Consider the following 121,896-nt stretch of genomic DNA (forward strand, 5'->3'; position numbering starts at 1 on the left):
CTCGTGCTTAACAATATTAGTCAAACATTTGTGGCGAGAAAACTTAACAATCAAATTCAAATTAAAACTAAATCTAATAGTTCGAAAACTACACTGTTCATTCAACGCGAAGTTAGCTCAAACTTCTCACCGACGTAACAATTTAAATATCAGAAATCGCAAAGCCAAGCCGAAGACTGCAGTCTTATCTGAGCGAGTGAAACCTAGTAACGTGGCCTCAAGAGGTAGAAACATGCTCTGATTTACATTCCGAAAACCTCACTTAAATACTATTAACCTGATTTGCATTCTATTAGTGTTTAGTTGGATTTACTTAATTATGGTAAAGCACTCAAGAGATATCTACGTAAGGAGAGGAATTTCGAAGGAAAACTGGCTCCTATACACGTTCAACTTGGGGGAAACCATGAAAACGGCCATGCAGTCATCTCTAATATTATGAAACACAAAATTATTGGTCTGACAAAAATTATTGGAATTTGGATGAAAGGTTTTGCCACACGTAGCTTACTCGTCTGGTCTTGTGCTCTCAGATTTTCACTTGGTTTGCTCTCTTGAAAAATTCTTTCATGGTATAACATTCAATTCCGATGAAGCCTTAAATCAGCACCATTTTCAGCTTTTCGTTGATAAACCTAGGTTCTTTTGTCAATGAGAAATTATGAAAATCATTAAAAAAGTAAAAAATTCATCAAATAAATTGGACAGTATACTATTGACTGATCATTTCTCTTTATATAAACAAAAGTCTTTTGAATAATACAGAAGAAATGCGTCATTAATTTTCAGACAACCAGATATGTTTTCATATTTAATGGATGCAAATAATATAACGATTTGGCTGCGTGCTAGTGCTGAAGAATGCCAGTAATTTCTAGAGGATGAATTTTATAAGGTTCTGTGAATAAGATCTCCATTCTGGAAAATATGTATTGATCAATATTTGTCACTATCATGTCATTCTGGGAAAATTTACAATGATTAGCATTTCTCACAATAATCTGAATAGAAATCATCATCACTTAATCTCTTTAAACTTCATAAACGTTTTTCTAAATTGTCATTTTATTTTTATTTACGTACAAATGCAAACACTTTGCTCTTCAATTTGTGCACAGCCTTGAATCCGACTTATGATTTTCATATCAAATATCGGGAACAAATTTTGTCGTGCAGGAGTCGAACTGTTTGTATTTTAGTTTTCACAAGACGTCTGGAATTTTCTTGAATCTTTATGTAATTGAAAATACTTTTTTTTCTGGTAATTGAAAGTGTACGTGTATGGTCTACGGTTGTGAAAATAAAAGCCAGGTAAGGGCTTTTACAGACATAGAATATATTCTCTTGCATTCCAGCATAAGGATGAAACAGAAAACACAATAAAATGTTTTTCATACTCATCTTTAGCAAATCTGCAGCAGTTACACTAAACGACGAATTTTAGCTTCTTTAGCCCGAAATTTTTCGCACTTACTGAACAGGAATAGTATTTTTTTTACTTCATACAAGGAATACTATTCCTGTTCAGCTCTCACAGTCGCTCAGAAACAGTATACATAACCTAACCGTAAATTCAATACGGTTTTGATTAACTAATTACTATTCATTCTTCATCATACCAACGGATTCGGCACTGTCCCACCCATTGAGGTAGGAAGTAAGATGGAGTAGCCCTAAACAAGTTTGTCCCGTACCCTGCTCTGAAGCACCGGCGATCCCTAAGTGGTGACCAAAACATTGGGTCATTTACCATTGAGGTCAATGGAATTTGAGACGTTCGGATGTAAATATTTTGTAATTACGTCGTAAATATACATATAAATGTATATATTTTCTTTTTCTGCAACACTTCAGAGTCCTAAGTATGTGAAAACAACATATTTTTAAACAACATTTCTTTCTGAACGGAATTAAATGCTATACTTTTCACAGGACAGTTTTCTCAGAATGGTTTAATTTGAATGAAATATTTTCACAAGTTTTCGTTAATTACATTAGGAAAAAAATTAAGGTAATTCGATTTTATTCGGTTAAGGTACAAAAATTAAGATCAAAGTTTATTGTATTATTAATATTAAAATTATGCATTATTTCTTTTCTATTTATAGAGCTTCTTTCTAAAATACTTTCTTAAATATGACATGATTTTTTGGCTTCTGAGGCATCTTTTAAATCGAAAAATGTAAGTCAATTTATAATTAATGCTCTATTCGGTTCATTTTAAATTGGAGAATTATTAGGAATTATCGAAATACTTTAAATATACTTGACTTTCTCTGAACATTTCTGAAAGGGAATAAAATAAGTTTTTTTTTTTTAAAGTATTATTTAAAACTTGTAACTGTGTTATTCTAAAATGTAAGGGGAATAATTTTTTTAATTATACTTATCAGATTTGTTTTTACTCTTCATTTCAACAGTACATATTCCAAAACTCTTTATTACGTTCTTAAGTGCGCATCTCATAGCATTTGCTTTACAATACCTTTTAACAGATTGCTTTCCAATACGAACAATTCTTGCTTAAATAGTTTTATAACGTATTTGTCAACAGGATTTCAGTTTATGTTTACAATTCAATATTAAGGTTATTATATATTTAGATAACATTTATAATCATTATAAATTAGATACATTTAATAATTAGATTTCTTCACAGTACTTTCACAGTTGTTTATAAGTTAATAAATTCTTCATTTCAAATACATTTATAAATAATTTAATGACCTGCGTACGTTAAGAAGCCACCATAAAACTCGAATTTCCAAGAAAAAAAAACACTTGCGTGGGAAACATTTAACAATCTGGTATCAATAAGAGGACCATTCATGATGGACCTCCTTTGGCAGGATATACAAATGTTTTCACCTCCGTCGATTACCCTATTTTCAAATTCTTAATATTATTTTAAATTATTGATGATGTAGCACGTTCACATGGTCACATCTTCTTAACCAGACATGGTACTTCCGCCAAATTCGCAAATGTATCCCACTTCTGTTCCACACATTTGTGTAAAACTGTACATAATTTTACACAAATGTGTGGTTCCAAATCAAGGGAAAGCTAACTTATTGGCATATCTGTGTGTATATTTATTAATTTTGACGAGGATTGCTTGCAGCATTTGATGGTAATTTTATTTTTAATTAACCCAAATAAGTAAAACGTGTAAGCCCAAAGTGATTATTTTTCAGATATATAAAGTTAAATTGATGAGTTCAAAATGAGCAGCAGTAAAGCCTCTCCTCTAAAAAGTTTTAAAAGGTACATGTTAAATAATATATGGATGTGAAAAAAATTTGTTTTATTTAAAACATTTTGGCGTTTGGAAAATAAAATAAAAGTAGCGAATACTCTATCAAGGGTATCGAAAGACGTATACAATTTTAAATGTACCGTAAGGTATTTTTCATTCTTTAAGCATAACATTTTTCTTAAAAATCTATATTTTTGTAGTTCAACAGCTTAGAATTTTATAAAACAAATTCATAATCAAAATCGCTGTTGTTAGTTATCGAAAAATAACCAAGATGTGATTTTTGCGTAAATGTCACTAAACTATACAAATTGCTAATCAAAATCGTAAAAACAACCTTGTATTTAGCGTAGGTATAATGATTGTATTTAGCCTTGTATTTAGGTAAACGCTAAATACAAGGTTTGTTTTTACGATTTTGATTGTCACATTAGCGTGTTTCTCTTCTAGTCTATACAAATTGCTATTATCCATCACACTATGAATGTTTCTTTCATGCGAAAGTGTCCCTTTTTCGATTTGTATGGAACTGTCGTGTGTCGAAATACTATCAGAACCCTGTCAAGCGAGCTTCTGAATGTAAACAAAGAACACCCCATCTGGTGACCCAAGCTTCAAAGCAGTGCTTCACTTCTAGTGCCGGTTGGCCCCTCCTTCCTTTCCTACCTCCATGGTCCCACTAGCTTACCTTGACCTGGCACTTGCCGTTTCACTCTTACATAACTTTTCATTATCTCTACATCATCTACCGATTTGAATAGCTTACCATCCTGAGTGTGAAGCAATCAAGACAAAAAATCTAAAAAATTATGATGCATTTTATTGCGTATGACATAATAGAAATATGCCAAAACTAATAAAATGAAATATTTATGCACGCATCCAATAGGATCCTCTATGACAACGAATAAAAATGTATCTATAAGCAACGAAATATAATTAGATACCAAGACATTATCAAAATAGCAATTGATATTTCAAAATAAAATATTAGAATTGAATATAAAGAAACGCAGAATCCATGATGGAAACCGGTGACATAGAGGAGCCGCCTTGTGGGAGAAAGTGGAGAAGGCTGCACAGGTGGTGTAGTGGATTCGCCACCTAAAGTGGTTCCAAAGGAGCAGCCCAGTATACCCCGCGATGGATAATGTGCTAAAACTGTAGTGTGAGGAAGTAAAACTTGTAAATTTACAGGCGAGGTTTCTTGTACCCTGTCTACTTTTCTTATCGCTTCGAGGCACTTTCTCACCAGCTCACACAGCAGTCCTTGATTTGCAACTCTTTGCACTCGACTGACGAATTGAAAACATAAACATTCTACATCATACGGAGAAGCCTGGCAATTGAAACTTAGGATTCCAGAAATACGATAAAAAAAAACTTAGGATTCCAGAAATACGATAAAAAAAAACTTAGGATTCCAGAAATACGATATGCGGGCGACACTTTGCAGTATCTAAAACTTATCAGTGATGCTCCTCATATGTCAGAAAGAGCTTCTTTTATCCTTCATTGATCCTTCTTTTATCCTTATTCATTTCAAACAAGAATTGAAGGTAGAACATCTTCAAGGCAGCAGAGCAGCTTTTTTCACACTCATTGTTGAATTCTCAACAGTGTTCATTTGATCGGTTTCTAACTTAATCAGCGTAGTTCCTAATGCAGTTTTATTTTCGCATTCGTTGTGGTAGACATTTTTCTCCCTGGTTTTTAAATATGTAAGTATATAATGTTTAAGATGCGTATGAAATCTTTGTGTACAGTGTAGATATTGCAGTATGCTATTTACGAAGCTGTCAGCTTATCATTTCAATGCGTGAATTCTGTTTAATTTTGAGAAAATATTGTAAAATGAGTAATCCAAAAGTTTTTGTTCGAAGGCTGTACAATCCAGATTTGGTATTCCAGACATGCAAAATCGCCATGAGCATTTATGCAATCATCTCACCTCTTCACGAGGTTGAATATACCCATTAAGTAAAACTCGTTTTTCTGCTATGCTCGAAGAAAGTCCGAAACTGCCTGCTGCACTGTTTCGTCCGACCGGAATCGTCGACTTTTTTGAGGGACCGAAGACGTAAAATTCCCATGGGGAGAGATCAAGACTGTTAGGCGAGTACTTGAATGTCTCCCTCTTTAGTGTGTGTAATTTAAAAGTTACGACATTTGGTTATGGGGACGTGCGCTATCATGAAGCAGAATCACCCCATTCCGCATATAGTGAAGCTTTTCCGGGGGCCAGTATTTCTGGGAACACAAACAAATATTGGTATTGAACATCACCGCTCTAAACAGTCTCAAAATCATCAGAAGACCAAAATTACCTGAAACCACGGATATGTCCATTAACAATTTCAGTGCTAAAGATTCAACTTTTGAGCCAAACGTCGAACTTTAATTTTTGATATATCGAAATAAGAAACAGACCGATTTTAGTTATGGAGATTTAATTTTTGCCGTCATTTAAGTGGGTTCTCGCAGAAGGCTGTTAAATGGATTCAGCAACTGCATCCATCTCTAATTTACATTCCAATATTCTGCAAGAACTGTTTCTAATAAAATTAAACAGTAAATAAGAATTTATAAAAATATGACCTATATTTTAAATTATTTACGAGCCAAACTGATATAAAAATAAAATTTTTATTAAGGGAAACAATAACCTTTCACATTCTGTGATCACAACTTCAGTCTCTGAAGATCACATAAAAAATTTAGCTAATAAGCAGTTATAATTTTCATGCTTGTATTCTAACTATCAAAATTAGCAATTATTGGCTGTTTCCATTTCTGATATTATTTAAATCTTGTTTTGTTAATAATAAACAGTTTAAACTATCATATGCAGGTTCAAGGTAAAAAAAATTGCTTATTTCTATTTTAGACTTGTATTATTTTATGGCAAAGTTCATAGTTTTTCCAAGAATTTTATTAAATTTATGAAGTACATGAAGGCAGTAAGAAACGTCTATGGGTTTTATACCAAAATATGGATGCTGATTTTATGATTGATTCTTCTCCGTTCTTCCCGGGTTCCACCAGTGGCCGAGGGGTTAATGACTGCTAAATAATGGTAGTTCGAAACAGGTTCGAAACCAAGCGAACGGACTGGCTACATGGTTGGTTTTTGTAACGTTTCCCATGTGTAACGTGACCACGATTTGGGTTAAATGGAATACTCGTTTAAATGTCCTCCACGGTAACATTCCTCCTCTTAGGCAGATAACCCTTGTGGACTTTATCGTATTCAAATAACTTAATCTAACCTTCCTTCAAAGAGGGAAAAAAGTTTCAGAAACCTCTTTTGTAATTTTATTATTCCTTTTTTATAAATTTAATGCAATTATATGAGTTGCGTTGAAGAACAAATTCTGAAATTTTAATGCATTTTAAATGAAAATTACATTTAAGTTCTAGCTTTCATAAATGGAAAACAGATCGAAATTAATTTTTGTTTGTGTAATTGCATGTTTGAATTTACTCGTGTTTCTTAAATTCAGGCCAAGGAAAATATCAGAAAGAGTGAAGTACGCAGGTTTGTCAAGGTAGTGTAAAGGACTTGAAAAGTTGCGTTGTACTTAAAATGAAGGTGATTGTTATTTCTGATATTTCGCTTGCTAAAGCGAAAGAGAGGAAAACAAAATTGCGAAATTCGAGTGAGTTTTAAAACGAGAGATTCAGTTCTAAAACTCATGCGTAAGTTCTTTGAATTTATACGTCTGTGAGGAACTAAATAAAAAAAAATGTGCAATCCTTAAAAAGTGTGAAACATCGTGTTTATATTGGTACATTTCATGTATTTCCCTGTAATACAAATGCATACAATGAAAATGTAAGAACATGGCATTTAAAAAAAAAAGGCGACAGTAAATTCTTCTGTTTGTAAAGAAGCTGACAACTGTAAATTAATAAGTAAAAAATGAAAAAAATAACCATTATTATTATTCTCCCATTTTTTTCTATAACGACAGAATATATAGGAAAAAGAATGGCACATGTATCCGAATCATCTATTTCCAATTATGGCCCATCAGTGGCCAAGTCGTTGAGCACAGTTTATAAGGTATTTCTTCCGCCTTCTTAGAATGCCTTCGTGTGTAACGGTAGCACTTTCAGCTCATATTCGAGAGGTCCAGGTTCAAGTCCCGCCGAAGGCATTGCTCATTTTTCATCTTTCCTGCTTCGATATAACCTCATGTCTTTACAAGTTCTAGTCCCGGAGAAAGGCTGCCTGCATGGACGTTGTTTTCCCCACGTGTAATATGGATGAGAACCAAATTCCTTTATAAAATCCTCCACAAAGGCATGCTTTCTCTTAAGCAGATAGACCTTGTATGCTTTTCCATAATCAAGTAAACCAAACTAAACTTTTCCAGCTATGTAAAACCAGCAATGCAATAAAAAAACATTGATATCGAATTTGTGCGTTATTCTTTTTTTTTTTTTTTTTTCATCATTTCTTTTCTGGACACCCTATGTATACTTAAAATACGGATTTTAGTATCCTTTTCTCTTTTTCTGTAGCCATGATATGCTTCAAATTTTTGGTTGCAATTTATAGTTAACCTGTTCTGTTGATTACTTCCACACTCCAGTATTAATTTCCTTTTTTCCTGTAGGAATTTTTTATGAGTTAGTGAGGTTTTTAAGCTCTTTTTTTATATTCCATTACACATTCTATTCAAAGTCTCATTCTTTACCACTGTACTTTCAGGGTTTTATTCGTAAGTTTGTTATTCGTTTGATAAATTCAAAGCAATTATACGAGTTCTGCTGAAGCAAAAAGTTCTGAAATTTTAATGTATTTTACAGGAATACTAGTTTATTAAATTTACAATTTTCATAAATAGAAAATAGATGTAAATAAATTATAATTTCTCTAAATGTTTAAATTTAATTGTTGTTAAACTGAGGCCAAGGAAAATGTTAAAAAGATTGACGTATACAGGTACGTTTAGGTTTTGGAAAGACGGATGAAGATGATATTTATTATCGATATTTCGCTTTCTAAAGTGCCAGAAAAAATATTGGGCAATCATATGGTTTTGAAATACTGTACTTAACGTTTATGTAAGATTTCTATCTCGTACATATTTACCCTAAGAAACAGAACTGGAAGAAAAGCACATTAATGTAAAATTTAAAATTAAGCAAAATAGCAACCTTAATTTATCATAAATCTTGAATAAAACTTTGTAACTCTCGAAGGCGATTCCGTGCAAGACTTGAAATTTTTCTGCAAAAATGGGAAAGAGCGACAACTATTTTATATCGAAAGCAATAGGCAGAGCAAAGGGCAGTTAGTTGAATGTAGCCCCACCGGTCGAGGAAAATAATGATGAAATGGGAAAAATTCAAATATTAGAACTCAAATAATAAATTCAAAAACTGAAGATAAAATAAGCGTTGGAATAAATAAGCGTGTTAACCAAATTAATAAAAAGGATTAGAAAACTACTGCAAATTGAAACTAGTATTTTATTGTATCTAGGTTTCCTCTTACATATACAGTAGAACTCCAGTTATCCAAATCAACTGGGACCGGACCCCATTTGGATAATCAAAGATTCGTATAATTGGATTTTTTCCGAAGAAAGGATTTACGTACACTTTAATTAATTGCTATATGTACTGGTTGTTGAAAATGGGAGTTAAAAAAAACTACTTTTAAAGGAAAAAAGGTTTTAATTAATTAAAATGAAAAGCCAACACTTTTTACGTACGTGATATATAGCGTACTGTACAGTACTTTCAACACTTGTAAGTACTGTACAGTACGCTATTGTTCTTAGTTTTGTTTCTTGTAAAAATTACTATTATAGTTATAGAATGGTTATACAATGTTATGTTTTAAAAACGCAATAGTGTTCATTATAAAAGTGATGCTGCAAATAAAATTGTCAGGAAGTTAATTGCTAATTAGCTAGAAGATGTGATGATTAGAATTGCGATAATTTTTTAACATTTTAACTTAATTATGAATTAATAAAAGACTAGCATAGCAACGTATAACTTTAAAACCTTATACTATACTTAAGGAAGTAACTGTTTTATGTAACTTGCTTTGTACTAAGTATTTCGATTCTGAAAGAGAAGGTAAAATTTTCTTAATTCAATCCTAAAAACAAGCAAAGTATAAATGTATATTTTTCTCTCAGCTTATAAACTTTCTTTGAGCACCCATGGTTCTAAACTAATTAGAAATTAATAATCTGCTATGTATTTCTCCTGTTAGCAATCATCTTCATATTTGAACCATGACCTCTAAGTTCGTGACCTCTTATTTCTAAATACCACTTTTCGATTAAATTTCATAGGTACTGCTGTCGACTACGTAATCTGACATCCGATAGCTCCTGACCTGGCCCCTTCGCTGGCGAATACAATAACGTCATAAAAAGATGGGCAAAGTCCTTTATCTACAATAGCTTTACGCCATCCCGATGGTCTGAATCAACTGAACGGTGATAAATGCAGCTGACGGAAAAGTGTTTACGCATCCACGTGCATTTGTACCCTGATAAATGCAATCACTATCACGTGATGGTCGCGCGATGCGATCACGTTCTGAAAGTGTGGACGAAAGGTGACCTTAATTCTTCTATCTTCGGCATGCAAACAAGTATTTCGTAATCTCGTCCTTGGAGGAATATGAATGAAGGGTTTAGAACTCAGAAAATGACAGATTTCGCGATAAATGAGCCAGAAGGTACCCTTGGAAAGCTACCGCCTCCTCCATCCTCGCAAAAATAGCCCTTATAATTTTTAGGTTTGCGCAAGGCAGGTAAATTAACCGCTGCTAAGAATGTTTATTTACACTCACTGTTCATAATTAGCTTAGTTAAAGCCTATATCTTATCTCTCGAACATCCTCCGAAAAATTAAAAATTATTCCACTTTTCCTTTTAAAAAATATTTACGAAATTTTTAAAACCGTAAAGAATGTGTAAGAAAAATAAGATTTGCTGAAAGTAGTTTGTTGGCAGTCTTTCGCACCGCAGAAAATAACACTAAACCAAAATCATCTGGATCTGTGGGCAGTGGTTTTAGATTTAAAAAAAAAAAAAAAGGCCAAGAAAAAGAAAAATTCTGTCTTTAACTCAGTTTCATGTAATAAATCAACATGACTGAACTGTCAATTCGTCTCAATTTTCAATGAAAAATGATTCTAAAACTTTTAAGATCGAGTCACTGCAAGTAGCACACTAGTGCCTAATTTTCTTCCTCACCATTTAAGTGTTTTGCAACGCGTAGTATTTTAAAGGTCGCACCTCCAGCACTCATTTGCATTTTCCAATACAATTGCAGTCCACTGAGTTTCTACTTCACAATTTGACCAGTGACCAAAAATAAAACATTGATAAACAAGTTAGGTTAGAGTAATTGATTAGGCAAAGCAACTCGAGGGCTACCTGTCTACCGGGAGAAATGCCCTCGTGGAGGAATTTTTAAGGAAAACTGGCTCGTATCCACGTTACACAGGACAAATCTACGAAAACCAACATGCAGCGAGACCGTTCACCGGGATTCGATCCCAGGTCGAATTACCGGTGTTCAGCGACTTTACTGTTGGTCGCTGGTGAGCACATCGATAAACAGTAATAGATTCCAGTAATATATGATTGACATCGACAGAAGCTAGATGTACCCGCCAAACTTAGCGACTGAAAGTACATTCAACAAACTTTGCTTTTCCATAAATTTCCTAGATATCTCTCTAACTCACGCAGTGTTAACCAATTATTTTAATAGCATTTTCATTTATTTTTTTCTCTATATGCTTAAGCATTAACTCCATCTTTCAGCGGTTTTTCCAAAATCGTAGCAGAAATATTCCCCTTGCTATTGTTTCTTTGATTCCGCATCCTTCCATCGATTTCAACGTACTCTAAGATTTGGTTCGTTTGATCCTTATGGAGAAAATAGGTCTTGGTTTTGTTTATTTTATTATGACAAAGCACTCGAGAGCTATTTGCTTAGGGGAGGGATGCCTTCGTGGAGGACTTTCTAAGGGAAACTGGCTCCTATACACTTCACACATGGGGAAATCCGCGAAAATGCCCATGCAGCCAGCCCATTCAATTGGATTCGAACCCCGGACCGAACTACCAGGGTTCAGCGAATTTACCCCTCGGACGCTGATGGGTGGGAAAATAATGGTGCTCTGTCAAATATCATAAAGAATTATTCTGTTTATTTTAGCTATTTACTAACTTCTTGCTCATTTGTTCTCTCAAAATTTATATAAATTCAGTCTGAACTGAGTAAACAAAAAATTATCTATCGTAAAAGCGATACGGAAACCCCCTCTTTTTAAGATTACAAAAAAGGGGGGAATAATTTTTAAAATGTTAAAATTTCAAGTAAGTTTTGAGTAATTTTTCCTTTTTATGAATTCAGCAATTTAAAAATTAAATTAAAATTCTCTTCTGTTTTAGCAACTGCATTTCAAGATTCACAGTGTTATACAACACGGTTCTCAGCTAAACATTTACCGATTCATCGAAAAAGAATGCCGAAATTTCGGAACTTTGTAACATCAGGAAATCTTAAAATTAGCGAAATTATTATTGTATTAAAACTGATTTAAGAAATGCAAGTTTTATCTCTGCTCATTTGATGTACTTGCAGCTTTAAATGAGAAATTTCTCAACACGTGGATTGAGCAAGGTGGCCCAATTCCGCGGCCACCAAGAAGCCCAGATCTTACACCCGTGGACTTCATATTCTGGAGAAGCATTAAGAATATTATTTAAAGCAAAATCATTAGTGATGTCAGCCACCTACGCGTCGAATGATAGCTGCATCCAGTAACGTAGTGTCCCTACGGCAGATCGGTCCCGGGTGCTTCCCATCGTCCCCTTCAGAAGTACATTACTTAAAATCCCTAAGTTTTTAAGTATATATGTCTAATATAGGAATATAACAAAACGGACTTTTTATTCGGAGAGGATGATTCCACGTGAATGTGCAGTGTTTATGGTAGAAGCGCTGATGCTATAATTTTAAAAGATATCAGCAGTTTGCCACTCCTCTAGCCATGCTTTAGCTCTCATGCGGCTAACCTGATAGTAGATATTGTTACGTTATTTTTTTCTGACAGCAGTTGTTACGTTATTTTCTTCCTTCACGTTCGTACGGGGTTCGTAGGTTTGGAATGAATAACGACGACACTTGATGAACGACGACACGTCCTTTGATGACATCTCTCCAAGTTGTCGCTGTACAAGTAAATTTTCATATTGTAGTTTCAGTCGTTTCTCTTTATTTGTCTCCTAATGAGCACATGGATCAGCAAGATTTAAATGGTCTTATAGAGCAGCTGCCTGCGCCTTTCATCATAATTGGAGATTTTAACGGCCATAGTCCGCTCTGGGGTAGTAAAGATACAAATTGCCGAGGAAGACAAATTGAGCGAATGATCAAAGATCATAGCCTTTGTCTCCTGAATAATAGGCAGGATACTTACTTCCATGAGCCTTCAAGGACATTTCACGCTCTCGACCTTGCCATCTGTTCACCATCTCTGTTGCCATTTTGCGCTTTTAGTGTCGAAAGTGATCTTTACAACAGCGATCATTATCCCATTTTTGTGTCTCTTGCACGAAGAGGAGCAAACCCCATGTCTAGACTCCCTCGATTTATACTGGATAGTGCAGACTAGGAACTCTTCTCTTCCGCTGCAGAGCTCACACAGAAAATGGTAGAAGATGTGCTTATCGATGATGCAGTGGAAGCAGTTACACTGCATCATCGATTACTCAGGCAGCTATGCTCTCCATTCCTAGAACATCAAGAAAAAATAATAAAATATTCGAAACCATGGTGGAATTGCGACTGTCATGAAGCACTGAAAAACAGAAAAAAGCATGGGGAATTCTTCGTAGATATATATCCTACTCTGCGAAACCTCATAGCATTTAAAAGAGCCAAAGCAAATGCACGAAAAGTAAGAAGGCAGAGCCAAAGGAAGGCAGAGCCAAAGTTCTTGGATTTCATATGTGTCGTCAATAACATCCTCTACGCCTAGTAAGCGGGTTTGGGAAAGAGTTCAAAAAGCATGCGGAATATATAAAGACCACTCACTTTCCTTTTTGGAAAAAGATGGCCGAGTGATTAGCTCCATAGAAGAAATTGCAAATACTTGGTGAGACATTTGCTACCGTTTCTTCTAGCATAAACTATTCACCTGCATTTCTCTCTATCAAGCAGCACTCTGAAATAAATCCCATCGCATTTAACTCTTCCAAATCTGAGCCTTACAATAGAGCATTTATTATGCTGGAATTAAAGAGAGCTTTGTTGCAGACACATAGGTCTTCTCCGGGTTTTGATGGCATAAATTATGAAATGCTAAAGCATCTGTCCTATAAGTCACTGAATGCCCTTCTCACTCTTTACAATAGAGTGTGGAAGGAGCATACTTTTCCCAGTGCATGGAGGAGAGCTGTTGTAATTCCTATTGCTAAGCCAGGGAAAGATCCAAGGAATTCTTCCAACTATCGGCCAATTGCCCTTACGAGTTGCGTATGCAAGCTGTTTGAAAAAATGGTAAACAGCCGCCTAGTCTACTTCTTGGAAAAGAATTATATTATATCGCCTTATCAAAGCGGTTTTCGAAAGGGGAGAACAACTGTAGATAACATGCTCCTCTTAGAGACATCCATTCAAAAAGCATTTGTAAGAAGAAGCCACCTTGTCTCGGTATTTTAGGCAGTTTTTGATAAGGCATGGAGATACGGTATACTTCGCGATCTTCATGAGAGTGGCTTGCGCGGCAACCTACCAATTTTCATTCGGAATTTCTTGAACACTAGAACTTTTCAAGTAAGAATTGGCTCTGTTTTGTCAGATGTTTTTGAACAGAAAGAGGCCTCAAGGCTCTCTTAGAGACTGTGTGCTTAGTGTAACCCTGATTAGTTTAAAAATAAACTCTGTATTAAGAGAACTTCCTCCCACCATCTTGGGATCTCCATATGTTGATGATTTACATATTAGCTTTCGAGGGGTAGACATGAGCTACGTAGATAGGCAATTGCAGATGGCTCTGAATAAGATCCAAGAATGGTCAAACAAACACGGATTTGCATTTTCGAAACAGAAACATTGTGCGTGCACTTTTGTAGGAAGCGAGGTCTCCATCCTGAACCTGAGTTATACCGGAATAGTACAATTATTCCAGTTGTACCGAAATAAAATTTTTAGGAGTGACGTTCGACCGAAAATTAACTTCCCTTTCTCATGTTTTAAGCCTGAGAAAGAAGTGTTTAAAAACACTAAAATATTTTAAAAGTGTTGGCGAACACCTCCTGGGGTGCAGAGCGTTGCTCTATGCTTCGCATTTACAGAGCGCTTGTCCGTTCTAAACTGGACAATTGCTCAGTTGTTTATGGATCCGCTCGATCATCAGTATTGTTAAAACTGGATCCTGTTCACCATCAAGCTCTGCGGATTTGTTCAGGAGCTTTCAGGACCTCTCCCGTCCAGAGCCTGTATGTTGACTGTAACGAACCATTACTTTATCTGAGGCGTGAGCAATTGTCCCTTTTGCAATATTTTAATATTCTATCCCAACCTGAACATCTCAATAAGCTGTGCTTACTCGATAATGTGTGTAACACTTTATTTGAAACACGCCCATCCTGCATTCCTACCTTTCCTTTAAGAGTTCACCCTGTCATTGAGGAACATTCCCTCTCTGATATGTGCCCCCAAGCAGTACAGAATTTTGAAATTCCACCTTGGGAAAATTCACGGATTCAGCTTCTTAATGTTTTCAAACATCACGTGAAGGCATGCACTAACGAGATCGTTTACAGAAAGCTCTTCGCTGTACACAGGCACAAATATAGCAGTTATTATCCGATATATACAGATGGATCAAAGTCAAAAGATCATGTCGGGATGGCATTTGTATTTGAGATTACACAGAGGGCAGATGCCTGCACCATGCTTTCTCAGTCCTAACATCTGAACTAACTGCAACATATTATGGTCTTTTGTACATCTCGAAGCTCTGCCACAAAAAGTTCATAGTTTATACAGACTCGTATAGTGCTCTTAAATCTTTGGAAGCTTTTTCCAACACTCAGAATCCTGTGGTAGTGGATGTTCTCAAAATTCATATAAACTTAACGATTCGAGGATATGAAGTCCTGTACTGCTGGGTTCCTGGACATGCTGGAATAAAGGGAAATGAGCTTGCAGATATCGCAGCAAAATCTGCTGTTGAACTGTCCAGTCGCCTTATACTTTTCAGAGATATCTGCTGTGTCATCAAGGGAAAGGTTCGAAAAACATGGCAGAAAATTTGGGACGTTCAGCATCACAAGTTGAGAAATGTCAAGTCTAGAATTGAGCATTGGGATTTTGCTGGAAATCGTAAGGAGGAATTTCTTTTGACTCGCCTCAGAATTGGTCATACTAGAGTGACACATAACTGTCTTCTCAAAACTGAAAATGAGGCTGTTTGTTTTAATTGTAATGTTTGTTAATCTGTTCGTCATATTTTAATTGAGTGTCCATGTTTTAATAGGCTTCGCCAGAAATATTTTAATAGCTGTGACTTGCCTCTCGACCGTTTAATCGGAAGAGAGGTCAATTTTATTTTATTTTATTATTTAAAAGAGACTGGCTTTTATTACCTAATGTACTTTGTTTTGAAGACTGTGTCTTGAATTTTAATGTGTGCTTTTAATTTGTTTTTATATAACTTCATCCTCTGGATTTGGTACATTTTTCTACTTGTTTATTTATTGAATTTTAATGTCATCAATTGTAATCATCCCATCTCGTGTTTGGCGCGCTATAATCATCTTTGGTTTTTGCGCCATAATCTCTCACTCACTCTATTAACTGCTGTACGTGGGATTAAATTTCTACATATTTTCAGTTTTTGAATGCTTAAGTTTCCTTCTCGCCTTTTTAGTAAAAAATTATTAATTAATCCAAAAATATGAAATACAAAGGTAAAAGAGCTCACAAATCTTTATGTGAATATACATTTAGAACTTTCAAATCCTGAAAAGCATATGTTTGAGATGGTTTGTAGGTCTTTTATTTTTTACCAAGATATTTTTCACGACAATGTTTTAAAATTGCTTTATTTTCGACCACGATGTTTCATGCCACGATGTTTTAGAGCCGCGATGTTTTCTCCTTGCTTTCTCTTCGCCCACGATGTTTGTTTGTTGTTTTCTCCGAGATATTTTCACCTGTATCCAGAAATACAATGCATGCTTTTTAAACACCGAACTGGTTTTAATATCATTCGTTCCATATACACAGATTTTTGTTCGAATAATTTGGTAAGTTCAGCTCTAAAAGCATAGCTATACTTTTCAGGTATCTTAGAATAGATAAAAATTCAACGCGATTTTATAAAACATTTAATGACCCTCAATCTGAATAGATGAATTTTCTTTAACTAAAAGTTGGTATGCTATTTTAATATTAAATACACTGATTTAATGCTATATGGAATATTTTCAATGAAAAAAAAAAAAAAAGAAAAGAAAAAAAAAAAGAAAAAGAAAAAAAAAAAAAAGAAAAACTAGCCATATAATAAAACATACTGAGTTGTGTTATGCTTTTAAGAACAATTAGTTGAGTGTGCACTTTGCATTAAAAAAAAAAAGGACAGTTCTATATCTCCTTCTATATCTACCTGGTTAATTGATGAAATACTTTTTCATAATTCTAAAGCGCCATTTAAGATATATATTAGAATTATATATAGCATTGCTCAAGCATAGGTATTTTCAGGGCCCATCCTAGTGGGATGTGCAAGATGGTGCACAGCACATGGGCGGCCAATTTAAGGTTCAAGAAATAATTATCAAACATATTATATTTTTTGTAAAAAGAGGGCAGCTTGTTTTAATTTGCATGTGGACGACCGATGGTCTAGTATCAGAACTGGATATTTTGATCCCAAATCGGACATTTTCTTAAATGACATATTCATTTTGTTTCCATATTTCGATTTTACAACTCAAATTATGACAAAGTGGCAAGTTTTATAAAAATCGCACATGTAGTTTTTAAAAAATTAGCTCTGAAACTTTTAGCTCCTCGTTGTTAATTGAATTTGGTTGTATATTTATTAATATCTTATTTTATTAAACTTACTTGATGCCTTCTTTAGAAATTCAAAATTTATGTTTAATCCAAATAACATTCGCTGTTATTTTCTCATTTATTTTTTAAATTTGTATTTTTTAGTAATTTTATAAATTTTTTATAACATTTTTTGAATTATAAAGTTTTTACCATCATCTTAAAGTAGATGTACATCTAGGCATATATGCAAACAATTAGAAATTTTTATTCAAAATTTCCCAAACTGAATGATCTTATGTGAAACTGAATATATACAGGTTGTTTATAATAAAATAGCTCTCTTTCAAAGCTGCGTATATACGGAATCAGTGTTCAGAAAATTCTGAAATTTTGTGGCGGTCTTAAGAAGAGATGAGAATTTCTTTCAGTAATAATAATAATAATAATAAATCTGAAAGTTTTCAGATTTTAATTTACGTCCAAAGGGACTTTTTTTAACATTTTGTGTGTTACCTTTATTTACTAAATATCATGTTCTATACGTTCTCAAACCATAATATTTAGTTTAACAGCAGTATCACAAAATAATTTTCAAATGAGCATATCCTTTAGAATTTCGCGCGCTGGAGATAAAAATATTTATTTTTCCATACAGTGCTGACATAGCTCGCTTTGAAGTCGTGTAGTTTGTTAATCAAAAATTCGTTGAAGTGTTAAAAAATTGAAATGGATAATAACACAAATTTCAAATTCAAATTAGGGCTTCCACATGCCCATATTCTATGGAAGATTACGTTATTCAAATTTTGATAGCTCTAGGTTTCGTTGTTTTATCGCAGTGCGAGAAACGTACATACATTCATGCAGATTCTTCATTATTTAATTTCTTTAAATATAATAAAGGGCGATAATATTTGGTGGCAAGAATTTGAAAAGGGAAACAACGCTTATCGTGAATCCACGAAAATGCCAAAAAAATTAATAGTCCTTCTGGGCAAATTGAAATTGCCTCTTTGGACTAATAATAACTATAAATAACGTCACCAGAGGGCATTATATCAATAAATTACACATTTAGCCACACCTTTAACACAGTTATATAATTTTACAAGTTTGGCTACAGAAAAACATGTTTCGCATGATTTCAGCTACCATCTGAAATCGTAATATGGCATGTTCCAGAATTGACCGAAGTGTGTGCTGGGAAATGTTCAGCATATGGCGTGAAAATGCTGGCTTTAAGCTACAGTTCTTGAATTGTCACTACTTACCAGATGTTTCAAATGTCCTCAAAGCAAAAAATAGCATGGATTGAGGTCTGGAAATCGGAGAGACCACACATTACGAAAGTGCTGGCTAATAATACGTTGTTATATAAAATAGCTTTATAGAACATTCGTAACACCCCGTGCAATGTGTGGAGGAACTCAATGTTGCATAAAGATTATGTGTGCAAGGCACTGGCATGCTTGCGGAGGCGAGACACTTTCGTTCTCTCACAGCGACGCATTTCGCTACCCGGTTACTGAGCATGTCACTGGACCTGTGGAACTTAACTTTTCAAAGAAGTACGGGCCGAGAATAAATGATGTAAAAAATCCTCACCATAACCGTCAGTTTGGAATGGAACCTCTAAGACAGATCGCGGATTTCCTAATTCCCAAATTCGGCAAGTATTCACTGCACCCAAATTGTAAGTATTCACTGCACCGTCCAAATGAAAATGCGCTACGTCTGTCCAGAGAATATTCCAAGGCCATTCTGAATCGACCTATACGCGAGCAAGAAACTGAAGTGATAACCGGAGTCGAACGTCAAAATCATGTGGAAGCAAACGCTGTATCAGTGAAAGTTCATAAGGATAATATCGGAGGATATAACAATATATCTTCCGGATATAATCTAATCTATCCAACGCCTCTGGTATATGGCGGATACTGGTGCTAGCTTGAAAGTTTGCAGATGTGTCCTCTACGACCTAAAGTACAAACTCTTGTAGTTGCTTGTGCAGAAGCAGGTTTTCTTTCTCTTCTAGGCTGAATAGAAAACGATGCTGTTTCTTCAAATTTCGTTATCTTTTTCCAAAGGTTTTTAACATTCATTGGACCTCTTAGAATTCTTTTCAAGGTCCGAAATTTCCGTAGAGTAGCTGCTGCGGAATTATTGTTTTGGTAAAACAATTTTACTAACAAAGCGCGATCTAGTAAACTTTTTGACATTGTTAGCAACAAGCACATTGAAAACATAGTCTCCGCGAATATTTCAAGGTTTTATAACAGCTGAAGCATGACGTCTACAATGATTTATATTTTTACTTCAGGTTTTCAAAGTAAAACGCCCTCTGGTGACGCTACTTCCAAATAATTTTTTTTTACGCAGGAAGAAATTCTCATCACTTCATTAAGTCCGGCACAAAATTTCACAATTCTTTATCACTGGTTTAGCTTGTAAGCAGCTTTGAAATAGGGTTCTTTAATTATAGACATCCTGCATATTAAACTGAATGAATTTCATGAATTTATATGTTGGCGCATTTTGAAATTTAGCATATTTGTTATAAGCGATAACAACGCCAAATGTGTTTTACACACTTTGTTATAATTGTTTGAAAGAATGAACGAAGGAACTTTTTTTCCGCTCGTTCATAGCGAAAGAGAAAGGAAAATAGGTTACCATTCAAAATTTCGATAAGTGAATTATTCTTGGCGCGAACTGAAGAAAGGGTGCCAAGATAATTTTTTTAATTTCTTGGGTATCAGAAAATTTTACAAAATTTAATATTTAGGTGATAAAAAATGTGAAAAAAAAAGTATTTCATTTCAGAAAAAGTCCGATGTTTTGTCAAACCTACGTTAGTACAATGTTACATATAAATCTAATATATATACCCCAAATCGTGGATTCGAGACATGAAAAATGGAAATTAAATTTCGTCAGTCGTTCCACTAGAATGGAAGATATAGACTTTTTTGGTACAATGTGTACATTGTTATTGCGAAAATGTTTATGAAAAATTGTTGCTGTAGCACAAGAATATCAAACTCGCGGCCCGCGGCCCGCATGCGGCCCACAACAAATATTTTTGCCGTCCGGCCAATATATCGGCAAATAATAATATATAATAATAAAATAACATATCGACGAAGAAAAAAATTAAATGTTTACTGCTAAGTAATTAACGATAATTTATTCAGTGTTGTTAAATTACTCACAGCGAGCTGACACACACACTACTTAAATTACAAATGCGTGTGAGTAGCTTGCGTTCAGCTACCTTCGGCTTTTGGGGGACACGTTCACTCAGAACTTGTACGCATCTCCCGATAGCTGAATGGTCTCAGTTTTCCAATCATAGTTTTGTACGATATATTGGTGCATGCATGTGCATGCACTTTGCTTTATTATTAATTATTACTTAATTCATATTGTTACGGATTTCATGGTTATTTATTTAGTTAGTTTTTTTTATTTAGAATTGTAATTAGATTTGCTTCATGTTGCCTTAGCAACGCAGACGATTTTTGAAAAGACAGCTGCCTTGGAAGGTTAAAAATAGAACAGCGAGTGCATTTAATACCTAATAAATAAATATCTCGTAATTGCTGTTGCCATCCACAAAATTCCAGATATTTATAGATGTTTCCAGTATATTCGAGAAATTAATTATAAAGCTTATAAAAGCCGAGAACAAACAACTCATCTGAGTAGTAGCTGTAGCTCTAGCGAACTGTTTCTTTACTTAATGCTGTGATTGATTTGTGGCGATTTCACTGTGAGATAGAATTAGTTTCTCTGTTTTGAATTGATTTTTGCTAAACGTTTGACATTTTGTGATATTTTTAGAATATTTTTGAAGAAATATTTCAGCATTTTGATTTATCTCTTGTGGCAAGAATAAATTTTTGTTTAACTTTTTAACGTTTACCGTGTTTATTCCAGCCCTTCGTATTCAGTATGTCTATATCAAGACCAAGTGGTAGTAAAATTAAACGAAAAATCGCTGACGAACATAGAATATTCCAAGTAAAATGGGAATTAGAATATTTTTCCTGTGAAATAAAAGATAAAACAATCTGCTTGATATGTAATAATACTATTAATGTACCAAAGTTATATAATATTAAACGTCATTACGAACAACACAAATCGAAATATAACAATTACGAAGGATTAATGAGAGAAGAAAAGTTGAAAGAGCTCAAGTTAGGAGTGAAAAAGCAACAGTCCATGTTTAGTAAAGTATTGCTAGAAAGTGAAGCGGCGGTACATGCAAGCTACGTCTTGTCCGAGTTGATAGCTAAACATTCGAAGCCTTTTACTGACGGTGATTTCATCAAGGAATGCCTAATGAAAGCTGGAGAAATTGTTTGTCCTGGAAATGTGAAGGCTTTTCAATCAATTTCATTGTCTCGAAATACAGTTGCGGAAAGAGTTATTGATTTAGCCGCGAATTTAAGTGATCAGATCAAAGCAAAATCATCAAGTTTCGAAAGTTTCTCCATTGCCTGTGACGAGAGCACGGACATTAGTGGCAAAGCTCAATTAGCAGTGTTTCTTCGTTCTTGTGACAAGAATTTTAACATTTTTGAGGAATTACTGGGACTAATACCGATGCCTGGTACTACCACAGGTGACAGGTGACTGCAAGCCCTGGACACCCGCACGACTTTGCAAAAGACTACTCGGGTGTAGTCCAGGACCCGCAACTATCTAGAGAAACACCCCATAGGGCCACTCGAGCCTCCCGCGCCCGACACCGAAACCAAACGCCTAATTCACTGCACTTGCAGTTGTGCCGACCAATGTGGGAAGAGGGCATCCCTCTTGGTGCACAGACATCTAGCCGCCCAGGCCCCAGTATTTATTTAGATTTAATATCAAATAAATACATGGCCATACAAGGGCTTTAGGCTCGTTGGAGGCCTTCTTACAATTTGTTGTTTACTACACGGCCATACAAGGGCTTCGTTACTTCTTCATAATACATATACTACCACAGGTATATGGTATACCTCGAGATCTTATACAGGTATATTTCTCCTGTGGTACTACCACAGGAGAAGATACTATATTTACTTGTGTTTTTGGACTTCTGCAGAAATACAATCTACCTTTGTCAAAATTAAATTCTGTAGCTACAGATGGCGTTCCATCAATGACCGGGAAAAACAAGGGCTTCGTAGCATTACTAAGAAAAAAAACTTAGTGAAATTCACGGTTCAAACATTCATCATATGCATTGTATTATACATCAAGAACTTCTATGCACGAAAGTAATAAATATGGAGAATGTTTTGTCATATATAAAAAAAGTTATATATTTTATAAGATCTCGAGGTTTAAATCAGAGTCAATTCATTGCTTTCCTAAGTGAGTTAGACAGTGAATATTCGGGTTTGTCCTACTATACCGAGGTTTTTTGGTTATCTTGCTCCAAGATTCTCAAACAATTCTGGGATTTGAAAGAAGAAATATGTCAGTTTTTAAAAACGAAAAATCAAGACGCAAGTTTGTTTTACGATCCAATATGGATACAAGATTTATCTTTCTTGGTTGATATAACCAAACACTTAACCGATTTAAATTTATCGTTACAAGGAAAGATCATATCATTACGAACATGTTTGACATAATTAAAGTATTCAAATGTCAACTAGTTCTTTGGGGAAAAACAACTTAAAAATGAAGATTTGACGCACTTCCCGACGTGCAGCATGAACAAATCAAGTTTAGATTATACTTGTTCGTATCAAAAATACGCAGAAAAAATTGCAAATTTAACAACTGAATTTGAAACGAGGTTTAATGATTTTAGTTCCCTCGAAGACAAATTTTTTTTGTTTTCTTCGATTTTCTCAATAAGTATTGACTCAGTACCCAGCCATATGCAAATGGAGGTGATCGAGATTCAATGCAACGCAAATTTGAAAGGAAAATTCATTGAAGTGGGCGTGCCTGAATTTTACAAATATTTACCAGCCAGGTTTGAAAATACTCGAAAATTCGCATATGAAATTATTATCGGTGCGAGCAGTTATTTTCAGTCATGAAAGGTAATAAGTCTCCTATTAGAAATCGTATTAATGATGCTCACCTTGGGTCAGCGTTGAAAGTTATCCCTGCAAACAAAATTTCTCTCGAAATAGGAAAGATAATAGCAGAAAAGAGATGTCAAGTATCAGGACGTAAACATTAAATTTTTCTTGTTCTTTTCTATATAAATATATATATTTGTTTATTATTGTATTATTCGAAATAAATCTACGTTTCTATGAATATTGATTTTTTTTTTTTTTTTTTTCGGCCCGCCTAAAGTTAAACCTTGTTTGTTTGGCCCAAGTGTACCTATGAGTTTGACATCCCTGCTGTAGCAGGTTGTTCATAAATATAGGTACCGGGAGACCAACCACATTAAAAATTAGATTTCGTTATTTGTCGAAAATTATTATTATTTTTTTTTTAATTTAACATTGCCAAAATATAAATATTTTCGTCATTTAAGTCACATCTGAAATTGGAAGTATACGACTACGACCAACGATTATGAAAATAAAGTCCGAGTAAGGACTTTGAAGCCGGGTAATATGTATTTTGGTATTGTATATATGTATGTAAGTTTGGTATTGCCTTTACAATAACATACGTATGTTATGTATCGCCTTTGCAATAAAAAAGAGAAGTACAAAATTAGATGTTATAGAAGTCCCATATTCAAAATTTCAGCATTCTACGACTAATCGATTTTGAGCTATGCGAGATACGTACATACATATCAACGTACGTTCAGATGTCACAAAAAATTCTCTTTTAAATACATTTTAAATCTATTTTCAGTCCGATTTGGAGAAAAGAATCCTTTCTTCCGTACGTAAGAACAGACCTCAAGCAAAAAAGATCGTCGAAATGGTTTCGGGAACGGTCGAAATGGATATTTCTGTTAAAATATTGTGAGGATTTATTTATTTATTTTGACTAATAGTTAATTTTAAGTTAAAGCCACTTTTCTGTCGCTCTGCTTTTCACCCATGCTTTTCATGCCAGAATGTAAATTAAGCGCGCGTTTATTCAGATTAAGGGAGAAAGAAATGCTATTTAAGCGAAGGTCTCGCAAGTTGATTTTAAATCGTATTCTGCCTACTTAAGGCCACTTGTTACTGTGAGTTAATAGGTATTTGATTCTGTGGCTCTGAGTGCTTCTAGCCATTAGGCTCGTTCCACCGGCTTCTACGAGCCAGAGCCTTCCTGCGCGATTTCTTTATCCTATGCGCCGTTAGGCTAATCTAATTAAATTTTATTTTAAGTTAAGCCAGAAGTGTTGGCCTTTGTAAATACAAGTCTGGTTAACTGTTAATACTTTGTGATGGAATAAAAGGGCTATTTACACCCTTCTTTTGACTTTGTCTGCCTACAGTTAGAGACACGGGGATAATTCCTCTGTAGTCTTTCTAGAGTTCGTGAATTTATGTTACCCAAAGCAAACGAGTCTCTATGATATTATATCCGAGATCTCTAGTGGTTACAACAATTCCTTTACTTCGTACAAGGAAGTAAACATGACTCACTGTATTAAGTAGCATGCATGGCTAAAAAAAGCCAACTGCATCTTAAGATTTGAAATACCACCATGCTTAAGTGTAGTTTTCTTCAATACAACGTTTCTTCGAGATAACATAAAAATTTCGCATTTATAGGCCCCGCTGCATATTATATATCTTTTTTCCTTACTTCTTAAATTTTCAGAAAATCATTACACGTCTAATATTAACATTTGTTTCAACTACAAAAATCCTATTACTTAATAATTTTACAATATGAAAATTTATATTTCTGTTTAATCTTTTTTGGCTTTTACTAATATTAACGTTTCGGGGCTTAATTCAGTTAGCATATGTCTATTTTTGTCAGGTACCAATGTACTGAAGAAGGGATAATAACATCTTGAAGCACAGATAAGAAAAATGCAAAACACTCAGAATCAGTTCGGGAGAATAACAGATTGGACACTTTCCAAACAAGTTATCGAATTTCCACTTGAAGCTTGTTCTAGAAGAGTTGACAATTTTATCATTTCTTGTTGAAAATATTTCAAAACAAAAGAAAGAAAAAAAAATAGAAGTTATTCATTCCAAAAGATTTAATAATCTCTAAACGGTTGTTTTGAGTACAAACGAATAGCCCACAAGCGGATCTTTTGAAGGAATGAGAACAATGGTGTAATACTTAGCGTCCAAAATTGAAGAGCTGTTTTGAAGCAACTCGTAATGAAATTTTTTATTGAATTATGGCTGAGAATATCAACGTATAAAAATTTGACTCAAACGACTTCCTTGTATTGCCTATTAAATTATACACATTTTTTGCCGCACTTCATTTAAACTTCATTAAAACTTTTTTCCTCGAATTATTCTATCTTAACCGATCCATCAAGACAAGTTGAAAATGACATCAAAAATTGCAGATTTTGTCAATTGTTATCCTACGATAGTTAAACTTCTGCTAGTTTTATTTTTTCGTAAAAAGCATTAACTTTCATAAATATAAGTACAGAAAGTGACTGGAAGTACTCCTGAATTTCATCCGCTTTTCCTGTGAAAATAAAGTGTGGCTCACAACGCGAGAATATGGTAACACAATCGTTCGAATTTTCAGTATACCCGAATGGGCTCTGTTTTTATTTAGCATACCAACGCACACAACATTTATGATTTCTAAGATTTCTCATTTACATGCATATGAAGTATATATATTTACATGTATATGAAGTATATACAAGAAATATATATACAAGAAATATATGTATATGAACATGATATATATACAAGAAATATATATACAAGAATATACATATATATACAAGAAATATTCGTCATATTTCTTCAAATTAGAAACTGATAGTTTCTAAATTTTTGTCTTTTTTAAAATGCTTAATAAAAAGTTTTATTTTAAAACATTATTTATCCTCCAAACAGAAAGCAAAATCATAGTAATTTCTTAGAGCAAAAACATTCTTTTAATAATTTGGTTGCTTCGGTGTCCAGTCCAGTTATTTCCTGTTAAACGAGTTTCATTCCACTGGTTTCTTATTGCGCATATCGGAAACTCATACTACTCGATTATTAAAGCAAAATAAACGAAATAATCTAGAAATTCAAGGTCATAAATCAATGATATCCTGGGTATAAAATATTTTTGCTTCGCACGTGAAAAGATAGCACGTGCATTTTCGTTTACGGAGTTCGTAGAATTATCCCGTGTTTTGACTTGTATTCCTACTTTTTCTACTGTTACGTGCGTACGGCGCGTTATGGATTGAATGCACACAGAACGGATAATAGCTTGATAAAACTTATTTTACCAAAAGAAACACTTCACAGTTTTGGAACTTTCCACAAAAGTACTACAGTTTTTTTTTTTTTTTTTTTTTTTACTGGGGATTCAGGGACTCAGTCGTCAAATCCTGGTGATTGCGAATTATCGTCTACCCCCTTTAATTCTGCCCTTTGTGGAAGATATTAGGTTATTCTGAAACAAGAGACGTGAAAAATGTGCAATACCCTTGCCAGCACTCGAGGCTAGACCTCTCGAATACGAGCCGAGTATGCTATCTTTTACACCACGAAGACATGCTGGAAGAAGGAAGAAAATAAGCTCTTCTCAGTATAACAGAGCACAATCAGTAGTTACCACTTCAAACTACTAATAACATTAAAGACAAGGCAATGCAAAGCGCATTCAAAAAGCGAAGTTCCATGGAGATCTCTCAATACTCCGCAGTCAGCTTTGAACTAAAACTGAGAACATATGCTCTCTCTGGTCTTATATACTTTTCACCCGGCCTCCGAGAAATCTCTAGTACTTCTATTTCTCGAAATTACGGAAAATCATATATATATGGTTCCTTATAAAGACGTCATACGTATAGGGATCAAATACTGTATCAATGGATGTTATACAAGGACTGGGCCAAAATGCCGCCAAATTGTCGCGAAGTTTTGTGACTTGGCTATTTCTCGTCAAATATTAGTGACAAAATTTCGCTGCCAAACTTATTGCCAACTTAACGATATCTCGCCAGTTTAGCGAGGTAGCCATTAACTGAATGATAGACGCACTCCTGTAATCTTACTGTTTAGGCAGAGCTTTGTTCACTTCAGACTTTTCATGCTACGTTACGGAAAAGATACTACAATTTCACATATAATTTCACTAAAATTATTTACAAATATACAAAATTTGTAACATTGTTGCCTTCCCAACGACTGGGCAGGAAGCCATACTTACACAACTAAGGCAAATCATTGCGAATAGTACCATGGTCTTATTTGTACATAAATTTATCATTTACATTATTTACATTATATACATTATGGTGACTACGTACTATAGCCATAGTAAGGGCTAGCCTGTCGTAATGAAGGATTTTAGGCTTAGTATTTGAAGACTTATGGATCTGAACTGGGACATCGTTCAGCGTATTTAGCACTGTGTAAATAACTACAGTCCCCCTCCCAGGGTGACTGTAGTTTAGGGGAGACACCTTTCGTGGAATCAGATTCCATAACCTAGTCACCGTCGTTGAATCGGTGCCCGGTAGTCCTCGCGCCGTATCGCGTTTTCATCTTGTCTGTTTCCAAGCTGACTCACTCCCGTGCGAAATTCTGCATCACTTCAAACTATACCTGTAGATCTTGAATGTATTCCTCAGACAATGAAGGCGCATCCGGAGGGTGACCAAACAAGAAATTACAAGGCAGACGAAGGTAACGGCCGAAAAGCGTTTGGGATAAGGAATAGCCGGTGGTCTCGTGGATGGTATTGCAATAAGCCAGTAAGAACAGAGGCAGCTTCTGATCCCAGTATTGTGGTTTCTGGAAACCATCAGCAAAGGGTTATTAAGGACGATTCGATTAAATCTCTATACCATCCCATCTTACTCTGAATAAAGTGTCGTTTGGGTTTTGTTTACGCGGAGTATTTTCAGAATTCTTTAATTGCAGCTGAAATAATGTTCCTTACTTAATTGGAATGTAATTGAAGAGGTACTCCGAAGCTGGAAACACAATGCTCTATCATTATGTCTGCTTCAGAAAAGGCCACATAGGCTTCAGGCCACCTTGTGAAGTAATCAGTGACAATGCCATCAGTAGTTCATGGCAGATGTAATAGGATGTCATAGGCGATGCGTTCAAAAGGCGCTCCTACATTGTCAGCTCCTACAAGTTTCAGCGTCCCTCGGTTGCATAATCTTCGGTTCTTATCGGCTCGTTCTGGCATCGCAAGTTTGGCACCAATTCTATACGCCAGCCCTTGCAGTTGAATGTGTAATATGTAACTATAGAAATGTGAATATACGAGCCAGGTTCCAATAGAATATTCTCCACGAAAACATCCTTTACATTTTTATGTTTTGCCGTAATCCGCTAATATACCAAATGTGCTGTGTAGGTAAACCTCATGTTATCCTACAACTTTCAAGCATGAAGATAAATTATCGTAACAATTAGTAAGTAAACTTATAATCTATAGCCACGAATCTAGGATTTTGTGTGACGAGGCCTCGCTTTGAATATTTGAATTAAATTCGCATGACAAAAAAAGTATTGTTGAAGAAAAATCGCACTTCTGTTGACTGAAAATCGAATTTCTTTTATTCAGTAAAGGGAAGTAAGTATAAGACTAAATTTCTGAGCTGGACCTGTTTTAAATTAATTATTTTTATTTTAATGAAACGTTTTTCCGCATTTATTATTACTCCAAAGGTAATTCGTATATTTATAACAAGTTGACTGCATTATATTTAAACACAAAATATCTATTAAAATGTTGCCTGTATAAACATTATTATTAAACATTATTTATAAGGAACATTATTTATTAAGAAGAAGGGGGAAAATTATTTTTAACAGAAATCACATATATCAAAATATACGGGCAAAAACTGGAAAACGCTAGAAAATCAAGATAAGTTTTTAGGTCATAATGAAAGAAGTTATTTTGGTTTTATAACCATGAAAGACTTTCAAACACAGAATGAGATTTTATTCTACATTCTACACTTTGACATTCTGAGCATTACGGGTTTGAGCCTGAAATCCTAAAGTTCCCCCAAATGCCCTGAATAAATGGTAATTTTTATATGTTAATTCCAAAATGACCCGCTAACTTTGCACTTGCACTCCTTTTCTCCTACTATAGTATATACAGCTCGAAATCAGATCCATCAGAAACTAGCAGAAGTTTTCGTGTGTAACGAATTGGAAAACTCTTCTTCTGTGCAAAATTTTACGTCTATGACCCACCCTTCTCCGCTTGCAATTATAAAAAACGAAAGTTTAGAAAGTAGGTCACAAAGGTGGCTGAAGAAATCCAAATTTTGAGAATATAAATCAATGGTAATTTCTAATTTTTCCTTTTCAAGACTTAAAGAATAAAGTTCTTACGTTATTCTTTATGTTCTTCATTATAAGTAGAGAAATAAAACGGAGATTTTAGAAGTCTCTATATTTTTTTCTAATGGAGAGGGAAGAAGTTTCAAGAGGAAAGTAAAAACTCTACATTTGCTGCAAAAAGTACCGAAAGAAACAGTTCTCTTCCTTGTGTGTGTAACAGAATTATTACAGAATTATTATAAGAACAGAATTATTACATGTCTTTCGATATTAACATAAATGCAAATCACTATCATCTGGCAATACGTGGCAAGATGAAACTAATGATGGCTTCGAATGCACAGGGTGATCATAAAAAATTTCCCCGGCATATGAAACCCTAGTTGCCTATCCCTTAAACTAATGGAAAAGAAGTTTCATATATTGTTATTTAAAGGGATGCGTTCGAGATTAGGATGATTTAAAACAACACAGCTGTCACGGTTACGGTTATAATGAAAAAAGTTTGAAATTTTCGAATGGTAACATCCACCGTTTTCCTGCGCAAGTTGATCACAGCATTGAAAAGCCATAAATGGCGTTGGAATGATACATGTATGACGAAAGTTGCCGGTGTAAAATGAGTATTGTAAAGAACCATTAACAACATAAGAGAGGACAGAGAAACATTTTATTGGAATTAGCAAGTTTTCAACGGGTACAACGATTCAAGACAAAGTCATCTGCTGCAGCTTACCAGTTTCATGCCCTCCGCAATCTACCGACCTCATTCCGATGGATTTCTGGTTCTAGGGTTATCCGAAATCTAAGGTACACACCCATATCTAATCCATCTCTGATCTGAGATTTGTCTGATCTGAGATTTGTCTTATATCTGAGATTTGTCAAAATTGAAAGAAAATATGAAATTATACACATTAATCCTACGATAATACGTTCATCATTGTTATCGATAACCTGCGTTATCGTCTGCAAACGTGGGCATGTTGAAAACTTTATTCCAGTTTTATTTAATCCCAGTAATTTTTTCCCTCTTCTTTCTTGCGCTGTCATTGGTTCTTCGCAATGCCTCGCTTTTCAAATATTCTCCGGAAATTTGAGTTATACGTATATCGTTCCAACGACAATTAAGGTTCTTCAATGAGCTGATCTATTTGCGCAGGAGAAAAGTGGGTATCGCCACTCGAAAATGCAATTATTCTAATAGAAATCAAGATAGATTAATAAACTGCATACATATGAAGATGGTTCAAAAATACATTTACAAGTGACCAATCCCCACATCGCTATTTGTGAATCCTCCTCTAAGACGATGACTTTATGATTTCATATAAATTTAGTCTTCTACGGAGATGATTCTTTCAGAGGTTGTAAGGAAGTTACTATTACTTTTCACTAGCCAGTTATTTTATGTTTTGGATTTTTACTGTCACTCTTCGTTTCTGTTGCCCCTACCAGAATGTAAACGAGGTAGAAAGAGATAGTATTTAAAGGAAGGTTTTAGTTGCTTAGATAGAACGTGCTCTGCTCGCTGGAGGCCACGTTATTAGTTTACTATCTTAAGCGTTCCTGTCTACGGCGTTAATTATTCTAGCCCATAGTGCTTTTCCGGCCGATGCTGACAAAAGGCCAACTTTCGCTTTTAAATACCTCTGAGTAGCCTTTTGGATAATTTCTACTTGGTTAAAATTTGAAATTCTTATTTCGATTTATGGCCATAAATGCTGACTGAGTTTGTAAGCACCAGAAGTGCCTTCTGTACTACATTTTTTGAGTTTAATAAGAGGGTCTTTTACCCCCTTCGCTCGTATTTGTAGTACTCCCTCCAAGACTTGGCGAAAAGTCGCTACGCAGTCTTAGTTAAGAATTTAGTTAGTGGGCATGATAGTAAAACATAAACTCTATAATATTCATTATTGATGTTTGTTTATATGCTGAGAAATAATGGTCACTTTTAGAAGTAGTCGTCTTAGGTAGATAAATGATCGCCATTAGGAGGTTCATTGTGTTATTAAAAACTCATAATACTAATTTTTAGTAAGAACTTAGTTTTTGTGGTATGTCTGATGAAACTAAATGTGGACTAACTGAAGATCGGATAACTGGGATTTTACGCCATTTATTATTTTTTATTCTTAAGAACATGTAAGCTTAATTTTGACAACGAAAACAAGGCAGAATTAACGATTAACCTTGTAATTTAAAAGAAAAATATAAGTTAAGTTTAATTAGTATAGCTTCGATGATTCATACTGTTAATTTCTTTGGCGTAATTATTTAACTATCTAAAAATTTAAAATTGTTTAATATTGTTAGTTTTCCGAATGAAAAAATAGTTGATTTAGAAACTATATTATTTTAAACTTCTTTATTAATGTTAATTTCAAAAAAATAACAATAATAAGGTATTTTCTGCCTCCGTCCAGCGTGCTTTCGTAGTGTAAAGCTAGCACACTCAGCGCGAATTCGAGAGGTCCAGGTTCGAATCCCGGCGAGGACCTTGCACATTTTTCCCATCTCCTGCTTAAAGTAACCTAATGTCTCTACAAAGTCAACTAGAAAATCTGAAACAATGAAATTAGCTTGAATGGATTTATAAGTAATATTTTTATAATTCTAATTATCGTAAAGAAAACCATTAAATTAATACGACGAATAAAGTGAATAAAATTAATCTTTCATTTCAGATACTTTATTGAGTTATTTTCACTAAGAAGTTAAGCAAGATGAAAAAATAGAGGCATATAATTTTTCTTTCTTAAAATACGATGCAACAGTAATTCTCAAGGGACAAGGAAGGATATTAGAGCTATTTTTATCTTCAAAATATGTTTTCGTTTGTAGTAATACTAGCAATAAATAATTTACACTTTTGAACAGTTTCGTGGCATGAATAATTTATGTGACATACGTATAACTAATTCTCTCAATTTTCTCACTTCGAGGAAATCTAATAATGCAATTTAAAACCATTACTTACCTACAAGATTTAGAGCAAAGTTACGTGAAGAGTTATTGAGAAATTTTTACTAGCAGGAATCATCTATTTTGACACATCGGTAAATCAATCAGGCCTTGTTTGCTGACGTAGAGTATTTTTACATGAAGATTCTAAATGCATTTTATTAATGACGTAAGAGATAACATTACAAGATACAGTAAAAAGTCAATTAACTCCAGTGCGTCATGTTTTATTGTTTTGGTGCAGCTAAGGCGCCAAGTGAACTGGAAAGGTTTTCTACCGCAAAGAGCGATAATTTCTAAAAAGAAAGCGATTATTTCTTGAGGGAAAAAAGTATATTTTCTTTAGTAAAGCAGTTCTGGAAGACTTTAAGTATCTTTCCTAAGCACTTTTTTATAGCTTCGTTAAAATCTGACTGAATTATTTATATTCACAAAAATTTCAATTTTTTGGAAAAGCTATTTTCAACGTATGCAGTATGTTTTATTTATAACAGTTTATTTTAACTACTCGAAAGCGACGTTTTAAAAAATTAATTTGGCAATTTTATCTAACTTATCATATACTCGCTATGAATAATTTCAAGAATTATTTAATATATACAGAAAATGTAAAATCTATTTTATGTATACAAGAAAATTTTTATTCTCGCAACAGATGACTTACTGGGCCGTAACCAACTCACCAGTGGGCGAGTGGTAAAGTTGCTAAACGCTATTTCAGTCCGGAGTTCGAATCCTGGCGAACGGGCTGGCTGCACTTGCGTTTTCGTGGTATTTCTGATATGTAACTTGTATAGAGGCAGTTTCCCTCAAAAAGCCCTCTACGAAGGTATCCCTCAGGGAGATGTTCCTAAAGTGCCCTAATCAAACTGTAACGTGACTTACCCTGTATTTGCCTTTGCTTATGAGCATGAATCACGTGATTTAACCTTGCCTGATTATGTCTTTGTCCTTGCTTGCATCAAGTTGACTCGTCGATCAAACGAATTTTGCGGATTCAATATTCAGACCATAGAATGCCTATGGCGTTATCTTAAACATAAATTTGCATGGAAAATAAGACGAAAAGCAGGCATTATGCTGCCCCGTTGTCGTGCTGTACTGCAGTGGCGATATGTCGAAAATGTGAACGAATTTCTAACCATGCTGAGAGAGGTCAGGACAGTGTTCGTGTCAAAAACAAAATAGGGATGGCTGTCAATGTTGTTTTGTATCTGGTTATAGTAGAAAATGATAACTATTGAAAAAGGATAAGTACAATTGCTTCAGCTGACAGGTGTCAAACAGTATCGCTTGAACTGTTTTTATAATGCATTTAAAGTACAACGATGACCATTGAGAGATAGACAGGTCCTCTTCCAAACGCATCAATGCATTCTTCTAATAGAGTTGCATAATTTAATACAACAAGCCAAATCTTTTGGAAATATAATAAAGTAGGTATAATTTCTTTGTATTTATTGATTTATGTACAGCTGCTTTTCGTGTGGTTTAGTATGGTAATGTTATCACTTTCTACGATTTTGGTTCTAGCTAACAGGCGGTAGTTGCGACAGTACCGAAAGTTTACCTTCTAATGAATAAGGAAAATGCAAAGAGTGTAATTATTTCATACACTACCTTTCCGATCAGAAAATTTGTGCCCTATTTAGTTTATTTTTGTGCCCTGATGTTTAAAAAAAATGCATTACTAAATGCCTCTTGAATGGTTAGTCGTACAGTAGTATGCAGTTTAACTCTCTGAGCGGCCGGCGTATTTGGATCTGTCATGAAAGCCTGTATTTAAAGAGCCTTTATTAGCTAAATATGTATATTTACCTATTTTAGTCTCTTAAAATTAAATAAAATTAAATTAAAACCTTAAATTATAAGCTAATACAAGTGACAAAAAACCACATGACCGGATAAAGCCGATCATGGGGCTCAGAAATGAATCATATGAAGAAGTGGTCTCGAACTGGCGGACCGCATGTGGGCCTCGAAGCAATTTTCTGTGGTTCATTAATACATTTCAGTTATGTTGTAAGGAATGTTATTTTAGTTCTAAACTAAGGTGATGAATGCAGCGTCATCTGCGAACACCGTGGATCTTGTACAATTTGGCCACAGATGTGATATGATAAAGGTAAGAGAAACTCCAAAGATCCGACTTCAGACAAGATACTTGTAAGCATCCTCCTGTATGGTGCTTTTCTACTGTTCTGTTAGTTGGGATGATTATGCTGCTTTTATTTTGCAGACAGTCTTTCATGATTATAAAGATGTTTGCCTAGATGAGAATCTGTCTAACTTGCATTACGGCAAGTCACGAAGACAGGTGCCTTTTTTAATTCAAGATGAAGTACAGCAAAACGAAGAAATACCCGAAATTTTTGCGCGATTACAATACTACCTTTACTTCGTGCAGGGAGGTAAAAATAATATTCTTAAAAACTGCATCTATCGCTTTTAAATAGTTTAGTTTGTTAATTAATAACAGACAGAATAAATATGAAAGAATAAAATTATAGAAGATGGGAAGTTGCGCACGCATGGCAACTTTCATCTCATACGGGCTACAAAGCAGATAGTTTCCTTTATACCACTTAAGTTTTTAAATACTATGCATATATTATGTATATCCGCTGATTGAATTTAATTTTATTTGTACGAGTATTAACACATAAACATATGTTACCGGCAAAGTATGAAATCCGGCATTCTATAGAATGCCTAAAACTAGTCGACAATGTATGAAAAGATTCATATTTCACACATTTCCTAGGCATTCTATAGAATAACAAATGACAAACTGGCAAAGTATAAAATTCATTTCGGATTCGTTTCGCAGAACAGAAACTATTTACCAGACGTTAATAAATGATCTAAAAGGTCAAAATGACTACTAAGAAGGAACCACGGGACTACTGGGCCGCCGATTGTGATGTTGTGGAAAACAAAAGTAAACCTGTTAAAAGAAAGCGTCAGTACTATGCAGTATTGCGTCAAGGACGCTGAATTATTTTCTGTATTTCATGAAAACTCATTTGAGTACTGCACAGGAACGACGTGACAGACTGTCAAAAGAACTTTCAACCAATTACAAAAACGTTACACGTAACTGTAACAACCACCTTTGTGAGCCCTGCCAGAAAAAAAAAAAGAATAAGGTATTAAAAAAGGCACTGATGTGAAACTTATGATTGTTTCTGAGTTTAACTTTTGTTGTCAAGTAGATCTTACCGATTCTCAGTCTCAGCCAGATAGAAAATACAAATTTATTACGCTGTATCAAGATCACCTCACTATCTTTTTACTATCTTTTTTTACATATTTCGAAGAACAGTTTTTTAATGGCATTCTTTCATTCATTTTTCAAAATAATATGTGTATTTTAGAGGAATGAACGTCTTTTAAATAATAGCCTAATGATAATCTTTTTTTTTTCATACTTTGCCTAAAGAGCATTTGTCATTCTATAGAATGCCTAGGTATTATATACAATACCTAGGTAAAGCATATAATAATTCTCTTATTTCATACTTTGCCTAAAATCGTCGTTTCATATTTTGTCGGTAGCATATGATTTACAATCGATTTACAATATATTTTAATTTTATATATTATAAGCATTATCAGCTGCTTTTTAATTAAAAAAATCTCGTTGAGTAAAATGAGGTTTATTTCATTTCGTTATGATCATAAAAAAGACTTTCCTTCAATTCGCATTTTTTCCCCCCTACAATAGCACTGCGCTGAATTAGCAAACACAAAAGACATTTAAATATATGCAGCTCATGTAACAATCTATCCCAACGTACTGAAAAAATGTAATTATATAATAAATATCCAACCCAGAAATAATTTTATCATTGCGAGTATCAGAATAAAGAAGGGAATGAAACAAAACAAAAATCGGAATGTTAGATTGGCTACGTGTTATTGATAAGATGAACGTAAAACAGAAAAAGCTTTGTTTCCAGTGTCATGAGAGAAATTATTAAACAAGAACTAAATCTTTATACTAAATTACTTCGAAACAAAAATTTCAGTTTTTATTCACATACCTGTATATTTATGTATAAATTAGTTATTTTTTTATATTCTGATAATTTCTTTGCTGAGGGTAATGTGATAGTGCTGCCCTCTATCTCCGAAAAGTGGACTTTCAAAGTAAGGCGACAAAAGCATAAGCCAAAACAGTTCCAGCGCTTTCATGCCATTTCTTCTAAATTGGTTTATTTTTGGAAAAGTATAGTATTATGAAAGACAAGGTTAAATACAAAGAAGAGAAATTTCTTACTGCAGTATATTAATTAATGCAAACACAGCGTATATCTCAGGTCTCAGAATTATTATAATTAAAATCATGAGTACGGTGTCAATAATAAGATTAGAATTTTTCTCTCAATACACTGACAGAAGATGTCTCAATATATTCATTTTTAATTCTATATAAATATTTCCACATTTCAAAGACGTAAGAAAAGTATGTCGACTTTGATACATTTTATCTTGACTTTAAAACGAGATAAAATGCATTCTTTGGGATTAATTTTAGAGAAATATAAAACAGAATATTTTTTTCCCCTAAAAGAAAAGGTGTATGCAGAGTATTGTTGAAACCAGACAGGTTTTTCACCCGGTAAGTCGGTTTCTAGATTCATGATTTATAAGGCATTTCTCCCACCTTCTTAGCGTGCCTTCGTGATGTAGTGGTTCTGTACGCTGGACTCGGTATTCCAGAGATCCGTGGTTCGATTCCCGGAAAAGGCGTTGCTAAGTTTTCTTCTTGCCAGCTTCCAAAAAAATACCTAATGTTTCTATAAACTATTAATTTGTTTGGATTTCGTAGAAACTGAGAAATTATGATGAAATAAAATAAATTTACAAAAATATTTGCGAGTATTTTATTTTAATGGATATATAACGCCACACCTATCCAAACCTATCCCAAGGCTAAGAGGACAAAAAAATTAATTCTGAATTTATAATCTGTTAATATTCTAAAGGGAATGTGATAGTTTCAGTTTTTATCTGTATTATAATCATTTGCGATAAATACACAAGTTCTAAATATGTATATATATTATTTATACACAAAGAATGTATAAATTAAAGAAAATAAGCAATTAAAGAGGTTAAATTCATAATTTTTATGTTGCTGCTCTATAAAACTTTTGGGTTTGATTAAGATAATTACAGTTTTTTACTACTGAATTTCTTACTTACTTCCACGAAGTGAAGGAAATATATTGTAATTGCGAAAAATTTTTTGTACCATATTTCAACAGAAATGTTCATTTTTACCATTCTTGAATCCATTTCTTTGTTGTTGTTTTTATCCCCGTAATTTCTGTACATACGGACAGAATAAAGAATTGTTTTTTTCCCAAACGGATTGTAAAATGGATTCAAAAGGAATTTGACATCTGCACATACGTACACTGCGGGGGGGGGGGAGGATAGTTCTTATATCTCCCGTTCTACTGAGCCGGTTGACGAAATTCGAATTGCGTTTTTCATGACTCGAAAGCGCGACTTAGGATATGTATTAGATTTATATATGGAATTGTTCTAATATAGGTATTTTGACATATAATCGGACTTATTCTGAAATGATATGCCAATTTATTTTTTCATATTTCGATTTTACGACACAAATTATGCCTAAAGGTTAAATTTTGTAAAATTTGATGCTAAATTTAAGGAGAAATTCAAAAATTAGTCTTGGTTTCAGTACGTAGAACATGGTATTTAAAAAATAAAGGTAACACACGAAACGCTAAAAAAAAAAGCCCCTTTGGGCGTAATTTAAAATCTGAAACCTTTTTTTAAAATTTTTATTTAATATATACTATATATTGAGCAGTGTACATATGTATGTATCTCGCATAGTTCAAAATCGATTAAACATTAAAATTTTTTTATGGACTGCTATGACGTCTAGATGTGCACCTCCCTTTTTTACTGTAATCGGAAGAACCAAGCGTATTCATTTTTAGGTACATCCCCGTCCTCGCTTAAACGTTATTCACAATCATTGGCCGTAGTCATATACTTCCAATTGCGGAAGTGTTTCAAATGACGAAACTATTCATGTTTTAGCAATGTCAAGTTGTAGAAAAAAATAATTATTGACAAATAATGAAATCTAACTTTTAATGCGATCTCCCGGTTCCTGTCCTTATATCTGGAAAAGAAATCGTTGCAACAATATAAAGTTAGAAATTTGACTCCGGTACGACAAAATCTGACCGTGATATTTAATTTCAAAATCTGCAATTTTTTATGACACTTTCAAGTTGCCTGGAGAAATCGGTTCATTAAGTTAGAATAATTCGAGGAAATAAGTTTCAATAAAGTGCAGTAAAAAGAGCGTATAATTTAATAGGCCGTACAAGAAAGTCGTGGGTTGTCTACATCAGAATTTTTTATACAGAAAAAGCAGACAATGCATTTTATTAATTTTAAAAATAAGGAATTCAATATTTTTAATCATCATTATTAATTAAATAAATAAATAAAAATAAAGCTAACACACAAAACCTGAAAGCTTTCAGATTTTACATTACGCTCAAAGGGGCGTTTTATTAACGTTTTTTGTGTTACCTTTGTATATTAAATATCATGTTCTTCGCACTTAAAACATAAAATTCAGTTGAAGAGCAATATCGCAAAATAATTTTAAAATGAGTATATCTTTAGAATTTCCAATACACAGTCTTGCGAGCTGGAGATAAAAATGTTTTTCTGCACAACATTGCTCTTGCTCGCTTTGACATCCTAGAGTTTCTTAATCAAAAATTCGTTAAAGTTTTACAAAATATGAAATCGATAATAAAACGAATTCCAAATTTGGGCTTACAGATGCCCATATTCGCAGGAGGATTATGTTATTCTAAACTAGATGGCTTTAGGTACCGTGTTTTATCACAATGGGAGAAACATACATGCATTTATGCAGATTCATCATCATTTAATTTCTTTAAATATAATACAGGGCGATAATATTTGGTGGCAGCAATTTGAAAAGTGAAACAACGCTTGTAGTGAATCAAAGCAAAATGCCAAAATGAAATTAATAGTCCTTCTGGGAAAATTGCCCCTTTGGACTAATAAACCTAATAAATAATGATAATACAAATGCAATAAGCAATATCAATAGTAATAATGCCTATGTAAGATTCTAGCTGAATTTACTTTGTTGGCTAGATCTTTACTTGAACTGTGAAGCGACTATTCGCTAAGTTCAAACTGTATCACTGGCAAAATGTAAGAAGGGTTGAAAACCCTTTTATTCAATTCAAGAAGGAATTTACAGCACTTCTGGTGCTTACAAGCTTAGCCAACACTTTTGGCTAAACTCAAAATAGAAATATAAAATTAAAACTAAATAATCGGCCGAAGCTACGTGGGCATAATTAACGCGAGTTGACTCTTATCCCTACTACCGACGTACACAAACCTAAAATTAAAATACACGCTGGTAAATCAGAGAAACAACGTGGTCGAACGGCAAAACACGCTCTGTCTGAAACAACTCAAGACACTAGTTTAAATAGTATCTTTCTACGCTACTTTGTATTACACGCAAAACTGAAATATCATTCTAGCAGGAAATGAAATGAGAGAAGATAGAAAAGATAAGTAACTCAACGAAAACTGCTTAGTTTAAAACTAAATGATTCTTTACCAATAATAAATACAATAATAAAAAATATTTATTTTCTTCTTACCGTAACTAATAATAATAATAATAAAGCCGTAATATTTTTGGTTTTCTTGAAAATCTTAATTTAAAAATGTCAGGGTCAGGTATACAAAATTGTAGAGTATAAACTAAATCATTTCTCTAAGATTCACATTAATTTCTGGCTGAATTTTGCTTTATAGAAAAAAACACTGATGTATTTAAGAATATCTTTTTACAAAATAAAAGAATTTATGCCGTGCAAATGACATACGTCAAAAAACACATTCTATTGGCGCTGTTGCAATTTAGACACTTAGTTCTAACTAAATCATGCTTTCGTTTATATTTATTTGAGACATGAAATAGCGAATACAATAAAAAAGTCACAGTCTGTTAGATCTGCGCCCCTCCTCCCCCCAAAAAAAACCTTAAATCTAATAGAATAGCGTCATATTCTCTAAATATGAACAAAAGAAAAAAATAATTACATTTATCCTTTCTCGAAATATGAGCAAAGAAAAATGTAAATAAATTAATTAATTAATCAAAATAAATTATAAAAGTAAGTGTACAATGTGCGTTTTGCTAAAACTCAGAAACGAGTCCCGGTACAATCAAGGGAGTTATATGGTGCAAGTAACCCTATAATGCCCCATCCACGAAGAAGGTTTCCGTTTTTACCTGAGGGGCGTGCTTTTGAAGATATAAGGGATCGAAATTTTGCCCTCCAGAAATCTCTAGAACAGTCCAGAACCTGCGAGAGATTTCCACAACATTCCAGAACATCACGGAACATTCTGAAATGTTACGAAATGTTCGGGAATAGGCTGGAACATACGGGAACATCGCGGAACATTCTAGAACACTCTTGAATGTTGTGGAATGTTCTGGAACATTGTGGACCATTCGAAGCCTTTTTTGCGTGGGTGAGGCTACCCATTGGTAGGGGTACATAAAGCAAGATCCGTCGTGGGTTTGTACGTCAGTTTCTAATCAGTGAAGTGCATGAATGAATAAAAACAAACAGCGACGTATGGGTAATCAAAGTGATACAGTGACAGAATATGAATTGAAATAAAGTGTGAAAAGTGTGTAAAGTGTACTTAGTGTATTTCTTAATAAAATGTTAATTTGATTTATATTTTATAGAATGCCCAAACGTGAAAGAGGAAGAAATCTTGCCAGAACAAAAAGAATAGGGAAAAAATGAAACATTCGTGAAACACGTTTACGTTCCCAAAGAAGGAGAATGAGCACCGTGAGAAACAGTGAAATCGAAGACCAACGAAATGAACGAATTAAAGAATCAAGGATTGGACACAATCTTGCAATAAACGAGTGCGAACGCGAGCCACCCATGAAAATATCACCCTACGAGAAGTGCGGACGAGGACAAGTAACTAGTACAACCTAACAAATAAAGCATTTTAATAAATGGGCTCACCAGCGGCCGAGCGGTAAAGTCGCTGAACACTGGTAGTTTGGCCCGAGGTTCGAATCCCGCGAACGGGCTGGCTGCATGGGAGTTTTCGTGGTTTTCCTCATGTGTAACGTGTATACGAGCCAGTTTCCCTTAGAAAGTCATCCACGAAGGCATCCCTCCCCTTAGGCAGATAGCCCTCGAGGCTTTGCCATAATCACACACACACACATTTTAATAAATAAAAGTGAGAGAAAGGTTAGGTTCTTTACTTACCTTTATCACGGTAAAAATAAAACCCATGTTATTTTATAGCCGGCGTTTTTTCTTTTAGATATTAAGAACTAACTGAGCATGCATCTTTGATACTTTCTAACTAAAATAAATAGTTAAAAGAATTTTTTTAACATTTTATTAAGTAGTTAAATTTACCTGAATTTTTATTTTAAATAATATATGCATTAATAAATAAATATGTTAATACTATAAACTAAAGCTACTTATATAGAACTTTAATGTATGAATATTACTGTAACGTTTCAGAAATTCGATTCTGAAAATGCTAAATTTATTTTCATATTTTTTTATTTATTTTTTTATTTTTATTTTTTTTAGCCCTCGAGGCTTTGCCATAATCACACACACACACACATATTTTTCTTAAAGCAGGATATGCATTTAGTTTGCTTCTGTTAATCCGCCGCGCTGACGGTATACTGGTTAGGGAAGCCCATTGCCCAGGTTCGAATCCCGGAGAAGGCAAGGCTGTAATTGTTCGCTCACATCCAAATGCGGACCATCTAGTAGGTGCTTTCACAATAAAGTGGCCACCACTTCCGGCCTTAGTAGTGGCCAAGCCTAAGTCGGCTAAGTGCCCGCCAATGGGGAAAAAAAAAAGCTTCTGTTAATGTAATATCTTGAAGGAAATTCGTTTTTTTGCACGTTGGTGTATTCTAGTTATGGTGGCTTTGTTCTTTTTTTATTGTGATTGTTATAACATGAATGAGGGCAAGATAATTAAACAAAAACAAACATAAGTGTAAAATTATATTGGTATGAACTTGCTAAAAGAAAAAAATTGATTTGGACACCCCATGACTTATTTGTACTGTTTGTTAAAATATACACATTTTTGCTGCGCTTCATTTAAACTTATTTCCTCGAATTAGTATTACTTAATTAACCGACCTCAAAGCAAATTGAAAATGTCTTCAAAAAGTGCAAATTTTGAAATGAAATATCTCGGTCAATTTTTGTCGAACGGGAATCAAACTTCGTATAATTTTATTTTTTTATAATGAGTCTAGAACATTCCCAAATATAACCCGAGAGATCGTAGGAACCGAGAGATCGCATTAAAAATTAGATTTTGTTATTTTTAGAAAATTAATAACTTTACACAGTCAAAACATGAATATTCTCAAGTTTTAAAAAAGGCCGAGAAAGGCTGTTAAGCCGGGTAAGCTGTGAGTTTTCTTCACATGAGTATTGACCGGTATATTATCATGGGGTGTCCAAATCCGTTTTTTTATTATTTAGCAAATCCATACCAATATAATTTTACGACTTATGTTTGTTTTTATTTAATTGTCTTGCCCTCATTCATGTTATAACAATCACAATAAAAAAAGAACAAAGCCATCATAACTGTAGAATACACCAACGTGCAAAAAAAAACGAATTTCCTTCAAGATATTACATTAACAGATCACATGAGTATTATGAGTATGTGAATTATAATTTTGTTAGCACACATTTGTTTTCATTACTTTTGGTTATGGATATTTCTTTTATGTTTTACATACTTTATGTATATACTACGCATTTGTTATGCAATTATTTAGTTTCAACACATAATTTTACAACACATAAATTTCAGCACATAGTTTAAGTAAACCTTGAAATAATGCTTGGCAGAAAAGATTTAGTATTCAAAAAATAAAATTTTTATATTCTTCTTATCATCTTGTAGGGTTTATATTTATTTTAACTAACATTTATTTTAAGTTTAAACTATCTTTCCTGTCAAGCCTTACTTTCCCCTGGAATTGCCAATGCCACAGTATGTAAATTTTAGTAGAACGCGCAAGGATTCAAATTATCAGCGGAAGTAATCTGAGTTAAATAGAAAGGAAACGAGTTCGAAGGTGTGCTTTCTTATTCACGAGCGTGGAGGTGGCTAGTTAGAAATTGAAGAACCACGCGTTTCGGCCTGTGTGCTTGCCTCGGCAGTTTGTTAATCTTTCAACGTAATATTCAGAAGTTTGCTAAATTATCAGCGGTATTTTAGAACGCGGTGAGGTTAGTTACGTTTAGAGAGCCTCGTAGTTAGTCACTTGTTACTATTCTTTTCTTAGTTTCTTATTTTTATTTTACCGCCGGGTCGGCGTAGTTTGTGAGCGTCAAGAGCACGCATTTGGTCTCCTTTCCAGTTCTCAGCAGTCACCACTATTGTTGCGTGCAGGTTGGAAGCGCGCAACTTTACATTGGCGTCCGAACACTTGTCGAACTGAAATGGCCGAAAATTGGATGGAAGTTGCTGGACAACAACAAGAAATGGAAAGCCGATTGGAAGGATTTGGATACCTGGTCCAGACGATGAGAGCGTCAATTAAGCCAAACGTCAATTTCGACGGAAAAAATTCGGTAACGATATTTCTAGAAAGCCTCGACAATCACTTCCAGCTCTACCCTGTTCCTGAAAGACAAAAAGTTGCCATCGCCACATCTGCACTAAGAGGACAGGCCGCGCTATGGTGAAGAATATAGGCAAATTTTTATTAGGGGAATTTGGAAGCCAGACATATACATTTGAAAATTTCAAAAAATCGTTAGTAAAGGCCTTCCCCATAGTGAAAGATCGAGCAAGGCTGGAAGCCGAACTATATAGTTTCTATCAACGGGATATAGAAGAGTTGACGGACTTTATTCTGCGAAAAATTAAGCTGACGGATATGCTGTATGGGAAGAAACCCGACGCGGAGATTATTGAAATAATCTTACCAAGATTACTACCTGCTGTTCAAGATTACTTTGAAATTAGAAACCCAAGCACATTGCAGGAGCTCTTCGAATTGGCGGTCAAGTTTCAAAATCGCAGAATAGCGGAAAAAGCTAGAGGGGCATCGTATTATCAAAGTATCCGAAGGCAATCTTCAAATGAGCAGACCAGGAATGCAAACCGCTCTTATGGGGGAAGAGCTATCAAGCTAACTCATCGAACCTCGAAGGTCAAGGCCCAAAAAGGAAATTTGAAAACAAACGTCCGCGTACCCAGAAGGCAGAAGTTGAAAGGAAAGCTTTAAACGAGTAGAGGGGCCTGTGAAAGCGAGGGTCCAGACCCCGGAAGTTTTGAAAAAACCCTCAAAAAGACACTTAAATACGGTCATCGTAAAGAACTCACAGTTACCAACTACACAAATCCTGGTTGGCGATGTACCAGTAGAAGCCCTCATCGATACAGGAGCAGAAGGTAATTTTATGAGTGATATTTTTTTTAAGAAGAACTTTAATAGGTTTCGATTATTTAAAAATAAAAACACAGAAATCATAGCAGCACAAGGACAAACTTGTCAATGTATCGGAAAACTATCTTTAAAGATACAAGTTCAGAATGAAAGCCTTAAAGTATTAATTTTTGTAGTAAAACATTTGCAAAGTTCGCTTATTTTAGGTATGGAGTTTTTAAAAGCCGCGAAGGCCAAACTGAATTTTCAGGACAATTCTATTGTGCTGGAGATGGACCGGAGGGTGGTGGAATCAGTGGAACAACCGCAAGTTGACCTTAGCCATTTGAATGACCATGAAAGTCAAGCCATCCAGCAAGTGGTGAGTACTTTTTCAAACTTGTTTTCTGAACGGCCTGGTAGCTGTCAAATAGTTACGCATGAGATACAGTTAACTGCCGACAAACCCTGTAGGACTAAACCTTATCGCTAAGATACACAGAAAGAGCTAATCATAGAAGAACAAATTCAGGAAATGTTAAAGAACAAAATAATAACGCCCATAAATAGTGAGTACCCGAGTCCAGTCGTACTATGTAGGAAAAAGAACGAGTTTCCTCCTTCGGATAAAAGGGCTTGGAGGTTTGCTATCGATTACAGAAAACTGAATAGTATTACTAAATTCCCAGTTTACCCTTTGCCGGTTACAGAGGAAATTATTAGAAAGATTAAATCTACTAGATACATGACTACTTTGGACTTAACGTCTGGCTACTATCAAATAGCTATGAAACCCGAAGACATACATAAAATCGCGTTTATAACAAAATCCGGCACTTATGCATTTTTACGCATGCCCTTTGGGTTGTGTGGGGCCCCATCAACATTCCAGAGAGCTATGGACATTGTTCTAAAGCCTGTCCTAGGAAAATCAACTTTAATCTATCTAGATGATATAATTATAACGAGTAGTACGTTGGAACAACATATTAAAGATCTAAAAGAAGTGTTTAAATTATTAAAAGTGGCCGGTCTTACAATTAACGCCTCAAAATGCAAGTTCGCAACTAAAGAACTTAAATATCTTTAATAACAAAAGGGTATAGAAACTCAAGATTCAAAAATAAAAGCAATCAAGAATTTCTCACCTCCCAACACCGCCAAGAAACTGTCTTCTTTCCTTGGGTTATGTTCTTATTATCGGTCATTCATAAAAGATTTTGCTAATATTGTTGAACCCTTGTTAGTAATTAAAAGAAAGAAAAGTAAATTCACGTGGACAGCGAAAGCAAATACCGCATTTGAAAGATTAAAAGAAGCGCTCATCAATGCCCCTGTTTTGAAATTCCCGGAGGGGGACGAAAACCTGGAAATTGCAGCAGATGCGTCGGACTATGCTGTGGGTGCGGTTCTTATGCAAAATGGCCATCCTTTGGCATTTTTTAGTGAAACGTTGAATCATACACAAAGGAATTATACAGCTACAGAGAGAGAATTATTCGCCGTATTAATGGCTGTACACAAATTTCGAGTTTATTTCGGCAAAGCGCCAGTAACAGTCTTTTCGGATCATGCGGCTGTTGGTAGACTTTACTCGGGAAAAAACCTAACGCCCAGGTTAATAAGATGGGCTTTAAAACTCCAAGAATATAATCTAATAATGAAATATAAACCGGGTAAGCAAAACAATGTAGCTGACGCACTTTCTCGTATAAAACTAGACGATGAAGGCAATGAACTTAAATGCGCTGTGTTGACTTTAAAAATTTTAGATTCTAGAGATACAATTATTGCTGAATTGAAAGCTGATCCTGAATTTGGAAGTATCTATGCATATTTGAAAGACCCCGAAAGCTTTGAGCACACAGATATCGATGCGATAAGAAATAGAGCGGAAAACTATGAAATAATTTATACGAAAACAACAAACGAAAATCTCGAGTACAAACCAGTCATCCCAGCCTCGCTTCGATTAAGCATTTTAAAGGAATTACAGGACGCGAAAACAGCGGGTCATTTAGGGGTCAGAAAGACTTTAAAAAGGGTACGCGAGGCGGTATATTTCCCGCAATTATACAAAATAGTAACGGCGTATGTCAGGTCCTGCAATCAATGTCAGTTAATAAATGATATTAATTACAGCCCGGCCGGGTACTTAAATAGCATTAGCGCTACATTTCCGAATGAAATTTTAGGCATAGATCTTCTTGGTCCTTTCCCCCAGAGTGAGTTAAATAAAAATCGTTTTCTTTTAGTAATTGTAGATCATTTTTCAAAATGGACAGAAATTGTTCCACTTAAACGCGCGTCAGCAAAAACAGTCGCAGATGCATTCTTACACAGATACATTTTAAAATACGGTGCACCGATAAAAGTCATTAGCGATAACGGTAAACAATTCGTTAGTCAAATATTTGAAAACATATGCACTGGACTTGGCATACGCCATATCAAAATGGTTCCGTATAGACCACAGGCAAACATAGCAGAAAGAGTTAATAAAAACATTGTAAAAATAATTCGAAGTTATGTTAGCACACTTCACAAGCGCTGGGATGGCTACATAAATGAGTTAGCTTATGCTTTAAGAACGGCAAATCACGATACTACGGGAAAACCCCCAGCAGAATTATTTTTAGGACGAAAGTTAATTACGCCATTAGATAAATTATTCTTTGTGCAACAAAGAGAGCAAGAATTTAAACAGAAAGACGTGTAAACACTTATTGACCAGGCGGTTAAAAGCTCGGATACGGCAAGAAATAGGCAAAAATTATATTATGATAGAAAACGCCGTGAAGCAGATTTTAAAGTTGGGGATAAAGTGTTGAAGCGGAAGTTTTCTTTATCAAGTGCCCCAGACAATTTTACTGCAAAGTTAGCTCCAAAATTTGAAGGCCCCTATGTAATTCAGAAAATCAAGGGAGTCGTATTGTACCTTAAGAACGAGAGAGGTGAAATCTGTAAAGCAAATCCCGACCAGGTGAAAAAATATTATAATCAAAATGATTTTTAAATCCTTAAAAGTTTCTTGCAGGCCTCAAGCGTAAAAGAAGTCCTACATCGAGGAGAACGCTTCCAGGGATAGAGAGTCCGGTGCAAACAAGGCCGCCGTTCCCGAGAAAGAAAAGACAGCAGGAGGAACGAAAAGACCACCACCAACAGAAGAAATTCAAGCATGACCCCAGACCGGAACTATTCGTGAACTATTCGAGGGAGACCCAATCCGCCTTGTCCCAGCGGGACCATATGATTAAAAATAGGTCAACCCTCCTCCAGACCGGAGGACTCCAAGACCAGCCGTCCAGGGGAAAGACGGAAAAGACAGCAACCCGACGACTACCACTCCAAGAGGCCAGCATGCAGAGGGCCAAAAAGAAAAAGTAACGTGGACGACACTCGGAGGACACTAAGGAGAAGACTGACGTCGATAAAACCTATAACGTGGGAGCAGTTCTGCCAGAAAAGGATGTCGGAGTTCCAATCATCGAAAACTCAAAGATAAGTTAAAATCTTCTATATTTTTTTTCTTTTGTTCCGAAATGTTATGCGTAAATACGAAGTTCTATGTTTTGACGGAAGTCAATGTGTCTCGGTTGAGACTTAGTTTTGTTTTACTTTATTTAGCTAAGGCAAAAGTATTATTTTCTTTAAATATAAAATCTAAGAACAAGCAGTTTCTGTTGGTCGAAAGACTAATTCTGTTATGTTAAAACCAAAATTTGGCCGAAGATAAAAATAACTTCGTATTCCTGTATTAATAAGAACTTTAGTTTCAGTGCCGCCAGCTTGGCGAAGAATGAGTAAAGTAAAAATTTATTTTTCTCTTATTCATTTTATGGTAAATTGTAAAAATCATATGTATTAGAATTTTGTAAATATACGTAAATACTTGAAAGTTATGTAAAAGCAGAATTTAGTCTAGAAGCATAAAATTTTAGATGCTAAAAGTAAATGCTCAAAAGCAATGAATTCAAATTTAAGTATTAAACTGTAGATAAAATCATGCTTTAGAGCGAAAGCCTACATGTCTAAAGATGAATGAGGGGGAAGTTAGAATGAATGTGTTTTGTAGGGTTCTCCACCTACACTTTAATTTTAAGAATGTTAAAGTAGCTCATCGAGTTGTAGAATGTCGAGTAAGGTGTGTCTATTTGGTCGTTGAATTCTAACAAATCATTGTGGTTAGGGAAAGTGTTGCAATACTAAAACACGAATATTCCCGTTTGACACCACACATGGTGGAGAGCCAGGGTAAAGTTAAATTCATGTTTGAATACTTGAATGAATGTGAATTAAGCAGTAACTAAGGAAAATAAATCGTTCAAAAACAAAAACTTATTCAGTGTCAAGAAAGTGTAAATTATAATGTATTTAGAAAGATACTGATACTTATACATTCCAGATGCTGGAAGGAAGAGAACAGATTGATTGCTGAAGTCCAGGAAAGGTTGCTGTAAGAAGAGAGAATTAAAATAAGTATCTACAGAAATTTATTCTACCTTCTGTGAGATAAGATTTTTTTTGTGTAAACGAGGCTCTTAAAATTTAGTTCAGAATTGTGGAAACTTTTCAACAGGTCGTTTCTAGGACCTGCTTCCAAGTTTACCAAATTCTGGCAGCGGCAAATGTAGGATTTATATTTATTTTAACTAACATTTATTTTAAGTTTAAACTATCTTTCCTGTCAAGCCTTATTTTCCCCTAGAATTGCCAATGCCAGAGTATGTAAATTTTAGTAGAACGCGCAAGGATTCAAATTGTCAGCGGAAGTATCTGAGTTAAATAGAAAGGAAACGAGTTCGAAGGTGTGCTTTCTTACTTCACGAGCGTGGAGGTGGCTAGTTAGAAATTGAAGAACCACGCGTTTCGGCCTGTGTGCTTGCCTCGGCAGTTTGTTAATCTTTCAACGTAATATTCAGAAGTTTGCTGAATTATCAGCGGTATTTTAGAACGCGGTGAGGTTAGTTACGCTTAGAGAGCCTCGTAGTTAGTCACTTGTTACTATTCTTTTCTTAGTTTGTTATTTTTATTTTACCGCCAGGTCGGCGTAGTTTGTGAGCGTCAAGAGCACGCATTTGTAATTTCTAAAGTTGAATAAAAAGGGATTTAAACCCTTCTCAAGACTTTGGTCTCCTTTCCAGTTCTCAGCAGTCACCACTATTGTTGCGTGCAGGTTGGAAGCGCGCAACTTTACAATCTGAAATTTTCTTATCCTAATTTAATACGTCTTAAGAGTAAAGCTCAAAACTTTTAGAAGATTTCTTTTATTTATCGGTAGAGAGGGCAACAAGTATGACCTCTCGACCGATATACATAATATGATATCGTACATATCATACTACATACATAATAAATTCATACATACTTAACTACCGATAACAAGTATAACATGAGTATTGACCGGTATGTATATTTAATTATAACCGGGTAAAAATTATATTTTGTTATTTTTCGAAAATTAATAACTTTACATTGTCAAAACATGAATATTCTCATGTTTTAAAAAAGGCCGAGAAAGACTGTTAAGTCGGGTAAGCTGTGAGTGTGTAAATATATATACATATATATACGTTATAATATATATATATATATATATACGTTTGGTACTCTCGATAAAAAAGTGAGGTGCACAGCTAGATGCTATAGCAGTCCCATATACGAAATTTCATAAGTTACATAGAATTGCACGTACCGTATTTTTCGCCGTATAAGACGCACCGGCATATAAGACGCACCCAATTTTAAAGGAGGCAAATCTAGAAAAAAAAGATTATGAACCAAATTCTGTAGTAAAATATTTTATATCAACTGTATAAAGTTAACAGCAGTTTAAGAAAAATTTTATGTCAACCATGTAACATACTAAGAGCTATCTTTACTCTCATAAACAGTCAGCAAACAGTGAAAGTAACAAAAATAAGACTGTCATGTTTTTATTCTAACCCCAAGAATTCATCTTCTTCGCTGCTATCAGAAATGAGGAAGGACAGATCCACGCAGTCATTGTCATCACTTTCTGTCAAATAAGACGTCGTCTTCTGTTCCATCCAAGGCATTACTAATGCCACACTTCTTGAATGATTTTACAACAATGTCTTTCTTTACGGAGTCCCATGACCTTTTAACCCATTCACACACTTATGTGATAGTATTCCTTTGGCATTTTTTGTGCAATTCTGGTTTTGGTGCGCATAGAAAGGCCAGATCTCTTCATAAATCTATAGCACCACGATGGTGATCCGGTGAAATCCTGAATGCCTTTCTCCACAGCAATGCGTTTGGCCTCATAGATTATCATTTTTGTTGGGACAGAAAGTTCATTTTGCCGGTGACGTGTGATCCACTCCTTTACTTCTACCTCTAACTCTGGCCACTTTGCAGCTGGTTCACGCAAGGTGTGCTTGCTTTTATCCAACTTTTGGAGCTGATCCTCCTGTTTCCTCCACTCTCTTATCATTTTCTCAGTTGGAGGTGGCCCAAAGTGTCTCTCCGCTGCTCTGTTTCCATGCTCCTTAGCAAATTTTTTTACTTCCAGCTTGAAAGCAACTTTATATGCCAGTCTCTTCTACTTCGACATCTTGATGGGGTGGTATGAAATATGATATATTTCATTCAGATATACCATACTACATATATCACAGCTCACAGCTATCCGCGCCTCCGCTTGCTCCCGATTGCTCCTGCACTGCGATTGGCTGAGCGAAGAGACGCTTGCCTTCACCCGCTCCGGCTTACGAGACTCTAAAATGTGCACAAACGCCACCATCGAGATAGATAAGGCCTGCGCGCTGAGTTACTACGTCATTGCTAGGGGACCGGTCTTCGTGCAGTTTACCTTCCTTGCTAAACACCAGTTTTTCTAAAGCTATTCTATGAAATTGGTATCTCATACTATAAAAGCAGTCTAAAACAAAATTACAAGCGGCAATATAATGTTTTACAAAGCTTATACGAATATGAAATATTTTCATTTTCTTTTGTTGGTATTTATTTTCAAAACAAAATTATTTGAGAACAGTGTGGTGCTTTTAAAACCAAATAATTTCTTTGAAGGAAAAATTAGTTTTAAAATTCAAGTAGCAAAAATTTTTATTTTGATTTTTCTGTACTGTCTTTGTGCCTCTCGTTGATTCTCACCACTGCATCAAATTTTTTGTTTCACACATTACTTTAACAAAATGTTTGCCAGTGGGAACACATATTATCTCTCAATCTATAATTATTGCATATTTTTATTTATATCTATAATATAATTGTAGCAGGATTATAAAATATCAAACGAATGCAAGAGACTACTTAATATTTAGACTAACATTTAAATGCTTTATATCAGTCAGAAAAATTTTCTGAATGTAATAAATTACTAAATAGTCTGCCTTTAAAATTATTTCTTACTTACATATTGTATGTTAATCTGTATTACAGTTAAAGTTTTCCTCTTAATGCTACATAATTATTCGACAGAATCTGTAGTTTAATTGAGATAATGTTTATTACATAGCTCTGAAGACTATCAATATTAAATTCCAAATAAGACAGGAAAAAAGTTTTTTGCGTTACCTCTGTTCTGAAAATATCTTTTCTATTAATATCCACATGAAAAGAAAATATAAATCCTAACATCATGTTCAAAACTTTTTTTTTATAATGTATGCAATTTTTTTTTAACTTACCTTACATATCTTTTTGGTGGTGCCATGTACTCAAAGATTGTAATTCAAAAGATAATTAAAAAAATTGTTTTTAAAATTGCATTGAATTGAAATACAATGAAAACAAGTATGTCTACATATGAATTCAATTACTACTGCTTCTTTAATAACTGTACATTTTTAAAATTTCAGTTTGCAGTTTCGCAATTTAATTACCTTAATATGAGTCTTACATACATTATTTTAGAAATTTTTCTATCATTCTCAGAAAGATTTATATTGCATAACAAATTTTAAACAAACTGATTGCATGATAATAACATATATAAAAGTGAACAGAAGCTATATTAGCTAAACATATGCATTTAAGTTTCATCATGATAAAATGATATTTAATGATTTGCAAAAAGCATTGATATTTAAATTTAAGAACACAGTACTATGTCATGAATCAAATTTACTCAGCATTTGATATTCTACATGTTATGTAATGAAATAAGTGTTATGCTTTTAACCCCTTAGGACAGTTATTTCATATAAAATTAGTTTCCAATTAAAATAAATAATCATAAATTTTGCTGACAATTTTTATATTACTAGTCTTAGTAATTATTACAAGGGATGATGCTTCAGATGTCAAAAGTAAACATAAATTCATCCCTTAAATCATAATGAATAAAAAATTACAACTTATAAAAGCCAACAAAAAGTTTACAAATAAATATGCAATAAAATAACTGATATTTTTTAAATGCAATGGAATGTTTTCTAAAATATAAATACCTTATTTTAGATATTTGCTTTCTGTAGTGTTTGTAGTTTTCTTTTTAAACAGGGTTTTCTATAGTTATCATTTTTTTTACAACAGTAACTCTTAAGTAAAATGTTTATGCACACCCACAAAATTTGTTTCACACAATACTCAGCAGTATGACCTAACTCACATATATCAATTGAATTAAATAATTCTAGCCTATTTATAATCGAAAATGCAAGAGTCAATGCAAAATTTCGTTGATTTTGAACTTTTAAAAATTCATTTTCGTATTTCTCAGAAAGAAGTTTTTGAACTACTATATAGCAATGCACAATAATATTCACAATGTCTGGGTGAGGATACTTTAAACATCCTCTATCCATACTTGAAATTAAGCGATATGAATCTTCGCATATCAGTTCTTTATCAATTGAAAACTGTGACAGACATGATGAACACTTCTGTTTTTTGCATATGGCATAAACACAATATCCTGCAAGGTATGTCAAAACTGGTATTACACTTTCGATGCCTAAAATATCTTCATTAGTTACATCAATATTCAAGTAATTAATTACTTCATCTTCCTTTTCATATGAAGACACAGCATTAAATTCATCAATAGTAATTTGACCAAAAGTTGCAGATCTCAATGAAAAAGTGTTTTGTAATCTGAGTTTGGACTCACATTCAAATATTTGCCTCACTGAGACATGATATTACGATCCGGCTAAAAATCTATACTTTACGAATCTCTCTTCTAAAGAATCAGTTTGTATTTTTCCACAGAGAAAATATTTCATTTTCAGCTCTTCGATACAATATTCCTTCATTTCCAACAAAGCATGAGTTGTGTTAGTAAGAGCATGATGAGTTTCTTTCGTAAAATTCCCTGTAGTGCATCCCATGCTTTTCCAAACATCCAGCCAATTCAAAAATTTACTTAAGAACTTCACGTTTTCATCGTCAGGCAAATTAGTTAATGGATTCATATTTTCATTTCTTAGTCGTATTCCTTTATGGGGACTTTTTACATTTATAATGCACCACCAAACATGAATTATTTTAATAAAATTTCCGGTTTCTTTGGAAAATTGCAGATTATTTTTTTCTTCTAGTTCTACTAGAGCATTCACTACATGTTCATTAAAAACTTGCAGTGCCAGTTTGACATTCTGCCTCTCTAAATTCGATGGGTTAAGAGATTTAAAAGTCAAAGAGCGATTAAATGTAACTAAATTATTCTTTTCAGCTTCATATAGTTTTTTGAGAGTATAAAAAGATGCAGTTTTCATAATAACATTATTTTCAAATGTCTCAAAATCTGGGTATTGAAAACACTGATTTAAGTTTTTCTGATTCAACCAGTTATTTCGTATACATTTTAATATATGTACTGCATCAATTACATAAAATAAGGGTCTGTCTGTTTTTACTGGATGAGGATAAACGATACTCAGTTTTGGTGGATTTGAGAAATAACACATAGATTTACGATTGAGTGAATTATTGTCACTTACTACACAAACCACGAAAAACCCTATATTCTCTAATCCTGTTACAATCTTTTTAAGTATAAAGTGCAATATATCCGCTGTTATGGTTTTCACAAGTAAAATATGCACAACATCTTTATACTGGGAGAGTAAGCTCTGGATCATAAAAACATAAGCACTTGTTGCTGCATCCTTAGTGTTAAAAGAAGAGCCAACAATATTACCTCCTCTGAAATCTAAATATGGTTTAATATGAATTTCATCCATCATTACAGAAACAATTCTTTCATGAGGTTGAAGTTCCACAAATTTCTCTCTCGCATAATGAAGGAAGTTTACTTCAAATTGCTCTTTAAAGGGACTTGCATTAAATTCAGTACAAATTTTTCTAACTGTTGCTGGATTGGGAAGAATTATATTTCCCGAATGTCGTAAAAACTTATACGCGTGTGGAGATATGGAATGCAATAAAGTTGAAAATATTAGCATTTCTGGTGAGTATCTCCGTTTAACTTTATTGACCGAGAAAAGTGAAACTTGTTCGGCCAAAAAATTAATAACAGTTTCTTCGACTTCATCATTCAGTTTAAGAAGGCCCAATAATTCCAAAATTGTATCCAAAATTGATTGAATTTCATTTTGAGCTACAGGTATTAACAGAGACTGTACACCATCTAGTATTTCTTGGAGATTTCTGATATCTCCAACTTTCACAGGAAAGTTACGTTCTTTGCATGATTTTATTGCAGCATTACCAATAAATGCTGAGACACTTAAATCATATTTAAGAACAACAGAGGCTTCAATAACTGGTGCTGCTTGAGTATTGATGTGAATAAATAATGTCTCATCTTCCTTTCTGATTATAGACCAAAATAACGGGATTTGCTGAGTCTATAAGCACTTTAAAAAGTTTGCATATGTTGAAAACATGTATTTTGCTTCTTCTTCTGATTTCGTTTTCATGCTTTCCTGTAGAGCCAAATGCAGTTGCTGATTTTGTAATCGTATTTTCTTATCATACGGAGATTCTCGATTCTGTTTCTGATAGGATAAATATTCAGGGCAACCCGGAAATAAAGATGGAATTGCTTCTTTCGTTAATCGAGAACGTGAAAGAGGTGAACTTATTTTTTTTCCAGAGGATGGATCATATGCACTTGTCTCCATCTCAATATCTTCATCTTTGAAATGAAGTTCGCAAACTTTTGAAGCTTTCGTTAATTTAAAATTACTCCGAGGTATAGCTTTAAGCCATTTCTTTTTTAAAATTTCATTAGATGGAAAACTGTAGACTCTCACACGAGGACCATTATCATAATTTCCTTTGCATCCAGGAACAATACAACGGGAAGGCATAATGCTGATAACACAATTTCGCACGAAAATATGCAGAAACTAAAATGTATCACTAAGCAATCAACTTGAAAAAGCAATGAATAATGCACAAATGTTAATAAAACTAACGAAATCTAAGCATCTAACAAGAGCGTGTGAGGTATGTCTAACAGTAATACGGTGACAAAGAATACGGAGAAAATTTCGGGGAGTGTCATTGTGTGAGTTATTGCTGAGGGTCCCTTAACCGTGACGTCACAAGCCAGTTTCGATTCAGAACGCAGGCCTTATCTATCTCGACGGTGGCGGCACAAAGCCAGCGCGGGAGCGAGCGAAGGCATGCGCCTCTTCGCTCAGCCAATCGCAGCGCGAGGCAGAGACCGTCCAAATACAGTGCGAGGCAGAGCGGGGCTTCCTGGTCTCAGACGGCGCCAAGAGGTGGAAGTGAACGGAGTGGCCGAGTATTCCTGCGGTAAGGTATGTATGCAGAGGTGGAGGGGCAGCGGAGGGCCATGGTGGGCTTTTGTATTTGCCGTATAAGACGCAGGCACTTTTTCCCCCGATTTTGGGGAGAAAAAGTGCGTCTTATACGGCGAAAAATACGGTATTTACCGACATCACGAAAAATTCTTTTTGAATCAACGTGAAACCGATTTTATAATGTGTTTTGGAAAAAAGATTCCTTTATTTTGTACGTACAGACGTGACTCAAAATATTGTCCAGAAATAATATTTCTATTTCATATTGTCGAAATATGACACCCGAAAATTTTCCCGATTTCATTACTTTCTTTACTTCCTATAAAACAGTAAAAACTTACCAAAATAACTTTTCTTCGTTTTAATAATTGATAAAAGGCATTTCTTGTTTTATTTTGATCTCAAGCGAAAACTGTAAGTAGATACCTAGAAATAAGGAACTGCCTCTCATTTTTTGCGAGTACAGCGAAATTTCTTCCTAGTGGGTTCAAGTTTTACGAATCTTCAATTGACAAAATTGATTCTTTGATTGAAATTAAAATGACAAGAGTATTAATAATTAGTATAAAATCCGTATAACCCATAATATAAAATATATAATGTTAACTTCTGCATCAATTCGCTCCGATTAAAATTATTCTCTCTTATTATACTAACTCAAAGTCTCCACTTATTTTCCCCGTTTCTCGCCGAACGTGCAAAATTAAATAAAGAATTTTTCTTCATCGCAATAATAGAATGAAATAAAATTCGGACGAAAGACGGTAATATTTCGTTTTTGAATGATAAAATTTTCTTCATTTTCCGTTGTAGGATTACAGGCTCACTGCAGTCGAAATTCGAAATATAATTTTTTATGAGCAAGGGAGGTTAAACATTATTCCCCCTCCTCAAAAATTATTGGGTTAATAGTCGTCCTGCAGGTATAAAGATTTCGCCAAAAACATCGCAGAAAAAAACAGCGCAATAGAAAACGTCGTCGTGCAAAGCATCATCGGAGAAGATAAAGCAAAGAGAAAATATTGGAGTTCTAAAAATATCGTAGTACAAAATATCGTGGTAAAAAACAAAGCTGTACAAAGGTCCGCAGTTTTAAAACATCGTCAAAAAATCGTGGTAAGAAATCAGGGCCGGATTAAAACTTATAGAGGCCATAAGCATTTTAAAAGATTTTGGTGGTCCCTCCTTATGTTTACGCCAGATTTTTATTCATTTCTTCTCTCTCTCGTTTTTGGTTTAACTGCACCTTGCGTTCCAGGGTAAAACGAACGATTGCAAATTTTATGATGCCCCCTTCAATAAATACCTTTTTGTGGTGCCCCCTCTCCTTTATGTCCCAAGCACATATTTATATTGCTTTATGGTTAATACAGCCCTGTAAGAAATAAAACACCTATAAATCATAGCATGATGATGACATCGCAGACATGAGTTTCGTGAGTACAAAAGTTTTAAGAGAATTTTCGCGTAGAGATTTGTGAGTGCAAGAATAAATAAGTAAAATTTTTATCTACTTATTTCCTAATTTAGAATAAACTACTCTTTTTACAAAAAAAAAAAAAAAAAAGGCAGTTAACAGGATTTTAAAATTTATTTGCTAAATATTTAAAGTCATAATTAACCTCTCTTGTAAAGACGCATTAGAAGACATTCATGAGAAAATATAATATAAAAAAAGATTAGAAAAAAGAAGATGCATAAGTTTAAAGTTTATCAACTGGTTATCCCTAGCGTTAATTTTTACTTATTGCCAGGTTTTGAATGCTTAAGTTCTCTTCGTGTTTTTTGAATAAAAATTCATCAATTAATATAAAAATATGAAATATAGAGGTTAAAAATATGACTTGTTTCTTCTTTTGTTCACATATCATTATGCGAAAATGCACTTAACACTTTTATAGCCAAAAAGGGTATTTTATTATTATTATTATGCGGTGATTTGTAATTTCTTTATTTTTACCCCAATATTTTGAAGATATTTTAAAATTAAAAGATTCTGCAAGCTTTATTTTCTGCTAATGTTTTATACAACGATGCTTTAGAACTACGATGTTTTCTCTTTGTCTACTTTTTTTCTCTCACGATGTTTTGTACGACGAGATTTTCCTCTGTGTTGTTTTCTCTGCAATGTTTTTACCTGTTACTGAATTCGTACTCCCAGTTTGATTATTTCACTTTTTCGGATGCGTTTTTTCTATAAGTTGAATGAGAAAGTGAAAAACATCTCTAAAGCAGAAAAAAAAAAAAATTTAAAAAACTTAATGATTAATGTAGTAAAAAAGTTGATTCAGTATATAGACAAAATAAAATTATTAATTTGCAGTCTGATGTGTATAGTCTGAAATTAATTTATAATCTGATCCTTTAGATTAGATTGCACCTGATGTTTTAGATTAGATCGCAAATTTGAAAAGTATTATCAGATTTCAGCTTAAAGTTTGAAATATATCATAGTATGCTTACAGTACAAAAATCCTGTAAATCCACTAAAAAATTGATATAATTTAAAAAATAATAATCCGATTTTTAAAAGGAAATATTTACAAATGCATATGATTAAATATGCAAAATGAATATTGTATTGTGAGAAATCTGGATTTCATGAGTATGTATGATGTAAGTGTTCATTTACATATCGCACGCATGCAATGAAGCTATTTACATGAAATTTAAAAAATTCTCAAAAAGAATCTTTAATTGGCACTAAATAAAGAGAAAAAAGGGGGAAAATGAGAAAAGAAAAAAAAATAATTACCTTTGGTATTAAGTAAATCTCTAATATTGAAATAAAATTTTAAAAGAAAGACCCTCTTAAACGACTTACAAAACAAGTCATTTGTCTATCTCATTTGATGCGAGTTTAGTCAGAACGAGTTCAAATCTTCAACTAAGATCTGTTTTTGAACCAGAATTAACGTATCCCAGTGTTATGTGTACAGTTCTTTTACGTTCTGATTCCATTAGATTGTTTGTAAAGTTATTATTTAAAACTAATCAGTTATTATGATTTCGATCTTTATTACAGTTTCTCCTTTCCGTATTCCTCACCAGAATGCAAGTGAATAGCCCAGTATTTAAATTAAGGTGTTTTGGATTTTAAGAGAGAGCGTGTTTCTGGCTCAGCGGGCACGCTACGTGTTAGTTTCCTGCTAGCTCTGATAGTTGTAATTATTCTGCTTTGCATTCTATCTGTGTTGACACTTTCATTTTTACGCTCTGAGAGATTAGTGAGTCAGCTTTGAGTCATATTTAATTGTGCAGTCCTAGACTACTATTCAACGTTTGCTTTAAATTTGACTGTTCTATTTAGTTGTAGCTTTTATTGTAAAATAAAAGAGTTTTTTTGTATTCTACATTCTTTTTAAGTAAAATGTTATTTTAGCCTTTTCACGACTTTACCATTGTGAATTACCAGATCAAGTGAAATCCTACATATTGAATTAGAAAAAGGGCACGAAGCCAATCTCCTTATCTTAACCTTATCCTAATCTTAACCTTCGTCGCTTGTGATAGAAATCAAGACATCCCTCCACCGGGTCGTATTCTAAAGTCTCATACGCCTCTTCTCGTACCATTAGTGTCTCTGCACGTGATTTTGCACAAAGAGATTTAAAGTATCCTAATTTTACAAAGACATTATAGTCACATATATTTGCACCTTCTCTGGATTCGAACTCTGGCCCAGCGGCTTATTGAAGTAATTTCCACCAACCGCAATACCTTCTGGAGTGAGTTTATATCTTGGATGGCATTCAAAACAGGATTTTTCAGAATACACTTCATCTCTACCAGAAGAGAATCACTAATTGGCAAATTTTAGGACCTTTGAATCATGAAAGCAATGCTTTGTCAACGTAAAGATATGTAAACGCACGAAAGTTTTACGTTTTGTGTTGCCATCATATATATGTAAGATATAACAAAATATGATAGCTGTTTTAAAAAAAGAATTGGCGACATCAGAATTAACATTCTAAATTTGGTGATCTGCCCCTAAATTCATCTCTTTTCCCAGATTCTAGATTTTTCTATGTTGCGTAACGTTTTGATGCAAAAGTTTCAAGATGAGATTTAAAATGCCTCTTAAATGCTCATTTTTAATTTGGGTACTTTTTCTCTAGTAATAACTTTTTCTAAACTGCGTCATATCTAAAACCGCATTCCGCATTTTGTCATGTTGAAACTTCTGCATTGCCTATAAGTTTTAGCCAATCAGATTAACGAAACATTTTACTATAAATATCGTTGCGATCCTACTACCCTCCCTCTTTCTCTTTCCGATTTTGAACTTACAGATACTCGATGATTCTCAAAGCACTTTGAAGATGCCTTTAAATCACACACCGGAAACGAATTTGATGATTCACTGGAAGTTTGAAGCAGCAGAGTTCGAAGGCCATTGGGGAAACTTTCATCAGATTTATCCTGTCTACTCTTTGTCATCATGCTTTTCCACTAAGCCACCTTCAAGCCACTACGGTCTTCTCAGCGGTCTACGCAGTATCGTTAGCAGTTAAAGTTTCAGCGTCTTCATCTACACATTTAAAATTATTACATATATACATACAAAACCTTGCTAAACGTTCTGTTTCCATTTGAGAATGAATTGTAACAAAATAACAGTTTTCCTAGTATTTCCTAGTATTCCTGCAGAAAAAATTATCATCAAAGACGTAAGGTAAGAAATTTAGAACTAATATTTCACAAAGACCAAAAATTGAAATTCATAATTAATAAATTTCAAATAAATGCAACAAAGAATTTTAAAATGTTAAAACCAAAACACTTTAAACAAGCAAAACCCCATTTCAAAAGTTAATGAAATTTAAAGAAAATAAACAAAAAATGAACAAAAACGGAAGAGGAATTCAATCAACTTCAATGCTACTTCATCAGGTGGAGAAACACTGAAATCAATTGAATTCTCTCTTTTAAAAAATTCCCTGCTTTTCTGTATCCAGAATCAGCCAATGAACCATTTCAATGTATTTTAATTAGAATAGTTCTCCCGAAAATTCTGTCCCTTCCACAAAGCAAGGAAAAAACAAAAGAATTTCTAAATAGAATAATTAGAAAAACCTTAAAAAAAGAGAATTCTGTTTTATAAAAAGAGAATACTATTTTATTAAAATTGAAACCAAAAGTGGAAAAAAAAAACTTCAGTGAATATATACATATTATGTGTTTAAAGGTAAACATTTTGATTTAAAATTTTTCACTGAAGTATGTTGTTTTTTCGCCTTTGTTTTTTCAGTTTCGTTTTCAATTTTTTTTTTTTAAAGAATTCTTTTTTTTTTTTTTTTTAAGATTATTCTAATTTTTCTAATTAGAATTTACTTCGTTTTTCCCTTGCTTTGGGTAAGGACCAGAATTTTTGGGTTAATTATTATAAGTATAATAAAAATACATTGAAATGGTTAATCGGTTAACTCTGGATACAGAAAAGCAAGGATTTTTGTAGAAGAGAGATTTCAATTAATTTCAAAGTTTCTCCCCCCTGATAAAGTAACATTGAGGTTGATTGAATTCCTCTTCTGTTTTTGTTCACTTTTCTTAAATTTCATAAATTAAGTGGGATTTTGTTTGTTTGAAATGTTTTGGTTAAACATTTTAAAATTATTTGTTGCATTTATATGATTTTTTGAAATTTATTGATTATGAATTTCAATTTCTGGTCTTTGTGAAATATTAGTTCTAAATCACTCATGCCATTCGCGAATTAGGATTATTTAGATTATGGCAAAGTACTTGAGGCTTGTATGCCTAAGGAAAGGATGCCTTCGTGTAGAAATTTCTAAGAAATAGTGGCTTATATTCGCCTTGGGGAAGAGCATGAAAGCCATGCAACCAGTCCTTCGCAGTACTTGAATCTAATTACGAGAGTTCAGCGATTTTAATGCTTGGTCGCTGGTGGATACACTTCATTAAGAAGCATTAAAATTAGTATGTACCTTCTTCAGGTATTTGTTTTGAGTCTTTTTATTATGTGAACGGAATGATTAACGGTTTTTTCTACCTTTCTTATTAAGCATGTTGCTTATTTTGTACTTGAAACGTTTTAATATCTTACGTTGGCAACTTTCTTGAATTGAGGACTATCATTATTATTTTTTTTTTTTTTTTTCCGAAAAGAGCAAAAATTGATATTTTGAAAGAAGAATCGATTTCAAGGTTGGAACAATATTTCTGATTTCAAATTATACTGTGATGCCCCAACAGCGGTCGAGAGGTAGAAGCTGCAGAGCGCTAGTAGTTCAGTCCATGGTTCGAGTACCGGTGAACGGGCTAGCTGCATGGGCGCTTTCGTAGTTTTCCCGGTGTGTAACGTGGTAAGAGCCAGTTTCCCTAAAAACGTCCTCCCTCGGACAACCCTCCCTTTCCTGTAGTGTCTAATGGGGGAACACGTAATAAGTTTTACAAAAATTGTACTGTGTTGCAAAAACGTTATTCTCCAACATTCACATTTTTAAAATCCTTTATCAAAACTCGTTATAACAATACATACATTAACACCTAGGCAGGGAAAAAAATCTCGCACCTCTGAAAGTGTAAGAAACATTAACATCGACAGACTTTTGAAATGTGAATGTATTAATGAAACAATTTTGGGGTTATCGTGTTAAGCATCTGTTTCTCTGTTTTAGTACAGGGGCATATAAATGCATCATGCAGTAATATTTTACACTTGTTTAACTTATTACCATTACACTAATATTTTATCAGTTAGAATTTTCCCTGGGGTGCTCTTTCTCAAAACTGGGGGCAGAACTGAACCAAAGTCTGTCACTTGTATTATTCTCAAGGTTTTTGAAAGCGACAGGCGCATTTGACACCTTGCCAAGATGAATGTCGTAGGCCCTTGCTGACTTTTATTTGACAGAGATTAATAACAACAACAACAGAAGTTACTTTGGTTCTTTTGAAAAAAATGAATTAACAACAAAATTTCTTACTAGAATTCAAGGCATTCTACACAGACATAGTAAATAAAGCATGCCAATGGTTCGTTGAGAATGATCACGATGAATTAGGACCAGCCAAGCTAAGCAATCAGTCTTCAAATGGAGTACAAACATCGCTTTTCAAACCAAATTTATAGGCAAAACAACTGCAAGGTAATTCTTTCTTAAAGATTCTCGAAGTTTGAATGAAACGAATAAAGGAAACTTTAAAGAATTTCACACTGAAGTGGATTTTGTTAACATGTGTTTCAAAATTATGTGAACGTGTAAATCTGCGAAGTTGAAATTTGGCGTCTAATATCTCCACGGCCTTCTTTTAATAAAAATTAGCTAATAAGAAAAATTATTCTAAATTTAAATGCAAATATTTCAAGCAGTAGTTCAATATATTTTAGGAGAATAATAAAAAACCGGCTTGGTATAAAAATGCAAAAAGATCAGATTTCTTTCGTGTCCTTTCTATTTCTGTACCTCGCCGACTTCTGTCTAAGGAGGAATTTTGTTTGTTATTCTAGGTCTGTAAGAAGCGTTTTTTTTTTTTTTTTTTTTCCCTCTCATATATTTTACTTGTAATAGTTTCACTGCTTTTTGGGTACTTCCTGCGACTTTCTCAAAAGTTTTTCTTTTTCTGATTTCTTTAACAGATACTTAATACCAGATATTAAAACATTTTCGGTATCATTTCGACAAACGCTTTTATTACTTCCAAATTCTTTTTCGCACTTCGTAACTTAATTAAAAAAAAAAAAAAATATGTTTAAAAAAAAAATAGCTGTGTACATCATAAATGGCGGATCCTATTTTATAACATTAAAACAATTAGGTATTTTTGATGATCCGTTATAAATTACATAAAGCGCATATACGCAAGTTATATATTTACATCGTTATATAAATTATATATTTTACATTTAGAGTTACTATGTTACTATATTTACATTTCATAGGTTAAAAAATTATTTTTTAAAACGTATCTGCTTGCTACAAAAAGCGCAGATTCTGATTTTGCTGATTTTTCTTTTGGGACCGAATTTTTATCTTTGTCGCATAACGAAGGAAAGCCTGTATTATTTTTTAACATTTTATTTATTCTAGCAGGAATTAATTTACCCGAGAAATACTAAGGACACTTTTTTTCGTGAGTTTCAGTTTGAAGGAATTCTACAATTAATTTCTTCTAGAACATCTCATTAGGTCAGGGCAATCAAAATTTAATGTGCTGTAATTTATACAAATGCTTGTTTAGTTTCCTTTCTTTAATAAATGTATGTATTGTTTTTATTTAATACGAGTATATTCAAGCTCCTTTGATGACACTAAAATCTTTCTAAATTTATTCTTCTTGTACACTATCTGTAAAGTTGCATTTTTTGACATATGATCTGTTGAATTAACTATTGTACTGCATTTTCTGTTCTGTTATTTGCATTGCAAGTCGTTTGATTTTATATGAAAAGGTGAATTCCATTTGGACGGCTGAGCTGGCGTTTATGGAGCTGCGTAGTATGTTTATATTATATAATTCATCTAATTATTTCTTTTTTGCTAAACCTTCACGTTAACGTGGTAACGTAAAGTTGTTTTCATTCAAAATGTGCGTTTTTTCTCATCATTACAGATAATTTCAAACTAATATATAAAACGCAGAATTTGTTAACTATTAGCAAATAGATTTAAAATTTTTCTTTTGAGCATTTTCTTTTCATTTAAGTCATTATGCACCTGCAAACACATTTTCAAATTTTAATTTCATTAATTGCTGTTTTAAAAATTATTAAACTACTACCGCAGATGAAGAAAGAATGAGGAAAATTAACACAAGTAGTGTAGTTAGCACAGTACACTGCACACACACACACACACACACAAAAAAAAAAAAAAAAAAAAAAAAAAAAGATAGTTATATATCTCCCGTTCTACTGGGCCGATTGACGAAATTCAAATTGTGTTTTTCATGTCTGGAAAGCGCATCTCAGGATATATATTAGATTTATATATAGCATTGTTCTAATATAGGTGTTTTGACACAAAATGGACTTTTTCTGAAATAATATGCCAATTTTTTTCCATATTTTGATTTCATGACTCAAATTATGCCTAAACAGTAAATTTTGTTATACTTGCACGAAATTTATAGAGAAATTCAAAAATTTATCTTGGCCCAGTTTTCTTTCAGTTTGAGCCAAGAATAATTCAGTTGGCGAACTTTTTAACGTATTTTTCTTTCTCTTTTTTCACTGTGCACGGTCAGGAAAAAAAGGCATCGTTCATTCTTTCAAATAAATTTAACAAAGTGCGTAAAGCATATTTGACTTATCCTCGCTTATAATAATTATGCCAAATTTCAAAACGCGCCAATATGTAAATTTATGTACATCTTAGAAACTTTTGAATAAAAACTTTAATTTTTTTGCAGGTGTGCCTAGAAATGAATCTATTTTAGGATGATGCTAAAATTTTTACAGGTTATAATTCAAAATGTTTTTCGAAAAATTTATAAAAATTATTAAAAAATACACATTTTAAAAATAAATCATAAAAAATAGGCGAATTTTATTTGGAATGAACCTATATCTCGAAATGTAAAAGAAAGGATCAAACACGTTTAACAAAAAAGAGGTATTAATAAATATATACCAAATTCAATTAACATGGAAGAGCTAAAATTTTGTGGGCTAATTTTTTAGAAACTACTCGCGTGATTTTTACAAATCTTGGCACTTTGACATAATTTGAGTCGTAGAAACGAGACATGGAAAAACACTGGTATTTTATCTCAGAAGAAGTCCAATTTTGGTTCAAAATACCTATGTTAGAACAATGCTATATATAAATCTAATATATACGCTAAGTCGCGCTTTAGAGACATGAAAACGCAAGTTGAATTTAGTCAATAGTCCCAGTAGAACGGGAGATAAGTAACTCTCTTTTTTTTTCTTTTCTTTTAATCGCAGTGTACATGACAGTATTTACAAAACAAAAAATTGCAAACAGAAAACTTCTAGAATGTCTTCAACATCAATGTCCAGGAATCAGATTTCCTCAGGCAATGACAAATTTTAATTTACTTAAACGAACGGAATTCCCAGGGTTCGTCACAGATTGAATAATAAAAAGTTTTGTAGTCATTTTAATCGGTACGAATTGTAATTGCGGAAAGAAATGGTTCAAATATTTAATTCAGATTACAAATTATTATTATTTATAGTGAAATTTTGCTGCCCTCCGAAAAAAATACCGCCCCGCCACCGATACGCCACTGCATCGTGAGTATTATATTCCCATTTTCCTGAAGTTCTTGACTATTATTGCTTCATAAATCAGAGCCCATGCATCTAAAATTCATGAACACGTCAATTAAGACGAAAAGCATTTCTGGCATAAACGAATCCACTTTTAAACTCAAGGAAGCTCGAATTCTGATTTTCAAAACGTATGCTAAAATGCTAAGGGTAAAAATACCCAAAGGCGAAAATTAGGCGAGTAAATCCCGCATTCTTGAAAGCCATCTCTTGGACAGCGATGACTTTCATGTGATCTATTTATCACTGCTCACCATTTTGGCACATAGTATAACCATTATTGGTTGGCTGTTTGCATTCTTTTCAAAATACATGTATTCAAATACATGTATCTGAATCTTCATTTCAAATACATGTATCTGTAAATAAACAAGTAATAAAAATTTATTTAAAAATTTACAAAAGAAAAATAAGTAAAAAGAAAATACTAAGGTGACTGGTTTCAACTAGTTTAATCAATGTTACTTTTCGCCACTGTAACAGACTAAATTAAGGCGGATGATTTTAACTAAAAGCCGATTTATATTAAAAGCAGGATTTTAATGTAAATAACATGTCCTAAGTAGAGTAAAATAGAATGCGCTATGTTTCGATTAGCTTATTTATTGTTATATTTTCACATTATACAATAATTTTTATGTGGGTTATTAAAATTTTCAACTATATTATGCTACCGAAAGAAGATAAAAAGATAAGCTCAGTGTTTTTGTGCATGTGATATTATTTCTGAGATGCATTTGAATAAATGATTTTGATTATTCGCCATCGTTGGCTTTTAAGGTAAAGCGAAATAAATATATCCAGGACAGTGGAATTTATTTTAGATCATTAACATTTAAAAAAAAAGATACACCGTTGCAGTGAAGCTTGGTTACCAATGACGTCAGGCTTCCCTGCACTAAGCTTCTGGATCTAAAGCTGTCAGAAATAGCATTTATTTTTCGCTCGTTTCAACAGCATGGATAGACATGCCTCCACGTCTCGACGACAGAACATTAGCTGGTGCCTGAAAGTTCGTCCTTGAGAAGGTCGTCCCATAAATTTGGGGCGATGAACGCCACGAAAACAAATAAGTTGCTCCCATGCTAAATCAAGTTCCATGTCCCTGGCCTCGACCCTTGCCGGCATTCAACAGATAACAGATTTATATCTAGCAGAACCTATATGTTACGTAACATTTGTTTTGCCAAGTTTTTTAGTACAGTGTCCGGATCTTGCTTCTTTTCTTATGATAATGCGTCCTTACTTACGAGTACATATTACATAGCCCAACTTAAAGGCATCGAAATATGTAGGAACAACATTTTATTATTATAACGAATTTTATATTTAGATTCAATGAGCGCATTCCATTCATGTTCCTTTTAGATAACATGGCAATTATTTCAAGTTTAAAATACTAAAGACTAGATTAATTTCGTAATCTACTTAACAGCCATTTAGGATTTAATGAGCAAAAAGAAATCGTAAGAATTTCGACGCCAGTCACTCTCACCCTGAAAAATCTCGTAACACATTTGAATAGAGCTGTGCACACAATTCAAATACAGCTTCATAAACATGACAGCATTATTATGAAGTTTAACCCTAATCTAATTAGTCTAAGTAGGCCTAAAGGAGTACACAAGTAAAATTTTGTGAAGATAGCAGTTATCGTTTTAATTCTGTGGGTGTGCCCAAAGTGGGCACACTGATTGACTAGAGCTTCGAAAAGAGTGCTGAAACGAGCATTGTTGTCAATGAATTGACCTATGAGATGTGAAGAAACAAAGAATACAGACTCTCAGTTGTCCTAGATTATCAGTGAGCCCAGTCTGGGCATACCTAGGGTTCGCCGTTTGGTTTTAAGCAAGATTTCAAGGTAAAAATTTAAAACTAATATAGAATAAGGAGATTAGCATACAGCCAAAAAAATAACATAGAAATTTCTTTTCAAACAATTCCTTTTATACCCTAAAAAAATCTGGAAGATTTCTTTGAAAAATGAGGGTCTTAAAAAACTAAACATGGCTAAAACATATGGACTGGTTTGTGTTGAGCTGCCACCTACTATAAATAAAGAAGGTTCGGAGTAGCCTATAGTAACCTATAAATCCTTTTTCATTCAATTTTTCTGTGCGTACAGAAGGAAATTTCCGGACCGGACACACTGTGCCGCAAAGGGTTAAAAAATAATGGCAATAAACATTCCAAAGATGGAACCACATGAAGAATTTTAAATTTTCAGTAGATTCTATAAATCGAGCAGTTAAATGAATTTTATACTCGATAGCTTTTTCAATATTTTCTTCGTTTCTGTAAGTTTTAATAAAGTATCCTCCTCTAGAATATAACTGAGACATTCCTGATAAGGTTTGGTGTTTTATCATTTTTAATCCTCCGATATAAAATGGGAGATTAGTCTTTTATGCAATCTTGATGAGATTCTAAGAGATTCTAAGTCTTCCAAAGTTTAGTGTTTCATATCTTCTTTATCCTTCTTTTTGAAATTTCCTGTGATTTAAACTTGTTGTTTCCCACTTTCCGAGGATAATTGCTAAAACTCCGGAATTTGTATTTTCTATGAATTTGAATTCCTGTGACTTCATTCGTTTTCCTTTTCATCTGCATCCATTAAATAATCTTATCTCTATATGCGAATTTCAAATTTACGAGCTGCACAATCCCGAAACCTGTTTTACAATACTAAAACAGGATGACGAAAGTCTTTAAAGGCAAGATTTTTATCAGCTGGGCGTTGAGAAAGTCTTGCTTCCTGTACTTTCATAATATCAAAGTTCCGTAACATATCTAAGCTCAAAAGGACTGTTTTAAAGTAAGGTACTGAGATCATTCAATTTTTGAATTTTCTTGTGATTGGCCTTTAACTTCCAGTGCTTGACATCATCTATAATTTGATAATCGATACTTTAGTCAGACAGTAGAACATTTAAATTCCAACAAATGATTTAAAGACAAACCTATGATTATAGATTACATGGTTAGCCTTGATGAAAGTCAAGTCGAGACTTTTTAAGACTTTTCTTAGGCAATTATCGGAACAATTTGAGACGAAGACAAAACGAATCATCACTAAAGCCAAAAATCTCTAAGCCTGGACCTTATTTTAAAACTTTTTTGAGCAATGATTTGCTTTTAACTATTGATCGGACATGAAACTTTACTTGGACGATAAACTGCATATAGTAACAAGCAAAGGAAACACGGCAGAAATAATAAAAAAATAATCATTTTGAGGCGCAAATTAATTGTTTCTCAACTGGCATATAACAACATATACACTCATGTGCAAATATGTCTGTTCTTTAGAAAAGTCTTGAACTTGAGGTTCTAATTCTGGCATTCTGGCACCGAAGAACTGTGCAAATATTTAGACTCAATATGTAAGCGCACGCGTGCGTGTCTGCAGAGCATTAATTGTGAAAGATTGTAATTGTGGAAGATGTAATTGTGCCCGAAGAGTTTTCGACGACTTAGCTTTGGATGAAAGCACTGATATAAATGATACTGCTCAATTAGTATTATTTATATGAGGTATTGATGAGAACTTTGAAATTACACAGGAAGTGGCGTGCATGCGTTTTTCAAAAGGAATTAGAACGGTATGTAATATTTTTCGTGAATTTGAGGAAGGGCTTTTAACTTTGAAAATGCCTATAACAAATATATGCAATATTACGACTGATGGAGCACCAAATATGACAGGAAAAAAATCTGGATTTCTTGTAAGCTTTAATCAAAACTACCCCGGAAACAGTAATGTTTTTCTACATTGTGTTTTACATCAAGATGTCCTGTGTAAATCTGCATTGAATATGAAACCCGTGCTTGATGCAGTCGTGAAAGCTTATACATACTATTTGATCTCGTGGGCTTACTCACAGGCAATTTCGAGATTTTTATTTAGCAGTTTCAGTCCGTGCAATCTGAATACTCTGATGTACTGTATTACACGAAAGTAAGATGGCTTAGTGCAGGATATGTTTTGGAGCCAGTCTGACTGCTGAAAGATGACATTGTGTCATTCTTCCATGAGAAACGATGTTCTGCGGAGTGCGAAACTTAGAAGACACAGACTGGCTTTCGGACTTTGCATTTTTCACAGATCTTTTTTGTCATATGAGCAATTTGAATGTCAAGATGCAAGGGAAAAAACAATTTATCGACGATATCTTTGAGATGATATCGACGATATCTTTGAGATGGGCCCACATCAGATATCTGGGCCCATCTCAAAGCTTTTAAACTAAAACTTAATTTATTTGCTGGGCAGCTAGCTAAGAACGACTTGTCTCATTTCCCGAGGTTAAATTCCTGGAAGGCTATATGCCTAAGGCAAAGGATGTCTTCGCGGAGTACTTTCAAAGGGAAACTGGTTCATATATACGTTGCACATGGAGAAAACCACGAAAAAGCCCATGCAGCCAGCCCGTTCACGGGATTCGAAATTCGGACCGAACTACCAGTGTTCAGCTACTTTACTGCTCGACCTCTGGTGGGCTTTTATACAGTTCCATTTTATGTAAAATAATAACCCAACTTATAAAACTATTATCAAAGATTTAAGAAACAAATCAAAAACGAATATCCTCTACTTACGTCAAAATCAGTTTACGATGGGACAACTAAAACGGCTCTCCTCTTAAATCGAGGACTACCTGAACTTTTTTTTTTATTTTATTTTATTTTTCCTTTATCAGTAATCTTTTTCGTACATGCTCTGGTTGTAATTTTTATTTCCTTGTACGAAGTAAAAGAAATATCGTAATCACGAAAAGTTTTCTGGTATCATACTTCAACAAAAATGTCCATTTTGACCGCCCTCGAACCCCTTTGAACGATGTTTTCACTTGAAATATGCGCGTATGGAGACAATAAAGCGCATTTTTTTCCCAAAACGGATTGCAAAAGGGATTTAAAATTGATTCAGAAGATATTTTTTTCGTGACACCCCCCATCTGTACGTACGTATGCATGTATGTACCTCTCATAACTCAAAAACAACGATTAGCTGCAGAAGGTTGAAATTCTGTATGTGAAACTGCTATAACATGCAGTAGTGCACCTGCCTTTTTGGTTGCAATCAGCCGCGCTAAACGTACACACACATATATAAACACACATCCACTGTGTTATCCGGCTTGGTGAGCTCAGTATCTCATTCTTATATGTTGGTAAATCGTACACTTTTTACTCTAAAAGTGATCGAATTATGTTGTGTGTATGTTTCACTGCGTTTTTATGCCTTTAGTTAATCTGCATGCAAGAGTGTAGCGTTATCAACAATTTAAAAGTTGTTTAAGTGGTTCTAAGCCTAACGAGGTCACTATTTGTTTACATTTGAAACTCCAAGTAAAATAATGAATTCAGTCAGTTTGTGCACCAACTTCAGTGTTTTTTTGCTGAGTGGGACCAAAAATAAACTTGGACATTTGTGTCCCGAAAAAGCTGCTTTCTTGCTCGCTGACCGAATTGCTTGTTTTTGCGTAGAAACTCTAATTTTAATTGTAAAAATTGTTTTATTGACTATTTTTAATTATATTTAGCGTTTTAGGTTTTCTGTATTTTACAATTTTTAATGAAAATGTTTTGAATTTTTATGTATTTTTGTCTTGCCGCGAAGTGAGAACTAAATTAATTGAATGAGAAATATATCTCTAATGAAATTCGCGAAAATATGTTTAAATGAAGTGTAGTAAAAAGTGTGTATAATTTAATAGACCATACAAGGAGGTCATGTGGTGTCCACATCAGATATTTTATCTAGCGGCTTGTATTGTGCTGATTCTGTCATACGGAGAATTTTTTTAACCATCATTTGTTATCATGTTATAACGAAATTCTCTGTGTTTCTTGCGTTCTGTGCCTTTCGATTTGATTGCTATACTATCCTTCGTGAGATACTTGGCTCTGAATGTTTCATCCTTTTACATGTGCGGTTATGGAGATTTCTAGTTTATGTTTTTTGCTAAATACTCGGCGTGTTAGTTATTTGTCAGTTAATGACAGACTTAAGGCGAAATGTCTTTTTCCTAACAGAACGTACTGCGAATGGTATTTAATACTTAATGCAATTGCACTTATTTATTTATAAGGTATTTTTCCCTCCTTCTTAGCATGCCTTCGTGGTATAGTAGCCAGCACGCTCGACGCGTATTCGAGAGGTCCGTGGTTCGAGTCCCGGCGAGGGCATTGCTCATTTTCCATCTCTCCTGCTTCCAAATAACCTAATATCTCTCTCTACATATTAAAACTTGCTGATCAATGTTCAGTAGTAAATGTTGAAAACATTTACATTATTTGTTCCTGCATATGTGTTTTTATATGAAAATTCATATATCTTGATATATTTCCTGTTTTAAAGAAATTGGATGATAATTTTAAACGAACAGTTTCAACAAAAGCAATAATATATTCAAGTATTCAATATCTATTCCCTCTTTTCTTTTCTCTCCATCCTACTCGTCAAGTTCCTGCTTATTTTGGTGGTTGGGGGGGGGGCAAAGCAAAATGTTAAATCTTCATTTTATTTGTGAAAATAGCCGCTTAATTCTTTTTCAATAATATTTATCTAATAAAAAGTTATTTTTGGTTGTGTTGCTTTTTTAATCTCCCGTTGCTACGGTATCTCTTTTCCAGGTTTTGGGAAATACTTCTTTACTTCTTCCAAAATGATGTTAATTTCTCATCTGAATTTTTCAAAAAACTGGCTGTTCCAAAGGCACACTCACGCATTTTAAGAATTCCAGTCTAAGATTTAATTGTGTCTCTGTATGACTCAACAAATTCAAAATATAGTGAAAAAATAGATAATTTTATTAATCGCTTGGCTCATCGGTTTTTAGAAATTAAATTATGCAAAAAGCTTATAGATTGAACATGTCATTAAAAAAGTAGTACATTTTTTTTATTCGAACACATTTTTTTCTCTTAAACAAAATCCCTAGATAAGTAAAAATTTCTAATGTTTTGAAAAATCATGTCAGAATTAGCTGCATGTTTCACAGCAAAACCTAGCAAATCATTTAATATTTAGATCTCTTTCTTCACTGAAGGATTTATTTTAAACACCTGGTTAAGTTGTTAATAAGTTCCAAAAAACTTGTGCAAAAATTTTTGAAAGAAATTAATGTTTTTTCAAACTAACTAGTTTCATCTGTATTTCGAGTATGTGAAAATAGAAGTTAATGGTACAAAATTACAAAATTAATAACACTGTTGGATTACTTCAGTAAAGTACACTGTATCACTCTTATGGAAGAAACAAATAAAATTCGGGGAAAAACGTATTTCAAAGTGGTATATTTTCGACAATTTTTCTGACGAGTAGCATTCCAAGACGTTTCTGGTGTTCTCCAAGAAGAAGGAGGTAAGCAGCAACAGTGCTCTAATAAATTTCCTGACTTGTCAACTTGGAGACTTCCTCAACTACTTCCAGAGGCGCCTCATCCTTTTGCACGTCGTTATGTCTCTCTCTCATTCTCTTTATTTTTCTTATTACTTTTTTTTTTTTACAAATATTTTTCTCTGCGGATTGGCGACCGTGGGTCGCTATCCACCGCCAATAAAAACGGCCACTTTTCACGTAAGAATTACTTGCCTTTTTTTTTTTTCCACCCCTCTCCAGATTTATTCTTCTTTGTTGAACTGCTTTTATATGGACCGAATCCCAGATTCTTGGATTGATTTTCAACGCACTGAAGAAAGAAATACCTCAACCACGACATCAGAAGATATGCATAGACGCTAAGGACGGTTCCTGCATTTGGTACAACAAAAGCCACTTTTTCCAGATGCAAGCAAATGTCTATCGATAAGTCAAATTGCTGAAGACTTCTGCGGGCCATTACCGTTATAAAGCTACTACTACTGGGGCGCAAGTGATAGGAAAGCGCTGCAAGTGATTATAGTTAGGGACAGTAGTTAAACGTTTATACTAGTAAAACTAATGCCTACGAAGGTATAGCGAAGACTAGTCAGAATATGATTTACCAAACTAATTACTCTGCTTTCAGGCTACTTAAAATAATGAGAAATTAAGCGCAAAAAAAATTAGGACCAGAAATTGTATGTTTCTGCATATAGTGTTTCGAACTTTACATGCTTTTACCTTAAATTCTAGTTAATTCCGCAATTTATAAGCAATATTTCTTAAATGTGTACTAAATTCTAATACTAGTAATACTAGTAATTTTTGGTAAGTCTATAACTTTTGTACCTGACTTCTAGAATTTTCGTAAAATGTTTAAGAGAGGTGATTGACGTATTTCGATACGTATCAGTAATTTTTAACGAAATCTTTTTTTAAATGGAAGCTATAGACCGTAGAATTTCAATTTAATAAACTTTGTACAGACTTTAAATTATAGCATGTGTTCTTTCCTGTCTGTGGAATAGCGAACAATTCAATAATATAGATATGGAATATATCAGTTTCCGTATTTCTCTTATTTTGTGGGTAATGGTGGTTCGGACTACTTCTAATTCCTCTGGACATCCACATGAATTTGGACTCTCCAGTTCTAACGGCCATGGCAATCACAGTCAAGATGCTCTTCAAAGGTTGCTTCGTGTTTTCGGTCTAGACGGACGTTTGCCAGAAACAAAACATCAACCTCGGCCGCCGAAGTACATGCTAGATTTGTACAGATCCCTCACTGATGACTCACAGATGCCTCAAAGTTTCCAACACGGAGCTAATACCGTCAGAAGTTTCTTCGATAAAGGTAATTTAATTTTGTTTTATTACCTTATCATTTTAAGTTTGATTAAGTTTCAGTTTTAAAGTCTCAGACATAAAATACTACTTGCTTAACTATTTACTTACCGTATACTATTATAGTTAGAATTTTTCAGTAATGGAATTTATTTGTACGTGTATAAGATCGAAATTTACGGGTGTGGGTTATATATCGGATATAAAAACGATAGATTTAAAAATAAGGAAAAGGTGAGCATACAAAGATTATATTTCTACATGTAACCTAGACGCTGTTTGTTAAAAGAAATTACATTTCTCATCAACTTCAAAAATTCCTTGTCTGATAACAAGAGAAGTTCTTTATAATCGTCTTCCGTTATATCTTCCGGTACATCATCGAATTCTATTTCATCTTCACCATCACTGTCATTCAGATCCATAAATAATCATCTTCCGTTCCATCTAGATTGTTATATATACTATATTTTAATCCCTTTTGAATTATACCGCGTTTAATTTCAATACGTGCTTTTATTATCCACTCACACACTATTCCTAGACTGCCATGAAGCACTGGGACCCCTTTCCCTCCTTGTGTTCGATGTTCACTTCAAAAGCACGGCTTCGAACGCCTACAGACAGAGAAAACATCTAACCGCTAATTCCGCGAATTCATTCAGAGCGAAATTACATTATTACGTCAAATAATGTCCCCCTTTTCTCGAAACACTAGAATAACATTCTTGCACCCATCTGCATTGAATACAACGCACCCTATTTGCAGAATTATTTATCCCTCAATCATTTCCCCTTATCGCTTTGTCAATACGATATACCTGAATCCGTCTGAAATCCTTGGGAAAATTTTCGAATGAATGACTTCAAAAGCATCACACATGTATCTTTCAGGTTTCTTCGTAAAGAAAAGGGTGCGCGTTATTATGCGAATATACCTAAAAATTAAAAAATGTAGTTTGAAATTATAGGTGCGCATGATCCGCCGGAATATACGGCACTTAAAATTTCTGAGATACCATTTTAATGGCAAGAATTTAATCTCACTCAAGTAGTAATTAAAGTAAATTATTATTAATAAATGATTAAATTTCTATATTTAAAATTAATACATCTGTTTACTTTTTATATCTATGAAACTAACTAAGCATAAAATATTGTATAATATACTAAACATATTAACTAAACCTCAAATTTAGTATAATATACTAGTATAGAATAGAAGTAAACCTAAAATACAATATAAAAAACCTAAAATATAATATAATTATTTAATACTATAATATTATATTAAAATAATGTATTATATATAATACGCTATTTTAATATAGTATTAAAATATAGTAAATAATATTAAAATGTATTATAATAAGTTAACAATTGAAAATTTCTCTAATCTATAAAAGTGTGTATGTAATAAAATGTTATTATGTCGATTAAATAGTATTAAACATTGCGTTAGACTAGTATTTTAATTTGGAAACCCTTAAAAAGAGTAATTTTTACGGTATTTTTTTCATAAAATTTAGAGGTACAATTCTAAAGTTTTTGTTATATATATATAGATAGATGTAAAATATAAAAAATAGGACGGCTTTGCTCTATGCGAACAAGCAACCTTTAATTAACTTTCTGCAATTTCAGGATCTTTCCCCTAGACCAGTACTTTCGAGAACATTCCAGCCTATTACGTAAGAAGCATATGACATAGATTTTTCTCGAAATGACGCAATGCAAATAGATGTTGCTATTTTTAGAATAGAGAAGGGAAATTAATTTACGCTGCTAATTTAATCTTTTACATATTCTTTATTTTTCTTACATATCCCCCCTTTAAGAAGAAAACATCGTTCAAAATCATTAAAAATGTGTATATATATCTTTAAATAAACTAAAACTCAGTGGCGTAACAGCCCTAGCGGGCCAATGTCTGCAGTGCCCCGAAATCTACTTTCTTGACCGTGGGCCCCGGGATGCGTAAGCATATGCCCTGAATAAGTGGTCAGATTGTCGCAGGATCCCCAGTGTTTAGTCCCCAAGCGACCTTGGTACTCATTTTATCGGCCCAAGGGATGAAAATCAAGGGCTGAAAGGCTGAGTCGACCTTGCCCAGCCCGGGGATCGAACCCGGACCTGTGGCGCTGCTGCGCATTGCGCCAGCCACTGCGCCACCGGGCCTATACCTATATCTACTATCTCTCTCTATATATATACATATGTGTGTGTAAGATATAACAAAATACGATGGCTGCGCTAAGAAATGATTGGAACCTCAAAATTAACTATTCTAAATTTGGTGTTCTCCCCCCCCCCTAAATTCATTTGTAAATTCGAGATCTTTCCATGTTACATAACGCTGCTTGAAAAAATGGAACTAAAACCAAAAATTAACCAATCACAGATTACCTGTACTTATGCACTTAGTTAGTATAAATACTACTCGTAAGCAACTACGTAATTCCTTTTCCTAGCTTCTACCATGCCAACAACATCTTCACGCTGCTTTGCTTCCCTGTTTAACATGCCTACGTCGTACTTTTATAACCAGTGTGAATAAAAATTATTTTAGTGTAAATTAAAATTATTTTTAAACTATGATTGGATAAATGCCTTGCCTACCAAAATTAATCTGATGCAAATTATCATGGAATAAAGTTGTATTTTGAAACTGCCTCGTTTGGAAGTTTTGGTTTATGCATCGATCTGTCTTAACTACGCAGACTTCAAGCTACATCGAATCAAAATATCACCCTCGGCCAGGAAGCGTCGAACTTAAAAGTACCGGTGTCGTCTACGCACAAACATGTATGTTTTCATGACAAATAAGTTTTTTTTTTTTTTTTAACAAATTAATTCTTTCTTTTCATTTGCATCCTGTTTTAATTTCAATTTTTCTTATATTCAATTTTAAGTATTATTCTTCATGATTGCTATGTTTATTTTTAAATTTGTGATTAATAGTCTATCCGCGTGTCGGAGAACTATTTCTCACATCTGAATTGGTAAGATATAATTCGGATATTCTAAAATTGAATAGAAATGGAAAATTGAAAAGAGTTTTTATCAGATATGCGAGATGACGAAACGCACTTCTCATTAATTGTTCTTATGAACATTATTATATTAACCCGTGTATTTCATACTTTTGGATAAATTAACAAATTTTTGCCCCGAAATTAAGAAGGAAATTTAAGCATTTAAAAACTGAAAATGAGTAGAAAATTAATCCTACATATGGCAATTAACAAAATTAAAAAATTTTGTACCTAACTATTAAAAGTTATTATTTAATTAATTATCTTTATGAACTTATATTGGCAGTTCTTCATAAATAATATAGTCTAAAAAAATAGGTAAGGAAAGTTGAGTAACTGCGTGAGGTTACCTAAAATTGTGTAATTATTTTCTCTCATTTCATTAATTTGATATTCTTTTATATGTTTTGTTTTAACTAGCTAAATAATTTTAATATACAAAACTCATGCATGCATCTTTCCTTTTCGAATATTTTTAGACTATTTTTCATAAAGAACTGCCAATACATCTTTATAAAAGAGATTAATTAAATAAGGAATTTTAATAGTTAAGTACATAAATTTAAAATTCTCTTAAGTGCTACACATGAGATTAATTTTCTACTCATTTTCAGTTTTTAAATGCATAAGTTTCCTTTTATGCCTTTTAGCAAAACCGGGATAGTGGTTACCTATGTTGACTGCCGTACCGAAGAACCTGTGTTCGAATCCCGGAGAAGGCATGGACGTTTGTAAATGTATAGTGCCTCTGCGGCGTGAGGGCATTCTAAATATGCGGCGAGCCGAAAGTCCTCTCGAGAGGTTGTTTGTAGCGAGAGGAGATTAAAATCAGAGCTGAGTAAAGTTGTACTGTCACCTGTATTGTGCTAAAGGCTGTTGCCAACGACAGGCGCAATCTTGCATTCCTTGTCACGATGAATTTCGTGGACTTGTTTGTATGTTATTGTCAGACAAGTGAGATAAGTGACAGCAAAAATTAGTAATTAACCCAAAAATATGAAATGCGAAAGTAGAAAGATTCCTCATTCCTTCTTGCAATCACAAATCATTATGCGAATCTACATATACAACTTTTAAATCCTGAAACACACATGCCTGCGACGTTATCATAATGCGATAATTTGTAGATGTTTTATTTTCTGCACGGTATCTTTTACGACGGTATTTCAAAACTGCGATGTTTTTAACCGCTTTATTTTCGACGACGATGTTTCAGAACGGCGATGGTTTCACCTGAGTTTCTTTTCTCTCACGTTTTGCACAAAGATGTTTTTTCCTTGCAATAGTTTTCCCTCCACATTTTTATGTTCCATGTTTTGCAGCGATATTTTAGGTGGACACACTTAGTAAGTAGGTACGTGATTACAATTATCTTTTAAAACAGCTGGTATTTTTTTATCTGGCTCTGCCTGACGCAATTGAACGCTTGGCCCATCTAATAAATGCGGTAAGCAGTACTAAGTATATCAATAACTCTGTTAAAGCGTCTTCTCATGTCTTCAGTTGTGTCAAACTGCATTACAAAATCACACAGTTAACTGTGCCTTTTTTAACAATTCGTTTGACTTCTTGCTCGATAAAGGCCCTTTATCTTCTTTACTATCACTGCTTTCATCGCCGGCTGGAGTAATACGTTCATCAAGTTCCCCATTTGTCATTTCACGATCATCACTAATTTTTCGATTCCTCCTCCTTCCATATCTGAAAATCCTATTGTTTTGGAAATTTGTACGATTTTTTTTTTTTTTTTTTGGCTTCATTTCCAATCAATGGAAATCCTTTAACATTACTGCCGACTTCTGCCAGGGCTAATGCCAAGAAATTCATTGTTGATCTATTCATTTGTTCTTATGCGATTAATCATTTCTATGCAGTGTCTTATATTGAATTGCTTCAAAAATTCTATTAGTGTGTCGTGCTTCCCTTCGTTTAGTGCAGTAGTCTTCAAACTGTATGGGAGTGCAAACATGTAAAAATGCAAACTACCCCAATCAGAGCTTCGACCTATATCATCAATTCAGATATTTTAGGACTTTTATCCACCTTGCAATCTCACTATAAATTTTCAGGACCCCAAAATGGGGAGAGGGGACGACCCATAATTTAAAAAATACTGATCTAGTGCTTTATTTGCAGCGATTTAAACATGCCTCACATAACAGGCTTTGAATGTTTTTATGATTCCATAATCCATTGTTTGGATTAAGGATGTAGTGTTCGGTGGAAGGAATAAAGCCTCTATATGTGGATGCAATGTTGTGAGAGCTTCAGTACTGAGTATGGGAGCATTATCGAGAAGCAGGAGAACCTTAAAGCTCAGGTTTTGCGGTTCTTAGCAATATGACTTCTTTAAGGAATAAATTTTCAAATCAATCATTAAAGAGGACTATCGCAGCTCAGCTGATACTGAGCGCATAACTGAAATTCTGGCGTTGTTCAAATTAAATGCAGAGAAATAAGATAATACGTATACACAAAATAGCGTCCCTCAAGTCTGCGTTCGACAAAGGTTTGCTGTATATTCAGTCACATAAATGTCATTACTTTCCCCCTCCTCCCCAAAACCAAATTTGTATATGGACAATATTTTAAGGTTGTTATTATAATAAAGAAACTAATTGGAGATATCTTGATAAAAGGTCTGTTTAAAATTTAAGATTCATATTTTTTTTAACAAAAAGTATCATGTAATAAAATTTTTCTAGCCTAAAAAACCTGCCACATTTTAATTCTTTCTTAAAAGAGCCATTTTTCTAGGATCATTTTCGTTTTAGAGATGTTTATTATACAATATTTAACTCTTTCTCTGTTATTGTATACATATATTTCTAGAAGACTGCACTATGCAATCGATATATACATTTATACACTCACACATATATACATCCATATTTCTAAAAGATTGCCCAAGGAACGTCTATTAAACGACAATGGTCGCAGAACCATGGTTTCATTTAAAAAAATGAATGAACTAAGACGGGCTTTCAGACTAGTTTTGATTACGTGACACCCTTTACTAAGAATATTAGAAATATAAATTTTAACTAGCCTTCTACCAATATACAGAGTGTTCACATAGTCTCTGGTCAATTTTAACAGCTTCTTGTTTGGGAACTAAACAGTTTACTCCTTTGGTGCTAGTCACGTTTTCACAAGCAAGGTTAAAAATTTTTAGCTGATTTTGGGGATGACTGGATTTGGGATTTTTGGAAATTTTGGCAGGTGACGCAACTTACACAACCTCGACATGCACACCGTTGGTTGACCCCTAAAGTGAAGACGATATTTCAGCTGTGTACAGCATTTACGGTGTATTCCGGTGCAATATGGCAATACATACGGGCATACACGATGCAACATGGCGTGATACATGGTTGCAATTGTATTGTTGATTCCGGTCTTCAGGTGTGTAGTGCTTGACAGTTTCGAACGGTAAACAACGTCTTTAACATAGTGGCACAGAAATAATTCTATAGGAGTTACACCAGGCGAACGCGGTGGCCATAGAATGTGCTTGTCCTCCTAGTGCATCTGTTTAAGGAATGTTCTGTCGAAAAAAAAAATTGCGAACACACATATGTTCAGTATGGTGGTACGCCATCTAGCTGAAAAATGAAGTTTGGTTCATGGTCCTCCAACTATGGGCAAATGCAATTAATCAATCTATCAATATAAACTCAGACTTATTGTTTGTAGAAAAACGGTCCTAAAATATTGTCATGCAGCATCCCACATCAAGCATTCACTTTCGGAAGTCCCTTGTGACATGACGAATTTTGATCCCCAAATTCTGACATTGTGTGTATATTAAACCAAAAGAAACTATTGGAAAACTTTCTTGACATACGTTGAATTAAAAAAAATAAAAAAAAAATTACAGCACTATCTCTTACAGGATGCTCAGAAAAATACGGTAAAGTTGTTCAGAGAGTTTGTGGACGCCCTGTGAGGGAAAAATTTAAATTTCATTTCATTTAAAATAAGAAATGTTTTATTCTAAATCTAGTTTGAGCAAATGCTTCAAGCAATTAAGTTCATAAATTATTGCAATTATAAAATAAGTTTTAGCACTTCCCAATTGACAACAAACGTAAAATAAAGTAAAAATATAAAAGCATCAAAGTATGGAATAAATAATAATTATCTCAAACTGTATCGGTATCAAAAACATTTATTGTTGCAATTGTAAACAGTTAAAAATTAGCAACCGGTAAATTAAAGATGGGAATAACAATTAATACCTGAAAAAATGTAATAAAGAATTCTATTGCCTCCATTTATAATTTTCAGAATCATTAAATAATAATAATCATATATATATATACATACAGTGATGGCCAAAATTGTGGACACGTTTGGAAATTTTTATGTTTTTGAACTTTGTATGCTTATAGAAAATGTTACGTTTCGCAAAATGCAAACTTGTATATATCATTTTAAAGAGAATTTATTACTGAATTCAATACAAAACACAAAATTCAATTATTTGCAATACAAAAAATGTTATATGTACTTTAATACAAATAAAAAACACAGTTATGAAGTGGATTGTAATGTCTAGCTTTCCTGGCCAATCACTGTTCTTGTTCTGAGAACCAATCAAATGTTAGTAACTGCCAGTAGAAGCTGACATCATGTTTACACTTGAAACAGTTCATTATTTTGCTTTGTTCTGTAGAAGAAGGACCTGTTTCTTATACACTGCAATTAAAAGTGGGAATTTTTGTAAAAATTTTTAATATTTAGTCAAGAAGCAATGAAATCAATTAAAAGAGTAGATTGGACACCTAGAAAGAGATGTAATATTATTGTGTTACGAGAAAGTGGTCTTTCCTATGCTGAAATTGCAAGACAAGTGGGGGGTTCAGTGACTACATCTGGAGTCCGAAAGTTTTGTTTACGATATCAGGAGACAAATTCAATAAAAAACAAAGAAGGAAAAGGCCGAAAAAGGTGCACCACATCTATTGATTACAGAAGAATAAAAAGACTATGTCTCCAAGATAGAAAAATGTCATCAGCTGCCATCAGAAGTAATCTGAATGATGCTGGTGTTTCTGTCAGTTCAAGAACAATCAGGAGAAGTTTAACAGATGTTGGACTGAGAGGTAGAATCCCACGAAAAAAAGCCTTATCTTAATTTTCAGCAACGAAAAAAAAAAAAAAAAAGAAGACTACAGTGGGCAAAGGAACACATTAATTGGACAAATGATCAGTGGTCACAAGTTATATGGAGTGATGAAACTTAGATATCGTTATTCGGTAGTGATGGGCGAAAATATGTAAGACGTAGAATAGGAGAAGAGCTACATCCTGACTACATTCAAGCAACTGTGAAGAACCCAATTAATATTATGATTGGTCATGCATGTCAGCAGATGGTATTGGTCGCCTTCATGTCATCGATGGGACACTGAATTCCAGAAAATACATTTACACTATTCTTGAACCAAAACTTCTACCTTCCATCAGAGATCTCTTTCCCAACAATGCTTCGTTTATTTTTCAGCAGGATTCTGCTTCTTGCCACACGGCCAAAATATCGAAAGAGTGGTTTCGTACAAAGAGCATTAAAGTGTTGTCATGGCCAGGAAACAGTCCTGACCTCAATCCTATCGAAAATTTGTAGCACTGTTTGAAAACTCGTGTCCAAATGAGACGCCCATCTAATAAAAAAGAACTAATTGAGGCTATAAGTGTTTCCTGGCATCATGTAATAACGAAAGAAGAGCTTAAAACTCTTGTCAGCTCAATGAAACGTCGATGTGAAGCTGTAATCAAAAATAAAGGGTACCTTACTAAGTACTGATAACTCACTGCAATCATCACTATCTAATGTATATCGGTAACTATTATCGTTTAACTTTTTTTGTATTGCAAGTAATTGAATTTTGTGTTTTGTATTGAATTCAGTAATAAATTCTCTTTAAAATGATATATACAAGTTTGCATTTTGTGAAACGTAACGTCTTCTATAAGCATGCAAAGTTCAAAAACATAAAAATTTCCAAAAGTGTCCACAATTTTGGCCACCACTGTACATAATTCAACAAATTAATATAACTAATAAATATAAATAATAAATAGATCCATATAGAAGAAGAAACTTAGTAGCCGAGTAAGATTAAATATTCAACTTTATTTCAATTGACATTTGCGGCCACAATTCACCTGGCATTCTAACCTTGACTATTCAAGAACATTTACATTTTCGTACTTTTGCGATAAGAAGATAGCGTGTGAAGTAGCGTCTTAACAGAAAGAAAGGTAGAAGCTAATGTGTGCGGTTAATCCAATATGGCAGCCTATTAAGAGAAAGGTATCAATTCTCGAAATTTTGAGTTCAGATTCTGAATCTAGAAATGATACAGTCCAGAAAAGTTATTGCTATTTTTAGAATAGAGAGAGAGAATTGAGGGCTAATGCTAGTTTAAATTATAATTTTGAGATTTACATATTTTTTATGTATGTGTAAGATAAAAAATCCAAATTAAAATAAAGGATCTGTTAGCTCAGCAAGCACCCGTAGAGATCGCCTCAAAAGAAGGGGCCCTGGGTGTAAACAATGCTTCGCATACGCACACACACCTCAATGGTAGGAGAAGTTATTATTTTGCTTTATATATTTTTATATTACATGAGATTATTTCCTAAAGGTTGCAAACCTTAAACAAATTTACAATTTTTAGGTGATTCAGATGAAGCTGGACCATATCATTTTAATTTATCCAATACGATTCCTAGACACGAAGAAGTAATTGATGCCGAATTTCATCTTTTCATACATCGCAACGCACCCAAACTTCATCATGGTTCTCATATTATCCAGGTAATAAACTCTCATCTATTATTTTTAACTAAATATGCTTACTTTATTACTAAATAGGATACAATCAGAATGCAAAAGATACTGCGTTAACTTGTGGTGTTGCGCGGCCCCAACTTACACGCAACAATAATAGTGACTGCTATGAACTAGAAAGTACACAAAACTCTTAAGAAGGGTTTAACTCCCTTTTTATTCTACTTTAGAAGTTACAGATGCGTGCACTTGACGCTCACAAACTACGCCGACCCGGCGGTAAAATAAAAATAAGAAACTAAAAATGAATAATGTTATGTAGAGAAATTATCTGATAGCGTTGTAAAAACTAGGTGAATGATTTTATGATTTATGGAAATTTAAATTTTATTTTGATTCTGAATTATTTAATTTAAGGCTTTAATTTTGGGGAAAAACAGATGCTTCTGGAAATATTATTTAGTTTAAAAGAGTATTATTTATTTTCCTCTATTTGTAAATCTTGTACAAACTTTTATTCATTGTGAAAGAAGCAGGGAAAGGGAGGCAATTTTCGCCAAGTCATGATTTCGCGCGCTTTAGAATGTTCGAGAAAGAATTTTCATTGTTAGTTGACCTTAAGAGAGGAAAGTACGTGACGGAAAGGTCAAAGGTTGCTACTTGTCTTTCAATGTAAGTCATTCAGGTTTTTGGCGATTGAGGGTCCGGTTGTTGGCTAAGTGAAGAAGGGCGCGCATGCGCGATCACCCTTATTTCCGCATTCTGGAGTTGAAAACGAAGATTTTGCCATAATTAAGGGGGCGATAAGTGAAGCCATAGTGGGAGCCCGTTTGGTGAAGGACAAGAAGGAAATTTGAGTTGGACACACTTACTTTTGGCTGACTCTCGGACTGACTCGCTGATTTTTGGGCTTGCTGGACAAAATGTAAGTGACTCCGAGAGGTGTTTTCCGGCGAGGAGCGGCAAATATGCTCCCCGGCCGCGTTTTGGTTAAGAGGCGAGACTCTCTTACACACTTACTCTGGACTCGCTTAGGCACTCACTGCTTGGATTCGCTGACTTTCGGGCTTGACGGACTTGTTGACGGAGACTGAGAAAAAACTTGTGGGTGTTGCGAAGGAGAAAGGAAAAGATTTAGTCGGCATCGAGCCGTGCTTCCGGCGGGGAGCGGCAATTATGCTCCCCGGCCGCGGGTTTTCTCAAAAATGCGAAAAAAAAACTGTTGAGCGAATAACAAAAAAATTAACAGAGACTTGGGTCTCTATCTGTATCGGCAAAAGTCAGGACGATGTCCTCTGAACTCCGACTTGAAAACAGAAGGAATTATGTCACCTTAGTCAACTGGAAGCCTGCGTTAGCCGTTCTCTAAAATGCCTAGCTTAATTGTCCACGTTTTCCTTGGTGGAGCTGAGAGTCTGGGCAGACAGCCGTGCGGTGTAAGCTGTTCTCTTGCTTCCAGTGGGAACAATTTTCTTCTATGGAAACCAGTAGCAGGCGTAAGATTTGACGGTATAGCTGATGTAATTTATTGTCGTGCCGATTCGAGTCTCTGTCTTGCGGATTTGCCAAGTGACGTAAGGATAGAGCTAAGATATGAGCTCTCCTCCACTTCAAGATGTCCCCTCAAGATAAGTATTTTTTTTTTTTTTTTTTTGTTTATTCGATCCTCTCACGAAACATTTCTTCATAACTTTGGTGCCGTGACCTCTGCTTAGTGAAGGATCGAATCAGTAATTTGGATTTTGAATTTACCTATTTTGTGTAATTTACTTTTTAAGGAGGGAGTTAAATTTTATGTGCTAGGATTAATTAGAGTTTTTGATTTGTGTTTGCTTATTTGTTAATTTGAGAGTGATAAAGTTTGAAAATGTGTGTGAATCTCAGGAATTTTGGACTTTAACGTTAGGCATCAACTGGAAGCCTGCGTTAGCCGTTCTCTAAAATGCCTAGCTTAATTGTCCACGTTTTCCTTGGTGGAGCTGAGAGTCTGGGCAGACAGCCGTGCGGTGTAAGCTGTTCTCTTGCTTCCAGTGGGAACAATTTTCTTCTATGGAAACCAGTAGCAGGCGTAAGATTTGACGGTATAGCTGATGTAATTTATTGTCGTGCCGATTCGAGTCTCTGTCTTGCGGATTTGCCAAGTGACGTAAGGATAGAGCTAAGATATGAGCTCTCCTCCACTTCAAGATGTCCCCTCAAGATAAGTATTTTTTTTTTTTTTTTTTTTTTTTTTTTTTTTTTTTGTTTATTCGATCCTCTCACGAAACATTTCTTCATAACTTTGGTGCCGTGACCTCTGCTTAGTGAAGGATCGAATCAGTAATTTGGATTTTGAATTTACCTATTTTGTGTAATTTACTTTTTAAGGAGGGAGTTAAATTTTATGTGCTAGGATTAATTAGAGTTTTTGATTTGTGTTTGCTTATTTGTTAATTTGAGAGTGATAAAGTTTGAAAATGTGTGTGAATCTCAGGAATTTTGGACTTTAACGTTAGGCAAACAGAATTGAACTTTAAAATTAGGAAAAATATATATTTTAATGTAGCAGAATAGGTACTGTACATTTTTACTGTTGAAAATCCTTGAGTGTTTTCTGGATGTATACTTTTGATTTCTGATTTCTGATACAAGATGGAAAATGAATTATTTCACGATAATCCTCTGCTATTTGTGTATCCTTGTATAAAGTTTCGAGTGCTTGTCTTTAAAAACTGGACTCATTTTTTGAGCACTTCTAAGAGAAAGAGATTAAAGACTCTAATTATTTTACTGAATGAGACAAGCCATAGCTATGCGTAGCTAGACATTTTTTTTTTTTTTTTTGTCTGTGTGTTTTTGCTAATTATTTAACCTAGAATCTTGTGAAATGTGTAATTGTGAGGGGTTAACGTTAGAGAAATTTTGATTTTTTTTTTAATTGATTGAATAATATTTTGTGAAATGTATGTAATGTTTTCATGATTCTCTAGCGTAGTATATTATTGCTTTTTGATTTACAATGTTTTGATATGATCCCAGTATATTGTGTAATTGTTAGTAATTTAATTTAGTATTGAGCAATGAATTTTATAAGTTCTTAAGGCATAATGATACAAATGAATGAGTTAGAAAAATTGAAGATTGTTTTTCAATTGCAAAATTCTGTTTTAAAGTGAACATGGGTTAGATTTGAATTTTTGCCTGAGATCAGCAATAGTGATGTTTGCATATTTAATTTTTTTTTGGATTGAATTCTTCAGCTTGAGTGAAGTTCTAATTAGTTTAATGAGTCAGAGTAATTGAGATTAGTTTTCTTCTGAGTTTTAAGTTTGTGAAGAGTTGTCATGTGAGAATTGTTTAAACAGTAGAAATTTAGTCTTGTGAATTGTAGAAAGTGAATTTTAATGAGAATTTTGGTGACAACGGGAATTTGTTTTGTGAAAATGTTTGAAATAAGTTTGAGAAGATTAGTTACTTTTGCTCTGTACTCATGTGTGGGAATTTTCTGTTAATTACAAGTAGGTTGTCTTGAATTTGCTAGTGAATCGTAATAGAATTGATTTCAGTTATTGATTTTCTTTCTTGGTTGGACTTGTTGCTGAATTTGGGGTTAATTCTTGTTTTGGCTTAAGTTTTGTATTTGAATTGGTAGTATCAAGATAGTTGTATCAGGTTTTTGGTGGTTACTGCCAAGGTCCGTAAAATGTAAGTTCTCTGATGTTTAGTTCTGTGGAAGAATTGAGATTTCTGTGGTCTTAGGAAAATAGAAGAATTTGAGTTATGGATTTCATTTGTGTGATTTTTAGGGATTTTTTGAATTATGAGTATTTTTTTTAGTTTAGCACTTTTGAGAACTTTGCATTTGTTGCTTGCAGTTAGGTCTTGCGTGAAGTTGTAATGTCCTGAAAGCTCGTTTTCTTGCAAATACTTGCACTTCATGGTGGCACTTGACCTCTTACACCGGGGGCAAACAGGAACTTGTTATCTGAGAAATCTATTGTTGTATCTCTTTCATTGTGTTGGTTCAGGATTGTAACGTTTCGGTCAGCGCACTTTTCTTTCCGAGATAAGAGATCTTATGTTCTCTTTCAACGTGTCTGGAGGTTTGCTTGATACGTAAAGTTTGGGTCTGTCATTCTAATACAGCGCTTTTCTCAGCTTACATGGACGCGGTAAAGAGTTACTTTGTTTCTTTTGTTTGGGTGGAGGTGTGCTGAAAGCTATTACTTAGGTTACTATACAACGTTTTGGAAGTCTGATGCAGAATAGATCTCAGTTTTTGCCTAAAATTGGGGGTTTCTTTTGAACACTTTTTTTTTTATTTGTGATATTTTATTTAGTGTTCTAGTAACGTGCTTCAGTCCAGCTTTGATTGATTTCTTTGACTAGGTTGAATTTTTTTTCTCGTGGACTTAAGGGATTTTTAGAATTACTGGATTTTTTTTTTTGGTGTTGTCTTACTAAGGGGACTTAAGTTTGGTGTTGTTACTCACTAGTGTTTACCGTGAGGTTTGAAATTTGTAGCGACACTTCACTCTTGCTGGTTGATTTTTTTTTGGCTTGATTTGAATTACAGTGAAATATTTTTGACTTGATATGGTTTAACGTAATGATTATGTGTGTATTTGTTTAGGTATTGCAGTTTAAAATTTTTTTTTGTTTAAGTGTCACGGATCTCATTGCTCATTTGAATTATGTGCGAAATTTTTACAGTTTAATTGTATTTTCATTTTATGTGTATATGTGTATCTTGGTAGTGTTTGTAAATATTGGCCAAACGTTATTTTGTACATGCATTAGGTTGTATTATTATTATTTTGTGTGTGTCTTGGATAAAATTCTAATTGGTATTTGCACAGCGTATTCGTTATGCTATTTTCGGAATTGATTTTGGTTGGATTGAATTTTTGGACAATCACGTTTTCCTTCTTTCTGATCTTTGTGTGGGGTATTTTCGGCTGGTTCCGAGGTTCCTTGTGTTGTAACGTTCTTTTCTTTTCTAATGCTTGGCCCTGATCAGGCCGCTCCTGTTCTTAGACGTGACTGTTTGGGATTCAATCTTAGAAGTTATTCAATTTCGTAGTACTTAGGGGTCTTTACTCCTTATTTGAATACGTTCATGTGACATATTTTATTTGGAATTGTTTGAATTATTAGTGTGTTTATTTTCTCAGGAATGTATTTTATGTATCTGCGGCGCGTTAATTATCTTATTGATTGATCTTAGACATATTTTGTTTGTGATTAGCGCCTTATTTTTATTTTTATTTTTGTATGTGTCCTGAGTATTTCTAGGTTTAATTAAGTGATTTAATTGATGTTTTTGATTAATTATTTTTGATGATCTTCCTTGAGTATTTTAATTAGTAATTGCTTTGATTAATCTTGTTGTTTTACTTGCACATTTTGGACTTTACATTTAATGTGTCAGTAACGTCACTGTACCAAGGAGTCGTATGAAATATTGTTACATCATGTTATCCTTTAGCCTTATTGCACAGTATGAGTCATGGTATTTCAAGAAGTGTCTGTCTGCTAAATTTTGGTAAACCAAAATTTAATTCCTTAGGGGAAAGGAATGTTATGTAAAGAAATTATCTGATAGCGTTGTAAAAACTAGGTGAATGATTTTGTGATTTATGGAAATTTAAATTTTATTTTGATTCTGAATTATTTAATTTAAGGCTTTAATTTTGGGGAAAAACAGATGCTTCTGGAAATATTATTTAGTTTAAAAGAGTATTATTTATTTTCCTCTATTTGTAAATCTTGTACAAACTTTTATTCATTGTGAAAGAAGCAGGGAAAGGGAGGCAATTTTCGCCAAGTCATGATTTCGCGCGCTTTAGAATGTTCGAGAAAGAATTTTCATTGTTAGTTGACCTTAAGAGAGGAAAGTACGTGACGGAAAGGTCAAAGGTTGCTACTTGTCTTTCAATGTAAGTCATTCAGGTTTTTGGCGATTGAGGGTCCGGTTGTTGGCTAAGTGAAGAAGGGCGCGCATGCGCGATCACCCTTATTTCCGCATTCTGGAGTTGAAAACGAAGATTTTGCCATAATTAAGGGGGCGATAAGTGAAGCCATAGTGGGAGCCCGTTTGGTGAAGGACAAGAAGGAAATTTGAGTTGGACACACTTACTTTTGGCTGACTCTCGGACTGACTCGCTGATTTTTGGGCTTGCTGGACAAAATGTAAGTGACTCCGAGAGGTGTTTTCCGGCGAGGAGCGGCAAATATGCTCCCCGGCCGCGTTTTGGTTAAGAGGCGAGACTCTCTTACACACTTACTCTGGACTCGCTTAGGCACTCACTGCTTGGATTCGCTGACTTTCGGGCTTGACGGACTTGTTGACGGAGACTGAGAAAAAACTTGTGGGTGTTGCGAAGGAGAAAGGAAAAGATTTAGTCGGCATCGAGCCGTGCTTCCGGCGGGGAGCGGCAATTATGCTCCCCGGCCGCGGGTTTTCTCAAAAATGCGAAAAAAAAACTGTTGAGCGAATAACAAAAAAATTAACAGAGACTTGGGTCTCTATCTGTATCGGCAAAAGTCAGGACGATGTCCTCTGAACTCCGACTTGAAAACAGAAGGAATTATGTCACCTTAGTCAACTGGAAGCCTGCGTTAGCCGTTCTCTAAAATGCCTAGCTTAATTGTCCACGTTTTCCTTGGTGGAGCTGAGAGTCTGGGCAGACAGCCGTGCGGTGTAAGCTGTTCTCTTGCTTCCAGTGGGAACAATTTTCTTCTATGGAAACCAGTAGCAGGCGTAAGATTTGACGGTATAGCTGATGTAATTTATTGTCGTGCCGATTCGAGTCTCTGTCTTGCGGATTTGCCAAAAGTGACGTAAGGATAGAGCTAAGATATGAGCTCTCCTCCACTTCAAGATGTCCCCTCAAGATAAGTATTATTTTTTTTTGGTGTGTTGAAACTTTAGGCAAGTTTTTCCAAAAACGTCCTTAGCAGTAAAAACAACGTCGAATCCAAAATTTAACTCTCAGGCCATAAATTGTTTCCCTTTCCTTTCTTTTAAATCACCAGACAAACCTTAAGTTTTTTTTTATGAATTTAAATGAACAGACTCTCAGATGAGGTTAAGATTTTTCTTATTGTGTTGTAATTGAATAAACTGATATTTAATCTGGAACCTCTTACAGTATGTTTTCTTTATATATTCAATATGAACTTTTCCTTTATATCTTGTATATGTTTTATGTTTTCGATCCTCTCACGGCGCGGTCCCGGAATGCATTTTTTTTCACAACGCAAAAAAATGCTGTACACGTTTCACTATACGATCACTCCCTTTAACGGCAAGTAGTTTCATATTTAACATTTAACAATATAGGAATTTCAGATATAACATGGTACCTAGAAGTAAAGACTATTTAACCATGGTCACGAAACTTTTTTCTTCATAACATTCTGATACAAGATGGCGAAACTCTTCATAACAATAACAAGTTACTGCCTACGAGGCTCTCTAAACGTAACTAACCTAACCGCGTTCTAAGATACAGCTGATATTTCAGCAAACTTTCTGAATATTAAGTTGAAAGATTCAATTATCTGCCGAGGCAAGCACACAGGCCGAAACGCGCGGTTCTTCAATTTCTACCTAGCCACCTTCACGCTCGTGAAGCAAAAAAGCACAGTTTCGAACTCGTTTCCCTTCTATTTAACTCAAATTACTTCCGTTGACAATTTGAATACTTTGCGCGTTCTACTAAAATTTACATACTCTGGCATTGGCAATTCCAGGGGAAAGTAAGGCTTGACAGGAAAGATAGTTTAAACTTAAAATAAATGTTAGTTAAAATAAATATAAACCCTACAAACTTTTATTCATTTTCTACTCTGAGCAACCACTGTGATTGATTATACCATTTCGTGGACCAAAAATAAAAACTGAAGCCGTTATTTTAAAATTGGATAAATCTTGGGATGTTTGAGATCACAAATAAAAATATCCTTTTAATTATTTTTATTTTGCCACCCAGACAGGAAAGTGGTTATTGACTGCCGTACCGAAGGGTCCGCGTTCGAAGCCCGTAGAAGACGTGGATGTAAATTGTCCATACCTTCATGAGAAGAAACGATGAACCGCCTATTAGGTGCCTTAATACATTTACTCACATTTCTCTGAATTAAAAAAAAAAAAAAAAAAAAAAACACTGATTAATATTTGATCGTTTTTGTAACTCGTAAACTATAATTTTTAAGAGAATTTTATATAAATAATTTAAATTATAAATTTAATAACAGGAATTTAAATAAATATTTGCTTAGCTATTCTTTAATATATTTGAAAAATTATACAATTTTCTTTTATATCTTTCGCATTTCGTTTTATACTGATGTTTAAGGTTTTAATAACAACACCAATTTGTAAATAAAATCAAATCTGATGCAAAAAATGCACTGTGAATTCGAAAACTTCTATCTTAACATGTTTGCTGGTTACTTACGTATTAGCGCACCATCCTGGAAAAATTAGGCATTTTTTAAAAATGAAGCGTTACTTATTAAATGTAAATTTGCAGTTTCTTTTAAAATAAATTAAAATGATTCCCAGACTATTGAAATTTATCATAAGTCGACAAACATTATCAACATATCAAAAGAAAACGCACTTTAGCAATTTAATATACAAACTTTAATTATTAAATAAGGATTATATGATGCATTAAATATAGATAAAAGACATCTTTTCCGAAATCCTTCTAATATTTTTTGCCGTGATCCATGACACAGAGACCTGTTTTCGCTTAAAATAACATGAGAAAACTGCACAAACTCGGCATCCTGCGCATCCTCAGTTTTGCTCACCGATTACCTACCAAACACATCTCATCATTGTTCCCTCAAGCGATTTTGTTGCAAAAAACTGTATCCCTGCAAAAATATTACAGCGGTTTCTTCCAGTGCTCATAAGCACATATTTTTAAACTGATTTTAAGGCGAAAAATATCACAATTTATATGTAAAAATTGTTGGAACTTCGAACACAACAAAACGAATGCGCAGGAAAATGGCGACGTTACTTGACTGAAGGATTGTTATGAGTATGGTTGCCATGCATTCTGAAAATTTGGCGACTTCTTCTAAGGTGGTTGTGATGACACTTAAGTGCCGATCATGCGATGGTACATGATGTGGTAGTCTCCTAATAGCCAGTCATGTGCCAGCACATAATGAAGTATAAGTTAACATTTTTGCACGTTAGTCGGTCGTTATTGTATGTAAGGTGCGAGTAGTTGTATAGGTGTGGTAGTATATGCAGTAAATTCAACTTCTCTGTTTTTGATTTTAAAATTATTTTTTTTTAAATTATACCCTAATATGTGCAACATAAATAGCAAGTTACCAGGGCTTTCACGTCCTAAATGAATACGATATGAGTTTAAAAGACACCTAACAGAAAAATAATTTGAAAAATATTTTGAAAGCAATTTATCAGACGATAGTATGAGTGAACTCATGCCTTTCCTCGGGTGAAGAAGAAAATGTCTCTGACGTAAATAATTTCAACGTTCAAAAGGAAATGATAGACAAGAGGAAATCAGTGCGGAAATTTCAGCAAAACAAGACTCTGTCACGCTAAGAAATGTAATCTGAAAAGATAAGGGAATGTCTCTGAAGTTTTTCTTCAAATTCGAATGGCTTTTGGCTAAATTTCATGCACTTAATCTGTCAGTGAATGTGTTAATTAATGAACTGAAAGGAAGAAAACTGAGGAAAGACAATATAAATGCATCAAGTTAAAATAAAAAAAATAAATGTTATGTTAAAATTCAATATAAACATTATATTTTATTGTTTAGAGTACGTAGATAAGTTGCGATAAAAAGAAAAAAAATATAATTTATGCTAAAAAGAGTAACCTTGTGTTAGAAAAATAAAATTTAACAAAAACAAACGTGGGGTGAGAGGGGAGTACCTCTCACGACTTTTCTGATCTGAATACTCAGAAGGAGATGGGATAAAAATTTAGACATAAGCTTCATTACCTATCTTCTAAAATTTAATTAAATCTTAATTTTTAAGAAATAACTTGTACATTATTGATATACGTTTAATATTTTCTTACGAACTTATGATTGATTTATCTCAAGACGAATCTATAGAACGATTCAAAATGAAGCCATTATTTCTGAATAATACAAAAATTTCTTATCATGAAATGATAAGAAATATGAATGAAATTTATATGAACCAAATTACATAAAAATTTATACAAATATTTATTTAGCATTTCTTTCAAATGGTCATCGAAATACGTTAGTTCTTTTGTGAAAAGATTCAGAAAAGTTCTAAAGAGAAAATAAATAGATAAAAAATAAAGGAAAGGAAAGGAAACTATAAAAAAAATAATTTCAGAAAAATAAATTCAGACAATTTGAAATATTTTATTTACTACAAACTTGAAAGAAGTAATGTATTTTTCGTAAGCTTTTTTACATTGATTTCCTTTGTTGAATTGATTGAATTGAATGCCTTTGTTCAAGTATTTCCTATTACGTTAACTGGCATGTAAAAAAGTCGGAAGCAAAATGGCGAACCCAAAAATTTCTTTTGCTCTTTATTAACTTTGAACATGAATATCCTGTAATATATTTGTCTGAAATCTGTTATTTGACTTAAATTTTTAAAAGCTATGTTGATCATTAAGCATGATTACAAAAATTGATTAAAACGCACAATTGCCAAACAGCAAATCGTGTAGTATAGTGCCATTTTGCTTTTGAATTTCTTATGCATGCTCTGTATAATTCCTTAAAATGTTGGTTCCTTATTGCAAAAGAAAACTGAGTGAAAGGAAGCTAAATTATGCCCCCTATTTAACTCTTGATAGAAAGTAATTTATTTGAGTATTTCAGCTGAAACTTGCTTAACCCTTTGTGACACAGTGTGTCCGGTTTGGACACATCTAAAAATTTCCTTCTCTACGCACAGAAAAATTGAATGTAAAAGGATTTATAGGTTACTATAGGTTACTCTGAACCTTTTTTATTTATAGTAGATGGCAGCTCAACACAAACCAGTCCATATATTTTAGCCATGTTTAGTTTTTTAAGACCCTCATTTTTCAAAGAAATCTTCCAGATTTTTTTAGGGTATAAAAGGAATTATTTGAAAAGAAATTTCTATGTTATTTTTTTGGCTGTATGCTAATCTCCTTATTCTATATTAGTTTTAAATTTTTACCTTGAAATCTTGCTTAAAACCAAACGGCGAACCCTAGGTGTGCCCAGACCGGGCTCACCGATAATCTAGGACAACTGAAAGTCTGTATTCTTTGTTTCTCCTCACCTCATCGGAAAGTTCATTGACAACAATGCTCGTTTCAGCAATCTTTTCGAAGCTCTATTCTACCCACAGAATTAAACGATAAGTGCTATCTTCACAAAATTTTACTTGTGTGCACCTCTAGGCCTAATTAGACTGCCTAGCTTTTTTTTTTAAATCAAAACTCCAACTTTAAAAGGTAGCGTGCCGGAAAGGGTTAAAGAGCAAACAGTTTTACTTGTTGGTATTAGTTTGAATTGGTAATGAATCAGTTTTCAACAATTTTAACCTTATTTAATTTTTGTCTAGGCATAGTAATTTAGACAAGAATAAACGATGACGTCATTAAGTCATCCAAAAATCCATAAAGAATTCATAGCTATGATGTCAAAGTTTCAACAAAATAACTATAAATCATCATCAGTACCCGTCCCCAAACTAATACGATGTCTGATTTAAATAGCTATGAAATATTTGTGATTATGATGACCATAAATCATCCAAATAGCTGCAGTTATCTGGCTTTGCTCCAGGTGGGCTTTGTAGCTGCAGTTAACAGCGGGAAAAAATTCTAAGCTTCTTCTTCTTCTTCACAATACTCTTCATCTTCAGCAGAAAAAGATCATCCACATTACTTCAGAGCTGCAGTTTTTCTTTATTGAACTTTCAAATAATAAATATGTTTGTTCTCTCAGAAAATTTCTTGTTATATTTCACCAGGGCAAATTTGCGTTGTATCCAAATAGGAAACCCACGCGTCATAATATCTAATAATGTTATGATGATTTGTAGGTTATTCTGAGTTTTAGTGTGAAAATACCAGACCTTGGAAAAATCCCAATTTAGGGCCTGACTTTTGGAAAATCTTTAGTTGAGGTTCAGGCGAGGGAACTATTGACGGAATAATATCTAATGTCCACGAGGTGCAGTACTTATAAATAAGACCGAATGCACCTTTGGTAGAGCAGATAAGACCGCAGAACGCTGCGATTCGGACCAGGTTCAAATCCTGACGAACGAGTTGTCTGCTTGGACGCTCTGGTGTTCTTCCTCACATGCAATATACGAAAAAAAAAAAAAAAATCTCTTTCCTTGAATTTTCAGTGTTTCTGAATAAAATATGTAGGACTCTTCTCATTAGATATACACAGTAGCGAAATTTTTATAATTAGGCAGTAAATTAATTGTAAAAAATAAGATTTGCAGTTACAGTACTATATGGCGACTACAAACATTTTTAAAATGCAGTTTTTAAAATTTTGAAAGTCGCTAAGCTGATCGCAACAAAATATGAAATGATGGATGAAGAAATAAAATACCAGAGATATATATTTTGACTGTCAATACGCTGTAACTTAAAATGAAAGGATGACGAAAACTGACGGAAATTTTTTAGTCTTTGAAATATTAAGCCAGAATAAAGGAATTCTTACTGTAGAAAGATGCTTCTCATTATAATCCTTTTCAGTGCTATATAAATGGTACATATTTTACATTATAATACATATGCTCCCTACGGAATACTCCCATAAAAAATTATCAAAGCAATGTTCTAACAGGTCCTGTTTAATCCATTTTGTTCTTTATCCATTACAAAAATCAAAGTTGTACTTTCGGGTTAAAAATAGGGACATTTCTTTAATTTGACTCAAATGTAGTGCGAATATAGCCCGATCTTTGGGAATGCAAACCGTCTGTACTAAATATGGAAATATGGTAATTCCAGATAACACCCGATTTAAAAAAAGACTTTTAGATATTACTTTTTGTATAAGCTCTTACCATAATCTTTCATTATGTGCAGATTAGATTTTAGATACTTAGATACTGTAATTTTATTTTCAGAAAATTTCAGTTATTCAATATTTGTGTATGTATTTTAGATATTACTATATGATGATTTAAAAGATTCACCTGCAAGTCTCTTAGAAGCTCGTCTCATAAGTGCCCATACCACAGGATGGGAAGTATTTAAAGTAACAACAGCTGTTAAAAAATGGCTTTCAAGTCCAGGACATGATAAAGGTAATTTAAAGCTAAACAATATTATAATTTTCTGCGTCTTTTTATTATATACAGTTATATAAATCATCAATTTTTGAAAATAATAAATTTTTTATAAAAAAGAATTTAATTGACTGAATTATTTGTTGATACACAACACATATTACATATTTTTTTATATAAATACTGGAGATTAAAACGCAGTGAAAGTGTGGAGAAGTTTTCACATTTTTTCTTGTGTGAGAAATTTTGAACTCAACAAATTTACAGAAATGTAGTAGCAAAAGTGCTAAACTATGAATGAAGCTGGGAACACCCGATGTTTTTTAAATCAACGTTTTAATTCCTTTGAATTTCATTTTTTAAGCATTTAATAATTACGGGTTTTTTTCACATACATGGCTATATGATAACCGAAGTATACATAGTCTTCAGAAATTTAGGATCTCCAGTACTATGCGAAATAATCTATCACTTGTATGTTTTACTTTAGAATATGAACAGGTTCACCAGAAATTCGATCTAATTCGAGTACATCTTTTATAAAGATAAAAAACTGATTTTCCCTAGTCTGAATACATTTTAAGCTTTAGATCATTAAACAATCTCACAAGAAAACTGTCCAGTGGTTCTTCTGAAAACTTAACATCTTTGACAATTGATTAAAATTTCCATACATGAACTTTTTATTTTCAGCTACAGTGAAATCAATATTGCCGCAATTAAACAGTCTTAATCGTTTTTAAATTAATAATATGCTTTATTAAGTTGAAAATTTAACATCAAATATCCTATTAATAATCTTATTGCCATCTAAAAGTATAAAGAAGCATACTGTGTCGTGCGTAAGAGTTGGTAATAAATTGAATGTACATAGAACCGATGATAGCTTCGTAAAATTTATTTTTACCCAAAGAAATCTGGTACTTTCAACAAAAGCCCTCGTACAGCTTTTCACAGTATCATAGAGCACAATCTATAGTTACGCTTCAAATTACAAACAACGTTAAACATAATGCAATACAAAGTGCTTCTAAAAAGCGAATCTCTCTCAGATATCTCAATACTCCGAATTCAGCTATGAACTAACAACTGAGAAACTGATGCTCTCCGGTCTTATATAGTTTTGCCTCGCCCGCCAAGAAATCTCTAGCATCTTCCACTTCTTGAAATTACTGGGAAGCATATGACGGCTGGATACGGTTACAGTTACATATAAGGATCAAATGCACTTATTCAATCACAATACCAATTATAGTTATGTAAGAACATGACCAAAATGTTGCCAAATAGTCGCCAGGTTTGGCGGCTCTTGGCGATTTTTAGCCAAAATTGGCCGTAAAAATTAGTTGTCAAAACCAAAATTAGAGTTCCCCTAGCATTATTTAAAAAAGATACTTAGTGTAAATGGACAACTGAATATTAAAGAGGCTTTCAAAATTTAAATGATACTTTAATTTACAGACCAATTTGAATACTATTTAATCCAAATTATCCCTATCATGTATTTGTAAATGCATCTAAAGAAGCTGCTGATGCAATTTTAAAACAAGAGTACCCAGATAGTAATTTACATCCTTTATCTTTCTCAAAAGTTAAGGTCTTATGACAGAAATTATGCAATTACTGAATCAGAGAGTCTAGAAGATGTAGACGTTATAGATAAGTTTTATTATTATTTGCATGGAAGTCATTTTACTGTATATATTGATCATGTTCCTTCAGTTTGGCTTAAGAATATAAAACATCCTACAGCTAGATTATTTGGATGGTTTTTAAAATTACCTATGTATGATTTTGATATAAAATACGAGAAAGATTCTACTAATGTTGAAGCTGATATGTCATCTATTTCCCAGTGCCTGTGCGTACAAACTAATTTATTATGATTAAAAGAAACTGAAGATCATCAAAATTTGGATCATATTTGTATAAGAAAATATGATCAGTATAAGAAAGTATAAGAAAATCAATAATGTTTTGACTATAAAGAAACAAAGGAAAACGAGTAAGTACGCTTTCAGCAGTCAGACATATATAGTCAGTTCTTTGTTGAAATTTTGATCTGTGATTGGTTAAGAGCTTTCTTCATTGCAGAATTACATGAGAAAGCATGAAACGGATTAATTTTAAAAATATTGCACTTTTAATTTATATATTATAGCACTTAGTAATTTTAAGACAGGAAGGGGAGGTAGCCAAATTAAAATTAGGAATAAAAGGAACTATTGCCCAATTAAATCAGAAATATCTTATATATATATATCAAAAGAATAATAAAAGGAAGTGTTTTTTCGAAAATATTTTCTCTGCAAGTAAAAAATATGAATTTAAAGTTATAAAATAAACTTTCATGTGGGTAAACTAAAACGATTTTATAATTATTAGAAAATGAAGTTGTAATTATTACGTTTGAGATAATAAGATGAAATTTTTTGTATCTTTCCAGTTTTATTTGAAACGTGAAATCTTTATCTATCAGTTCCTGTCTCTCTCTTTTCTCATTCACAACAGTACGATTGTTAATATATCCTGTTAAAACTTTTTAATAATGATTTTGTATCGTGCTCATGTTCCGATAGGTCTTTCAGTTCAAATCTTGGATTCTTCTGGGAGAGAATGGCCAGCTCGAAGAGTTCATCGAATGTTAAATTTCAGACGGCCAATTCTTATAGTTTTCAGTCGAGATTCAAGAACCTCTGCTTCACCCAAACTTCGCAAAGCGACAAACGAAAGTAAGTATGAACAAACGGCATTTTTACGAACGAACGGGATTTTTATTATCAGTAATTACATCTTCAAAAATTAGAACATTTTAAAAATCAACATTTAAGAAATCAGAATAAAAAGTGCTAGTATTTAATAATTGGCTTTGATTAACTGTTAGAAACATTTAAGCATTTTTACTATTCATACTAAATGTTTGTATTAATCAACTTCTTGATTCACAAAACAATAGGTAATTGTGACAAATAAATATTTAGCTAGAATATGGCAAGTAAAACGAAAGCTAACCCATTGAAAATAACCAAACTCAGAGTTAATCTTGAGTTCTATTTACGTTATAGAATTTAATAATATGTATCACGTATGGTTATTGATATTTTCCTGTTTTATTACGAATTAAAAGCTCGCTAGTAAACCTAATGTCCAAAATGGAATACTGTATCATATAATATCTGTAATTGTTAGCTGTATGTTATAGAATTTCTCCATACTACAGGAAATTAAAAATCTAATTTTTCAAAGATGTTAAAAATTATTTTTCTCCTTCTTTTATCAATTATTAATTAATTCAATTGCCCTTCACTTTCAAATAAAGGAACAACATACCTTGCATTGATTAAAAATTAGAAAATCCTTATGAATTCTAAATATTTGTAGAATAAGGAAAAACAAAGAAGATTATGATTTTCTCTGTAGCTTATGTTAGATAATTCACTTTCTCACTATAAGCACGACTGGCCACTTCGAGGGAACTACCGTTTTAAATTAAATGCATTCGAAAAAGTTTAAAAGATAGACGAGTGAAAGTTATTTTATGTAATATATTTATTATTTGATTATTACACATCTGAATGGCTCAAATGTTATTAGATTATTCTGTGATAATGAAATTGTTGACGACCAGCAACTTGGTTTTTCATCATGTTTTCCAGCTACACTCATTCGTATTTTAAGGACAGCAAATATGCTGTCTAATCTATGCATTCCATATCGTTATCTTGCTATTCATCCATAACCAGCTATACAATGTATGAATGCGCATTAGGTTTCATAAGAAGAAGTCTTCTAAAACAAACAAACAAAAAGGTTACAAGATTTTTGGCCTACTAGCGGCCGAGCGGTAAAGTCGCTGAATACTGGTAATTCGGACCGGTGTTCGAATTTCGAATCCAGGGGAACGAGCTGGCTGCATGGGAGTTTTGTGGTTTTCCCCATGCGTAACGTGCATACCACCACGTTTCCCTTGGAAAATTCTTCACGAAAGCATCCCTTCCCTTGAGTGCTTTGCCATAAGCAAATAAACCAAACCAAATAAGATTTCTTTTCTAGGCCTTACTGCCATCCTTGAAATATTTCTGATTACGTAGAAATAAATGCGGTAGCAATACTTATGTCTCTTTTCGCCAGAATCCCTCTACATCAAATGAACTACATCCTTGTATAAGAGAAAACTAGTTGTAGGTTTCTCTTTCACTCTAGATGAGAAATCGTCAATTATTTCGCTACATTTCCCAACTTGCTTAATATGCGATTAGAGTACGTCATTATTTCTCAGCATTCAAATCTTAAGCTACAGTTTTTAAGCCCATAGTCTTCAAGCTCTTCGTTAATTATTCCTTAAAAATAGGCAAATCAATGATGTCTGAGCGTGCGGTGAAATCCTATTTTGTAAAAACAATGGCGACTGATCTCTAATAATGCAATAATTTTATTTCCGCTGATAGCGCCCATTTAACTTCTGCGAAATTTCAGTTTTGACGAGCCGTTAATGACAAATATTATGATCCCTTAAAACTGGATTTCCTCTGTGACTTGATAAATGAAAATATTTGAAGCCATGACTAAAGAAACTAATATGTAATAGAGAATACAGCATTATAATGAAAATAAATTTATATCAAGTTTCTTGTTTCATATAATGGTCATCTGATGAAATTTTGTCACGAAAGTATTTATAGCTCTTACTAATCTTTAAGAGTTAGGGGACAGATAAATTTGCTTTGAAATGTAATAAAGTCGTTAGAAAATGTTGATTTATAATGATTCAGCAATGCTTTTAAAAAAATTGCACAGCTTTTAATCTTTTACTGGTATACACTTAAAACATTTACGAAACAATGAATTATCTTTCTATCGTTTCTTCCTTTCAAAACTGTGTCAATGAAACTCCATGCTGTTCGTTCACATAAAAGTATTGCTTAATTTATTTTCTGAACGAATTTAAAATTAAATAAAAATAGTTTAATTTTAATCTTTTTATTTTTTTAATTTCTACTTAGATGTATCCCTTCAGTATCTTGGTAGGAATGAAAATCGAATACCACAACAGGTTTCTGAAGAAAGTAGCGTAAGAAGTACACGCTCTGCTACTGTAACTGAAAGCGGGCAGTGCACCAGACAAGAATTACGTGTGGATTTCGACAGGCTTGGATGGTCTACGTGGATTATATCACCTGAATGGTATGATGCCTATGTGTGCACTGGAGCTTGTGCTTTTCCACTTGGTCAGAACCAACGTCCCACCAACCATGCGACAGTACAAAGTATAGTACACGAACTCGGACTAGCCGCAGGAGTAGGTGCCCCTTGCTGTGTTCCAACGGAGTTGCATCCAGTAAATTTACTTTATTTCGATGAACATTCAAATGTTGTCCTAAAACAGTATGACGATATGATAGCAGCTGGATGCGGATGTCAATAAATTTTACAATAAAAATTGTGAATTAAATAAAATTATCTATATTAAAAAAGGTTTCTTCTGCGACATATTATTTATTTCATCACTGCACATAATAATTACAATTAGAAATCTAAAAGAATAATACTTTTGTTTTTCAAAGTGGCATATATTACGCGGAACTTGAACTACTCTAATAATTTAATTTATAACTTGCAGTAAAGGTTAAATAATTCAGTAAATACCAGCTTTCTTGTAAAAATTCGCATTGCAGTTTGGTACTATATATAATATTAGCTGGGAAGATTGTAAAAAATGTTATGCAGTTTTACAAGAAATCGAAACTGTCTTCCAGAAAATACTGATTCTAATATATTACGCTGAATATTTCCAATAAAAATTACCATGCTATGATGATCTAGCTATATTATGATTCCATTTTTTAAGGGCGAACTGGGAATGGGGGGGGAGACCCAATCGCTAAATGAAGAAGAAGAAGGTTGTGAAGAATCATCATCATCATCCACCTTTTTAGTTCAGGCGTCACTGTAGAAACATTATGTTATTTTGAAGTAGGAGACGTGAAAAATGTTCAGTGTCTTCACCGGGACTCGAATCCGAACTTCTCGAATACGCACCGAGTGTGCTTAAAATTTCCATCTTCAGGAAAGCAAATGTTAAGAAAGCGTTTAAATTATACAAACAATGCATCCATTTTCTGCAGAAAATGAAAATAAAATCATTATTTCATTAGAATATTACTCTTAAAACCAAATCTATTTCATATTTATTTTAATATTTTAATATATTTATTTTAATATTAATTAAATAATTCATATTTATTTCAATATTTTAGGTAATCACAAGAACCGAAAAATTTACTGTTTAATTATTTATTTTAGGTGTTTAGTATTGCTGTTCACATTGTAAGGATCCTAAGTTTTACTAACGTTTATTTTATTTTAAATCTTTACCATCATTTCTTATTTTCTACTTCCGGCCAGAATTAAAAGCGTTAACTTATTTATGCAAATTTGTCTCGCTAACGCCAAGTATTTAAGTTGTGGCTTTTTGCCAAGCAAGAGAGAGAGAGAAAGGAGTTATTAGAAGCAGGCCGCTTGCCATAGTAGTTTTACTCGGTTGCTGGTTGCCTTCAAGGCCAGAGGTTTAATCCTCTTGATAATTTTAAACGTATCGTAATTTTAGCAGCTCTCTGTACTACATACGGATTTTGTAAAATAACGGCCAATCTTAAAGTTAGGCACTTGTATATTAGTCCAAAGTTAGTTTTAGTTAAAGTTTTAGTTAGTAGTTTTATATTTATATTTTAGTTAGTCTATAGTAGACCACAAGTGGTTGGTCTCTGTATTCCGAAGTTCCGGAAATCTCTGTAAAGATAGAAAAATAAAGGGTTTCGTATACCCTTCCTGTGTGTATTGTCTACTTCACCATTTATTGAACATAGCTTGAGTAAGCTCCCTGTTCCGAGTCAGGACAGTTCATGTTTCCAAAGCAAGTAAAGAGGAATACAAGTCCTGATAGTGGCGCCCGACGAAGAAGAATAACCATGGCCGAGTTTCAAGAACCTGTGGTGCCTGCAGAAGGGGCTCAGAATCCAGAAATGACAGCTGCCGCCCTGGAAGAATTTGGTTACATCGTCCAGACCATGCGCGCATCGATGAAACCAGAAGCAACATTCAATGGAAACTCACCGGTAACCAGTTTTTTTGGAAAAATTGGATGACCACTTCATGCTGTACCCAGTCCATGAATTCCAGAAAGTCACCTTAGCTACCAGCGCTTTGAGGGGCCAAGCGCTTAATTGGTTCAAATGTATAGGCAGAAACCTCTTGGGTCAAGCGGGAAGCCCCACCTATACTTACGAAAATTTGAAGACTGCCTTAGTAAAAGCCTTCCCTGTCGTAAGAAATCGTTCAAAGTTAGAAGCGGAACTCTTCAGCATATACCAGCAGCGAATCGAAAATCTTTCCACCTTTATTTTAAGAAAAATTCACGTCTTTAAATTCATGTATGGAAGCCGTCCGGATCCTGAGATAATCCAAGTGATTTTCCCGAGGTTACTTCCCCAAGAACAAGACTTTATTGAATTAAAGAATCCGACTACACTGGAAAAGTTATTTGAGCTAGCAATCCAGTTTGAAAGTAGAACGGCGGACATTGAAAGAAGACGCCAGCATGAGCAACGAAGCCAATTTGATGCACCAAGACCACAGCAAAGGCAAGAACACGGCTACGGAAGCAAATCGAATCAGTGGGCAAGGAAAACTGAGTATCCAAAAACAACCGGCGAACGTCGACAGTTCAATAGTAAGCCAGAAAAAAGTCTGAAGGCCAGCGGAAAAAGAAGGAAGGCATGGAAAGGAAGAAAGAAAATTTAAACTAAAACGGATTTCTGCTGACGGGAGAGTGCGGAAATCCGAAGGCCAAGAAAACCCCTCTTTCTTCATGTTAAATACAGTTATTGTGAAACATTTGACTCTTCCAAAGATTGAAGTTTTGGTGAACAACATCCCAGCCACCGCATTCCTGGATACAGGCGCACAGTGTTCCTGTGTGGCAGAAGATTTTTTTAGGAAGTATTTCCGTAGACACAGAATATATAATTCGGATAATACGACAGTGTTAGCTGCGCAGGGAGAAAGATGCAAATGCATAGGTAAAATACCACTATATATTCGCATCAAGGACGAGCAAGTAAAGATCATGTTTTTTATCGTAAAAAATTTACAAGCACATGTCATTTTAGGGATAGATTTTCTTTCAGAGGCAGAAGCAACGCTGGATTTCAACCAAGCGTCCCTTAAGCTGACCATGCAACCAGTTCGGGAAAAAAAAGAGAACCACCCACATTAAACCTCAACCACCTGCCTAAGGGAGAGCAACAAAAAAATCGACAAGTGGTAAGTGAATTTGCTTCGTTATTTAGTGATATTCCCGGATTTACTCAAGTTACTAACTATAGTATCGACACAGGAGAGTCACTGCCAGTTCGCCACAAATCATATCGGTATGATAAGAATAAAGAAAAAATTATAGAGTGGCACATTCGAAATATGTTACGTAAAAAGTTCATAACGCCCATCTCAAGTAGTTATGCTAGCCCGGTTGTGTTATGTAAGAAAAACAATGACTATCCAGTAACACATCCGAAAAGGTGGCGTTTTGCAATTGACTATCGTAAATTAAACTCCATGACTAAATATCCTGTATATCCGTTACATATTACTGAAGAGATTTTAAGTAACATAACTTCTACGAAATATATGACTATGTTAGACTTAACGACTGGTTATTTTCAAATAGGTGTTAAACCAGAAGATGTGCCTAAGACTGCTTTTATAACTAAGTCTGGCACTTATGCATTCTTGCGTATGCCGTTTGGCCTTTCAGGGGCACCGGCAACATTTCAGCGATGTATGGACATTGTGCTAAGGCCTGTTCTAGGAAAGACCACATTTATCTATTTAGACGATATCATTATTACTAGTGATAATCTGGACCAACATGTACAGGATTTAAGACAGGTGTTTTCATTATTAAATGAGGCCGGTCTAAAAGTTAATGTCGAAAAGTGCAAATTTGCAGCCCCTGAATTAAAATACTTAGGTTACAAAATATCTCAGAAAGGAATCGAGACGGACGAATCAAAAATAATCGCTGTGCAAAAGTATCCGCCGCCAAATACGGCGAAGAAGCTCTCTTCTTTTCTAGGACTTTGTTCATATTACAAGTCCTTTATAAAAGATTTTGCAGCTATTGCTGAACCATTATTAAAATTAAAAAGTAAAAAGGCAAGATTCTCGTGGACGGCCAAAGCCAATAGTGCTTTCGAAAAATTAAAGCAAGCATTAACGCAAGCCCCTGATTTGAAATTTCCTGAAAACGATGAAAATTTAGAAATTTCAGCGGATGCTTCGGTTTATGCGGTAGGAGTGGTACTTTCGTAAAATCAGCAGCCCGTGGCATTTTTAGAACTTTAAATGAAACACAAAGAAATTATTCCGCGACTGAGAGAGAGGCACTTGCAGTTCTGTTAGCAGTGCAAAAGTTCCGAGTCTATTTTGGAAGGGCGCCAATAACAGTGTATTCTGATCATGCGGCGGTAACTAGATTGTACTCAGGGAAAAACTTATCCCCAAGGTTAATAAGATGGGCACTCAAGTTACAAGAGTATAATCTGGTAATTAAGCACACCCCCGGAAAGGAAAATATCGTAGCAGATGCCCTATCCAGAATAAAAATAGATGAAGAATGTAATACTGTAAAGGTGGCAATGCCCACAGCATGTACAATAAATTCCCGAGAAACTGTATTAACCGAACTGGGTAAGGATCCTGAGTTTGGAAGCATTTATGAGTATTTAAAGGATCCTGAAAATTTTAGCCACCAAGATATTGTGGCGATAAGAAATAGGGCGGCCCATTACGAACTAATAGATGGTCTATTATTTTATACGAAAACTACGAATTCCAACAACGAATTTCGACCTGTTATCCCAGCTAGTCTTAGATTAAATATACTGCAGGAGTTACACGACTCCCCTTTAGCATCTCATGCTGGTATTCGAAAAACCATCCAACGCGTACGCGAAGCAGGTTATTTTCCTGAGCTGCAAAAGTTAACAAGGGCGTATGTCCAGTTCTGCCCAACACGTCAAGCAGTTAATTATATTAATTTCCCCCCCGCCGGGTTTCTAAATAGCATTAAATCGGAATTTCCAAATGAAATAATTGGCATCGATTTATTGGGCCCTTTCCCAAAAAGTCAGTTAAATAAAAGTCGGTATCCCCTTGTTATGGTTGATCATTTTAGTAAGTGGACCGAAATTGTTCCCTTAAAACGAGCCTCCGCGAAATTAGTTACTGATTCTATTTTAAATAAATATATTTTAAAATACGGGGCGCCCCTAAAAGTTATATCGGATAATGGTCCTCAATTTGTAAGTAATGTATTTGAAGACATGTGCCAAAAACTGGGCATACGTCATTTAAAAATGGTCCCGTATCGGCCGCAATCAAATATAGCGGAACGGGTCAATAGAAATATAGTGAAAATTATCCGTAGTTATGTTAAAAATTTTCATAAAAGCTGGGATAACTATGTCAATGAATTAGCTTTCGCCCTTAGGACCGCAAAACATGATACGACTTGCAAAACTCCTGCTGAGTTATTTTTAGGCAGAAAGATTATAACGCCGTTAGATAAATTATTTTATGTTCAACAAAGACACCCAGAATTTAAAATGGGCGATATAGAAAAATTAATTAAAGAAGCAAAAAAGAACACTGAAGTAGCACAGAGAAAACAGAAGCTTTATTATGATATGAAACGACGGGGTGTAACTTATAAAGTAGGGATGAAGTGTTAAAAATTAAGCATTCACTTTCTTCAGCACCAGAAGATAAAACTGCCAAATTTTATCCACGATATGAAGGACCATATGTCATAGAAAAAGTAACTCAGGCTGTAGTGTTGTTAAAAGCCAGGAATGGTGAAACCTGCACCGCAAACGTTGACCAGATAAAACCATTTTATAATCGTAATAAAATGCCAATATTTCAAGATCTTTTGCAGGATCCGACACGGCAAGCACAACTCCAGAGGTGGAACAACAACAATCATAAGGGCAAGCCATTAAGAGGCAGGAGCAAGTGAAAAGAAAATTGCCCCGCGGAAAAATTGAAGGTAGCAAGAAAAAGAAGCCGTTCCACCGTCCAGAAAAGAGAGTTCACGAACATCCCCAGAATGAAGAAGGGAGAAGGACGACGTATGTGAAGAGAACCAGGAGAAATGACGGCAACTATAACCCGGCTCTAAAACGGAAGATCTACTCATCCGACAGGACTCTCCGCAGCAAATGTCGCCGAACTGCGGAAGGGCCATCAGCGGAGGAGGAAAAGTTACAAGGAAAATTTGAACGGCCAGCAACGAGGTCCAAGCAGGAACACGAAAGAAGTTTCCCGGTTCCGCCAAGACCAGCTGCCATCAAACGGCCAAGACCACAAGCAGAGGAGAAAAAGAAGGTATTCAAGGGTGACCGAACTGGTGAAAAAAGGAAGCTTCCAGAGGAAGGCACTGAAGGGTGAGCCCGTACAAGAAGGAGGATAAATCAAACAACTATCTGCAATACCTTTAAGGACTGGGCCCAGAAAAGGATGTCCGAATATCACAAAGATAAGTAAAATTTTATGTTACTTTGCAAACTTAAGTTAATCTTTCATTCTTACTGCAAGTGGCAGATTTCAAGAAGTTTTACCTCATGCGAGGTCTACCTTTATCGCCAAAAGGGCTAGAAATGAGTTGTTACCGATTTTGGTATTATGTTTTCAATTACTCGCGCGTAAAACTAAAGTTGATGTATAGTAGCGTTGTGTAAAGACTTAAATATTGTAAAAGGTTATTGTATAAATTTTATTTAAAACATTCTAGCAAGAAAAAAATTTAGTCTGAAAGACTTTTTGAAATGTATTATTTCAATGTAGAAAGAATTGGCACTTGCTTTGAAAAGAATAGAAGTTAACAATGTACTACTAATGTATGTTTTCAAATGTGTAAAATTAACGGCATGTTGATATGTTCTTATATACAATGTGAACTGTTATTTTAAATGTTAAGAAATACCGTGATATGGTAAAAGTGAATGTTAAATTTTTTTTTTATTCGTGTGAGTGTAAAAAGACTAAATCATGGTGAATATGTGTTAAAGGTTGAATGATGCAGTTAGGCTCTCTGACGCTACACTTCAGAGTTAGCCACTTTCAGAATAGTACCTCAGGGTTTAGAGTTGAAATTAGGGTGTGTTACGAGGTCTTGTTATGTTGAATTTTAACACGTTAGTGTTTTGATTGTAGGAGGAAGTATGGAACACGTAGACAGAAACACATTCGTGTTTGGTGTTCTTTTACAACACATGTCAGAGAGCACGGGGAGAGATAATTAAAATAGTCATGAATGAAATAAGAATGTTAAGAGAACTATAATTATACATGTTACTTGCCATTTCATTGTGTAACATTTCATTAAACTAGTTTTCCTTCCAGATCTCTGGAAGGAACCAGATTTGAATAAGAGCTCCTGTTTGGATGCAGTACAGATGAAAAAAAATTGTGTATCCTGGGAGCTGCTATTGTAAAAACAAATTTCTTTCTTTTAAATTTCTAGTTTCTAGCGAAGTATGTTTGTAAAGGATTGGCCTCGCGTTAGATTCTAGAGCTAAAAGTTTTCAACAAGGTCGTTTTAGACCTCAGTTTCAAACTAATTAACTCTGGCGGGAAGTATGTAAGGATCTTAAGTTTTACTAACGTTTATTTTATTTTAAATCTTTACTATCACTTCTTATTTTCTACTTCCGGCCAGAATTATAAGCGTGAAGGTATTTATGCAAAGTTTGTCTGGCGAACGCCAAGTATTTAAGTTGTGGCTTTTTGCCAAGCGAGAGAGAGGAAGCAGTGAGTCGAAGCAGGCCGCTTACCTTAGAAGTTACGCAGTTGCTGGTTGCCTTCCAGGCCGGAGGTTTTAATCCTCTTGATAAATTTAAACGTATTGTAGTGTTCACAGTTCTCTGTACTACATACGCTTCCTGTTAATATAAGGCCAATCTTCCACGTTTATTATTTTAAAGTTAAATTAGAGTTTAGTTCTATTTTTATATTTTTACGTTAGACCCCAAGTAGCGGGTCGGTGTATTCCGAAGTACGGAAGTTATTGTAAATAGAGAAAATAAAGGGTTTTATATACCCTTCTTGTGTATCCTGTCTACTTCCCACAATTAGTGAACATAGCTTTAGTAAGCTCTCTGTTCCGAGTCAGGTCCTTGCATGTTCCCGAAGAAGGTAAGAAGGAACATTGACCCTGATACTGTGTTATGTTAAAAGTGAAAATATTAGAGTAATGCCAAAAATTTTTACTTATTCGTGTGACTGTAAAAAGAGCAAATTATTGTGAATATGTGTTAAAGGTTGAATGAACGTAGTTAGGCTCTCTGACGCTACACTTCAGAGTTGGCCACTTTTCAGAATAGTACCTCAGGGTTTAGAGATGAATATAAGGTGTGTTCTGAGGTCTTGTTATGTTGAATTTTAACACGTTAGTGTTTTGATTGCAGGCGGTAGTGTTGAACACTTGTACATAGACACGCTCGTGTTTGGTGCTTTTCTTTACAACCCATGTCAGAGAGCAGGGGAGATAATTAAATAACGTCATGAATGAAATAAGAATTTTAAAAGAGAAATATAAATATTCATGTTACTTGCCATTTGATTGTGTAACATTTCATTAAACTAGTTTTCCTTCCAGATCTCTGGAAGGAACCAGATTTCAACTAAGAAACTCCTGTTCATAGATGCAGTACAGATGAAAATGACTTGTCCATGGAGTTGATAATGTAAAAACGACTTTTTAATTTCTAGTTTCTAGAGAGAAATGTTTGTAAAAGATTGGCCTCGCGTTAGTTTCTAGAACTAAAAGTTTTCAACAAGGTCGTTTTAGACCTCAGTTTCAAACTAATTAACTCTGGCGGGAAGTATGTAAGGATCCTAAGTTTTACTAACGTTTATTTTATTTTAAATCTTTACCATCACTTCTTATTTTCTACTTCCGGCCAGAATTAAAAGCTTTAACTTATTTATGCAAATTTGTCTTGCTAACGCCAAGTACTTAAGTTGTGGCTTTTTGCCAAGCAAGAGAGAGGAAGGAGTTATTAGAAGCAGGCCGCTTGCCATAGTAGTTTTACTCGGTTGCTGGTTGCCTTTAAGGCCAGAGGTTTAATCCCGTTGATAATTTTAAACGTATCGTAGTTTTAGCAGCTCTCTGTACTACATACGGATTTTGTTAAATAACGGCCAATCTTAAAGTTAAGCACTTGTATATTAGTCCAAAGTTAGTTTTAGTTAAAGTTTTAGTTAGTAGTTTTATATTCTTACGTTCAGACCACAAGTGGTTGGTCTCTGTATTCCGAAGTTCCGGAAATCTCTGTAAAGATAGAAAAATAAAGGGTTTCGTATACCCTTCCTGTGTGTATTGTCTACTTCACCATTTATTGAACATAGCTTGAGTAAGCTCTCTGTTACGAGTCAGGACAGTTCATGTTTCCAAAGCAAGTAAAGAGGAATACAAGTCCTGATAACATGAAAGTCAAAATCTCTTTAAATCTGTTTTTGTGGCAGATTTCCAGTCAAAGGAGCACAGTTTGAAAACGACTTTTGGAATCATTTATTCATTACATTTAAGGTAATTATTTTGTTTTGCTTTAAGCTGTGGAAAATGCAGCCATAATTCAGCAGTGTTCTCAAAATCCCCCCCCCTTTTTTTTTTCTTGTTTTTTTGTAGAAGATGCTTTGTACCACAAGTTCACGTTATGCAAACGGAATCTGTTTCGTGTGAAAATCAGTACACCGATTGTGGACTAAATCTGCAGTACAGATGCGATAAAATGGACGAGAAAAATAAAGATAAAAATTGAGAGAAAACATTTTATTGAGTTTGTGGTTTTACCAAAAAATAAATAAATAAATAAAAAATAAAATAAATAAATACTTAAAAAATCTGAAAGGTTTCAGATTTTAAATTACGTCCAAAGGGATATTTTTTAACGTTTTGTGTGTTACCTTTATTTATTAAACATCATGTTCTTTGCACTTAAACCATAAAATTCAGTCCAGTAGCAATGTAGCAAAATAATTTTTAAATGAGCCTATCTTCAGAATTTCCGATACACTCCCGCTAGACATAATTTTTTTTTTTTTTTTTTCGTGCCATTGCTTGCTTTTAAATCGTTGAGTTTATTACTCAAAAATATTTTTAAGTTTTACAAAATATGAAATCAATAATAAAACAAATTCCAAATTTGGTCTCCCACATGCCCATATTCGCAAGAGGATTACGTCATTCAAAATTCGATGGCTCTATGTACCGTTGTTTTATCATAATGCGAGAAAAATACATACATTTATGTAGATTTTTCATTATTGAATTTCTTCAGATATAATGCAAGACTCTAACATTTGGTGGCAACAGTTTGAAAAGTGAAACGGACATTTACAGTGATTCAATGCAAAATCGCAAAACGAAAACAATAGTCCTTCAGAGACAAAGCCCCTTTAGACTAATAATACAATATACAATACTTATTGTTTCATAAGAATAAATTGATGTTAATAAAAAAATTAATTTAAAAAAATTTAATTAAATATTCTTTGCGCCATTGCTGCAAGGAATGAAATTTAAATTTAAACAAATTTAAATTTAAATTTTAACAAACACGTATAAAAGTAAAAAAGCAAATTTAAAGCCTAAAAAAAAAAAAAAAGAAAAAGAATTAAAAAAATTTTTTTTTTAAATGTGCAAACATATAAAAGATTTAATTCTCGAACTAATCTACAATATCATTTAAATTCAGAAGCATAAGCAAATCAAGTGCAAAACCAATCCATGAAAATAAATTCACTAATTTAGCAAATTAAAATTAAACTAAACATTTCTTTTAAAAATGCATAAGTGAATGACTGTTGAGTAGGCAGGAGATAGACTTATCAAGGGGAAGTTGCCTCCAAACCTAACTCTCCAATAATTCAATTCGTGTTTCGTCATTCATGCAAGCAAGGGTAAAAGTCAAAACCAAAGGTAAAAAGAAATACCAATAAAGTCGTACCCTTAGAAATTAACATTTAAGAATTAAATTTAAGAATGAAGTTCTAAAAGGAAAATACTAATGAAGTCTTTTGAGAAATTCAAGTATTAAATTAAACTTTTTTTAATTAAATTTTTTAAAATTTAATTTTTTATAAAAAATAAAAAAATAATCTAGAAAATAATGTATTTTAGAAACCCTTGTCTACAGAAACCTCCCCGACACGAATATGCATATCAATAAAAAGAAACTAAAAAGGAACTAGACATAATCCATATAAAACAATAAGAAACAAAAAGAACTAATTCACAATTTTAAAAAACAAATATATGTTTAAAATATTTAAAAATATAATTTCATATTTAGAAAAAACGTAAATACTATATAAAAATTTTTTAAAAAATACTTAAAGAAGTAAATAGTAAGTTTTAATTCTAACTTACCTACTATATGAGTGTTGTTAAAGAGAAATAAGTGTGTTCTTCAAATTATATAGATGGCGCTTATGTAGTTAAAGTTGAGTGTCAAGCTGCTAACTTTGTTATATTAAAAATTTTTTGTAAACATTAATATTAAAAAAATTAAATTAAAAATTAAAAATCCTAAAGGTAGTAATTATCAATTATTTAGGGAGTTAAGTAGCTGAGCCAATCAAGAGATGTAAGTTTGCTTGAAGGAAAATAAAGTTAAGTGGTATTGTGAATAAAAATGTAAAGTGTTTGTAATGTGAAATGTGTATTCTGTGTAAAAATTGTAAAAAACGTTAAGTGAAAATTTTTTTGTGTGAAAATTGCAAATAATTAAAGTAATGAAGAAAAACTGAAATGTTTTAAAATTAAAGTTTTAAAGTAAAATTTCCCAAAATTTTTTGAAACGAAGTCCTTATAAAACTTCTAAAAAATTCCCAAAAATTTCCCAAAAATTCCTTTAGGAAGTAAATTGAAAGTTATATTTAATGAAAGAAAATATTAAAAGTTTAATGAACTTGATTTCAATTGGTATATCAAAACTTAATATTGGCTAAAGTATGGAAAATTAGAAGAAGAAGATTAAAATCTTCACTCAATTCGGGCTATAATTGAGACTTTTGAAAAGAGTTGGCCCTTTATTAGTAAAAGAAAAGAATCCAGTATTGATTAAATATACATATTTACAAAATATTTACAATAATTTCTCTACTCTTTTATATCCTTCATTACCCTCCAGTTAAGGTTTAAGGTAATGTTATCATATCCAAAAGAGCCAAAAAATTATAAAGGCAAGGCCTGCCTTTTTAATATATAAATTAATAAATTTTGGTGGTACTTGGTTATCAACTTGTACATTAATTAGTTTTATGATTTCTTCCTTTAAATCGTCATTTTCAGTACATATATTTTTTATTCTGATAATTTGGCAATGAAACGTGTTTTCTATTACTTTTCTAGAGATATTAGAGTTCCAATTAATTAGTTTAATAGTATGAAAATGGAAATTCCTTCTTTTATCAAATAATTTAATTTTGCTGTGTTTAATAATTTGCAGGTCTAGGAATGCAATAACATTTTCTTGTAGATTGGTGAGTTTGTAAGTAATGGCATTATTTAGTTCAGGATTAATTAATGAGACATAAAAACATTTTCATATTATGCTAAAGTTATTATTGGCTTTGTCAATTTTGGTAATTATGAACTTTTGTTTTAAATCCTGTAAAAGAGGAATGAGAATATGCCACTGTAAATTGGTATCAAATTCAATTCTTTGAATTTTTTGCTTGAATTCTTCTAATACTGCATGTTTCCAAGCCATAAAGGTAGAATTTGGAATATTTAATTTGAAACTAGTTTTAACTATAAATCCGTCTATATTTTTTACGAAACTTTTAAAACTGTGATGTATGTTAATTTTTAGTACTGGTCTAAATTTGGTACCTTTTTCCATTAAAATTCTCAAATGTTGGTTTTGAACTATTGCTAAATTGCCTGTTATAATATGTTGATGGAATTTATCTATGAAATCTTTGTATTGAAGCTCTTTGCAGTATCAATGGGCTGCAGAAGCTAATTCATGGTGGTTAATTAGCAATTTACTAAGAGGTTTTAGATACTTGAAAGTTGGTGAAATCTGTATTAGCTGGAAAAAGTTGTTGACTTTTTCTGAAAATTTTGCTAAACTGAATATGATCATAGTTAGAATGAAGGAAATTGATTTTGCAGTAATATTTATTGTATTTCTTATTTGAGCCAGTATTTAGTTAAACTCCCTAAATAATTGATAATTACTACCTTTAGGATTTTTACTTTTTAATTTAATTTTTTTAATGTTAATGTTTACAAAAAATTTTTAATATAACAAAGATAGCAGCTTGACACTCAACTTTACCTACATAAGCGCCATCTATATAATTTGAAGAACACACTTACTTCTCTTTAACAACACTTTTGCAGACCCCAACACTCGTATAGTAGGTAAGTTAGAATTAAAACTTACTATTTACTTGCTTTAAGTATTTAAAAAAAATTTTTTATATAGTATTTAAGTTTTTTCTAAATATGAAATTATATTTTTAAATATATATTTGTTTTTTAAAATTGTGAATTAGTTCTTTTTGTTTCTTATTGTTTTATATGGATTATGTCTAGTTCCTTTTTATTTTCTTTTTATTGATATGCATATTCGTGTCGGGGAGGTTTCTGTAGACAAGGGTTTCTAAAATACATTGGTTTCTAGATTATTTTTTATTTTTTATAAAAAATTTAATTAAAAAAAGTTTAATTTAATACTTGACTTTACTTGTTTCTCAAAAGACTTCATTAGTATTTTCCTTTTAGAACTTTACTCTTAAATTTAATTCTTAAATGTTAATTTCTAAGGGTACCACTTTATTGGTATTTCTTTTTACTTTTGGTTTTGATTTTTACCCTTACCTGCATGAATGACGAAACACGAATTGAATGATTGGAGAGTTAGGTTTGGAGGCAACTTCCCTGCCTACTCAACTGTCATTCACTTATGCATTTAAAAAAAAAAAATTTTAGTTTAATTTTAATTTGCTAAATTAGTGAATTTATTTTCATGGATTGGTTTTGCACTTGATTTGCTTATGCTTCTGAATTTAAATGATATTGTAGATTAGTTCGAGAATTAAATCTTTTATATGTTTGCACATTTTTTAAAAATTTTTTTAAAAATTATTTTTCTTTTTTTCTTTTTTTAGGCTTTAAATTTGCTTTTATACGTGTTTGTAAAATTTTAAATTTAAATTTGTTTAAATTTAAATACACAATACTTACATATATCCAAATGAATAAAAGTATCAAACTGAGAACTGAAAAGCTGCATTTTGGTTTGGTTTGGTTTGGTTTTATGTGATTACGGCAAAGCATCAAGGGCTATTTGCCTCAGGGAAGGGATGCTTTCGTGGAAGACTTTTTAAGGGAAACTGGCTTATATACACGTTGCACATGGAGAAACCCACGAAACCGCCCATGCAGCCAGCCCGTTCGCGGGATTCGAACCTCGGACCGAAATACCAATGTTTAGCAACTTTAGTACTCGCTTTTTTTTCGCTGGGGGATCCCAAAACTGCAGTTTGGGTACCAAACGCATATTTGCAGCAAGAGTTTGCTTTTATGCAAATATATGTAAATTATAATAAGTAATTATTGATTTAAATAAAATGAAAACAATCCGAAGATTTCCATTCAAAATACTGATTGTAAATTTAGCGAAATATCGAGAAAAAGATTTTGATAGAGCAGTGAAATTATTTGCATCAATCAAAACAGTGATTTTAAGCTGGCGTGCGGCCCACGAACACATTTCAGTTATGTATTCGGTGCTAAGGGTCATATAAGGATTTCAAGATTCTAGTTAGTCCGAGTTTATATTATTGTTCCGTGCGCATGGTTTCGTAACAGATTGAATGCACAAGTCGGATAAAAGGTTAACAAAACTTATTCTTATCAGAAAAAATATTTTTTTCTCCTCAGAGATATTCGTACAATATCACGCAATATAATCAGTAGCTATACTTTAAACTACTAGCATAGAGAAAGCTAATCCGATCAACGTAAACAACAGCAGCTCACTAAACAAGTGACATGAGATGTTTCTCTCCGGCTTTTTAAAGTTTTCAATCAGTCGCGAGAGATTTCCAGTAATTTCTGCTTCTCGAGACTTCTGGAAAGCAAAAGAGTAGAATTACGGTTACAGCTAACATAGTAGTCAATTACATTTATTCAAATGAAATAAAAGAGATACTCATTTATTAAATGTTAAACGCACGTGCTCCTGTGTTTTTACTTTTCCAGCGTAACTTTTTTTTAAAATGTATCACGCGCTGCATTGCACGGGGAAATAAAAAAATTTTAATTATTATACTACTAACATGGGCACCGGAGCTATGTCATTACTCAGCGAGGTGCATGAAATGTGCAAAACCTCACGAAACCTACACCCGCACCCGAAAGAAAGAGGATAATAAACCAGCATGTTTTTTTTTTTTTTTTTTTTTTTTTTTTTTTTTCCCCTCTGTGGCGAAAGTCATGTCTCGATTTACAAAGGGTGTGTTAAGCACCAAAATAATATCCAAAAAGCCATCGCCGCGGCTAAAGCCAAGAAAGAAGAAGGAATTCATAATAAATTCCAACTAAAAGCGTCTGAATTCCCCACCCTTTGAAATACAAATCAACAAACCGACTCTGACAACCCAGCGTGGCCTAAGAAAAATCAGGATACAGAAAATAAAATGAAATGTCCATTTTTACATGGATAAAAACCCATCTGAAGAAAGCAAAATAATTCCTACAGAAATTTAAGAATGCAAAGTCAATGATGAGTAAACTTGAAGTCGGCATCGCTGCCCGCGATTATTTTTCAAGTATTAATTTGGAATTCTAGTTTTAAAAAACTGCAATTCCCCAACTGCAACTTCATTAGTTTTCGACTCATCTCGTCTTCATCTGGTAAATATTCAACCTGCAACTTGTAGACTGTACATAGTTTTTATTTAATCAAGATTTTACTCTCCTTTTTGAACTTTGTGTATTTTCGTATAATTGTGCTTCGTGTTGGTATGCATATAGTGATGGACTGTCGCCAATAGCGCGATAAACTGTATGAACTGAAAAAACCCTGAAAAAGAGTTAACTGTGTAACTCTCTTATTCTTTACACTTACTTTTCTCACTCCTTCATGAAAGGACAGTGATATGACACTCTCTTAATATAACTCCTTTTTCAATATGTATTTGGAATACTAACGAATTTTTATCTACTTTTCATTTATTAATAAAGAATGTGTTTTGTGATCTTACAATTTCCGTCTACACTTATTTTGGATTACAAGTTAATTAGGTATGATCTCGCTTGATGATGCGCTGGGTACAAGGTAAGAAGAATCATTTTGCTCCCTATTTTATTAATTTGTTGTGAAATTTCGAGGCTATAAAAATGTTTTACAACAAAAGATTTTGAGATTGATGAAAAGATCATAGCTAATTAAATAATAATAAAAAAACTGTAAAAGCTAAACTGTAGTTTCATATTAAAACCGAAAATAAATTTTTCGGCGATACAAAAATGTTGAATTCAAGTCAAATGCAAATTGCAAAACTGAATTCCAGCAATTACTCAACATGGAAATTCAAAATGCAAATGCTACTAATAAAGGAGGATCTTTACGATGTAATCGAAGATGTACCTCCAAGCCCCATTACAGAACAATCGAGTAAACGGTATCGGCAATGTCGCGTGATGATAAATTTGTTTATGGAAGACAGCCAAATAATTCACATTAAACATGAAACTACTGCTAAAGCCACCTGGGAAAAACTCAGGCAGGTACATGAAAGGTCTAATCTTTCAAGTAAACTATTTCTTTTGCGAAAGCTTTACAGTTTGAAGCTTGAAGACGGAAATATGCAAACACATATAAATACATTACTGGAGTTAGTCGATAAACTCAAATCAATAGGTGAGAACATAAAAGACGAACACGTTTCGGCACTTTGCTTTGTTCAATGACTAGTTCTTACAATACGCTCATTACGGCTCTTGAAGCCAGAGCAGAATAGGAACTGAATCCAGAATTCTTAAAAGGGAAATTAATTGACGAATTTAACACGAGAGTTTAAAATAGTTCATCAGATTCAAAGACATTTAAAGCCTCATTTCAAAACAAGAAAAAGAAAAGTTTTGCTGATATTGTCATAAAAATAACCATTTTAGATCAGAGTGTTATCATCTAAAATCGAAACAAAAAAGTGAACCGCGCCAAAACTCAAAGAAAACATGCGCGGATTCTAACACACGCCAAGCAAAGAATGTGGGTAGCCTCGCGATGAATCAACAACAAACAAAAATTAAAACACCGGAAATCGAATCCAGATGTGACAGCGTCGCACCGTCTATTAACTATACCGTACATCAATCATCCGAGAGTTTTTTTTCGACAGCGGAGCAAGTAGCCACCTGGTAAATAATAAGAAATATTTCACGGAATGTAAACCCATAAATCCGTCAGATATTATAACTGCGAATGGGCAATGTATTAAATCAACGGCGATAGGAACTGTCCGTTTTAAAACATTAAATGCTAAACAAAAAATAACTGAAGTTCTCTTATCGGAAGTTTTCTACGCTCCTGAATTAGAAACGAATTTAATCTCAATTAAGAAAATAACGGAAAAAAGACTCTCGGTTCTGTTTGAAGGAAATAAATGTATGATCGCGAAAGGAGATCAGATTATTCTAGAATGCCATGCAACTAATAATCTTTACCAAATTAAACCAATAGACAGGAATAATGAACCATCAGTTCATGTAGCATTTCAG

The 121,896-nt window shown here is 33.6% G+C and overlaps 2 protein-coding genes across 3 annotated transcripts; one reads left to right on the forward strand and one right to left on the reverse strand.

The window, feature by feature from the left end:
- Positions 1-55,926: 55,926 nt before the first annotated feature.
- Positions 55,927-56,626, reverse strand: LOC146999488 (THAP domain-containing protein 1-like). Its single transcript, XM_085826105.1, has one exon. The coding sequence runs from the start codon at positions 56,482-56,484 to the stop codon at positions 56,020-56,022; it is 465 nt and encodes a 154-aa protein (XP_085682231.1). The 5' UTR covers positions 56,485-56,626; the 3' UTR covers positions 55,927-56,019.
- Positions 56,627-56,784: 158 nt separating this feature from the next.
- LOC118187433 (bone morphogenetic protein 2-like) lies at positions 56,785-104,520 on the forward strand. 2 transcript variants are annotated; one of them, XM_035357662.2, is made up of 6 exons: positions 56,785-56,940; positions 75,728-75,933; positions 85,648-85,787; positions 98,909-99,050; positions 101,612-101,764; positions 104,036-104,520. In XM_035357662.2, exons 2-6 carry the CDS (start codon positions 75,840-75,842, stop codon positions 104,455-104,457), a joined length of 951 nt encoding a protein of 316 aa, XP_035213553.1. In that variant the 5' UTR covers positions 56,785-56,940; positions 75,728-75,839; the 3' UTR covers positions 104,458-104,520. The 2 variants fall into 2 exon arrangements, with proteins under 2 accessions (XP_035213553.1, XP_035213544.2); XM_035357653.2 differs by lacking the exon at positions 56,785-56,940 and having other exon boundaries at positions 74,835-75,933.
- The last annotated feature ends 17,376 nt before the right edge of the window (positions 104,521-121,896 follow it).

This window comes from Stegodyphus dumicola, chromosome 1, assembly GCF_044657685.1.
Source record: "Stegodyphus dumicola isolate Sdum_Otavi_A_Nest chromosome 1, ASM4465768v1".
NCBI classification, from domain to species: Eukaryota; Metazoa; Arthropoda; class Arachnida; order Araneae; family Eresidae; genus Stegodyphus; species Stegodyphus dumicola.

Bases quoted from the DNA above. Each gene is read 5' to 3' on its own strand.
- LOC146999488 (XM_085826105.1), bottom strand. From the start codon at position 56,484: ATGCCTTCCCGTTGTATTGTTCCTGGATGCAAAGGAAATTATGATAAT.
- LOC118187433 (XM_035357653.2), top strand. From the start codon at position 75,627: ATGGAATATATCAGTTTCCGTATTTCTCTTATTTTGTGGGTAATGGTG. The intron at 75,934-85,647 runs GTAATTTAATTT...TACAATTTTTAG, and splicing joins CAGAAGTTTCTTCGATAAAG to GTGATTCAGATGAAGCTGGA. The intron at 101,765-104,035 runs GTAAGTATGAAC...ATTTCTACTTAG, and splicing joins TCGCAAAGCGACAAACGAAA to ATGTATCCCTTCAGTATCTT.